The sequence below is a fragment of the Rhinolophus hipposideros genome, assembly GCF_964194185.1.
Source record: "Rhinolophus hipposideros genome assembly, chromosome: 2".
NCBI lineage: Eukaryota > Metazoa > Chordata > Mammalia > Chiroptera > Rhinolophidae > Rhinolophus > Rhinolophus hipposideros.
Window position 1 is genome coordinate 73,095,045 of NC_138048.1, and position 144,179 is coordinate 73,239,223.

A 144,179-nucleotide genomic window follows, 5' to 3' on the forward strand; every position below is an offset into this window, starting at 1 on the left:
GGAAGTATTGTTACTAAGGAAAGAGAACATGGATGTGTGAGTAGCCCCCATTATTTTGATAAGGAAAACAAAGCTCAAAGTGGCTAGCTGGCTTGCCCAATTTCATACAGCTGGTAAGAACAGGTCCCAGACTAGTATCTGAGCACCCATTCTTCTCTCTCTTTTGTTCTCCTAACAGAACCCCAATTTTCTTCAGGTATCTACTCCTCCCACACCTGGTGCCTCTGTATTGACAGAAACTGTCCACACTAACCCCAGCGGTGAGCTTTATTCATTTAAAGGCCATCCCATCTCCCTTGTAATTGGCTCCAGACTAGTTACATGATGTCAACTGGGTCAATTAGATGCAAAACATTACTTTTCTCATGGCCTTTGGAAGTTATTCCTTGATCTCCTGAGAGAAAGTCCCCAGAAGCAATCCTTTATCTCCCTTGGTATTCTCTCATTACTAGTAGATACACTGTCTAATTCTAGGGCAACCCTTCAATACCAGGATGAAGCTACCATGTAAGAAGGAGAGAAGAACCAAGAAAACAGCAGGAAAACAAAGATGGAGTACATGGATAAAGTTAACATAGTGGTCTGCCCTACCTCTGTATTCTAGGTACATTTCTTTATTCTTTGTGATGATTTGGGTTTGGTGGTTCTTCTTGTTGTCACTTTGTCAGGCACACCTGGTTTGACATTGGTCCTTGTTTGTTTACCTGCACCATCCTGAAATACCCTTTTCTTTCTATAACGAGAGTCATACTATTAACATACTACGGCCTGACAACACTTTGAAACTAACATGTAAAAGGTCTTATGAGTAATAATAAGTGCTTTCTTGAGTTTAGGTTAACCCTAAGGATACAGGCATACCTCATTTTATTGTACTTCACTTCATTCTGCTTCACACATGTTATCTTTTATACAAATTGAAGGCAAGATCCTCCACCAGCAAAAAGATTATGACTTACTTTATTGCAGTGGTCTGGAACTGCACCTGCTATATCTCCGAGGTATTTCTGTTTTTTCCATATTTAGCTATTCTCCATAATAACTATACTTAGTTTCTTTTTATTGTTTTCACAGATCTTTCTCCGTCAAAAGCCTGGTGTAAGGGTCGCAGAAGACACAGCATGTCTTCTCTACCTCAACAATCATGTCAGCTTTGCTGCTTGACACATTGGGAATCTCTTGACTTCCCATTGTTTAAGTCTGAAATACATTCCTCATTGTGTCGGATCTCCAGCTCCTAGGGCACGTCAGCTGTCTTCTTAAATTGTTACTTCCTGGCACATATTTAAGGCAGCAATCTAATCAGCTGAAATTGATGCTGCCACATTTGCTCCTGGAGGAGTTTCCATCACAAACACTCCTGCAGTTTGAGTGAACATGCCATGACCATAATCCACCAGCAGGTTAACATCTATCAATGACTGGCTTTTAGAACTGTACATAAACTGTCTTCACTGATGGCTGTTTACACATCCAACAATATTTGTTGATCCCAGTGCTTATCATAACTGGACATTTTAAAGCTTTTTTGTGCTAAGTATTTTTCTGATTAATAGTTAAATAAGGAAAAGGCCATTAAAGGATATAAGCATGTGTCAACAAATGCACAAATATTGACTGAGAAGATTATTAATAAATTTTAGCCTGTTGATGGATATTTGCTATAATAGCAAATACACATATAGATAACAGTGTCTATAACTGAAGTTATTCATTTATATCAAAAGTGAAGAAAGCGTTTGATGTCATATTTACTAATAAGGGAAGAATATTAGCAAATATGCTCAAAACAGACCTGTTTACATTTCAATTATCAATGTATTTGCTATAGTCATAATTGCCTATATAAAAGAATGTACTTCTATTTCAGAAATAATAATAAGTTATATGTTCGGAGTTTGCTCCCTGAGGTCTGTTCGTACATTATAGTATTAAACTGATTGTTTTTATAAAGGTGCACTTAGTTAAGATGAAAAATAATACATAGGCAATATGTATTTGGGCAATAACTGTTAAAACATTCCATACAAGCTATTCTGTTTTCCAACTGTAGCATAACTTTTTTATTTTTATTATTAGTTTCAGGAGTACAAAACAACATGGTGATTAGACATTTACATACCTCACAAAGTGATAACTACAGGTCTACTACCCATCATCTGACACAGTGACTAACTAGTACAATACTTTTGACTATATTCCCTGTGCTGTACTTTACATCCCATGACCATATATTTCTAAAATAATAGTTGATGTTCAATTTTATTTTATATTAGTTTCAGGTGTACAGCGTACTTGTTGGGCATTTATATAACTTATGAAGTGATCCAAGTGTAGCCTAATTTGGTTCTTTATTAAAAGCACACTACATATTACTTATGAGGATAGAAGCATAAAATGTTAAAATCTAAAGACATTGCAGCAATCATCTAATGCAATTCCCTTATTTTACAGATACAGAAATTGAAACCAAGGAGGTTAAGTGATTTGCCCAAGATTGTGAAGACACTTAGGGTTTAGAACTGATACCTAATTCTTATCTGTGACTACAGATCAAAGAGCTGTGATCTTTCTACTAGCCCTCAGTATTGGGTAATTACCACTATTTATAAAGGGTTATAGTCCTCCTTAAACATAAACTTCCATCATTTGCATAATAACTACAGCTTTTATTAGAGTACAAAGTCTACTTGGAATTACCAATTGAATTGAGACTTCTGTATTATTACCAGGTCCAGAAACAAATTTCTCAAGTTCAACCTATGAAAATAGCTAGTGATAAAACAGAATTTGTGCCACAATTACAGATTTCAAAGAATTCAAATAGAACAAAATGCATTTAATACTAAAGCTATTTTGAATGTTATTCAGCCTGCGTGTGGTGATTCAGAGATGATTCAGATGATTCAGAGAATCATCACTACAAATATTAACCAAAACACTGAACTATTCATTCACAAATGTACTGACCGGCAGAAATTTCTGGTATATAAACCCAAAATTGATTTTCCAAATTTCTAAGAACCATTAAGTTTTCTTGAATTTTGAAAATAAAGGATAGCTATGTTTCTAAAAAGAAGCCCTATAAACTTTTCAAAAGATAAGAACTAGATCTATAAATTGATCTATTGTTAACTAAATAGATGGCTATCTGTTAAGTTTTAAATACAAATCACTCTGCTAATAACATCAATTTAGAAACAGAGAGCCAAGTATGCTAAGTTACTTTAAGAGATTTAGAAATCACTGTCTGGCTTTAAATATCTTAGTCATCGCCAAATCATTTTTCCTAGGATTAAGAATATAAAGAATTTCATTCAAAATGTTTACGGACTTCAGAGGCTTAGAAAAGGAACTTTCAGAGGTAAGGTCCTCACATTATTATCCACTTACAAATTTACTGGTCATTGCAGACAATCAGGGGAGTTACCATTCAATAACAGGTGTTAGGTTCCAGGCACCATTTGGCGCTGTAGAGTCACCAACTTACAGTATAACCATCTCCCAAATACTATGAGGTTAGTGTTATCATCTCCTTTGTCATGAGAAATCTAAGAATCAAAGAGGTTAATGATTGGCTCAAGGTTACATGACAATTTGATGTCTATCTGTTCCAAAACCCATGTTTTTACCTCTGGATGTTCAAAGGGAAACGACTCATACAGTACTTTATACGGTAGAATTTCTTCCCACATGACACTGTCCTAGGATACTGACCATGTTTCTAAAAATAACTCCTTTCATCACACAGGCATCCATCTGGTCTTTCTCCAGCCATTCCAAAGTCCTTGTTTCCTGTGCTCAGCACCATATATCTAAAAGCCACTGCTGCTGCTTTTTTCTGCAACCAGAGATTTGAGATAGAACATTTTTTCAAACCAAATCTACTGCTTTGAGTGATTGCTCTGAAATCTCTATTCCCCATGAAATGATGCCAGCCTTGAAAAATAGTAATAACTTACATGTGCATTGTAAACTAGAAAATGCTACTAAATTCATGATCTTTTCACTGATCACAACAGAGATCAGAGGTGGACAGGGTAAATATTATTCTCATTCAATGAGAAATATTGAATTTCAGATATAAGATATAAGACTTGCCCAAGGTCATGGAGATGCGATATGACATCACTGAATTCCAAATCCGTGCTCTTTCTGTTGTTCCCAAACCTCTCCTATAGATGGCCCATGCCTGTCTGAAATCCTATATAGAATGAAAATAAATAGATAATGTTCAAAGAAAAGACAGAGAGAGAATACCGTAATACAACTGTACACTAATGGGCTTTGTTTGAAATTGACTTTCCAATGTCTAACTCCCATCCCTTGGTAACTGCCCAGTTCACTCAGTCCCCATATGATTAAGGGGAAACTAATCCCAAGTCTGGCTTCAGGGATAGAACATTAATTGGCATAATCGAAACACATGATTAGACTTCTTGATTAGGCAGTGGCATATGACCTAATTCAGGCCAATAAGGCCAGAGAGGATGTTTGCTGGAGGCTCATGGGGGGGAAAAATCATACTCTCTTCTTCTGGATAGTGTATGGTACAGATGTGAAGCCTGAAACCACTGCAGCCATTTTGACACCATGAAAAGTAGCTCTTTTTGATGACTGTGTTAAACCACAGAATCAAACAAATCTTGAACTCTACCCCACATATGATCTATCTATCTATCTATCTATCTATCTATCTATCTATCTATCCATCCATCCTTGCTCTAAAAAAGATCTAAGGCAGACATAGGGTTATAAGATCCAACAAATTCCCTTTATTTTCAAGTCGATTTGAGTTGGGCTTTCCTTAGCTTGCAATCAAATGCAGCCTCCTTGATACATACATACATACATTAATACATTCTTGGGTAAAAATAAATTACCCAGTGCTCAGTGGCAGCTCCAATTAAGCTATCCCAATGCCACTGTTCTTGAGCAGAAATAACTTAGGGGCTGGACCATTGCCTTCTGTCACTTTTCAGATTGACAGCTGGGAGCAATTTGCCAGTCCTCACTCAAGCAGCCTTTCCTCTGGTAATTTCTGATGGAACTAAACTAAAAGATATTTTCACCCAAGCAAGGTTAATTAGCACACTTAACATCTTCATTAAGAGATTTTTAGTCCAGCAAGGTGACATGTGGAGCTAAAGGGATCTGGGAATCAGGTATGATGTTCTGACAGCTAATGACAAGAAGACTTATGGCTGGTAGCTGAGGTCATGGAGTAATTAACTACAGTTTATAGTATCTAAAAACTAATGAGATGGTATATGGAGGGAAACACTTGATAAAGTGTACAGCACTGAACAAATGCAGAGTGGTGCTTTTAAGGAGAAATTTAACCATTGTTATCACTGTCAGTTCCTATAATAATACGGTGTAAATAATCAGTCGATGCATTTTTCATCTTGATTTACAAAGAAGCTTAATGGGGTCAGATACAAATGTCTAGGCACAAGTCCATGATCATTGTGCAACATTATTTAGGGATCAAATCACTTAAGACTGCATTTCCCGATTGGTGCAGGCACTATTGGTGAAGGCAGTGGGGAGGTTCCTCAAAAAATTACGAATAGAATTACTGTATGACCCAGCAATCCCTCTCCTGGGTATCTACCCCAAAAATCTGAAAACATTTATACATAAAGACACATGTGCTCCAATGTTCATGTTGCAGTTTTATTTACACTGGCCAAGACATGGAAACAACCAAAATGTCCTTTGATAGATAAATGGATAAAGAAGTTGTGGTATATATACACAATGGAATACTATTCAGTGGTAAGAAAAGATGAAATAGGACCATTTGTGACAACATGGATGGATCTTGAGATTATAATGCTCAGTTAAATAAGTCAGACAGAAAAAGCAGAGAACCATATGATTTCACTGATATGTGGTATATGAACCAAAAACAACAAAAGAACAAGACAAACAAATGAGAAACAAAAACTCATAGACACAGACAATAGTTTAGTGGTTACCAGAGGGTTAGGGGGGAGGATGGTGGTAGATGAGGGTAAAGGGGATCAAATATGTGGTGATAGAAGGAGATCTGACTCTGGGTGGTAAACACACAATGGGATATATAGATGATGTAATACAGAATTGTACACCTGAAATCTATGTAACTTTACTAACAATTATCACCCTAATAAACTTTAATTAAAAAAGAAGAAGACTGCATTTCCCCAAGTGTGTTCTACTGAAGAGTAATCGCAAGAAAAAGAATTTTATGGGCAATGAAGTTTGGGAAATGCTCCATTGTTTTCTCTGCCTAGAATCTATTTTTTTCTTTTGATAACAGTGTCCTATCACTATTCCTCACTCCCAGTTCATGTGGTTTATGAGGTATTAACCTCACCTTCCAGAACTACGGTGGGAACAGGGCATAAGCTAGCCAGTTGTCACATTACATTTTCCTGAACTTAGTGATTAATTAAGAAATGGGCAAATGACCTCAGTCAGTTCAATGAGAGTGAACTCTGGGACTTGTGCTGAACTATTGGAAGAGTTACACTCTTTCCACTGGTGTTGTTAACCAGGTAAACAGTGAACCTGGGGCCACTAGTGGTCATTTGCTACCCTTTAGGAGAGTTTGGCTGAGGATAAAGCTAATTCAGAAACAAACAGAACTGAGAGATAATGACAGATCCCTAGTGAGGTTTTTTCAGCATCTGGACCCAGGTGGGCTGAAGTCCCTAACTTTTCAGTTACATGAGCCTTTCATTTAGGCTCTTCTCTTTTATCACAAAGGCCCAGCTTGGTCACTGTGCACATAGTAGCCTCTTGGGAAATATCTATTTTAATGTTCATTGAATGAGCAGGGCAGCTGCTCTGAAATTCTCCTTGAAAACACATGCATCAGATTCTATCTTGTATTTGGTCATTCAGAGTTTATTTTGACCAACTTCGTCAACAAATGACTGACATCTGACGTTCTTGTCAGCACCCAATAAATGTTAGCCATTATAATTTTAATTTTAAAAGTCTTCTGGTCTTCTTGACCAGGCTGAAATCACCCCAAAAAGATGCTTTGTTACTTGGCACCTTTTCCATTTTGTTCAAATAAATATCTCCTCCAACAATTGTCCTAAACCAGCCCAAGTCTCAGGACAGAGCAATCATTTCCACACCTTACAACCCTGAAGGCTGTTTCACCCTCCACATAAACACATTATTTACACTTTGGGGTTTCATTATCCTGTACTTCACTTACCCAACATGGGGAAAAAGACTTAATTCACAAAATACTCAGTGCTATTCCCTTGAGTAGACACACACACCTCTCAAAGCCAGAGGTCACTTCACCTGCCATGCTCTCTTTCTTGTTGACCTTTCCTCACTTCTTTTATGAGGATTCCTAACCAGCCAAAAGCACTGGTATGTGTGAGATGGACCAAGTTTTATGGAGAGTTCGGGGCTTGGGCGTGGGAGGGAAGGCATAGATGCTATTCCTGTAGTCAGCGTTTTTATCATCATATCTTCATATCAGAAGGTAGAGATCCTTGAGCGGAGAAGCTCAAGACCGGAAACAGAGCTTGTGGATGAAGCAAAACTTTGCAATTATTTATCAAGGCAGGGTAAGGATAAAAAGAGCCATCCTTATTTCTCCTAACAGTGTTATTATACATTAGATGGGTACCTCCTGTATGATAACCATTTGAATAGAGGCTCAAGCCTCTATTGAACATAGATATATAAACATAGATCGAAACAAGAAAAAATTCAGTGTATCTCTTGTGCAATAACACAGGGCTAAGCTAGGTCATTCAAAGTGGGGCTTGCAGGGTCGAAACCTCGAAAGCCGTGAGCTGGTGTCTCGTTCAGGACTTCATCCAAGAGGCCGAGTCATGTTTCGAGATCTGGACGTTCACTAGCAATTGCCCCAAGCCACATGAAGAAGGTGTGCCAGTCCAAGCTGAACACAGAGCCAAGGGCCAGTGCGCAGAGTGACTTGCCAATCCGATGACTGAATCCCCCAAGCAGGACATACTGATTCTTGCCTTGAATCATCTTAAAGGCACTCCTAATACCTACCACAATGAGACATAGACAACGGTAATGCAAGTATAATTAAACACCATAACATTTTTGTGGAAGGAGTGGGAGTAGGGCAGCAGGCTCTGAACTCTCCCTCCCTGGCGATTCTGTGGTCATGAATTAGGCGTTCCCCAGCTGAGATCTGCAGAGGATAAAGGCTAGAACTTCATTCCCTTTCTAAATTGTCTCATCACTTTCACCTAATGTACTAGACAGAATACTTTACAGAGTCTCTGGTCTTCTTAAGAGCTTTAAGAAATGAGTAAATGGAATAAAGTATTCTCATTTTCTAAAAGTCATTGAATTAAACAGGAGAAAGCTTATACACGGCAGATGAATACATATCTGTAAAAGGCTGACAATAAAATAATCACTGAATGCTTACTCAGAGGGCAGTGATTTGCCCGCCCATCTTATGAAGGAAAACTGCTGTGGACATAATAGACCCACTACCGGTATAATACATTCTCCACTTGGTGGCAATAGCATGGGCTATGAGACTGGAGCAAGCTAATAATCCCATTCATTCCTCTCTTCAATTCTCTCAGATGCTTATTGACATTTTGTTTTGTATTCAAAGCTGCTGCTGCAGCTGCTGCCTCAGTGAGCATTGCTTCCTTAGCAACGTGGCCTTCCTTACATGCAAAGGTAGCTAAACAGACCCCCCCCCATTGACCCATAGTCATGTCTCCATTGCCTATTGTTGTAATAATGGGTCATTGGTTGGTCGCAATGACAACAAGATGAAGTTTACTACTTCTGGGGCTCAGGAACTCTGCCAGGGAGCCCAGGGACCTCTTCATTCAGCATGAGCTCTTCTGCTTATCACTGCTACACGGGTGTAACTGCTCACCAGGACTATTCCCTAGCCTTCTCTGGGAGAGACACAACTCATTGATTTGAGTCTACAGAAGAGCTCTTAGAAGAAATCTGTTCCCATTCCCTAATTTTCTGAAGAGAAAGTGGAGGCTCAGAATAGGAAAGTTCCATGGCTGAACTCAGGCAGGTGGAGGCTGAGTCTCCTTCTCATCCATCTTTCTTATCACTAATAACATTAGGAATAGCCACTGATATTAAGCAACAATATGTGGTGGACACAGTGTATATTATTTCCAATCATCACCACAATTCTACAGTTAGGCATTATTATCCCCTTTCACAGGTTGGAATGCTGAGTCTCAGAGAACTTGAATGATTTGCCAAATACCAAATGACTAATAAGTAGTTGAGCTTGGATACAAACCCAGGTCTGTCCAACTCCAGAGTCTGTGCTCCTTCCCACCATGATGTCAGCAGCATATGGAGCAATTCTAGCTCCCACCACTCTCAGGCTCCAAAGGATGACTCCTCAACATGCAGTCTGGCCGTAACTATTACATCCTCATCTTAGGGCTTCAGGAGAAGCTTGGTTTCCCAGAAAGTCTGCAGGAGCCACCATGGAATCAGGATGTTTCAGTCATTTGTCTGCACATGTATAGCACAGCCAAGTCTCTGGAATTACAACGTCAGTCTGAACCTGTACTTTATTCTTTAAGACCAATCCTTTGGTCTGCAAGAGTAACTTTCTTAGACTTCCTGAAAGTAACTCTTAAATTGACAGTCTGGCAATGATCCTGATTCACTCTCATGTTGACCTTGACAAGTTATGTATATAAGCCCGCTGAGCTGCTGTTGCTTGAGTGTAAAACAGGCTACTAACAACTTGAGAAGAATGTTATGAAGACAAAATCATGTAAATGTCCTAATACAGGGCCTAATATTTAGTAGGTCCTCAAGAAATGATCATTTCCTTTCCTTTCCCTTACTTCTTTCCTTTCTCTCTCTCCCTCCCTCAGTCACCGTGGCCACTTTGCCTGACTGGTCTATCTATTTTGATGCTCTTGCTATCACCAAAGTCTCCTGGCATCCTGCATTATACTGCCTTTTCCTTCTGTCTGATACAGAAGGACTCAGGGGACAAAATGGACTAGTGGTGGCCCTCATGGCCTGTGAAACTTAGACAGGGGAGGCCTGAGAAGAGGGGAAAGATTGAGATGGCAGAATCAAGAACTGCTAGTGAGAGAAAGACGACATATTTAATAGAGACTGTTAATGTTCACTGAATCTGATTCAACTCTCCTTCCAGGCAGATGGAAGTATCATTCTTCTCCATCTCCCTTGTAATTGCAACCAAGTGGAGCCACATTCTGGCCTGTGGTTTGTGGGCAGTAGTGATGTGAATCACTTTCAAGCCGGAGCATTTAGTTGCTGGTGCAAGGTCCTCCAGCTTTGGTCCTGCCTGCCAAGGTGAACTCTGAAGTATTATTTTGAGATGGGACATCAGAACATGTTATAGAGTGACTACATGGAGCAGAGCACATCGTGCTCCACAGTACAGACATAATGTGAACCACAGAATTGTTATCTTAAGCTACTGAGAGTTTCGGCATGTCTGTTCCCACAGCATAACCTACAGCATACAGCAGTCCAAACCTTGACTTTCAAGCCATAGCCCCTTGGAAAGGGAGTTTTTGCCCTAGGAGCAAGTCATTGCCCCTACAGTTTTTTGGGGGAAGAGCACTAGATCGAGAGACAAGAAGCATGTGGAATGAGTTTTAGCCCTAGCTCATCTGCCATCGAACGATAAGACCTCAGGTTATTCATAAACTCCAAATCCTCACTTTTCTCATTTCTAAAATAAGAGTTAGCGTATACCAAAACATGGGACCCATAGCATCACTTTAGATCCTTGCTATTCAAAGAGTGGTCCAAGAACCAGGTGCACCAGTATCACTGAGATTATGTTAGAAGTGCAAGTTCCTGGGTCCCACCCAGACCTACTGAATCCAACTTTACATTTTTAACAAGGTTCCCAGATGATTTCCATGCACATTAAAGTTGGGAGACATATTGATTTAGATCATAGTAGGACTCAGCAATAAATGGCCTATAATCACAGAGTGAGGAAGTTATTCCTTTTCCATTTGTCATTTAATCTTCCTGATTACTTCATGGAGAAAGTCTCTGATGCCAATGTCTTTAATACCCCTCTAAAAGTTGCTAATTTTCTTTTCTATGGGGAGAAAGCAAGCCTCGTGTTCCTACACAGGCAATAGTATTTAGCTTGATTATAATAGTACTGTCTTATTTTCATGTGTTTATTTAAATGATTATCTTGTATTTATGATAACAGATACCCGTTTTCTATTTAAAGTGGTCTTACAACCTCTTTAAAACAAGTTACTTTCAATAAAAAAGTGAATGGATTTAAAGAAAACACATAATAAATGCAAAGAAGTGTTTGCTTTAATGTTTCCTTCCACGTCAGGGCATTTCATTGGTCTGACACTCCTGAATTCTCTCCACACCTTCATCATTAAGCAACTTTATTCTCTCTGCATGGGGTGGGGGTGGGGAGAGTGCCATATCTCATTGCAAATTAGGGCAGAATGAAATGAACATGCTCAGGTCAGCATCCCATTTCTTCCTCTTGGAATTTAATAAATACCTAGAGAATAATCACTCACGGGTCATTAGCTTATAAATTCCCAGTCCAATTGGTAGGATCCCAGCAGCAGGTTATTTATTCAATATATCTTTATTGTGAGCCTATAATACGCTGAGATCTGGTTCTGTGTCTTGTCTTCTCTTCTGCTGCCCAGAAACACCTCTCCCTTTGGAGGGCTCTAGACCAGCCTCTGGCCAGGCTGTTTCTCAGCTTCTGAATCTGCTCAGAGGCAAAAGGAGTATTGATGTGCTTGGGATCCTTCTAGAAGAAATCGTCAAGTGCTCATCATCATGAATCATAAGACAAAAACAGGTAATTATTTTTAAGGCATCTGGCCCAACCATAATCTATCCAAGCAGGTCAATTATAAAGGATTTTAGTGATTACACTGCTAAAGGCACAGACTTTTGGCAGAAGGCCTTAAGTAAGAAGGCATTGCCCCTTCCTTGGAGAATTATAATATTTGTACCTGGGCCCCTGCATGTGCTTTTGTCAGTTCTCCACCACTCAACTAAACTGGCACCCCTTATTATATTGCTCTATTTTGTTTTCTCACGGTTCGTCTCTCCAGTTCTTTGTTTACTTGTTTAGGGTCTGAATCACTTTACTATTTACTATTTACTATTCTATTTACTATTCTGTAAGCTCCAGGAGAGCAGGAACCATTTCTATATTGTTCATGGCTGTATGGCAAGTGTCAAGAATATGGTGACTAAATGAATCAAAACTCCCATATTCCAATTGTTGGAACAAGAAAATCGGGATGTGTATTTTACAGATCTACCTCGCAGTCACTCTGTCATATTATTGCTTAACCCTGAAACCGAGATATGCATCAATTGTTTCTCCTGTATGTGGTTCTAAATGCTCAACTACATTTTTATCTACTCCATTTTTCTTCATTGGATCAATAATCCTCTACCAACAGCTGGAAAGTGTCTGCAGTGGCTTACACAGGTAACAGTCAGCAGGCAAAAGACAAGAGCTTATAATAAAGGAGTAGGAACCAAGGGAGACCTCATCAAGAAATTATTTTATAAGGTGTAACTTTCTATTGTAATCTATGCAAGACCTGTTCCCCAAGCTGCCCTGTCTGCCTTTTGCTAGGTAAAGTTGACTTGAGCTTTCAAAACTAATTTAAAAAAAAAAATTTAAAAAAAAGAAGAAAAACACTAATTTGAAAAAATTATTTAGAGTCCCAGAGCAATTTTGGTGAAACTGTCCAAAATTTTCTGAAATTTATTCTCATCCAAGTAACTGCTTATAAAGTCACCATATTTTAGGCAAAATTAAATTATTTCATGCTTATTCTTCCATTTCTAATGTTTTCTCATGACAATGCAGAGACGGTTAGGAGTAAGAGGTAGCATTTTACCTAGTCTGGACAATTTTTTTTTCATGATATGGGTAGAAGCATTTGGTGCCTTCTGGTTTTTTGGTTTCCCGAAATATAAAGACGTCTCAATTGACACTTTCTCAATTGACACTTTTACCCTTTAAAGAATATTAAAAGGTAGTAAACCAGAAAACTGGACTGAACTCTGCTTTAGGGTGGGGGAAGCTCCTCAGGAGTTTCTGGTTTGTGTATGGATTTCACTGGGTTTATCAGCAGTGGGTGGGAGACTCATTTCACCATCCAAGGTACTGAGGAGTAGCCAGGAATTGCTCTTGTATGCTAAATACTTTTCTTTGAAATCAAACCCATTTTGAATATCCAACCCAAATCAATTTTACCTAGCAGAGGCAGAAAAGTCTAAACCCCACTATCCTGAAATACAGGGACAAACTTATCTCAGATATTAAAATTCATAACCACTGTGATTGTGGCTGGTGCTGTTCTAATTGAAAAGCCAGGGGGGAAAATGAGATTTAATCCAGAAACCCATCACAGAAGAGAGTGAAAATGAAAACATACAGCACTCAAAACATTATACCCCTTGAATTACATGCACACACACAGACTTACAGAACTACACTGACATTTTAGTAGCTGCCCATTCCGTGACAAATCTCATCATCTCATCCTTTCATGCTCATAATGCATCTGGACTAGAATAAATGTAGGGTTTTCTTTAGTCCATAATTAACAGCTTACATTTGTTAACTCTTTACCTTTCACAGTGTGGTTTCTTATACATTATTTCATTTGAACGTTACCACTCTTTCATGGAAAAGGCCCATAGACATTATTTTCCCATTTTAAAAATGAGACTGAAAGTTTGAGTAATTTACCAAACGTCATACAGTAAGTAACTGGCATAGCCTGCACCAAGACTCCAAATTTCTGATTCTTTAACTCTAACGTTTTCCTGCAATGTTTCACAGCTTCTTGGCCTGAAGTGCCTTGCAGGACTATCATAGGCTTAAATTATTGGGATGTGCCAAGACTTTAGATCTGGAAGCTAGTCCAAGGCAGTAAGGAGCTTGAGCTAAGTACCATGTTTCCCTGAAAATAAGACCTAACTGGAAAATAAGAAGCCTAAGCAGGATTTTTCAGGATGCCATCCCCTGAACATAAACCCTAATGCATCTTTTGGAGCAAAAATTAATATAAGACCCAGTCTTATTCTTGGGGAAACACGGTAGTTTTACCAAAACTCTCCTGGCACTAATCAGTCATTTTTCTGGGGAGAGACAGTGTCTCTGAGCTAGAACCCACAGCCTAAAGGTAGATTTGAACTGCTTCATCCCAGGAGTGGGGGTCACTCAGCCAGTATTCTTCTCAAACACAAGACCCGTGAATTTGTTTCCAAGGACAGGGAGGTACATTTATTGGCTCCCATTTTTGTGAGGCCTTGGACAGAAGACGCAAGAAGTCATGTAGGTACTTTCCATCTAAATCAGTCTACTCAATGCACATGAAATAATTCATTCTCTGATGAGACCAAACATGCCTAGGTTGGTACCATCTAGTCCTCATCTTTTACAGATATAACATAGCTCTGGGATACTCATCTTAGCAGAAGCAATGAAAAATATAAGCCTTGCGCCTCTCCTGTCTCCACTGAGACTAGTTATCAGTCTAGCCTGACTTCACAGATTCCTCCTTCCAAGTTTACAAAAGATACCTCCATTTCTCAGGCACAAATCATAACCTTCTTATTTTCTGAAATTTGTTTTAACAGGCAGGGGAAGAACTCTCATTTACTGAGTTCTCAATATGTGTACAGCACTGGGCTAGGCAATGTCAAGAACATTATCATTTCTAATTATCATAGCAGTCCTGTCATTTTCCAGATGAAAGAACGGCTAGAAGTGAAGTAACCCAAGCTCACACGGACTGGAATTCCTCCTGGTGGGTCTTCACATCTCAAATCCACAGTCTTTCCCCTTATAAGACGTTGAAAACACAAAGAAAAACTCGGGCTACTTGAGCTTTGAAGGAATAGGATCTTGTCTTTTTTAGAAGGAGAGAGGAAATCAGTCTCTCCCATCCCTTCTTTCCAATAAAGCCAAGACGGTGGAAGAAATGTGAGAGCAGCAAGGGCTCTTCCAGGAGAGGGGTAAGCGTTCAGAGGGCAGGAAGCCGGTCTGAATAGACAGCTCTCTTCAATGCCAAGACCAGCAGAGGCGGGGCTGCTGGCAGATGCTTCCTCAACACATCGACACTGCAAAGTCCTGCCCGTTCCTGCTTTCCCAGGACAGAGAACTGTCCATCTCTGGCCCCCTCAGCCTCCGGACAGCCTGACATACTGGAAGTGGCACCCGGAGGCTCAGTAGGCCAAGGAGGGGTTGAGAGTGGCAGATAGCGAATGAGTGAGTGGGTGAGTGAGTGAGTGAGTGAGTGCCTGCGTGCGGGGTCTTCTGGTGAGAAGCTTCGGCTCTGTGATGTGAGGGATTGGGTCGCCCACGTGACCCCTGGGAGGCGGAGACTAGCGAGCTGGAGGGAGGACTGACAGGCCGCAGGGAGGGGTGCGAGTGTGTGTGTTGGGGGGGCGATCTGAATAATTGAGGAGCTGTTCAGCATCAGCGGCTGCCTTCTATCTTCCTTTGCCACTAGCACCGCGCATCACAGTGGAAGAGGCAGAGCCCGGCGCTTTACGTCCGGACCGCCGGCCACCAGCCCCGGTAGCCAGTTCATCACCTTCAGCCCTCAGGTGAGTGTAATTCCCTCTTCACCGCAGTCTGTCCTTCTCTGCGCCCCCTGTATTTCGTCTGGACCGCCGCAAATGGGACGATCGTCTCTGGTTGAATGAACCAGGAACCGGAGCCACCGGGAGAGAGGAAGCAGGAACATGGCGCGGGGGCAGAGAGCGCCCTCCAGAAAGGGGCCCCTGAAAGAAGGGAGGAGATGGGTAGGGGTCTCTCAGGCTCTGGCCCGGAGTGAGGCCAGGACAGCGTCCAGGGTCTGGGGACGCCGGGCTCCGACTCATGGGAGCTGCCAGGCGGGGCTGGGGCAAATGCAGCCTCGGCGCCGCCCGGGAGGGAGGCGGAGGAGGGGGCCACGAGTGGTGTCCGGGCGCCCGGGTGTCCACAGACGCGGGCCCCTCCTTTCCTCCTGGCCTTGGCACACACCCGGCTCTCGGTCCTCGGCCTAGGAGAAGGCTTTTCCTGCCGCAGCCCGAGGGGAGGGAGGGGACAACGTCTATCCTTTTACCTGAGAGCAAACTCTTCAAAGGGACTCCAGCGGAGCCCAGTGCCCTAACCAGGCCAGTGCGCTCTGAGGGACATCTGTCCCCAGAGAGAGGTGACACGCCGGCGGCAGAGAGGAGGACGTGATGGGGGACGTGTCCAGGAAAGGTCCCTGGCCAGAGAGGGATCCCAGGAGAGGATTCCGGCCCTTACTTATTTACCCCGTCAGAACCTCCTCTCCTCTCCCATTCTAAAGCGTAGCAGTTTCCTACGAATCCAGAGGGCCAGAGTAGGGCAGTGTGGCCTCGCAGGACGCAGCCCCAAACCTCCTTCTCCCTGCTGCCCCCCCCCATTGTGTATTTTATATTGTGATTGAAGAGTAAGACAGAAGTCGCCAAACGACGAGAAGCGAAAGGAAGGGGGAGGTGGAAGGCTGGAGCAGCAGGGCTCTCGCCTGCTCCTGGCACTCCTGACCCCACTACCTGTTCGAAGCTCCGTTCACTGAGGTCTTGAACTGAGAGATGCGAAGGAACCGGCTCTGGGGAAGGGGTTCTGGCAGAACTGCGGAGCCAGCCACTGGAGGGAGTTGGCCAAGGACCACAAAATGATAACCCGTCTCCCCGCTTCACGGTCCCCACCGCACCCTGGGGTGAAGGGTCCGGGAGGACACTAGGGCAGGATAAACCCAAGCAGGAGTCTGGGCCGCCGAGCAAACTGTGGCGATGGTGCTGTCCGCGGTGCTGAAAGTTCTCCGAGGGGGGAAGCTAACCCGCCAGCACACCGGCGGCTCACCGCTTGCCAGCATTTCCCTCAAGCAGAAACTGCGTTAGAACCCAGTAAAGGGGGTCAGGTGGAAGAAGCGACGTAGAGAGACTGGTAAAGATGCTCTTCCTTCCCCCGGACTCCACTTGGAAGGAGCTTCCCGGGACTCCTGGGTAGAGGAGCGAGGCGCGTATCCAGCTTAGCAAACTTCGGGTGGGGACAAGGAAATACGTGGTGCCTCGTTCTGTTTCCTCTGCCTCCACGGTGAATCTTCCGGTGAATCAACACTTGGTAAAGTGTTGGGAAAGCAGTTAGGGGTGCTATTCTAAAAAACACTTCTGTGGCTTTCGGAAACCAAAGAATTGTGAGGCTACATCACGGAAGAGGCTTCATTAACGGAGAGACTGGGCTTTCTATTCCTAGCTATGGCTTTTTCTGTCTTCAGCACCCTTCTCTCCCCTTTCCCCCACCCCACACCTTGTTTACATCCTCTAGATAAAGCTCGCTAAGCAGCCCTGCATGTTTGTTTCTTTGACTAGTCTTTTATTTTATGGGTCAGATGGGAAAAGAATTAAGCCAATTTGGGGAGACCAAGTTAAGAGGATGTTTACTGAACACTTACTATCTTCTGGGTAATATCTCATTTAAACTTTCACAATACCTGCTAACCATAAGTATCACAGAAAACTGAAGTTAGGTATCTCAAATTCAGAGGTTGGACTCAAATACAGGTCTGCTTAACTCCAAAGTCCAAGCTATTTATCATTACATGTCATATATAGTTACTAAGATAAGCTGCACATACACATATCCTGTTATTACATATAGCTGTCATTGGGGAATATAGCAAGAACATCAAAGGAGGAAGAACTGCTTTCTTTTTCACACACACTACTCTCTCTTCCAACCCTTTCCTCTTTCCACCCACCCATTGTCACTCACTCCCACCATACCAACTGCTTCTGTGCATGCTGCTTGAGATACCATTGCTCACACAACTTGAACTTCAGGATTCCAAGAACAAGTTAGAGGACTAAAACAGCAGACTTTCCTGAAAAAGCAGAAAATCTTCAAGGAATCTGAAGGTCTAGAGCCCACAAGTGTTTTCTTATTCAAAACTGTACTCTTGAATTTTAGGGCAGGAATAACCTTAAAGACATTCAGCACTGTTTTTTCACAAGAAGGAGTATTTGGGGACCAAAAGATGGACATTAAGTCATGTGACTGAAATGTTAGGATTGGAACCTAGCTGAGTTGATTCCAGGACCAATGCCCTTTCCACTACACCCTGGTGCCTCCAATACTCTTCCATGCTACCTTCTCTGGTTATCTTTGACAAAAACATCACCATTACTGAACTATATTCAGTAATATACCACAAATAAAAATACCTAAAATACAAGCAGTCGTCTTAGCTACTTTTTCTTCCTATTCTTTCCATTCTGGGTCTCACTGCTCCAGTGTTGTCTGACCCAACATATCTGAGACATCTGACCCATTTTTCTCAACAACAGTTCTCCCTATGGCAGCCATTTGTAAATGGGATGGCAGTGTGGCATTTCTCTGCTTGCCTTTATGTTGTCTATATTTCCTCTCTGTGATCTATTTCCAACAAAATAATTTTCCAAAATTAATTACCCTAAGCACCTTCTTATGTTCTCATAGAGTCTTGGAAGAAGCCTTAAAAAGATGTAGGCAGAAACAAACGGTCATTATAAGTGCTAATATCTATCAAATGCTTACCACATGGCTAGGCACTGTGCTAAGTGTATTCATAAATCATGTTATTGAGTCTTCACAATTCTATCAAATAGATAATTTCATTGGAGATGGTCCTAGAGTTCTAGTTCACTCTAACATACAGAAGAACCTAATGTCCTATTCATTTTTTTTTTGCTCTGTTTCAGCCCAAATTCAAATTCAATTCAAATAGCACTGTTCTGCTCTTTCTCATAATATTTATCACTACAGAGTTCCCCTATTTGTTATCCTTACTTAAAGATCACTATATGCCTTTTTACTGTTTACCAACATTATGATTCAAACCCCCTCTAGAACTAATTAAGATTTAATGCATAATTAAATACATTACTTCTGTTGTACCCTCACTGAGTCATTCTGCAAGGATGCTCTTGCTAGGGTTCTCTGGGTCCTATGAACCAGAATCTTAAACTACATAGAATTACTCTATTCAATACTGTAGTCACTAGACACATGTAGCTAAAAATTCAGTTCCAGAATCACACCAGCCATATTTTAAGTGCTCAACAACCATATACGGCTACTGGCTACCTTATTGGACAGTGCAAATATAGAACATTTCCAGCATTACAGAAAGTTCTATTGAACAATGTTGCTTTAGAAAGTGCTAAAAAATTTTCACAGCAACTGAGAACTTGGAATTGAGGAAAAGGACTTGGGACTGTGCTTTGAAACTTCTGCCAAGAAAGGAGAAAAAGCCACTTGTGCCTAGAACATCCGCAGAAGCCCAAAGATGAGCAAGACAATAAGGCTAGCAAAGAGAGCACATGACTCATTGAAGGAGCTGGTAAACTCTGGGGTTTGCTTCATATGGATTCCATTTTACCATAGAGTAAAATATTCCATGGTTGGGTCTTGAATTCCAACTTAGAAATAACTTGAAAATTCTTATATACCCATGAACATATATATATGTATGTATATATGTATATATATGTATACATATATATACGTATATATATATAATAACATGTATATGTGGATATGTATGAGCATCTTATCTTATTAAGCATAGTATGATAAACATGGAAAGAATACTGTACTTGGAGTTAGTAAGGGTGCCACTTACTACTTGGTGACATTTTAAAGCCCTCTATAGCTCCATTTCTTCATTTGCAAAATGTTGATGAGAATTGCCATACCTATCTCAAAGGGCTACTGTGAGACTCAAAGTGTAGGTATATGAAAGTACTTTGTAAGGAGCATGATTGAATCTGTAATGGCTAATAATTTCATTAGGATAGGGTAGGATAGGATAAGATAGGACAGGATAGGATAGTAATAAACAAATAGAGTAGTTTAAACTGAATGCATTTCTGAATGTTTTTAATCCCTGTTATAAAAGTAATTTGCTTTTGTTGTCATTTTTCACTGCAATGTAGAATGCTCAAGAAAAAAATGTTTTAGTTGTCGAGATTTCTGGTTGGTTAGGTACAATGAATTGAAATATTGTTTGTGATTTAGTTTATTTGTCCCTGGATATTTGCTTCAAGATAAAACAAAAACAAAAACTAGGAAATCTGAGTGGTTCTGAAACAGCTTTAACTTTTTTAACTAATAGTTTTAAATCAATTGTCAATAATTATCTTGTCATGATACTAGGAGTTCAGAGATGATTTAAGAAGTATTATGGGTATTCCTCAGTATGAGTGGGGAAGGGAGATCATTTAAAAGGAATATTTTTACTAACTACTAATTGAAATGAGCTTCTACACATCTCATGAATCAATAAGAATAAAATAATTCTATTTCATGCATTGATTAACCCAAATAAAAGAAACTAATTAAAAAAAAATGAATTCTTGCAGTTGCAGTTAGGTTTCTGACCTTAAATAAGATGTTTTGATGCCATCCATTCTCTAAGGTAAAATCTGTTGGGATCATGAGTAGAACCTTAAGCACCTAGCTAACATTGACTCCCATCTACCGCTTACCCCCGCACCTTGATCTGTGGTGTTTATGCCTCAAGTAGGCGTGCTTTCATAGATCCCTGACTGGATCAGGAGATGGCACAAATGCAGCCAGACCTTCTTTGATGGTTTACCATTTTGATTCTTAAATATTTTTCTCTTACAACACAATGGTTAATACAATGTTCAGGCACTATAGAAAATAAGCCTGCAAAGGAAGCTATTCCGTAAGATAATTCTTAGTTGCATTTATTATGGTTGCTATTCATCCTGAAATCTCAATCAAGTTATTTATTTATTTATTTATTTATTTATTTATTTATTTATTGGCAAAGCACTTAAGAAATCAAGCTGAGTATGGCTAAGGGCTCTAGATTCTATCTGTAGTTCCAGGAGCTCTGGCAGGTTATTTCCTTTCTTAAGGACCTAGTTTGCCTTTGTTAAACCTTTATTAAGTTTTAACAAAGGCATGGATATTGACTTATAAGATGTTCTGCCAGAGAAATAGCTGAGATATACCCTCAGGCTCTGATGCTGGTTAAGCATGCCATTTTTAGGCCTTTGTTGCATTTGGAATTATATTACTAAAGGGAAAATTAGTGAGATTGTCAACTCTGGCCTCTAGTAGGTCATGCTGGCTTTAATAATAAACACCTTTTGATGGAAATCATGGTGTATTTATTTCATGGGACTTGTTTATCTCTTAGAAGGGCCTGGATTTAGAAGGTGGAAAATATATTACCTCAGAGCTGAAAAGAGTTTAATTTTCACTGTCCTCAACTTGAGGGATTTCACTGGTTTTATATCACAGGAAATAATGAGAACTGACAATGTAACTTTGAAACTGGTGCTTGCAATCTTTCGTTTAATCAATAAAATAATTGAGGACTGTCCTATATTGGCACAGAAATGTCATGGTCTTTGGGTGACTGGAACTTTTATAGTCTGGCACATGGGTGCTCAATAAATATTTGAACTCAGGCCATCGTTCCAGGTCAACTCATGCCATGTGCTCATCTAGCCAGAGAAATGAGGATTCCTTGTGACATTTTCCTTTATCAAACAAAACAGGAGACAAACACAGAACATCAAATCTTACCCTGGCAACCACTCTAAGCCCCTCCTGGGGCATAGGCAGTGATGGCCAAGGCAGACTGCTCTGAGAATTGTATCTTGCTTCCCTCCTCCAGGGAACAACGGGACACATCAGCCCAAGGGTCTTGCATTTCATAAATACAGTGCTTAAATGGAGTTGTGTGTTTTACTTTAAAGTGGTACTTGTTACTTCCTTGAGAAAGTATTTGATTGGCCTTCATAACTGATGTAGGCAATTGCTATTGTTCCTAAATTCAGAAGGAGCTTAACTTAGAGGAAAACACACATAGTAGTTAGAGGAGACCTGGTGACATCACAGTCTCACAGGTCACAGAATATTATCCTTTTCTAGGGATAATTGTTTTATGAGTTTTAACTGGTGATTACTGACAAAAATGAAAGAAAAAATAGATCATTCTATCCTAGCAAGTCAGTAAGCAAATGCTTGGAATTAACTGATTCTCCTTTGCCAAAGGCAAAATATTCCAACCCAATAAACTTTCCTACAAATAGTAAGCTGGTGTCCATGGCCCTGTTCATTTTTTAAAATTGTTTTTCTCTGTGTGCTTTTTAAATAATCAGCAAATTTAAAAAATTGCATCCAGGTGTTTGAACATTCTAACGACAAAATGGTCTTCATAATTATAAAGACATAACTATTCCTTAGAGATTATATTTATAGTATAATGTATTATTGGGCCAACATCTCGTAACAACTGCATAAACCTACTCTCTCACTTTACAAATAGAGAGATTGAGGCTGTGAATGGCCACCCAAGTTAAGAACAGAGGCAGAAGTGACACTTGAGCCTCTTCTCTCTCAATCCACTGCTCTTTGCATCTTGTAACATCATGCGTCTTTTTATTAGTCATAAAAACTTACTTAGTCAGTGACTTTAACCTCTTCTACCAACCTTTTACCAGAGCTGCTCAGAGTGGAAAAATGGAGGTTTCTGGATTTCAGATGATTTCCCTTTGCACTCCCAGGTGAAAGAACTACTGGTTAAGGACAGTCAGTACATAAAAATTTCATGGCTGGACCTATGAGTCAGAAGAAAAAGATTCAAAATCCCAGAACTCTTGCTGTAAGAATTTGGGCAAAGATTAAACTCCTCTTATCTTTATCATCTTCATCTCTAAAACAAGAAATTTGGATTAAGTAGCGTTTCGAGTCCTGTAAAGAATAGCATTCTATGAAATGGTGACAAGGGCGTGAATAATCCATACTCAACTTCATTCAGCCCAAATAATCAAAAATCAATCAAGAGTCTTAGTTTTACATCATTACTTGTTGGAAGCTCTGACATTTCGTGCTAACATTTCACCCAGTAACAATAATAATAGTAATGACCATGGTGATAGCTAATACTTGTTTGCATTTACTATGACCCTATAATGTTGGAAACATTATTATCCTCATTTTACAGGTGAAAAACCTGGATCCCAAAGTAGTAGAATAACTTTCCCAAATTCATACAGCAAACACTTTGTGCTCTTAACCATCATCTACACTGCCTCTTTGAAAACCATGAGTCTCTCAGATAACTGGTGTGTGTCATTTATAGGCCAATTAGCCCACAAGCCTCTTTTCTGGGAAATTTCCATTTCATCTACATTTTCTGCCTAAAAAAGCAATGAAGAGGGTGACTAGAACCTTGGGTCTGTGGTTCTGATGAAGCTGTATAGGTATCTGCATTGTCCTCCTACAAGATGGCTCTTATCCTTTTGTAAATGATGCCATTGATCAATTGTTTCGATGGTTCAGTATTGAATGCTGGTGCTTTGCAGGCTACTGAGTGCAATGAGGACCACTGTGCTGTGTTTCCCAAAATGTGTGAACAGCCTGCATTGCCAGAAATGGATGGAGGTTGGTGCAGGATCTAGCATCTTCTAAGGCAACAAAAGTCATTCCTCTACATCTTTACTGTTCAGTGGAGTCTTCTGACTTCTGCTCTAGCTTTTTTACTCAAAGTGATGATCTAGACAGCTTTTAAGGCCGAGAGGAAGAGCTTCAAGACTATCATTTCCCAGTGGTGGGCTTGGGTCAAGAGTAAGACTAAAACTTTCAAAATCGTGTGTGAAATTTGTTTTCTTCTCATTAAACCTACCTTACCAAATTAGTCACAAATACAGTACACCACAGTTCTCATCTATTTCACTGTGGATTTTAATTTGTGCTAAGCTGTTGATGGGCATCTAGCACTTAATATGATATGTCTAATAAGTTGAGAAGGCTAAGATAGCAGCCAAGTATACATATATATATACATATATATGTGTGTGTGTATATGTATATGTATATATTTTTTACCTTTAGTTTCCAGCTTGATCAACTAGCTACATATCCCACCAACACCAAAGGCCATTATGGAATGCATAACTCTACTTCTGCCTCTGGTTTTCTTGAAATTTTGTGGGGCGTGGGATGATGTAGGAGTCAGCTGAGACCTGATTTCTTGTGTCAGCATTGACAGGGTTACGAGACTTGAGCCAGCACCATACAACTTCTTCAAAACTCAGCTTCCTTACCTTTAAAATAGGGGAAATGGATTCTGTCCCTCATATCACAAGAAGGGCAAATGAGATAGAATTTGCTAAAATTCCTTGTAAGCCATACATTCTGTACAAATGAAGAAATAAGTTTTCCATCCTTTCAGTCCCTGTCAGTCAAAAATAACTTTTAATTTGTTGATACCTAGTCCTGAACAAGGGTTGATAGTAAATCAATGTCTTTAGGGTTAGAAGAACTTGGACTTAAACTTGCATGTCTAGAAAATGGTATTTACAATATGGGAGGCCTTATGGTTTCTTCTAAAATCAATGGTTTCCAATCTGAGGCAGTGCCATCTCACTGAGGGGTATTTTTTATTGTCACAAACACTAGGAGGTGGGTATTTCTACTGGCTTTGGTGACTAGGATTAGGAATGCTAAATATCCTGCACTAAGCTGGACACTCCTACACAATAAATCAGTAACCCACCCAAAATAGCAATAGCACTCCTCCACTGAGAAATGTCAGTCTGAGTAATGTGGGGTTCATGGACCCTGATTTCCCAATGGATACACACAGAGAGAATTTATTTTTGGTCTTCTTCCCCAGGTGAAATTTAGCCATACTCATGTGTGGTTTATAGCAGTTCAGAATCATTACTGAACTTCCAATAATTTTATAGAGAAGTGGAATACAGAGTCAGAGATCACTCGTTGTCAACTGGCCCTCAGAAGCTTCTACAAGAAGCCCCCTTCAACTTCAGCAGGGTCAAGGAGTCTCAATAGGTTAACATGCCCACAATGCAAGGCCTAGACTAAAAGTTGGCATTGAGAACCCAAAATCAGTGACTCTTGATTCTGAAAACCACCACCTTTGCAGTTCATTGAAGAAACATTGGGTCTCTTTGTGACTCTTACCTTGTGACAAGCATGGGACTAGACAGCACTGGACACAATTCCTGCCCTCAAATCACCAACAATCTGACAGTCAGATGTAAACTCCATAATTATGCATGCAACATGACATATGCTGAAACATGGTGTGAGGGAGCCTCCAAGCAGAAACCAGGAAACAATTTATCTTCATAGAGAAATTACAATGGAACTGTCCTTTGAATGATATGTAATATTTTCTCGTGTGGCTCTTGTAGAAATGGGAACAGCAAAAGCAAATGCTGGAAGTGTGGATGGAAATGATATATGTGCAAGCTGATGTGATTAGAGACCTGGCTGGTAATGATGTGAGGTCATATTGGAAGGATTCTGAAAAGACTTGAATGCAGCTGGGTGGATGTATTTATTCAGGCTAGAGTTTATTTTTTGAAAAGTGTTTTTATGAATATTTTTAGGAATATCATTGAATTCAAGGCTGATTCATAGGCAGATAAAAGAATCATGAAGTCTAATCTCACAGCTAGAAGCAACCATAGAAATCATCTCAGTCTTCTCCTTTCCCTGTTCTACAATTGAAGTAATTAAAACCCAGAGATCTTAAGTGATTTGCCCACGGTCAGCCAACAAGTTAATGGCAGTACAAGGACTAGGGCCTAGACCAGCCTTAGTCACAGTATTTTGCCCTGTTCTGTGCTGTCTTCAGGAATTTTATTCGTCATTTGAGCATAATCCAATGTAACACACAATGTGATGATGAAGTGTTTGTGAAGCTCCGAGTTTTCCATTGCTCACTATTAAGATACAGTTCCTTCATTACAACCAGTTGGTCTATCAGATCCTGGGTTGCTGCTACATGAGAGCATTCTCACCAAAAAACATGAACAGCATACCCAACACACGGACATGACCTTCTTACCCTGCTTCACACACCCTCCCCTGCCTCCTCTTTTCAAACTGCCAGAGATTACAGAGGCACAACCTGAACAGAAGGCATCTTAATTCCTGGTGGTTCTATAAATAATATGCTGTTCCTGCTTGCGTATAAATGATAACTGCCTCTCTATTTTCTAGATGAGGGAGCTTTCAGAAAGATGAAGTTGCCTTCACACAGAGCACATCAGAGATAGAGTTTCAGACTCCAGAATGCCAGCCCTCTTTTGTAAACAGAGTTGAATTTTTCACCCATCTACACACTCCTAAAAATTTATCCAAACTTATGGTCTTAAATTTCACCTTATAGTCAAGTTAGTCTGTGCGCATTTATATTTCCGAGATTAGCTATTTTCCACTTCCTATTTTCTGGCCACCTTTCCCCCATCTCTCATCCAATATACATCCAATAGAGATCATCTAAACTAACCACTCCTTTTACAGGAGTAGAAACTGAGAGTCAGCGAGAGAAAACCACTTGCTAAAGTTTGCTCAGCTAAAAAGTAGCACTATGACTAGATTTTCTGATTCCCAGTTCAGTGCTTTTTCCACCATATCAAGTTTCTACTTCCCAAGGATCCATAACATAGCATTTTCCCACTCTCCGCCATCTCTAGCCCCCTTTCATTGCATAACTCCATCAGGATGGATGGAAACAACTGATTGCAGTGTGCTCAGAGGTTCATTCCAGGACCTTGTTTAGAATACCCACAACTTGTTATCCCCCATGCTGTATTGGTCCATCTATCACGTTACGAAGCTGGTTATAGAAAAGTGTAACACATTTTGTAGTCTAGAGGATATACAATCTGGGCCGGCCCGGTGGCTCAGGTGGTTGGAGCTCCATGCTCCTAACTCCAAAGGCTGCTGGTTCGATTCCCACGTGGGCCAGTGGGATCTCAACCACAAGGTTGCCAGTTTGATTAGAGGATATACAATCAATGCCATCACTCACCTGGAGATCATACAGAAAACAGTGTGCCTGAGAAGAAAGAGTCCATGGCTGCCATCATTTGATAATGGAGCAAAGTTCATCCAAAGTTCACTGTAAGAGGCAGTTTATTAGAGTCAGAATCCCAGGGACCAGATAATCGGGTAACTGGATGAGTTTAAACAAGATTGGTAATACCCAAGAAAGTGAAAACAGACAATTCCCAAACCATTTCTCCTTCAGGGGCTAGGTGTTTCACCTGAATTAATCATAATAGTGCATTTAATTTAGTGTGTACAAAGTTTACTGTGATAGATGTATTTTTTTTAATCAATGGAATTCACATTTTCTGTTTAAGTTCCTTCTGAGGAATGTGTTTAAGCCAAAAACAGGCGGTGTTTCAGTAAAGATTATACTGAAAAAAGAAGGGAAAGAGAGGGAAATCCAAAAACTGACTTCTCAGGCAGGGCTTCATAGGGCCATAATTGTCTCATAGTCTGATCAGGCTTATGAGGCAGAGAACCTCTATTTTACCAGTTCTATCAAAAGTCTTATAGCTCTGCAGAATCAAGCCATGTTCCCCCAATCCTGTGAGGATGCTTTGTTAACCAGATGCTACTATAGTCACATGCAGTGGGGGATGCTTGTGAGTGTCGCCCAGGTTATCCCCTTCCAGGTATCAGGATAAGGAGCAAAGCAAATGAGTGCTCAAAGATGACCTCTGAGCACACTGTCAGGATTAATGGGGTCAGACAGGCTCACAAAATGTGCCATCTATGCCGCCACAGAGACGAGAGAATTCTTCCAGATTCCACCCCAGAACACATTTCAGGTTACAGGAATAGTTGTGCCCTTCAAAGAGAGAGACTTTTTTCCCCCTTTCCTTAGTGTTGGAGAAACTTTAGCAAATTCTTTTGGTGGAAGATAGAGATCTTATCTGGTCTCTATGCAGTCCCTGTTATAATATAAGAATATTCTGTGAGGATATTTTCTCAGACACGTTATAACTTCTTAACTCATAGCCTGTCTCGTACTAGTTACGAGCTAGTCTTCTAGGAAGTTCTAACAGATGCTCCAGTTTAACCACCAATCACGAATAAACCTCCCTAGTGGTTGAGTTATTTCTGTAAGGGGCAAATCTCTTATACTTCATGCTGATTCTGCTTATCCCTCCTCAGAGGGTACCATGATCGGACTTTGTTTGAGAGCACTGGGATCTGGTTTAACCTTGTCAGTAATCTCCATGTGTGGACACTGACATTTGAAACTGTATCCATTAGTCACTCTCAATACAGAATACATTCGTGGAATGACTATGACTCATCCACAAAACGTGGAAAGAATTAACTCTCAAAAGGATTTTGAAAAATCAGACAATATTGTTTTTCTGAAAGAGGCCAGACAACCATTTTGACTATTTTTATTTTTCCCTTGAGCTGACTGGTTATCTGGTTCCAAGCAGGCACAAACTATACAGATGGTTTGGGATTCATTTTAAATTCTGTCCTAGTCATACAGACTTTTGACACACTTTCTATTCCAGCATCAGAACACAGAGGAAGAAAATATCTGAATGAGGATAAACTGTTGTGCCAGAAATAAATTCCTAATTCAGACAACTGAAATATGCCACTATAGAACTTAACTGTCAAAATAGAAACAAGACTTCTCTGTTTCAGTACTATCTTAGTGACTAGCCTGTGTTCTTCCTTTCTGCCCCAACTGTTACAACTGACAGTTATAAGTGAATACTATGGTGCTATTACAAAGAATTTGGGGAGAACTGTCAATTAAGCATTATGATGTTATCTCTTTACACATGCGATTCCTACAGGACAAATTATTGAGTATTCTTCTTAAAGTCGAGGATAATTAGAGAGCTACATCATAATACTTCCGGTAATAGTAACAACACTTACATTTACTCATTTGATCCTATGAAGTAGGTATTATTATCTCAATTCTACATATGAGGATTATTGAATTTAAATGACTTGCCCAAGATCTCATAGCCAGAGAGGGCTATGGGCAAGATTCAAATGCCGTGACATTCGACACCAAAATCTTTCCCACCTATACTGCCCATTCATAATTTTAAAAATCTCTCTGAAACAGACCAGTCCTAATGTATCTTATATGAGCGCCTGAATAAGAATAACTTTGCAGCTGTACCTTTATGGCCTAATCAGAGGATTAGACCCAGGGGTCCAAAGCCTTGGTGTGAGACTCTGGGCACGTCAGACCTTTCCTAGGCCTCTGTCACTCCATCTACATAAAGAGAGAAGGAGTGGCTCTTTTTTTAAATTTACTTATTCATTCAACAAACATGCTAAAAACTAAAACTACAATGGAAAGAAACAGACTAAGACCTGTTAATAAAAATAGGAACCACTGTTCAGCATATTGTTGCTAAAATAAAAACAATATCAAGTCCCAATTGGCTAGAGTATGTGGAGGACTGCATTCAAGACTGGTTGTCTTGGTGTAGTTTTCTTAATTAGTGAAGTGATTTGAACTCTTCTTATGTAATTGTCAAATAAACAAAATTACAGGCCCAACAGACCAATGTATTTCAAGTTACTCCTTACAAAAGCAATGGCCTAGATCCTCGAGTTCCTGTGAATGGTTGCTGGGAGAAAAACTTGCCCTAAACTGTCAGTGATGCACACTACATCTCTAGACTTAAATTAATATTCTAGAATGTGAAAGTACATTTTCATTTGCCTACAGGAACTCATTTCTTTCAGCAAAGGCTGAGCTTGCGTGATTAGCCCCAAAGTAAGAACATAGTGCAGGAAGACTAATAGGCTGTAATGAGAGAAATAAAGGTCGAAGAGCTATTTATTAAACAAAACAGAATGGGGGATTTGAAAGGAAGGAAGTAATTTGAAAGGCCATTTTGTTCAGTTTAAGAGACTTCTAATGTTTAATCTTGCTGATGGACCAGAGCATGTTAAGGAAATGTTGAATGAGAGAGTGAAAACAAACAAGCAAAAATTAAGTCAACAAAAAAAAGGAGGGGAAAAGAATTTCATTCTTTCTAATGTACTTTCCCTTAAAATGGAGAACTGGGGTGGGAGATGCAGGAGCGTTTGCTGGGCAGTGAGAAGCGAAATGCTTTTCCTTCCCCCTAATCAAAGCCTTTACCAGTGTCCTGGGCTTGAGGGTAAGAGGTACATCTCACACATAAATAAACAGTTGGCTCTTTCTCAGTTCTGAATCACTCCAATATGTCCCGTTTTCAGAATTCACTTGCAAGGACCATCATCACGAATCCATTAACTAATAAGCCCAACTTCACCAAGCCTAGAGGCCTAATTTATATATAGGAAAATTTAGATTTTTAAGGTGATTTTTTTCCTTACCACAAGGGACATCAAGCTTTCTTAGCATAAAACCAAAACCAAAACAAAACAAAAAAATCAAGGGGGAACCACTGTCATTGGAAAAATGAAATAAATTTGCCAGTGTAATTTCACAGCTCAACTAGTAGACAGGGCCAATTTCGAGACAAAAAGTAGAATAACATCAGTTGTAAATGAATGGAATGTTTAAAAACTGAGGGCTGGACAGCATCACATCACTCAGGGTGGTCCATTTTAACTTTGCTTCAGATGTTAACGCAGAAGTCTCAGGGTTGGCCTTTTGGTTTTCTTAACAAACCCTAGGGTGATCCTCACCAGAATTTGTTTGGGGCTCAGCTTGGAGTTTTCTAGAGAAATGTTTCATTATAAGCTCAATAGCTATAGGACAAGTGGAACTCGTCTCTCCTGGGCCTTGAATAGCAAGCTAAGGAGATTAGGCTTTAAGCCACAGGCAGTGGGAGCCCCAAAGGGTTCAGTGCTATAGACTTGTGACCAGAAGAGTGACACGGAAAGTTTGGCAACAGTGAGTGCAATAGATGAGAGAGACAGAGAAAGAGGGTGGAACTAGAAAAGTCAAGTTAGGAGATTAAACTGTGGGAAATGTGCAAGAAAAATAGCATTTACTAGCTATGGAATCAGAGACCCTTATTGCTATTTCTTGGCTGGCGTTGAACCACGTCATCCAAATCTTGTTTGAAATGAACACAGCTCTGAGGACTGGGGCGACAGAGGCCCCTCTCTTCTCGGCTTCACACCTGGCTTCAGGGGCCTTCCTTTCTCTCTGCTGACAGGAGCCGCTCTCTACTTGTGGCGAAAGGGTTGGTGGGGACAGGCAGGAGCGCAGAGAGGGGGAAACCAGATGCGCTTGGCATGCCTGGAATAATTCCAAGGACACACCACGGGGAAGTGGAGCAGAATGATGGATTCAGGTCAGCCCCTCCCCAGCTGTGTGCGCCTCGCCTCACGTGGGTCCCTTTGCTTTTCTGAGCCTGAGGTGCCTCATCCGTAAGACAAAAAGGCGACCATGGATGATTGTCATGGTTGTTTCCAGCTTGAAAATTTCCAGCAGCATACTATTAATTTAAAGATGCATTTCATGGATCGCATTCAATTCAATTCCAGGATGGACCACTATGCAAAATGCCAAAGCTCCAAAGACCTTCATTTTTTCACCCTCCATTTCTTGGTTATTTTCCATTACTTTTCTGATGCAGTATTTTTCCCCACTTCCTTTCCCCCCCGCCCCCCCCCCCCCGCCATTTTCTGGTGACAGCAGGGAAGGGACTGCTTCCATAAGATAAGAATCCGAGGCATCTATTTATCAACAGGACAAGGAGGAGCCAGGGCCTAGCCAGCCCGCCCTTTCCACACAATTTTCTCGTGACCCTCACCCTTGTACTAGCAGGAAGAGGAAGCTTAATTCAGCCTGCCTTCTGACTTACTGTTTTATCACCACTTTTCCTGCCAGGCTTCAGGCTCCCAAATGTTCTAGGCAACTCTCTCCCTCATGGCCTGCAGGCCAAGCAAGGTAATTGTTGCCATTCCCTTTTCCTAGGAAAAACAATAAAGAGGGAGGTGATTTGCACAAGTCTTGCTGTAGGTTAGTTAACAATAACCACTATGCATGTGCACATGTACACATACTGCCCCAGACTCATCTGCAGCTGCCTCTATTTAACTTTGGCCTGCTCAAATCTAGCAGCTCAGCAGAGTCTTAGAGACCTCAATTCCAAGGAAAGGATCAGACCCTGAATTAGTCACTTATGTCCTGGTGCCTTGAACTACTATTGCCTTTGAGAACTATCAGTTCTTTGCCTTGCTCATCTCAGCTAAAGCTGAGCTCTGGCAGGGTCTCCTACACCTCGCGATCCTACCTCACCCTCACCCCCACCCCCTGCCCAGGGCTTTCAACTCACTGGTTAATATACCAAGGACAACTTCAGTTAACTCAAACGAGAGAGAATCAGGCTGGTATAGAAAGTAATAATCTATTTCTTTTGGTCCTCAGAGGTTAACGGGACGAGAGATTTTCTCCTAACAATTCAGAATTCTGCAACAAGAACCAGATTATTAGGTGGCTAGAAATACTTAAAAAATAAAACACTCAATTCCCAAGAGAAGCCTATGTGGAACCTGAATCTACATAGAGCCCAAAGCTGGAGAGATGAGGCAAGATTTAGTCACCAAACAGGTGCTATATCAAGTGCAAGTTACTATTAAAATTAGAGGTAGCAGAGATCCACTCCCATCTCCTAGAGAAATAATAATAATATCTGTATTTGAATCTAGTATGTACCAGACCCTTCATATATGTTTACACAAATTAGCACAATAATCCTGGTAAGTGGGCTTATTATGCCCTTTTTAAAAATGGATAAATCAAGGTTCAGAAGAATATAAACTCGGAACAGGTGGAGCAGTGACTCTAACACAGATCTGTGTGACTTCAGTGACGATAGCCTGTTACTTCTGCAAAAGGATAAACTGCTAACATTTAAATTGAATAAAATCAAACCAAAACCAGTGAACTGGAGGCAGGCCTCCTGGGTCCTGGGACTACAGGCCTCTAACCAGCAGTGTGACCCTGGGCACATCTTTTAGGTTTCACTTTCCTTTTCCATGAAATGAGTGTCAGCTCCAATTATTTCTTCCAGCTCTAGCTCCTAGGAGTGTGTTTTCTAGTCCCTTCATGACTCCTCCACGGAGGCCAACAGCTAAAATCTTACTTCAGCACAATAGATCTCTAGCCACAGGACGGGACACTTCAGAGGCTCTGGAAATGACTCAGAAAATAATTCTGTTCTCCAGAAAGAACTTGTAATTTATATGCCTGTGATTACCCACTGGTCAGAGCTGGCTAAGGTAATATTCACTGCTGTTTATTCTGCCAGCATTCCACCCCGCAGCATTCTCTTATGACAGCCGTGAGATTTGTGCTCAGTGTTTGGTCACTCACATGTTTAAAGGGGTACTGACTCAACAGTGAAACAGAGAGAAAAGATAACTATTACACACCCACAGATACCTCTTAGTGAAAACCCACTGCAAGGACATCGTAACAGTAGATGGGGCTGCAAATATTTATTGACAAGTATTCTTTATTTAATAAAAGAAATCACCAGGATTCCTAAAGAGTGGATGTTTACAGTCTGTCAGAGACTGGAGCATGATGGAGAAATGGATACTAAATCCGATACTAACTGAATGCAGATCAAAACCAAGCAGGAAGCATGTGTTATTTAACGTGAACATACAATATTCTGTTTGCAAAAGTTTGCTTTACAGACAATCTTTAGGAACCAGTATTTGTTAAACTGATGTGAGTGTATCTTTTGTGTGGGGGGAGGTCCATTGGTGTGAATCGATATAGAGGGCCTCGGTACACATTGGTGAGGGAGGGAGAAAGGGAAATGGAAGCAAGATGTGAGTGAGCTCCAGTTCTGTTTAGAAAGGCATCATAATGGTAAATATTGTATTGACTTAAAAGAAAAAAAAACTGGAAGGATGTTGCTAGAGGAGAGGATGACATTTTATGGATTTCTTTGAGTTAAACAATCAAAATTGCATCTTCGTCTAAGTCATCTAGAATATCAATAGGGTTCCTTTGGTCAGCATGTAAACCATTAAAAGGAGCTTGAGAAACTAAAACAATATTTCCTGTAGCAAGGCCAGCAACCAGACAATGCTGGAATAAGCAATGTTTCCCAGAAGGAATCAGGAAATCCTATTACTGCCCCTGTGGTTTCCTATATCCTTACTCACAAATAACAACACATTATCAACAACACCCCATGGATGGCCTTTTAAAATTTATACAACTTTTCCACATGGCATTTCTTATTTAATCCTCAGCACAACCCTGAAAGGTAAGCAGAGCAGATATACTATGCTCATTTTGTAAACAAAGAAACTGAGGTTCAGAAAGGTAGAATGCTTTGTCTAAAGATACACAATTTTTCTACCTCAGGTTAGTCTAAATCCTGGATTTCTGACTTCTAGTCCCGTGCTCTCTCCACAGTATCCCAATATGATCTGAGGCTTGTGGTAGCCCCAAAAATGTCTACAAAGCTTATATGTTTTGTATGAAGATACACAGATAGCAATTGCCCACCCTGGAAAGTTTGTGGATTAATTAACAAATATTTGTTGCAAGAAGTTTGCTAAGTTCTGTATTAACCCTGAAAGACTAAAACATGTGTCATGTCCTCAAGGAGCTGACAGCTGTGAGGTCTAGACTGTAAAGGGACTTAAGGTCACAAAATATATTATCAGAAGTAGTATTAGAACCAATTAAGGCTCAGAGAATGAAGAAATCAAAGAGTCAGAAGAAAGAAACAGGGACATATTCTTGAAGGCAAGAGTGAGAAAAAGAAGAGTCATAAGACTCAGGAAAGAGTACTAATGCTTAAGGACTTGGATTTGAAGGCCCATGCAGGAGGGATGGTAGATTTATGCCCACTGGAGGAGGGGAATTGGAACTGAGACCCCTTCATAGATCCAGGACTCTCAAAGGACCTCACTCACAGTGAAAGGAGGAACTAGAAAAATCCTACCCATTGGATCAGTGATCATCAAGGAAGCTTGTCCCTGCCCAGTATTCTAATTAGAGGACAAAAAAAAAAGAAAGTCTTGCATGGAAAGTCAAAATCTCAAGCTTTTCCATGCAAGGGTTTGGAGTCCAGATTTACAATAGTCACATGGTATAAAAATCCCAAGGCTAAGAATTTAACATAAAAATTGAGCCACAGATATCCATGAAGTATCTGGCAGAAGAAAAATGTAAAATAACTCTGGAAAGATACTTTCATGACCCAGGCCACATGTGGTAGCCAAGAGAAGACAAACTCCACTGAAGTTAGCTCACAATCAAAAATTATGAAACATATAAGGAAACATTCCCCGTGATTCACAATGAGTAAAAACAAAGAACTGGAGGTTAGCAGCCCAAACGTGAGATTAATCTGAAGGAGATTATGAAATCAATGAATTTAAAATAATTAGAGAGCTAAAAGAAAGTGGGGAGGGACCACAAAAAAAGCGCAAGATGTCATGAGAAAAAATAAACTGGTTTGAAAAAGAACCAACTGAACTTTTAGAAACGGAAAATATGGTCATTGAAATTTAAAGTTTAAGCAGGAAATTACACGTAGCTACAGAGAGAACTGGTGAATTGAAAGCTAGATTTAAGGCACTTGCATAGGATGCAGTAGAGAAATATAAAAGAGACGTATATATGAAAACACCATTAAGAGACAGGAGAATGAACTGAGACAAGCGTTTATCAAATTTCAGAAAGAGAGCTCAGAGAAAATGTGTAGGCAACAATGTTTGAAAATATAATTTCATAAATATGATGAGACAATTTCAATGTATAGGCTAAAATAAAATAAGTAAACAGATTAATTGAATATAATTTTTCACTGGAAATTAAAAACACTGTCCAACTACGCTCAGCATTTTCTTCTGTTATTGAGAAGAGCTATAAATAAATGCTGGGACACTTTCTGCTCTTGCGTGTTTTCCACGAATAAAAACCCTCGTCTGTTACGTGTAGATCATGAGGGGCTCTGTAAAGAGGCATTCCTCGATTTTGTCTCGGGGAAGAGGCTCATCTCCCAGTTAAGTGATTTCTTTTGGCTTTAGAACGTAAGTGATATTTTAAACAATTTTTTGAAGGACACAGGCTGTCTTGACTAAAGAAACTTTAATCCCATACCTCTTTTTTTTTTTTTTCTTTTTGGTAAAATTTCTCTTCTCAGTGTTTTCATAAGAAGTGAGTGACTTAAAGCATTTTCCCAACGAAATTCCCTTTTGAAGCACACTTTACATTAGTTATTAGAGGTGGAGAAAGACAGCATTGTAGGTCTACATTTGCCATATAATTTTAGCATCTTCCCTTTTAGGTTCTGAAAATCAAGCTTCATCAGAAAGAAAAATCCCTTTTTAATTTTAGGATTTTATCAGCAAAATAAATGCAATAGTTGTAAGTGTCCTAGACACCACAATAAAATGAACCTAAAAAGAAAAAGAGAAAAAGAAAAGCCATAGACCTAGAGAAGTACATGCAATGCATACAACTAACAAAGGATTAGTATACATCATATATATTTTTAAATTCCTACAGTATAAGGCAAAAACAAACAAAACACTAGAAAACAAGAATTGGTTAGGAATAAGCAAATCACAGAAAAGGAAACCCATATAGTCAAAAAACAAATGAAAAGACCTACTTAACTAACTGAATAATCAGAAATGCAAATTAAACCCATCGAAGCCATTTCAAACCAGTCATATAAGCAACACTTTTAAAGTCCGATAAGCTAAGTGTTGGTGAGAATCTGCAGAAACAAGAAGTCTTACATGTTGCTGGTAGAAGTATACATTTCTGCAACCACTTTAGAGAGCAATTCAGTGATATCTAGTAAAGGTAAATGTCCCTCCACCTAATACCCCTGCAACACCAACCACATACATGCAAGGAGTCACATACTATTCAAGGATAGACACTGCAGTATTGTGTGTATTTGTGGTGAAAAAAGAAACAACCAAACTGCCAGGATTAGGAGAATAGGTACATAAAGTAGTATATTCATCAATGAAATGTATTATACCTAAATTAACAGATTATCTAGACCTAGAAACGGATAAATCTCAAAAATAAAAATTTGAGTGAAAAAGCTATTTAATACTACTTTTAAACATTTCGAACACATACAAAACAATAATCTATATAGGCACAACTTATGTGGTTGAAAAAAAGGCAATTCCATGGGAATGATGCAGCCTGTCTTCATGATAGTGGTTACTCAGGAGAAAGAGGGAAGAGATGACACAGGGGAGCCTAAACTGTTAACTGGTACCTTTAATTTCTTTTCAGAAAGAGAGATCGAAAGCAAAAATGTTCAAAAGGAGTGGCTATGATGTTGTTTTCTATACTTTGGCATAATCTGAAATATTCCATAATTTATATTTTTTAATATTTTGTTTTAAGAGGAGACGCACTGTGCCTGATCCCATATCAGAGCAGTGAGATGGCCTTGGTGAGCTTGGGGGCGCGGGGGCTGGGGTTGAGAGACACGTCTTCCTGACAATTCATGACAGAGAGTGGAGCTCTGGGAGTCACAGTTTCATGGAGAGAGATGGGGAATAACAAAACCATCAGGCACCGCCAGCCAGGCTCTCACACGGCTTGACCAACCCAATCTGATTCATGTTTGTTTCTTCAAGGTGAGACGCTAGGCACAGGTGCTTTGTCATGGAAGGAAGTTCTCCCTTCCAGTGACTACTGATCCCAATGGATGACTCAGCCAGGCCAGAGAGGTGGCAAAGACCAGCCGGCCCTTCTCACCTCTGAAATGCCAGTGGACTGAAAGGATTTGGTTCGATTCGGTTACTATTTATACAATGTGCGAGACTGAAGGCCCACTTAATAAAACCAACCACAGTGTGGCCTCCCAAATTCAAGGGAGAGAGAGAAGTCTGTACATTGTCAGTTTAAACTATTTGCTTTTTTTCAACCCAGGTATTAGAATTAATACATTTTTTAATCTATGGCATTTAATTGGAACATGGATTAATCAATACCCCTTTCTTAAATAATGCAAACTAATGAGTGAGTGTTCAGAGACTTTTGAAAAAGATTTGCCAGTGAAAAAGAAAGGAACAAAAAATTACTCTCTGAATGCTACATGTCCCACATAAAAATAATTTAAAAACTGGTGTAACAGTAGGCATGTTAAAGTAATGGATTATAGGTCTTTTTCCTACTTTGTAAATTTTTATGATAGTTAATTATGACTTCTATAGCAACAAAATTTTTAAGGAAAATGGTAGTACAGTCATATTGCATTTCCAAAACCAATTTGTTCTACCAATTAAGAGAAATATATCTTTTCTGATACCCAGAAGACAATCTTACAATAACTTAAGAAATCAATTTTAATTTAATAACAATCCACTTCTCTAAAACAGAAAAGGATTGTGTTCTATCCTCCCCCTGAACACGTTTAACAGTTGAACCAATCCTTTGAAACCACAAATAAGCAGCTTAAATGAGTCCTTTGTTAGTATCAATAATGGCAATTGGTAAGGACAGATTAATAATTTGGTGAGGCACAAGTTTAGAAAGCAGTGTCTGCCATTTGTGGGTTTTACGAAGCCAACTTTCATGTAGTTGGGCTCCTATATAGACCTTCCAAGATGGTCACTCGGCCAGGCAGCTACTAGCATGAAAATCAGCAGCTCAAATCCTTCATCTGAGCAGAGCTGCATGCAGGGAGAACTATTTAGACCAGGACTAAGCACTATTATAACGGGAAGGAATTGCTGCACCTTCTGTTTAAGGTGTACAAAAAAGCTTAAACAAGCCATTCTTATACTATATAACCTTATATTTACAGCCAGCGAAAAAGCCCAGTTGCTGAAATCCAACTTTGTAATTCTCCATTCAGAATGACATCGTAGGCAAAACATCATGTTTAACTCTGTCATTTGACATTTTTCATACGAAGTGGGTGTGGATTTTATTTCATTCTCAGCCACACAGTCTTATTACTAAGCTACTCACATCTACCATGGTAATATGAAAATAAAACTGGCTATTTGCCCAGATACCTCAATGTACAAAACACAGCAAGCTAGAAGTAGCTTGGGGATTTAGAATTTGAGAATTGTAAATCTGAGAGGAAATTTAAGTAGTTAATCCCTCCCACCCCACCCTTTTATTGTCTCAATTTTATTTTCTAAATATCAATTTCCTGCCTGAATTGAACTGTTGCAGTTGCCCACTGGCTTTAACCACAGGACTGGGGTTGTACTGAAATGCTGTAGGGGAGCTCCTGTATTCCAGACATTCTTCTTTTGGCCCCCAGTGGGTAGTACAATCCAATTCCCTTGATAGTCAGGAATGACCAGCCTAGCCAATGCAGTAACCCGCTTCCTTTCTTTTTGATTCAAAGGCATGAGTCTTGCCCAAGATTACAAAACTGTTCAGTTAAAAGAGAAGGCTAGGATTCAGGGCTCTTGCCTCTCTATAAATAGAAATAAACATTTACTGATACTTAACATAAACCCTGCATTTTCTAAGTAAGTTCCATGAAGCATCTCATTTAATCCTTAGAATAATACTTTTAGGGAAGATGCTATTATCACCCATTTTACAAAAGAACAGATCAAATAGATGTGGAGAGTTCAACTTACAAGGTCACACAGTGGTCAGTGACAGAAATGGCTTTGAACAGAGGTAGCTGGAGGCCAGAACTCCACTCTTATCTAGTAGGTCATACTACTTTATTCGGTCCACATCTCCCAACCCAATGGTGATTTCACTATATAGACTAGAAGCAACAGGCCACAGTTCAGTGAGTATAATGCAGACCTTGAAATAACTTACCTAAAAAATAATCAAAGAAATAGCTTTCTTTGTGGAGTGTCTGTGTCTGTCTATGATGGGGTGAAAATCAATACCTGGTCTGTTTAGATTTTCTGAGGAACGCCTCAATAGGCGTCTGGATTCTGCTATTGAAAATCCACATGCAGAAAATAGGCTTATATGGTAATTCACCATTCACTGTGCTGATGTTGAAAAAGAGACTGAAGGCTTTCCTAGAAGAAGAACCCTGTTATATCAAACTTTCATGTCACCCTCCAGGACACATGATACCTAAGTGATTTATTGAAAAGTGTATTGCAATAATAGCTATGACAATTAAAACCCACTGTTACAAGGAGTCCTATATACAATATCCCATTAGCCCTCCTATCAACCCTCCAAAGTAGGCTGATTAACAGTATTTACAGACAAAGACCTGAAATCCTGAGAGGCAAAGGTCCTTTGCTTGGGGTTACCCAGAGAAGAAACTGAAGCCAGGGCTGAGGAAATGCAAACTCCATGGACTTCTCAAATGGGGAGGCCATATTGCCTTCCAGCAGATAGAGCTCAGTCCTTCTACAGGCTGTAAGCTATCCTGAGCTCCAGGGGAAATGAGTCATCCATGTAAGAAATGGGCTGTGATTGCAACAATTTGTGAATATCAGATCTTAGACATATGTTATTAGCTAACGTCTGAAGGTACAAAAAACATAGCATGTCATGTCTAAAAGGCAATATAATTCAAAGTCTTTATTTTACAAATGAAGGAAACTGCTGAAGGAAACTGAGATCCAGGGAGGTGAACTGTCTTATAATTCAACCAACATTTGCAGTGTACCCACTATGGACAGAATTTGGGGCCATTTTGCACAGGATAGGCACACATTTAGTAAGGGAGATAAAACAAATATTCCAATTATTAAAATAATAGGTGGAAGAGTTGTAAGTTTCCATCTTCTAGGAATCTCTTCTAAGCAAATATCAAAAATATGGTCAAAGATTTATATGCAAGCAAGTTCATTGTAGCATTATTTATCATTGTGGAAATTTGATAGAAACCTAAATGTCTAACAATACCAACAATAAATGGATGATTACATCAGTCGTGGCACAACTATATAATGGAACACTGAGCAACCATTCAAATCATATTTTATAAGAATATTTTAATGATCTGACCAGGTGTCCATAATATCATAAGTGAAAATAGCAGAATACAATATTTCATGTACAGAATAAGCATAATGTTGGACCATTTTGCACCAAAATGTTAATAACAGTGGCTAATTTTAGGCAGTGGGATATGGGTGATTACTATTTTCTACTTTACACTCTGGATTTTCCAAATTGTCTACAATTAGCATTATGAAAGTATAACTTTCCTAATCATCTAAACAAATAAAATATTTTTTCAGAAGCCTTGGCAGACTCCTCAGAGATTACTTTTCACTAGAGCCATCTGAGAGTAACAGAATATAAGCCTGGAAAAGCAGACTGAGGCAAATAAACCTTTAAAGGATGAGCTTCATTCCTTTTGCATCAGGGAACTGTTGAAGGTTCCTGAGCAAAAAAGTAACAACCAGGGCGACGCTGTAGGAGCTGTGTGCTATGGGGACAAGGTTTGGGGGCGGGGCCTGAGAGCAGAGGCCGATTAAGCTGTCCAGGTGGCGAGGGCTGTGGGAAGAAAGGAGGGGAGCCCGGCCAGAGACCTTGCACAGGCCTAGTGAGGGTCATTTGTGGAGCTGGAGGAAAAGCCTCCGGTCAGGAGAAGGAAACGATGACCATCAGTTAAGGGGAGGCTTCAACATGGCCCCTTGGACTCCGTACTGAATAAATGAAACACAGACATAGAGGAGAAAATGTTGAATTAATAAACCCTGACAAAATCCATTTCTCCTCAGCTGAAAAAGCTAGGAGCTGCCGTCTAACGCACGGTTAATTTCGTTCTGGTCCTGCTGAATTGCATTACTGACGTCAGGGCAGTGCAGTGCAACATATAATAAAATCAGTACTCTAATCACTCCTAGCGGAGCCCAGCAGTCCCCAGACCCAGCATTTCTTGTTTCCCATCTTCTTGGCGCTTGCCTTTTTTTTTTTTTTTTTTTTCGTTTTTAGCTCTGAGATTTGCCGTTTTCTCTAATGACTGACTATCAGAGTCAGACCTAGGACGGGTTAAAAATACTGAAAAGAACAAGTTACTAGAAGTATGTACCCCAGACTATTCACAGGGCTCTCTGTAGAGAGTGGAATTCATGGTGATGAATGTTGCTTCTTTTTATGTCGTCATCTTTCTTACGACTTAAAAGTAATGTATATTAATTTAGGGAAGAAAAAGGAGTAATTTTATTTTTATTTTTTACAGTGTATTTATTTTGACATTCAGTATTATTTTATATTAATTTCAGGTGTACAGCAGAGTGGTTAGACATTTATATAATTTAAGAAATGAAATGATGAACGTCTAAGTATTACCTTGTCTTGTACACCTGAAACTAATAAATAAATAAAAAATAAAAATAAATAAAAAAAATAAAAGTGAAAAAAAAAAAAAAGAAATGATTCCTCTGACTAGTCTAGTACCCCCCTGGCATTATCCTGGTTATTGACTATAACCAGGATTATTATTATAACCAGGTTATTATTATATAACCAGGTTATTATTATAACCAGGTTATTATTATAACCACCATATTATTGACTATAATCCCTGTGCTTTACTGTACATCCCCATGACTATTTTGTAACTAACAATTTGTACTTCTTAATCCCTTCACTTTTTTCACCCTGTCCCCCAACCCCCCTCCCATCTATTACCCCAATAAAAAAAGAGTAATTAAAAAATGTCAAATCACAAAAAAAAAAAAAAAAAAAAATTAACAGTGGCTTGGGCCTCAGAGCTGTAATGGAGGATTGGTGTCCAAGGTTGGCTCCAGTGCCAGTGTCTGCGAACAGGTCACTTAAACATAACAGCGGCCACTTCAGAGAAAAATATTCTTCCTACTGCTCTTCCCTGCACTATGGCTCCTTTTAGGTCCCCAGGGCCTCCTCAAATGCAGTATCGTCTGCTTATCTTCCATCAGATATTTCCATTGTCTTTGAGTATCTCAGGGGGCACTTGGGTTTTAATCTGCCTCTTTCCTTATGGAACAAAAAAAGCTTTGTTCCATCAGAGAATTTTTAGTATTTGGAAGACTTTTCTGTGAGGATGATGATGATGATGGTGATGATATTAATGTTTTGTACTGAGTGCTTCCTTCCCTTCTCCCTGCAGTTATATATACAGACCCCTATCTCCTCAAATAAAGGCATGTGTATTATATAAATAAATAGTAATAAGTCTTTACGAGCTGCAAAAATAACCAATGTCTCCAGAGAATTGGAGCAGTTTCCTCAGGGGTAAGAACTTTTGGCAGGATTAATTCTTTCAACCAAAATTCACTGACCCCAACAGTGTGCCAGGCAGTGCACTTGGCACTGAGCTGGAGCTAAGGGTGCCAAGATAAACACGGCAGGGCACTTACAGCCAGGGGAAGAAAGAGTATTCAGCTCTCACATTGCAGAATGATAAATGCCAGAATGGAGGCCTCCTGAAGACACATTGGGAGCACAAGGCAGGGCACCACCTACTGGAGAGGAGACCCGCAAGGCTCCCACAGGAGCTGATGGAACTGGCCCTGAAGGATGGATGTGATTTCCAGAGAGCTGTCAGTGCGCCTGGTGGAGGGGCAGCACCTACTGGCAAGGCCAGGTCCGTAGGCCAGGTGGTGTGCAGGACAAGGATTTGAAGGGTAATGGAGCTAATGAACCGTGTTGAAAAGTTTGAACTTCATTTCACAGGACATAAGGAGCCACTGAAAGTTTTCAAGCAAGGAATAACCGGGGAAAACATGTATTTTAGCCATGTGGGAGATGGGCCAGAGGAGGCAGAGAAAGAAGTAGGCTGAAGGGTACAGAAGTTAACCTCAGAGAGGTGGCTTGCAGTGGGGGCATTGCCTCCTGAGGGGTGTTCTAGATATTTGTGCGATGTTTTAATTGGGAGGCACACTGGCATTCAGCTGACAGGGGTTAATAATGCTAGGTTTACTGCAAAGGGCAGCATGAGGAAGAGTCCAGAGTCCAGAAATAAACCCTTACGTTTATAGACAATTGATTTTGACAATGGTGCCAAGATAATTAAATGGGGAAAGAATAATCTTTTCAACAAATGGTGCCGAGGCAACTGGGTAGCCACATGCAAAAGAATGAAGTTGGACTCATACCATATCATATACAAAAATTAACTCAGAATGGATCAAAGACCTAAATGTAAGCATTAAAACTATAAAACTCTTAAAGAAACCATGTACGTAAGTCTTCATGACCTTGGATTAGGCAATAGTTTCTTAGGTATGACACCAAAAGCATAAACAGCAAAAGATAAAATAGGTGAATTAGACTACATCAAAGCCAAAAACTTTTGTATTGCAAATGATAAAATCAAGAGAGTGATAAGACAGCCCACAGAATGGGAGAAAATATTTGCAAATCATATAACTGATAAGGGTCTAGTATTCAGAATATATTTTGAGCCATGTATATGTTTGTGTGTGTATATGTATATGTATATATAATACCTCTTATATGTACATATCTCTTACAACTCAACGATTAAAAGACAACCCAATTTTTTTAATTGGCAAAGAATTTGAATAGCTATTTCTCTAAAGAAGATATACAAATGGCCAATAAGCACACGAGGCTCATTAGTTATTGGGAAAATGCAAACCGAAATCACAATGAGATACTACTCCACACTCACTAGAATGATTATAGTAAAAAAAGAGATGGACAATGAGGATGTAGAGAAATTGGAGCCTTCAGACATTGCTGATGGGGATGTAAAGTGCTGCTGCTGCCTTGGAACACAGTCTGGTGGTCCCTCAAAATGTTAACCATAGAGTTGCCATATGACCCAGCAATTCCACTCCTAGTACATACCCAACAGACTTGAAAACATTTGTCTGTGCACAAATGTTCACAGCAATATTTTTCATGATAGCCAAAAATAATAATAATAATCCAAATGGCATCAACTAATAAATGGATAAACAAAATGTGGTCTATCCATGCTATGGAATATTAGTCAGCCATAAAAACAAATGAAGTTTTGATACATGATACAATGTGAGTGAACTTGGAAAATTATGATAAGCGAAAGAAGTTAGATATTGAAGTATTGCATTTGTATGAAATGTCTAAAATACGCAAATCAGTAGAGACACAAAAGTAGACAAGCTGGGGGAAGGGGCCATGGGAAGTAATTGTTCACGGGTATGGGTTTCTTTTGAGGGTGATAAAAATGTTGTGAAATCAGATCATTGTGATGGCTGCACAACTCTGAAAATACACTAAAAACCACTGAATTATATACACTTTTAAAGTATGAATTTTATGATATGAGAATTGTGACTCAATTTTTAAAATTTACATATGCTGAATTTTTCAGAAAGGCAACTAAAGTAGAAATCAAAGGAAACTGGTATTGGGTTTAATTTGGAAGTTTTTAGAAAAATCACTTCACCCACAAGTCAAATGGCCAACACCCCACAACGTTATCATTTGTGGCTATTGAGATCACTGTGATTCTGTGCATAGACGTGAGTTTGAGTACTTCATTATGATGTGTGTGAGCAGTTATAGTATTGAAGTGGATTTTTATTATAAATTAATTGCCTTCTAGTTCTTCAGATGAGTGCACTGTATCGATTTTTCTTAAGTAATGTTTGTGGGTTGATTACATTATCCATGAATTTCATGTCAGGATAGGAGTAGGTGTAATGCTTATCACATTTGTAACGTAACGTGCACTATTTAAAAAGGCATTGAGGCTAATAGAATGGAGGACCGTTGACCAATGTTCAGATCAACCCCTGATTACACACACACCCCCTCACAACCACCGTTCAATTATAGTCCAAGGTCTTCCTCTTTTCCCCTCTCCATGTAAAATCAAAGACAGGTAAAACCACAGCAACCCCAGCTTTCAGCGTTTCCTTAAACTCAAGCCTTCACCCATTGGGCCTCTTTCCCACTGCAATTATAAAGATTTCCTTGCAAAGACCTTAAATTGCCTTCCTGTCTTCAGTCTCATTCAGACTCCTCATACCTCTGTGGGTTTAGAGAAAGGTGATTTTTGCTGATTGATCTACGTATGTTTTCTCCTCTGCTCATGTTTAAAAAGTACGGCATGGAGGTGATTGGGGTAACTATTGTTTATTCTCAAAGGATGCAATCTTCGTGTCACTGTTCAAGACAAGTGCCTCTCCCTAAAATGTCAGGTGGGAGCCTTTTTAATTTCTGAGATCATAGTGCCACATTGGGAACACTTAAATTTCTTCAGCTGAGGCTGAGTAGAAAAGCTGTAGAGGAGTAGCCTGAAGAAGCAGAGAGGGGACTCGTCTGGAGTTCAGGCCAGTGGTCAGTATGGACTCAGGCTGGGTCATCATTTTCTCTCTCCAAAGCTCCCTTCTTCATGTGTAAGGTGGGGACATTAATGCCTGTACTTCCTGCCTCCCAGACTTCTAATAATTGAATGTGAAAATATTTACGAAGTTTATAAGATATGCCTTATACTTACTCATTCCTCTGTCCTGAGTGTCACCTACATATTTGCCATCAGGCCCTGGCTTGGTGCTGGGGCTACTACAGTGCCTGTAACAGACACAAGTCTGCCCTCCTGGAACTCAGACTCAAAGGACCACAGACTGTAATGAATAATGACCCAATCAATCCGGTTAGTACATGAACTGCTTAATGTGTCAGAGACATCATTCCATGACAGGAAATGTATATACATAATTTAAAGAGCTGCAAGAATCATACATTTTAGGTATAGTTAACAATCAGTTTAATCTTATTTTAAGGGAAATTGAAGCTCTTCTCATTATTTTGCTCCTACAAACAATACTACAGTAGACATATATTTTGCAGACATTTCTATATAATTCCTTATCCCAAGTGTTTAGAAATGGAGTTACCAAGTACACACACACACACACACACATACACACACACAAATGAATTTTAAAAATATAGATATAGATATAATTTCTAGAAAATGTTCAAGAAAGTCATAGACCAAAATAAATTTCCTCTCTCTAGTGGAAGGTAATGAGTGGTTTTGACTTTCTTTTTTAGATCTAAGTTGTCTGAATTTACAATAGATATATTTGTTTTGTTTATAAGACATGGAAAATATTTTCATGTTCATAAAAGAAAATAAAACCCTCCACTTCAGAAAGTGGAACCTACTCTATCTGGCTTGTTGAGTCGCTGAAGGAGACGGTGAGGAGGGCCGGGAGGAGGGAGAATAGAAGGGTGGGATCCTGATGACCTGGGTTGCAGGTTGCCCCAGCCAGGTGGTCTCAGCCCTCACTATGCTTTAGAATCACGTGGGGCTCCCTTCAACATCACTGATGCCAGGTTCCCACCTCAGAACAATTAAATATAAATCTCTTGGGAGTGAGACTGAACAGTGTTAATTTTAGAAGCTCCCCAGGTGACTCAAAAGGTTCTAAGTGATTCTAAAAGGCTGAGACCCCTGGGAGTCTAATTTCAAAGACCAAGATCTGTGCGTCTACATCCTATGCGTGGTGCTACAGCCCTCACCAACAATACTAGTTCGAGTCCAGTCTTTAGGGAAAAAGAAATGACTGGACGAGTGAAGGCTGATCCAAATCACCTTCTAGAGCCAGCTGTCCATCAGTGTGAGGAGCCTCCCCTCTGATCACTTTATAGGTGGGCACCCCAGGGAACAGCATGGTGTGACAGAGGGAGGTGGCTTGGAGACCTGATTGCTTGGGAGTAGAAAGAGCTTCTGTTTAAAAGTACAGTGCTAGAATTCATAGCTAGAGAAATTATAAAATGTCTTCTTATCTCGTTCTCCTTCTCTATTTGTACCACCATGTGAACCTTTTCCCCTAAATGAGTCACTAATTCTCTCTAAATGACAACACTAATTTACATCAATGTTCTGGATTTTTTAGTACCATCAGGTTTGCCATACTGTCATAGATTTATCATCATTTGACATCCAAGAAGTCCAGGGTATGTCACAGGGGAATAGGAAGCATCAAGGACACCTGAACACAAATGCTCTTTCTCCCCATTTTTTCAGCATTCTAAACGAACACTTTCCAGGTCATTGGAAATACTGGCACACCGCTCTCCATCAGGAAACATTAGATTCTGCCTCCTTCTGTCTGGGAGCTGGGTGAGTCTCAGTCTCCAGATAAGACAGCAACAGTATTTTGTGATCAGATGGGCAGGCTACTATCTGACAAAGTAACAGCATTTCTTCTCTTCTAATGCCAAAAAAATGATTGCTTGGATGCTTTAAGCTGGGTGCACCCATATTTGAATTGGGGTTTTTTTGTTAAACAGAGTTCTGTTTTCTCTGTTCATGCCCATGTCCAATCATGAAAGTGAGATTTCCTATTCAAGTAAGTCCTAAGTCACTAAAGGAATGTAGAGGAAGACAGATCAGTTAATTGAATGTTAACAGTTGTTGAAAGGTCACTGGGTACAAGACACAGTGCTTGGCTCACCATGGCTTAATATAAGATTTGTTTATTCAAAATCATGCTTAAGAAAAAGTGACACTCTCCCAAAACATAAATGATTATGTAATTTTTCTTTAATAATAATATTAGCTAATGTGAACCTAATTTTAAGAAGCTTTTTTTGGTGGGGTCGGGGGTGATTTCAAATTAAATAGCAAAGCTTGAGGTAGATATAACTTCAGTACTTTTCAGCAAAGGCTGTTTGATTACGTGATATATATTTCATTACCAATGATGGAAGAATTGTGGTAAGTAGGGGAGACTAACCAAGAAGAGAGAGACAACAAAAGAACAGTTTGGTATAAGCCATTGAGAATGTTAAGAGAGTATACCGGTTACCACCAAATTAAGCTGTTCCAGTTTGATCAAACTCTATAAGGCCATGCCACATCCCCCGCACATGTAGCATGATGTTCTGTCACGAAATGCTGTTCTACTATTACTGCGTTAATAATAGAGGAAGGGAAAAAGAGACTTTGATAAGGGTGAAGGAAGAAAGATATGCTTTCCGATCCTGTTTGGAAAGAGATGAAGAGCCAGAAGGGTGGATTGGGGGCAGGAGGAGGGCATCTCTGATGACCAGAGCATGTGGCTTTACAGTCTGGCATCTTGGCTCGTCCACATTCTGGTTTCAGAGCTTTGGATACCTCCCCCAATTTCTCTGACGCTCAGTGTCTTCTTCTGTACAGAATAGCAGCACCATTCTGATGTTACTTGGGAAGTTATTCAACACAGACTCTACAGTGTTGTCCAGTAAAATAGCCACTGGCCACATGTGACTATCTAAATTTAAATGAATTAAATAAAATTTAAAATGCAGTCCTTCAGTTACACTAGCCACATTTCAAGTGTTCAGTAGCCACGTGTGGTTATGGCTACTGCGCTGGACAGCAGAGGAGCATTTCACGGTCACAGAAGCTCTGCTGGACAGCTGCCCTAGATGGTCCACTGCTCTGGAGCTACGGTGCCTGGATTCACATCCCAGCTGAGCCACTTAGTAGTGTGTCTAACAAATGCTTTAAGTACTCTGTGGCCCAGATCCCTCATCTTTAATTTGGAGGTGGTTAAAAATAACATCTCACTTGTAAGGTTGTTGGAAGAACAACATACTGGGGGTGCCAAAAACACGTATACACATTTTAAGAGATGTTAACACTTTGGTCAGCATTGCTCAAGCAGTAGTTTGCTGTAATCAGAAGTGTCCAAACACTGATGGTAACCACTTTGAGTACCTCTTGTAATTGCAGAAGTCAAACGTGACTTGTATTCATCTTTTGTTATCGGTATATATTGAGTATTACAATTTTAATACAGTTTTCTTTTCTTAAAATGTATATACATTTTTTTGGCACCCTCTGTAAATAAATCAGTTAAAAGTATGCCTGGTACATAGTAAGCATCATATAAATGGTGCAATTTTTAGGTGAAGATTACTCAAGATGAGATATGAGCAGCATCTTGTACATAGGAGAGGATGGGCAAATATTTCTACCTCAGATATGCAAAGATAGAAGGCAGAGAGAGAAGGCTCTCTTTTTTAAGCACTATGATTTGCATTTTAGGCATATTACCATTTAACTTCTCAGTTTTTAGCCTCATTATAAGAGATTCTCTTTTTGTCTTTATCTACTTGCAACAGAATAAAACCCTGAGTTCAAAATAATAAGGGGACTGTTTCAATCCTGTGATATGCTCCAAAAGTATAATTCACCCCTTTTTATTTGGAGATTTCTCACTACATGAGGGGAATGAGGGTCCTGGTCAGACTCAAACCACAAGCAAGAAGGACTTACACTGTCAGCACCTGCGTATGAAAAGGGGAACCAATTAAGCATTCTCAATCCCAGGCTATGACTGCAGAGGCTCATTTGTTGGGATACCCTTCAGTTGTCAAAGTATGAAATGCATTTTGGCCTATCCCCTTCCCATTACACTTGGAACTGGAGAGACTGTGCTTCTTATGGATACAGTCCCATGAGCTCAAGGATCTCCTTGATGCAGAACACAGTAAAATGGGCTCTTCTTGGGCTGATTCTAAACATCAGGCATCAGGGACTTCTCCTCTGGAGGAAGCATAACAGAACAGGTCAGATCTGGACTGGTGTCTTCTGGGGGAAGAGAGAAGGCCAAATGCACCAGGGCAGCGGGTCCACCAGCTTAGCTTGGCAAGGGAACTAAGGGAACTTTGCACTTTCAGCCTGAGCTTCAGCTCTCAGAAAGGACAACAGTCTCAGACAGATCAGCTCCAAGCCTGGGTCAAGGTGCAAAAACTGTCCAGATGGACCTGAACATTTGTAAACCATCTGACCTTCTACCTCAAGGAATATTTATATCTTTATTCATCTTTGTCAAACAAAGTTTCCCTTTTTTTTTTTTTCATGTTGAACTAACGCGCATTCAGATAGTGTCCTTTCCCCTTCGAAACCACTCTTTCAGCAAAGACATTCCAGGCATCACGGCATCATGGATTCTCGATGTTGCCTCACACTGCCCAATACATGGGCACATCTAAATCTCGTCCTGTGATTCCACTTAGTGGTAGTCACTATATTAAGGACTGAAAATGTACCCCAGAAAGGATCTTCTAGAGGATGTCTTATTCCTTTTGAAATGCCATTATACTGGAAAAGAAAAAAAATCACAATAGCTTATTCCTAAAAGAATGATAAGAGAGCACCGTCAAGTTTGCATATCACACACACACACACACACACACAACACACACACAAATCCATGGCTCTCACTGTTATAAAGAGGAAATGAGAGCATTTTGAGAAGGAGGACTTGAACAACTGGGTTGAAAGCCTCTCACATATCAAGTGAGGGAGATGAGAGCTAAAATACATTCATTGGATTTAACAACAGGGAAACATTGATGACCTCAGCAAAAGACATTTTGGTGGCAAGGACGATGTGGAAGACAGAATGGCGAGGGCTAATGACTAAGATATGATGTGGAGACGGTGGAGGACGATAGTTAAGCATGGCAATACCTAAAGGGGGTGTGGGATTTGTGGAAGCAGGGGTGTTTTCACTTGTTTTGTAAGATGAACCTATTGAGTAAAATTAGAATTCTTAGACCAGTCCATGAAGTTACCAGAATTAGTTGCCTTTCGGGGATGGTCAACATGGAAAGAAAGATAATCAAGCTAAGAGAACCCAAGGTCCTAAAACTGAGGTATTTGCTTTAGTGGAAGATCTTCTCTTCTGAGCAGGGCTGTTGGCCTGAGCTACAGTGGCAACTGAAAGAATCTCATCTCCAGGCTTCTGGTGATTCGAATCTACTATGGAAGGTTGATTCTGTAACCAAGTTAGAGCTTTCCCTGGGCCTGAAAACTCAATCTCCAAAGTGAAAAGAATGATGAAAATGTCGGCTAATCTAAATCCATGTGGGGAGCAGATCCTAAAACAGTTTCCCATAGTGGAGACACATAGAAGCATAGAAACAAAACCGAGGATATATCTTCCTGGTCAGGAACAGGAGCGTGTTCATTATTCTTGGATCTTCTGTGTTGTGTTTCGGTTTTTAATTCAACTTTTTTTCTGATTTTAAAGAAATACATTCTGGTCACAGAAGTGATGAAAATAGAAATCATTCCTAATCCCACCATACATAGATCCATACTTTTAACATTTTGGCATATGAATGAAATTGGATCATACGCTATGTACAATTCTATATCCTTTATTGTTTTAATGTAATATATCCTGAGTAGTTTTAATGTCCATAAATTATTATTTGAGAACAATATTTTAATGTTTGCTTACTATTTTATTCTTACAATGCCTCATAATTCGTTTAACTCTGTCCCTATTTTTTATACAGTAGGTTGTATCATATTTTTACCCCTATAAATAATACTGCAATGGATGCCCTTGAGAAAAAAAATTTTTGCACCTGATTATTTCCACATGATAGTTTTATTTTCCAAAACACATTTACGTCAGTTCACACTCCTACCACCAATGTATGGAAGAATCATTTCTTTGACTCCTCATCAGCAATAAGTATTTCTATTTTTTTAACCTTTGCCACGTTAATAAGAGAAAATGTCTCCTTTTATTTGGCATTTCTTTGAATATTTCTGATAATGGACATATTGTTCCCTCTTATTGAATATTTATATTTGCATTAACAATTGCCCCCTTATGATGCTCTGTGAAGAATACATTCGAACTTAAGAATGTGCAATCTGGAAAAATTTTAACACAACAGCTTGGAAGCAAACACTTTTCAGTCAATAGCCTATAGGTTGGAAATTCATTTAAAAGTCCCCAAATGAAATCTGGCATTCCTCTGTGACTTAGGGCTGTTGGCATCGGAATATGCTTTCCTAGCTTTCAGATTTCCTAATGAAAAGATATGATGATAGTCAGGGAAGGAACTTGCCTCCAGAGAGGAATTCTCTGGGCTGTGGATCCAGCGCACACCCCAAGGGCCTACAGACTCACAGACTCTGTGCAGGTACCATCCTCAAAGTAGACTCAGAAACGAGAACTGAAGAGTGTACCCACAGGGCAAAGCAGATCTCTATTTTTCAAAAACGTGTTAAATTTCCAGGCTGTCAAAAGTCTGTGAGTTAGGAGGTTTTTACTGCTCTGATTGGGTAAAAGACTGAGGTCTCCCAGGAGCTGCATGGACCGTCTACGTCAAAAAGTATAGCTCTCACCTTAACTAAATTTTACTTTCCAAACATTAAAGATCTTAATGTTATAAATAACGTAGATTTTTAATTGTCTTCCCTTGACTTCATGAATATAAAAGAATACAAAAATATAGAAGAAAACTTACTTATAATTAAATACACTTATTTATAGACAATTTAGTTTCCCAGAGGATCTGTGAAGGCATTCAATGAAAAGAGAGTTTTCTCATTTGTATAATCTGAGACTTGGATCAGATGATTTCTAAGGTTTTGTTCTTTGATTTTATGCACAAACTGATTAGCAACGAAAGTCATCTTACCCTGAAACAGATGTCTCAAGATAGCAGGGATTATTATAAACTGCTATTGTAAATGATGTCTTTTATAAAGAAATACTTTATGCCCAGTACTCTTTTTAGCACTATGGAGGAATCTTTATTCTACAAACATTTATTGATTACCTACAGTGTGCCACTGCAGCTCCATTCCCCTTCTTAAATATGGAGCAGCAGGGTGAGCACTGGTGTGGAGGTCAGGAAATCTGCTATTACCTGGTGTGTGGCCTTGGAGAAGTCACTGCAGTGCTCAGACTCCAGAGCTGCTCATCTGAAAGTAGCTTACTGAATTACTCTACCAAGGGTAGATGTAGTTTTGGTTAAGCTTTTGTTTTAATTAGGGACAAAATTTTGGAGACAGGGTATGGAGAAAGGCTGAGCCAAGTTTTTTCAGGGAAAGAACGAGAGAAAAGAGAGGAATTTTGCCACAGAGTGTGGAAATATGAAAAGAGCTATGTCTAAAGCGTGGTTCTCAGGAAGTGTATAGGCTGAATAATGATCTCTAAAGGTGTCCCCATCCTAATCTCTGGAATTTGTGATATGTTACTTTATATGATATAGGGGGCTTCGCAGAGGTGATTAAATTAAGGGTCTTAAAAGGGGGAGATTACCCTGGATGAAATGGGTGGGCCTGATGTAATCACAAGGATCATTATAAGAAGGGAAGAGGAGAGGAGAGAAGGTGCTATGCTGCTGGGTTTAAAGACAGAGGAAGGCACCACAAGTCAAGGGATATAGGTGGTTTCTAATTAACAGAAGCTGGAAAAGGTGAGGAACAGATTGTCCTTAGACCCTCCAGAAGGAACTCAGCCCTGCAGACTCAGAACTATAAGATAATGAATTTGGGTTGTTTTACACCATTAAGTTTGTGGTCATTTGTTACAACAGCCACAGAAAACTGATACAGGATGGATTTATGTGTGGTGTGGGATAGCATTTCTGTTTTATCAGGAAGGTATCAGTAAAGTCTACTCGCCCTTCAGCACCTTAGGAGTCCACTTGGAGCTTCTCTCTGGGATGTAATGATGTGCTGAGATAGGCTTCCAGCCCAAGTAGGGGAAGGTTGGCTTCTGGAGGCTCAGCGACACCGGATTAATTACATGGGACATCAAGGTGTTCGATTGGATGAGCTCAGACACAAAATTCCCATAATTTTGTTATTTCAGAATGGCCTGTCTGCTCACATTTGGGGTGGGGAGATAAGAATTTTTGTGCGAAAATCCACCTTAGGCATCACCTCTGAATGTACTTTGTAAACCTGTGGTGTTGCATGAAAAAATAAGTCACCCTCTTTTTTTAAATAAGAAAATAGAATCCTCAGCAAGCTGTGAGTTACTCAAGGTTTCACTGATAGCTTGTGACAAGGCTAAGTACAATAGCTGAGCTCTCCTGAGTCACAGTTAGAGGCTCATTGTACGATGAATCACTCTCACCCGTCACAGTGTTAACTTTGAAAATCTGCATGTGTTTTAGAAATGGCCTATGGGTTTACCATATTTCCCAATAACATTTGCATGCAGTTGAACGACCAGGAACTGGTATACTTGGGAACTATGTTCTAGCTAACTTTTCTAGCTAACCAAATGTGAACCAGAAAAAAATATTGTTATACGTACTACTCTTCCTATCCAGGGGTTTTCCAAATTTAAAAGGGGTTTTCTCTATCCTCCCTTGGTACAACCAGCATGGCAAGCAGCTTTTGGTCTATTTTTGTTCATTGCTAAGTCTTTCACTGTATCTCAGCCATCATGTGGGGTATTGGTCACCATGTCAGTGCCTACACTGACAGGCTGCTTTGTAATTTCCAAACTGCATTCATAAGCATCATTTCATTAAGCCCTCGTGACAATTCTACAATGTAACTATTAGTACTCCCTTCTTTCATGTGAGAAAACTATAGCTCAGAGATTTTGAGACTCACCCAAGATCACATGGCAGAGTCAAAGTTCAGCCCTCAGTGTTTTGCTTCAAACCCAATGTCTCTGTAGACATACAAGTAGGCAGTGTGATTGATTGCCCTGATTTCTCCTAGCCCTAGGACATTCCCATGTATCAGTCAGGGTCCCAGCAGGAAACAGACAACCCATGCAAATCAGGAATTTTGAGGAAAGTCTAATGAAAATAACTTTATACAAAAGTGCAAGTAGAGAAATCATGAGGCAAGGTGTATTTCTGGGGACACTACACTCTGCCTGAAAGGACAAAGGAGAGAAGAGTTATCAGGACTCAGAGGGAGAGGGCTGTGTGGCGAGGGCCACCTGGCAGGTGCCACACCTTGTCTTTGGTGGATGGACACAGCCAACCCACAGCAACCCAGCAGAGGGGAGCTGAAGATAAAACCTAGCCTCCTTCTCCTCCACCCTCCAATCTCCTGTTGGTGCCTCCCATTGACTAATCCAACCAGAGGGGCAGGGAGCCTTGGATGTGTCCCATACCAGTTAGCAGCGCAGGACACAGCAAGTAGGTGAGTGAGAGAAGATCTTGAAGGACAAACAGAGGCCACTGGTACACTTTGAAGCTTCCTGCGTCTAAATTCCTGATATCCTATGTTTAATAGTCATTTCTGGTATGGTGTAACAGCTGCCATTGAGGTAAATACATAGTAGCAACTCATTAAATACTTTTGGCAATGGTTCACGTAATACAATTTCTTAACTCTTCTGCAGTGGCATGGAAAGATTAACTGATTTTCTTGTGTGATTTGCCCCTTCTAAAAGAAGGCTTACCCTTTGAGATATGATTAATGGAGAGTTTTTCCTTCCCCTGGGCTCTGGTTGGTTAACATTACTATATGCACGGTGAATAACATATGATGCCACTCAAAGACCTGCGATCTTGGATCTTGGATCAGTGGGAAACAAAGAGTGGAAGACAATGTCAGGCTGTGATTTCCTCTCCGAGTGGGGTGCTAGAGGAGAAAGGTTTCTCAGTGTGAAGTAATCAGATGTCTGAAAAAGCTTACCTCACTTCTCCCTCTAAGTAGATGCCAGACATTCTCTTGAGAGTGTTTTCACAATAATTTCTGCCAAATAAATACACAGATAATATTCTCAACCCCTGGAGTGTTGACAAACAGGGAAGCAGAATGGGAAACATTTTTAAGCAGAAATATTGTTCCAAACGAGATAAAGATCAACACTCATTTAAAAAAAAAAAGAAAATCCCCTTTTAAAAAAAGAAAAAAATATTTGTTTGTTTCAAGCAAATGAATTTAAAATGACTTGTTACTGTTTTGTTCTGCTTGGTGTCAGAAGTAGATAAATTTTGCATTTATACTGATTGTTAAAGGAAATCAATATTTATACCTTTATAGAATTAATTGTAGAAATACAGGAATGAACACAACAGAGTCTCTTTAAGTTTATACCTCACATATCCACACTTCAGCCCATTCCAGAAAACAAAAAACCAAAAACAACAACAAACAAACAAACAAACAAACAGCCTCAAGAACAAAGCACAATTGCTTTGCCTAGTACATAGCAGGGGCTCATGAGATAAGTTATGTAATTGTCACAGCTATTCACATCGTCCTTTATAAGAAAATTATACAACCTCACCCTTTGCCATATGACTCACCTGCCTTCTGTGGGAGGGGTATACAGCCCACCCCATTAACTTTGGGCTTGGTCATTTGACTTACTTCAGCCAATGGAAAGTCTGTGGAAATGCCACTTCCAAGCAGAAGTAGAAGAGGCATTGCATGTTTCTACCAGACCCCTGTCCTTGGCCTGTGCCAGGAGAGAACACCATGTGTCAGGTAGGGACTGCTCCTCTAGCCTGAATCCCAGAACGAGAAGACATGTGGAGCCTCACAGTCCAGATGGAGGAAAAGATCTGAAGCCAATCCACAGAACTACACTAGAGTCACAGCAAGAGATAAATGTCATTGTTGTGACTTACTGAAAATCGAGGTTGTTTGCTACTGCAGCAAAAGCTGATTAATGCATTCAATAGCTTATTAGAAACAGAAAAAGAAACAGCAAGCTTTGAAAAGAAAGCTGGATTGGTATGTCCTCTTTTGCATAGCTACTCAGTTGTCAGAGATTCAAACTCCCCTTTAAAGACCTTCCAAGCAAAACAAAGCCATCTGCGTCTGAGATTCCACATACACTATCAATGGGCTAGTACATTGTTAAGTAATATAGTGGGTGATCAAAAAATACTTGAGGTGGATCTGATCTACCAAGCACTTAGCAAAGATATAACTGGGAAGGTTAGTAATCTGAAAATCAGAAATCTTGGTTTTAAAGACAATTGTGTATCTGAGTAAATTTGTCAGGCACCGACATTGTATGATTTAGGAGGCGTATGCACACATGTGCGCAGACACACACACACTCACAGGACAAGACGTCTCCCTTACCACTTGTTCATGGCCCAGATATGTTAAACTAGAAAAACTGCAACTGCCCAAGAAGTGCAAATCAGAATGTGATTGATCGAGAAGCTGTCACATGTGAGACAGTGAAGAAACGGAAGATGTTAAATCTGGGAAAGAAAAGTCTCCAAGAGATATATCAGTTGCCTTCAAAAAATTAAAGGCTTTTCTCATAAACAGATAGCCCTGATCTCTATAGAGACAGACAGCAAAACTGGGGACAACGGAAGACAGTTACCAGGACACAGATCTCAATTCAGTTTGCTGGGGTGTTCTGTGTAGGGTTGGGCAGACCTTCTGGTTCAGACACATCTGACCTGTGTCTGGCCAACAGTGCAAATCATCGTGACTGACAGGTGAGCACTTCACAGTTGCAGTACAAACACAGAGCCCTATCTGGCCAGCTTGGAAGGACTAGAAGAGAGCAACAGAAGCAAGGGCCTCAGCAGAAACTCTGCCATCAAGAACTCTGGCCAAATGAGCCACGGGCATAAAGGTCAGAGGGAGTCGTGATTTTGGGGCAGGGTGATGCTTGCAGATGAACACACCATGTCCTAGCCACCTTTTGGCATGTGCATCTTGGGCCGAAAAGTCCAGGGTGTAAAAGAATGAGAGGTGGTATAACCTCCAAATGCCCAAGCAAATCTGCTGAGATGCCCCATTAGGTAACGAAACACAGGAAAGGAGAAAGCCATTCTCTACAAACATGAGAAAGGTCAGCACGAGTTCCTTGCAGTGAAAATACCAGGGCCTTCAGTATGCAGCCAGAACAAATTCAGGGGAGTTTCAGCAGAGAAAAGCCATGTGTAAGGGCTGGGCAACAGGCCAAAGTCTCTCTGGGAGCTGCCTCAGGAGGTAGAGGTGGTGGGAGAGGGTGTCAACAGCAGGGGACAAAAAGACTGGTCCGGGACCAAAGCAGGGTAACGCTAGCTAACAACACTCCCATGGCACTCTGCTAAGAGCTCCACATGTACTAGCTCCTTTGCTCCTTACCACAACCCTGGGAGCTAGAGACCCTTATTATCCCACTTTATAGATGGCAAAACTGAAGCATACAGAAGCTTTGTCCAAGGTCAGTTAGCTAGTAAAGGCAGAGCCAGAATTTGAACCCAGGGAACCTAGCTGCTGAATTATGTCCTTAACCAGGAGCCAGGAGCTCAGACTAGAGGAGGAAAAGCTGTGAGGCTGGTGGGGAGAAGGGTTGGCATAGGATCCCAGGATACAGGAGCGGGGAGGGGCCTTCGAAAGCTCCTTGAGACCCTGTAGTCACTAGGTGGGGCTCGTCAAACCAGGAAACTTTCACTCTAACAGTAACCTCGTTTACCAGGGGACATTGATTAGAAGAATTTACTAAAAATCCTAATTGTCCAACCATGTGAAGGGCTGCTTCTGCCAGCCAATGTTTCCTGCTACACCAAGTGTTCCAGGCAAAGGCTGAACAATTACTCAAAGGAAGTGTTATAAAGGGGTTTCTGTAGTCCCTTAGCGTATTTGCAAAACCAGGCAGGAATGATTTTTGGCTGTTTACTGTTTTGTTATCCTTCCTCTCCTCTCCTCCAAAGGCCAACTCCAACCTAATTCGATAATGTTACCTCTTCAGTGAATTTCTAAGCCATCATTATTTTCATCCTTATCCAAACCTGCTTTTACCATCATTATACTTAGAGCCCACTGAACCCTCAAGCACCCCAGCAAACACCACAGTGGTGATTCTTCTCCCAGAGGCCTTGTAAGCCTTCCTTAGTTAAACCTGTGAAGTATTTTGAGAAACTTGAATTAAAGTGCTAGAGAAAACACAACACACATTTATTGCTCATCTTGGAAAGCAACAGCAATGAGTTTCCAAAACTGCTTCGATTAACATAAGCTGGGGGTTAATGAATATGGATATTGTCAATAGTCACTTAGAAGCATGGTTGCTTTTGTACACTTTGTTCTCTCCAGTAAATGTCCAACCAAGACAGGAAATGCCCCAAGCCCCTATTTGGATCAATAAAGCAAACACTCAGAAGACTTACATGGAGGGAATAGAGCCAGGAAGGAATTCTCACCACCCTCAACTTTTGTTCTAATTGATTCTCTATGTTTCCATCACAGTTTCTAATTGTCTATTAAATAAAAGCCATCGCCTCTCTAACAAGCCTTGTTCATTTCTCAATGTCCTTGTGACAATTTCTGATGAAGAGCTAATCAGAAAAATATAACCCAGCGGGTATCTCCACACAGCACCACATCCACAGCCACTGCCAGCAGAAGACAGCTGCTGAGGGGCCCAGCTACCTGCTCAGGAAGATACACAGGAAGGGCCTGTGGGACTTGTGGCCCCAGGGGGGAAATGCCAATGTATCGGTCAGGGTTCTCCAAAGAAACAGAATCAATAGCATATATACAGATGTGTGTGAGGGGATTTATCACAGAAATTGACTCCCATGTTATGGAGGCGACAAGTCTCACTGTTAGCTGTCTGCAAGCTGGAGAACCAGGAACACCGGTGGCGTAATTCCGTCTGAGTCCATAGGCCTGAGAATCAGGAGGGACCGATGGTGTAAGTTCCAGTCTGACTCCCAAAGTTCAGGAAACAGGAATACCAGTGTCTGAGGAGAAGAGAAGAGGGACGTCTCAGCCCAAGCAGAATCAGTGAATTCATTCTTCCTCCACTTTTTTGTTTATTCAGGTCCCCACCCCCATACTGATGAGTCTACCAATTCCAACACTAATCTCTTCCAGAGACACACTCAGAAATAATATTTTACCAGCTGTCTGGCATCCCTTAGCCCAGTGAGGTTGACACACAAAAATAGACACCACAGGCAGTATCTGGTTTTGCACACCTAGCACTTCAGCCACTCCTAGTGGTGTAGGGGTAGACCCCAACCCTGCCTTGCTAGAATCACCTGAGGAGCTTTAACCAATCCCTAAATCTAGGCCACACCTCAGACCATTCTTGTTGTCAATAATTAAAACACAGCTTGAAGCCACTCTGTCAAATCTAGGAAGAAATTTAACGAGTAGGGCCATCACCCAACCCCTGTGAACCAAATTGACACGTTTCACCTGATTCTTCTGATTAGGTAGTGTTTGCAAAGGCTTTAGAAGCAGACAAGTATTACATTAGGTGCTAAGTAGCATTAATTAATAATGTCAGTAGATTACATGGGCTGGTACTTATGATAAATGTAAATGTGTTAGACTTATCAGCACAGGACCGTATTCAGCTGTACTTTACATTTTTCTTTATAGAATTTTATAAAACTTCTAGCTTCCAAAGAAAGTAGCTCCATATAATCTTTGCATTTTCTAACGTGACAAAACTTTTGAAATCATCCAATACAATAGCTCTCAACTCTATCAGACCTAGCACCTCTTTTTTGTGATAAATGTTTTGTCACACCCATCTTTAATGTCCTGAAGTAAAATTCATGGATAATCTACGTGGATATAACACATTGCTGTATGTGAACACTCAGGCTTGTCCCAGTGCAGTTGGCCGATACAGGCACTATACGAAGAAATCCTGCAAATGGGCCAGTTCCAAATGGCAGGCTGTTATACACATGCTGTGTGGGAGATGCTGTACCAAAGTAGCATTGCCAGGCAGGGGGGCCTTCGTTTTCGGAAACGGTGAAGATCCAAACTAAAGAAATTATCTTCCTTCAATTTGTTCTATAGTTGCATTTCTGGAAAATTCAATGTGCTTGTATGTTAAAACCATCCACCCAAATCCCATGTGTTTGTAGGTAAAACAGAGTTAGCTTTTAGGTTCAGACCATCATCACCAGAATTTTCATCTACAAGAATGTCTGATGAGGGGGCCGGCCCGGTGGCTCAGGTGGTTAGTGCTCTGAGCTCCTAACTCCGAAGGCTGCCGGTTCGATTCCCACATGGGCCAGTGGGCTCTCAATCACAAGGTTGACAGTTAAATTACTCGAGTCTCGCAAGGGATGGTGGGCTCTGCCCCCTGCAACTAAGATTGAACACAGCACCTTGAGCTGAGTTGCCACTGAGCTCCTGAATGGCTCAGTTGGTTGGAGCACGTCCTCTCAACCACAAGGTTGCCGGTTCGACTCCTGCAAGGAATGGTGGGCTGCACCCCCTGCAATTAGCAATGGCAACTGGACCTGGAGCTGAGCTGTGCCCTCCACAACTAAGACTGAAAGGACAACAACCTGAAGCTGAACTAAGATTGAAAGGACAACTTGACTTGGAAGAAAAAGTCCTGGAAATACACACTGTTCCCCAATAAAGTCCTGTTCTCCTTCCCCAATAAAATCTTAAAAAAGAAAAAAAAAAAAGAATGTCTGATGAGATATTCCCACACAGTTAGCCTCTCTGGAGCCCACCCCCCAAAGACCAGGATTACTTCCCCATTCCCAAATCTTTGAGAGCAAAGAAGAAAAGATCAAAAAATTTTTTATTTCATCTGAGAGTAAGGTTCCAAAACAATCTCATGGGATGGCCCTGCCCCTCTTGAGAGGGCGTATGAGAGTCGTAGATCTAATTGTACATCATTATGTAAAAAATGAGGATACTTTGTCCCCAAAGAGTATACCCAAGAATCATAGGCCAAATCTTGGCCGAGCCAGGTAAGAAGTCCTTCAGAGTTTAGACAGATGAGCAAGTTCCATGTGCCAGGAATTTTCTTAAGCTCATTTCAGATGTAACCTAATTTATTTTTCACATCAACACTAGGCAGACTTTATTATCCCTATTATACAGCTGAAACTGAAGTACAGAGAAGTAAAGTCACTTACAGGAGGTCCCAGAGAAGTCAGTGGCGGTGCCCCGAGTCAGGCCATCCTCTTCAGAACAACTACGTGACACAGTGCAAAGTACAGACTGTCATTTAGGACTGGAGGGGACACAAAGGGGAAATGCAACCCTCCTGTATATGAGTACACAGGCTAGACCAGTTCTCCCAGTGTAGTACATGGACCCCCAAACCATGCCTCCAAGTCATGGTTTATTGCCCACTTGGTCTCATCGTCTGTTTTCTTGTGTTTTCTCCTGCAGACATTCATGCCCAGGAGAAAGCTTCTTTGGGTCCCTCTGGACTTTTCCTAAAAGGGAGCTCCTTGAGCACTAGATGAGTTCCAGAAGCATCCACTAAAGGCTTCCATAGCCCCCTTCCATCAGTTGACCTTCACCGTAAACTCCCAGGATGAGTGGCTTCCTTGCCTCCCTGGACCCCCGGCGGGTGCAGTGGGGGGCGGCCTGGTATGCCCTGCACTCCAGGATCCTACGCACCAAACCAGTGGAGTCCATGCTGGAGGGAGCCGGGGCCACCACCGCACATGGCACCAAACTAGCCCAGGTGCTCACCACCGTGGACCTCATCTCACTTGGCGTTGGCAGCTGCGTGGGCACTGGGATGTATGTGGTGTCCGGCCTGGTGGCCAAGGAAATGGCAGGACCTGGGGTCATCGTGTCCTTCATCATTGCAGCTGTTGCCTCCATATTGTCGGGTAAGTGTCTCGGCGCAGCGGGAAGCCTGTGCGAAGCATGCTTGCTGGCCTGTTCTCCCCCAATTCTGGAGTATTTACTGCTGAGATGTATCAAGTGGCAGAGAAGGGGTCATCATGCTTCCTTTGTGCTTTGACCGCCAGGGAGTTCAGGGCTACATTTTGGGCTCGACTGTAGTAGCTTCCCTTTTCGTTGGTTTTTCCATACAAGTAATTATTCTAGTGCCCCGTCATCTCCCTGTCTCATTCCCTGCCATGTCCTAATGGCTCTGTTTTTGTTATAACTGCCTTTCCTTGAACGATAGGTCAATCCTTTTGTAAGGGGGAGAGGGAGGACAGAGCTGCGATATAAATAATAAATAAAGGCTAGGCAGAGTAGCAAAATGACAAGTCCGTAAATCTGATACAATTGGGATCTGATGAGCCTCACACTGGCTATGTTACCCCCAAGCATGAGGAAACAAGCTAGGAAATGTGACGCCACTGTGAGACTCACACAGCACCATCTGCAGAGCACTTCAAAAGACTGATAGTCCACAGAGGTAGCTCAACCAGCATCTTCTCTCACCTTGATAAAGAATCATAAAACTCATTTGTTGGGGTTTTTTTCTTAATGAAATACCAGGACTTACACTTTTATTATCTGTGAAATGGCTGTCCTATTTCCTTTTCTTTTCCCTCCTCTTCTCCTGAGTTGTGATCCACACAGTACCTTCCCAAAATGCCAGAGATAGGTCAATGGCCAACTTGAAAAAGAAAGAAAAGGAAAACTTTCTGCTTCTTGATGGCTGTAATGCAAAACCCTGAGGCAGATCATGTGGTTTAACCCATGAATGGGTGAGTGGTATTTTTGAATGTTTCATGAGAAGCAGGAATGCTAACTTCTATTGGGAGGTCTGTGTACTAATACTACATACCATCACAAGAAAAGCTCTACATTAATATTGTACATCCAGACTAAATAGTCTCCATCCATGAGGGACGCACAGAGTAGGAACATGCAACCAGAAAGTGCACTGGTTTATATTTGACATCTTTTTAATTTGATAAGGAAAATATTTCCAGATGGCTTTTATTTATCTCCTCTCGTGGCTTACTTCCCTGTTGGTTTTACAACTATCTCCTTTTTCTGAAGTCATTCTCTAATATGCATAAATATCCTAATAATTGAGGTTCCTGCAGAACAGAGGACATTTTTTCTTTATAAATGAAAATAAATTATTTACCTGGATAAATTTCATGGAGAGTTGAAATTCTATTAACTCGATTGCAATCATGTTCAAACATATTTGGGAAAGAAATTATTTGAGAAAAGATGCCAGGTTTTTACCATAAATGTATAGATTTAAAGGCATCGGCATATAGAGAAGACTAGCAATGATAGAACAAAAGGCAGGCATATAACCAGGGGGACCTGCAGAGAGCCTGGGGCAGAAGGCTAAGAGTCCTGCTCAGTTAATGCAAACTGAACAGTCTCCTCTAGATCCATCCTATTAAGACCCGGTCCCCCAAACCCCAGTGATTCCTGCAAATAAATCACCCCCATCTTGTCGTTCCCAATGTTATAATACATTTAGAAACAAGAAGAGGGCCCGGTTGCCTTCTGGGAGCCTGCTGTCCTGTCACAGTGCTCATGGGAGCTGTAGAACCTAGATTTCTGCTGCTCAGATCAGCCTCAGATTGGATCAGCCAGTGTTGTGCTGAAGTCTGCTCCCACCAGCTGCCAAGAGCCCTGAGAGCACACTTCTTCCCAACTTCTCATTCAGTGAGGTCATGTTGTTAACTTAAAATCAGTTATGGTGGGAGTATTTATACCAAAGAAATTGCCAAGTGCTACAAATGAAGAGTTTATTTTCAGAGAGTTGGTTGTTAGCTCTGCTGAGGCCCTGGTACTGCCCAGTAACTGGTGCCTTCACCACTGTACCAGCCACCAAAAGAAAAGCCTACTTCTTCCCCCCTCAGGGACTCCCTTCTCCACAGATGGTTACATCCAGAACACTTCTCTACCCTTTATGATTGACTCATCGCCTTGTGGAAGCCACCCAGAATCCCCCAAGAGCCCCAGCCAGAGCCAAGACCAAAATAACTTGTGCCAAAGTTAGCATATTTATAGCAGGTTTCTTCAACCAGATCTCTCACTCTATGATGCTTCGTCACTGCACTAAGGAAAGCCCCCTCCATTGTCTTCTTTCCACTCCCATATCATTATCCCTGTGTTGTCCCTCCCTTGACAGCTTCTCCATATCACAATAATAGAACTCTCCTCTCCCCTCAGACTTTTTCATATGTGGTCTTTTTCTCCTTCTGGCCTTCACTAAAACTTGGCTCAACCATGAGGACACAATTCCCTGCCGCCCAGTCTGGGGAGGAGGCCGTTCCCCCACTCCTGGCCACACACGAGGTCAGGAGGGTCTGCCTCCCCACTGCCCTTTCCAGATCCCTGTTCTTCCACTGTCACATCAAAGCACCACCACTCTCTAGCTGTGTGTTCTTCAGAAAGTTACTGAACCTCTCAAAGTTTTCCTTATCTGCAAAATGGGGATAATAATAGTATTTAACTGAAGGCGTTCTTATGAAGAGTAAATGTGAAAATACAAGCAAAGCTCTTGGAACAATGCCTGTCAGAGTGGGCAAAATCAACTGCCCATGTAAGATTCACGGTCATAAATTTGAAGGTGAGTCCAGTCTCCAAAGTCTGCACTTATCTCCAGGATAAATATGGCTGCTTGGTTGCAACAGTGGAGTAAATGAAAAAGTTGGGATTAACTAGATCTAGCTTCTTTCCAGGCAGAGAGAAAAAAGCAATGGGGTTCGGAGTGTTTTCCAAGGAAATGGTGCAGGACCACATGATCTAGCTTGAAAGAGAGAACGTAACAGTAGTGGTGATTCATGAGAAGTGGTAAGATCAATGGAGATTGGAGCTCTCCGTGAGTTCAGGAAATCATTGAAATAAAAATATTGAGAAAGTGTGCTAGAACAGAAGTGAAGTTAAGAGTGGAATATTTGAAGTTAAGATTTCAGAAGTGGTACAATAATCAGTAATGTTAATTTTAGACTTGGAACCTGACTCACCCACTGAAACTTGTGAAACCTTAGCAAGTTCCATAACTTCTCTGAGCCTCAGTTTCTCCACTTTGGAAATGGTCATAATACCTCCAGATATACAGCACTAAATAAGTTGTTATTACTATTTTGTGCCAAACCCCACTGTAGGAGCTTACCATCTATTATCACGTCTAAAACTCATAATAGCTCTTCAAGGTAGATTTTATTATCTCCATTTTTACATATGAAGAAATTGAAATTGAAATAACAGAACCTAGATTCAAATTTGTTGTGCCCACATTAGCTTTCAACCCTGACTATGAATTTAAATCACTTAGAGAACTTTCTTTTGTGAATAGTGGATTGGGGAAGGGTGGGTCAGCTTTATTGAGTTATAATTACACTCAATAAAATACACTTTTTAAAATACACAATCCTATGAGTTTAACCAACACGTACAATTGTGTAACCTCCAGCACAATCAAGATACGGAAGAGTCCCATTACCCCCAAATAATTCCTTCATGTTATCTCTGTAGTTTTCCTCTGCTCCCTCCCCCAAACCCCTGGCAACCACTGATCTGTTTTCTGTCCCTATTCTTTTGCCTTTTCCAGAATGTCACATAAGTGGAATCATTCAGTGTGTAACTTTCTGAGTTTGTTTCTTTCACTTAGTATGATGCAACATAAATTCCTATTGTTTCTATCAGTGGGCTATTCCATTTTATTTCTGAGAAGCAGTATCCCACTGTATGGCTGCAGCACAGTTTGCTTGTCCATTTACTAGCTGAATGACACTTGGGTTACTTCCAGTCTGGGGCCACTATGAGTAAAGCTGTTACAGATATTTGTGTATGGTTTTTTGTGTGAACACGGTTGTCATTTCTTTTGAGTAAATACCTAGAATGGGTATTGTGGGATTTTGTGGTAAGTGTATAATCAACTTTATAGTAAACCGCCAAATGTTTTTCCATAGTAGCTGTATTACTTCTCATTCTCACCATCTGCCTATATGTGTGAGTTTCAGTTGCTCTGTTGCTTGCCAGCCCTTGCCAACAAATTGCCATGTGGTTTTGTGTGTGTGTGTGTGTGTGTGTGTGTGTGGTTGTTTTGTTTGTTTGCCATTTTAAAAGGCACGTAGTGATATTTCAATGTGGTTTGAATTTACTTTTCCCTAATTACTAATGTGTTATGTGTTTATTTGCTGTCCATATATCTTCTTTGATGAAGTGTCTGTTCAAATCTTTTGCCCATTTTTAACTGGGTTCCTCTTTTCTTATTATTGACTTTTAAGAGTTCTTTATATTTTCTGGACACAAGACCTTTATTATAATAGATATGTATTTTTATAAATATTTTCTCCCTATTTATGGCTCATCTTTGAATTTTCTTTCAATTTCTGTTTATTTCTTTTTTAAAATACTGATGCTCAGGCTCCACCTCCAGCTATTCTAATTCACCTGAACCGGGATAGAGCCCGTGGGTTGGCACATTTTTAAGTTCCTCAGAGGATCTGAATATGAAGCCAGGGTTAAGAAGTGCTCTGTTCCAGGACCCAGAACCTACGTGCTCTGCAGCCATGACTTACAAGAAGAGGAAATGTATGTTAAGATAGAAACTATGTGACCAACAGATTCTTAAGACATTTTCTTAGCCGCGTGGCATCATATCCCATGCCACGCAAACCAGCTTATAACATGAAACAAATCTGACGAGGAGAGAGAGCCACTTTCTCTATAATTTGACAAGACCCCAAATTACAAGACCTTTCCAAGACCCTCCTTCCTGTCCTTCACCTACCCAAGAACTTCCCACAGCCCTGTCACAGTAAAGGGAAACTTCAGAGTAACATTTACCCTTGGTCCAAAAGTTCTTATCTACTCTTTATCAGTTCAGCAGACCACAACCAGATCCCATGCCTATCACCAAACCTAAAAACCCTTTTGTATATATCAGATTAACTAACCTAGACAGGGGAAATGGTTTTTCTGCCTGGTTCCCACCTAACAGCTTTGTTGAGAGACTGAGGGATGGTGGCGGGATGGTGCCAAGATGGTTTACAGAGGTTCTCCAATTCAGTTGGCTGGGATGAAACCTAAAGCAAAGCCACCATGACATCTGGCCGTTAAAAGCAACCTTTCCTAAGAGGCTCCTACAAACTTGAGTTCATATGAAGGATGGCTGGTCTAACTTTTTTTCTAAGTTTATTCCAGTTCTCTTTTAGTATTATTAAAATTGAACCTCAAACAGAATATAAGTCTGAATACTCCTAAATTCATTCTCTTTCTACAATCACCCTTCGAGCCCATATCTCAAATGGTTTTGGTAAGGATTAAATGACAGTATGCATACACAGCATCGTTCCCCTGACTGCTGCACAATGCCAGTCATTTTTATCTAACCATAAGAAATATCTAATAAGATATAGCCCAATAAAGATATATTAGGTACCCACCGTATAGGAATCCTGGGGCAGTCCCAAAAATAAATAAGAAATTGTCTCTACCCGAAAGGATGCATTGCTTTTTGATGGAGGTGAACACCAAACCTGGCAAGTAACTATGGCAATAATAGTAGTAATAATAGTAATAGTCACAGCAGCAGCTACCGTTGAGGAACTACTATGTACCAAAAGAATTCTACGTGTTTACCATATTGTTTTGCTTAATCCTCACAAAAGCCCTATATGATAAGTGAAGTTCTTGTCCTCGTTTTAAAGATGAGCAAGTGGAAAAGCTTGGTAACTTGCTTAAGAGGTGACAGAGCAAGGAATAAAGTGAAAGCAGTCTGGCTCCAGAACCCACTCCTTAATCACTTTGCTCTTCTGCTACTGTATTAGCAGATTAGGAATAGGTTTAATTGCATACAATAGAAAACTACAACTGAGAGATAGTTCCACTTATCTTTTACTTTAAATCTATATATAAAGGGAGGATGCTATTGCAGCTCCATCGTCATAGAAACTCTGGCTATTTGATCTTTCTGCTCTACCATCCGGATGCTTGGATTCCATCCTCAAGGTGACTTCAAGATCCAAAATGGCTGCAATAGCTCCAGTCGGTACATCTGAGTTCCAGAAAGCAGGATGGAGAGCAGAAAGTTGAGGCAGGTCATTTCCTACACTTCTGTCCCCTTTAAAAAAAGCTTTCTCAGAAGTTTTTCCCTATAACTTCTGCTTACATTGACTAAAACCTGGACACTTGGCCACAGCAAGTGAGGCTGAGAAATGTAGTCTACTGATTGGGTATATTGCCACCCACAGTATTACAGAGGTTCTGTTGACGGCAAAGGAAAGGAAAACTGGCTGTCACTTCCAGGTCTCTACTGGATGCATAACCCCTAAGCCCTCCCGTTTGCTGAGGTCAATTTGTTTTTGAAATATTTAAGTAAAATTGATTCCCAGTAATGCACAGTGAGAAAATCTAGAGCCCCCTCAATAAACTGAGGGGGAAGTGAGGTTTGCCTTTCTCCTCCTTCTTCCAAACCTGAATCTCTGCTTCCACAGGCTCTGTCTCTGTTCTGCATTTCACTTTCTGATGGCCCTTTTCTTTTTACCTCATCATCCAACCAGATGACACCCCAATCCTTTCTCCTCTGAGCATCAGCAAGGCAAGGTTGTATGTGGATTTATGGAAAGTTTGGGCCAGAGATGGGAGAGACAGTGCAGTCCATTGCGACAGACAGCAAGCTTACGATTGAATATAGGACCCTCCAATTCTCCCTGCCTTTAGAGAAAGTGTTGTCTCCAGCCTCCAGCGCCATTAATGAGCAGCTTTGCTCCTTCAAACTCCCTAGCCTGGTCACTGTCAAGCCCGAAGACTCTTGTCCGTATCTTATCCAGAGCAGTTTGCTTCTCTCTGGCTCTGTCCCAAGTTCATCCTGGCCATTCTCCAAAGACTATCACCCTTGAACAAAATGGTCCATTAAGATAATTCACTAAAAAAAAAAACGGGTTCTGAGAGGAGGGGTTTGGGGACCAAGCCAAGAAGGTTAGATATAATTTTGTAGGCACTGAGAAGTTCAGCGGCACGGCCAGATCCGTATTTTAGTAGCAGTGGGGGGAGAAGAAAGGTAGAGAAACTGGTTGTGCGCACACTGTATAGAACAGGGAAGAAATTATGAGGCTGTAGGCCCTGATAGTGGATGTCAAAAGGAAGATCAGGATGGAGAAGATTTGGGCATACGTGGTCGGGGAGGCTGAGGATAAGTGCTCTTTCTAGCTGAGAAAAAAACACAGAATAAATGAGAATGTTTTTGAAACAGTGTCATTAGAATAATAAATGTGCAACACTGCTCTGGTGACAGAAAGTAAAAGTAGAAACAGAAAACTCCAGTAAAAAGGACCCCCACAGAACCCCACGTGAGGGTGTCAACTAACTTTTGTGTGCAGGATACTGCATACAGTGCTTTCATGGAGCACTTCCTTCCCATCCTCACCAACCCAGTAGAGGAAGGGATGGTTTTAGTTCTGCCCTCAGACGGTCAGAGGTTAGAGTTGCTTCCTGAGAGGCAGGCACATATTTAGTGGCAGAGCCAGAACTCAAATCTAAGATGGTTGGACTTCAAAATTCATGGTTTTCCATTTCAGCAAGGCTCCCCTGAGATCCTTGAAGCCGATATTTCTCATTACCGGAGATGTGGATTAATAAGTTGCAATTATTAAAAAGGGTCTAAAGGCAATAAAGAACCATCCCACTGAGTAGCATTTTTCTTGGCACTCTTAGTTTATGGATTAGTGCTCACCAGAGTTTATAATTCATATTTCCTATCATCCTCATTTGTTCTTTAGCATCTTCTGATTCATCATCAGGTGAGCCCATGGTAATTGACTCCCTGGGAAGATGGTAAGAGGAGCAGAGGTCTGTCAAGCAGACGCCTTTCCCACAGTCACGGCTCCCAAGCTCCTCCCTGGGGTAGTTCTGTGGAACTCTGCAAAGCTTAAGCAGAGTCTCCCCATTCCAGTATCCATCTCAGGTTGGATTTTCATGACTAAGGAATATTTCTGAAGATTCAAAGTTTAGTAAGTTAGTCTGGTGAGTTTCCTTGTTTTGTTTTACCGAAAAGAACTAATTTCCCCTCCTCAAATGGAAGCCTTGAGAGGTGAACACCAAGAGAGAGGGTTGGTCCTTTTGCAACCCATTCTCAGTAATCTGGGATCACTCCTTCATTCCACAAACTTGCATTTATTTGTTCTCCCAAATATACCTGAGAACTACTCTTAACCATAGTGGGGGGGTGAGAGGCAGAAATATTGAGAGTGTGCGGAGGAAGTGCAAAGATGAACAAATGCATGCCAGTCTGCAAGCCTCTGAAGAGGAGTTCTCCAAAATAGTGTCCAAATAGACAGCTACCTATTAAAATCTTAACAATGATAACAGCTACCCCTAATGTTTGTAAAGTATCTACGATATAACTTATTAAACACTCAATAAATATTAGGCATTGTTATTATTACTATCTATTATTGTTATTATTATTATTATTATTATTATTATTAGGCAAATACTGTGCCCCAGGTACTGAGCATACATCACCTCCTTTAATCCTCTCGACGTCTCTGCCAGGTAGATACCAGTGTTCCATTTGGTGACGAATCATATTAGCTAAATCACTGAGGACTTTTAACGTGCCTGGCACTAACTGAACATGAGTTGCATAACCCTCCCAACAAATCCTACAAAGTAAGTACCATGATTCTAGTCATTTTGCAGAGGAGTAACCTGAGGCTCAGAGAGGTTAGGTGATTTGCCCAGGGCCACAAGGCATTCAGTGGGAAATGCCTAGTCTAAATTGAATTCTGCCTAGCTCCAGAGACTGTTACCCCCAAGCCGCTGCATGCAGACACACATGCCCAACATTTAAAAACTAACCAAAAAGAATCAAATGAATCAAGGAACCCCTCATTCCTAGTAAGGTTTCAAAGGAGCCTGTTGCTCACTCTATTCTATTGATTAGGAAAGCACTTTCCTAGCTCAAAACTTTGTAACCCAGGTCACAAAAATGACTTCTAAGCTCCGTGCCTTTCTGTCACCTGTCAGCAGTGAGAAAGGTGTTGTGAAGTGCATGTACCTTTTCTATACAGAGCTGAGTGACAGCCTGGTAGGAAGGATGTCAGTTACCAGTTCAGAGAAGGTGAGCACATTTTAATAGAAACTTGCAAGTTTCTCAAATTGCTGATTGTGAAATTGAGTTTCTTCCAGCAAACCCAGGAGAACCTGGGTTTCTTTTACCTCTTCTACAGCACCTGGCAGAGTGGACAGTGCCTACCAGAAGCGCCTGGCATGGCTATGGGAGGGGCTGGCCACCTGTTCTGGGTTAAGCATGGCAGAGGTGCTACAGAGCACAGGAAAGAACTCCAAGATAAAGAGCTTGACATCGAAGTGAAGAAACAAGACAGGCACCTGTGAAACAATTGTGAGTGCTGCAGGGGACACTAGAGCCCTGGTCAGAAGTCAGGACACCTGAGATTGAGTTCCAGCTCTGTCCCTCAGCAGATGGAGACCCGTGGACAGACATGCATGTCTCTTGACCTCACTTTCCACCTCTGCAAAGTGAAGAGGTTGGATTACATGTATGAGATGGAGTGAACAAAGGACCAAGGGAGGAGAAAGATTTGTAAAGAAAGACCGAGTGTCTCAACTCCCCCCCACACACACACACACACAGATTCCCAACCCCATGTTGCAATTAGTCTCTGTAGCTGATCCACCTCACTTCAAGCCCTGCTCTATCATTTATTACTTGTGTGACTTGGGAAATACACTTAACCTAGAGCAGCCCCCAAATGATAGGTGAGCCAAGGTGTTGCTCCCTCTAGCTGCCTCAGGTAGCTAGAAAGCAGCAGAAGGCCCAGGATAGTCGCCTCTATCTGTGAGCATCCTCGCCCCTTGATACGTGACCTCCTTCTCATCTCTGTACAAATAGTATCATTAGCTGGGTCGGTTGTGTCCGGTGGAAAAGATTGGGAAGTCCTGATAGCCTGCCTAGATCTTGGATTCATCATGTGGAAATGTAAATAACATTAGCCTTTGCGGCGTAACCATCTTGTAACGATTAAGACTGGGTATGTAAGGTGCTTGGTATGGCCGGTGCGTATATGCACGCTCAGTAATATTTGTTCTTGTGATGACCACTCTTACCACTATTATTGGCCAGGTTTCCACTTCACGAGGCTAGGTGTGTCCTTATGCAAATGAGCAGTCCCTGGTTCAGATTCTGAAGGCCCTCGGTGCAGACCTAGCTTAAGAGCTAGCAGGCCTGCCTCCTACCCCCGACGAACCCTTTCTCCAGGTGAACTTTGTACACAGAGCATACTCTTACTTCTGAAAGTATTTGCCCAAGAGGAACAGTCATCCCTCCGGGGACAGCCCCTTTCAAAAAAAAAGCTATGCTTCAAAACATAAAAATGGACTATGTGGCAGAAAACAAGCAAATGAATACATATAATAATTAAAAATTGTGATTAGTGCTATAAGGAAATTAACAAGGTACCATGGCAAAGTACTCTCTGAACAAATGGTATTTAAGCAGCCTCAACTCTGTGCACTGAAATAGGTGCTAGAGATGTGTAAGGCGCAACGGCCACAGGACAGCCGTTTGTGACGGAGTGCCAATGGAAACCCATGAAGAGGAGTTGTACCAAGCACCAGCCCTCGCCCTCAGAGGCCTGGTACAGGGCAGACTAAGTGGCTGACCACACAGCTCAGGGCCTTTGCATGTGCCAGGCCGTCTACCTGAACACTCACGCCCCTCCTCACACTGCGAGGTCACAGACACTGATGCTAAGGGGCCATGACTATCAAGGGACTCAGGAAGCTCCCAGCAAATTCCACTGGCCCTGGCCAGGGGCTGAGATCACCAAAGCAAAGGGTGCAAGCAGAGAAAAGAGCTAAGGGCAGAACTTTGTTACATGCCTATAGACAGATGGAGAACAGAAATAAGAAGCAAGAGTGGAAAAAGAAAAAAAGTGGGCAGAGGAGTAGGAGTTGAACTGAAGGAAGAACAGCTACTTACACAAGAAAATGAAGATGTAAGCCGTGGGTCACATGCTGCAGAAATACTCATAAAAGGCCATTCCCGTTGACAACCTATGGATTAGAAGCAGCAGCGTCTGGGTTGTAGTGTAAGCAGACATCACAATGCAAAGGGAAGCGTTGACATGGAGAAGCGGGAATAGCAAGCGACAGAATGCATCTTGTTTAGCAACCCAAGGAATGCATCCACCCTGGATACAATCCGTGCTGTGCTTTAGTGAGAGCCTGTGAATAGCTGTGTGTGAAAAGCAATGATCTGTTAATATGCATTACAAACATTTCATACTATACTTCACCACTGGCCATTTTCATGGATCTGGCCCCCAAAAAAATCCCTTGCAAACTAGTTGAAAACATACATACATATATGCATACATTTACATGTATATTTTCATATACACATATCCACACAAACATATCTTTAGATCCTATCAACTCTCTGGGAACTTTCTATTTTGGAATAAATTTAATAATAGCCCTTGGCTATATTTATTTATCTTGAAACTTTATTTATAAACACCCCAGCTTATAATTTCTTAGGCTTTTTAAGAAAATACCAGTCTAATGAATTTCTCTTACAGGTGAAACATAAATGTAAATGCCTACTCCTTTGCAAACATTACTAAGAATGTTTTCATTATGAAAGCACTCAATACTATAAATCAGCCAAGAGCACTGATGTTTGCCTTGGGGGAATTCCTCTTTCAAGAAGCCTAATAAAAAAAAAATGTTAAAAATAAATAAATAAGTAAAATAAAATATAAAAAAGAAGCCACCAACATATCCAAAGGAGTCACTGCTCTCATTATTACAGTCAATTTGCAGAAAAGTCATTGTCACCATCGTCATTGCACTCAATAGGGACTGCCCACTTGGAAACAATATATCAGGACCATCTAGGTGAGAATCTTAGGAAGAACAGTAACCCGCGGGTCTTTGTCAGGTAGGCACAGATAATGTGCACAGTACCAAGTACCAAGCACACCATCTTTCCATCCCCATAGACCAGTAGATAGCAACACTTCCTCCTTAAAATACAAATTTTATACCTATGCCCTATAGAAGGCTAAATTCTTTTAAAGTTTTGAGGGCCAGGGAGTAGGAAGCGAGAGGGGAAAAAGAGGGAGGTGAAAGTGGTAGGTGTTTTTATCAGAGGAGTGGGGAGAACTAGAAGTAGGAGCTGTAACCAAATCTCCATGCCCAAAGATTCGCTCCAACCATCTCCTAAATCCTGGGTCTCTGGCCCTGCTCCAGCCTCCCTGTATGTTGGTCCAGTTTGGGAAGATGGCACCCCTCGTATGAGGGGTTCATGATGTCTCTAGGAAGATCCTCAGAGAGCAATCCAGCCCCACAAAAGATTCACTGTGTCTCACCCCACTCGGCATCTGCTAAAAATGCAGCAATGCCAGTGGAATCTCGGTCCCACCTGCTCCTCAAGTGGGCTGAGGAGACACGAGGGTTCTTGGTGCTCATCTTTAACTCTGTCCATTAAATTCTCAGGGCAAGTGAGGGGCAGCCTGGGCCCCTCACAGAAGCTCCTTAGGTCTGCCATCTCTAGTGGTGCCACTTTCACCTGCTTTAGAAATGGGATACTACCTACTCCTGGAGAGTGATGAGCTGCAAAACATTTGGGTGAGAGAGACTTGTTGGTTGTCATTTCAACTCCCACTGTTCTTTCCTTCTGCACAAAGCCTTTTTACCCCAGTTATCAGAGTCATCTGGACAAGGGGCTACAGGTCTCATAAAGAAAGGTTGAGCTAGAAAATGGGAAATTTCTCTTCACTTCACCATTTCTAACTGCATTTGTGGAATAGAACAAATGTTTCTAGATTAGAGACTTAAAATCTAGGAAGAAACTTTTCCATTCTGTTTTAGAAGTGAATTGAGCACATATAGGGTTTGGTCCAGATTCTAGATAATTTCTGATATCCCTGCCAATGCTGTGTCTATAAAACCATCAGCCCACAATACTTGCTTCTAACCCCTTTAATTCCACTTCCAAGGCAAAGGCTCCTGTATAAACATTCCAGAGCAATGCTAAGTAAAACTCCCTGAGATTGCGCTTTCTCATGTGTAATAATAGCCACAGCTCCCACTGGAGGAGGGCCCACTGTATGCCAGGAACCGTACACGTATTCCTGAAGACCTGTAGCAACCTACACAGTAGATGTCACCATTACCACTTTCCAGATGGGGAAACTAGGGCTTAATGAATAGATGACTTGCTCAAGGCCACGATTGGTAATAATTTTAGTTGCCACTTATTAAGCATGTACTGTGTGCCAGGCATTGGGCAGCATTATCTGTGTGCATTCTCTTTAACTGTCATAACCACTCTCTGGGGCTCTCTTCAGAGGCTGTATGGCTCCTGTAACACCTTACTGCCTCTCCCAAAGCAAAGAGGGGGTGCTGATAGAGGCCTCGGCATTCCCTCACAGCTCACCTGAGTGTCAGGTGAGGAATCATACAACGAGCCTGGCATAGGTAGATTCCAAAACACATGCCTTTGCCTTTCCCTTTTGTAAGGTCTTTTCCTCTCCAAGATTACCTGTGATGTTAACCTGAGGTCACATACATAAAAATGTTAAGAGCAGAGAAAAAGGCAGTTCTAGCTCCTCTGCTACCTCAGCCATGGAGACCAAGCTGGGTCAGAAGACGTCCTAAGGGAACAGCTAATCCTGTGCATTCTTCCATTGGAAGCAATCGCATGATCATTATTATTATTGCCATCTTCATCATCATTTGATAAAGCAATAAAGTAAAACAGTTAACAATAGCATGACCAGACAAAATAATACTCGAATTTGTCATGTTATGAGAACTGTTACAGAAACAGACATCAGGCCTCAAATAATCTCTAAAATATTTTCATAGAGGAATATCTAGAGAAGAGAGTAAATAGATGGTCTGGTCACATTTAATCAGCAAATGATTAAACTTCCTTGATCTGTTTCAGGGGTCACTTCTCTGACTATGTGGGCAGCGTCTTTCCTTCCTGTTTATATGTTGATACATTAACACGGTGGTTTGGGGAACTTTCTAGTTCTCTGCGCCCTACCCAACTTTAATTGGAGCCCTGTCAGGTTCAGTAACTAATAGTGTCACACACACCCCGATTAAAGATGCTGTCCATCCCCTAAACATAGGCTGTTAGCATTCACCTGGAGCCTGCTTTGGCACAAAAATTATAAGTCTCTTCTTCGACGCCAAGAAACCTAGGCGTTCCAGACAAATTACTTTTCTTCCAGACACATTTGTAAGAATTGCCTGGGATTCACTGACAGGTGAGTGGCCAAGGTTGCTCAGGAAGAAGAGACAGTAGCAGTGAGATGGGAGAGAGAAAGAATCTGATGGATTACTCCCTCAAAAAGAAACCCACAATTTTCTTGGCTAATCAAAAACCTTGGGAAGAGGACATTGGTACAGATCACAGGGTCCTGTAACACATGGCAGGGCTGAGTAGATGAGTCTCAGAATCCAGCAACCTGCGTCTCGTAAGAGACAGCAATGATAGGGACGTTTCATCACCCACCACCTGGAATTCAGCATCACAGAGCACACAAACATTTCTAAGAGAATTCAAGCTCTGCTTCTCTCTGAGGTCCTGTGAGTTCTCCTTATACCCCATTCCCAATCTTCATTTAAGCAGTACCAGCAACCATAGCAATACAGATGACATGGCTTAGTCCTGCTGTGAATATACAAACGGAACAAAGATGTTTTAAGAAAAACTAAGAAAATGAGGAGGAAATGGGTAATAACCATCTCGGCAAAATGCTATCTTTGGTGAGGACTTTCTTAAAGATATGTTTGGGCCTAAGTGGTGAGTTGCGCTGGTGTAGTCCGACAGCTGACTCCATCGTGTGTCTGGGAAATGATAGGTAACTGACTCTCAGGAGGAGCTGTCTTCGTGGATGAGGAATCGGTGACCTCGTCCATTTGCCAGATCAGCCCACCCCAATCTTCCTACCTCCCCAGGATGAAGTGCTTATTATAGGATACAGTATATTCAAAACAACTCACCAGGCCTGATGTCTGCAACTTGTGCCCACCACACAAAGCAAGACCCTCTGGGAGTGACCCTCTGAGCAATGGTCACCATATCACTGATCCCAGAGGCCTGAATCAAACTGCAGAGCTGGCAAATTGTTTTCTTAGACACCTCCCTCCACTCCTCATCTCCTGATACCCTCTTTGCCTTTGAACAGTCCTCTGGCTGTCCAAACACCTTACTTCAAAACTCAGTTTTGCAGTTCCTTAGAGCAGCTCCTGCCTTTCCCTCCCACCCCCTGCAACCAAGAGTTCTTTTCTTGTCTCGTTGTAATTGTTGGTTTTCTGGTCTGTCTTCTCTAGTAGACTATAAGATGCACACAAAAAAACATAAACAGTATTCTTCCTGTTCATCTTTTAGTCCCTAAAAGCTAACATAGACTCACAGAGATGGTACCTTATAAATGTGTTGGATGAATGAATGAATTTAGAACTCGTAGAATTGGATATAAGGAGACCTCCATTCCTGCTCAGCTCTGTCATTAACTGAATATGCAACTTCAGGTCTGGAGCTCAGATGCATCATCTGAGGTAAAAGAACAAACCCAATGAACAATTGACACCCCAACCCCATACCATGCTCACTATAGACCTGTGGGTCCACAGAAGAGGGTTAGAAGTTTGGGGGAGGTGTGGGGTGAGGGGGGAATTCCTGGGAAAGCCAGCCTCAGTTCTCCCACCCCTCTTCAAACAGAGCCGCCATGCTTTTACTTAGTTATGTATTAGACTTTGTGTGCGAAGAGGGTTTTACGACCAAGACAAAGCTTTAAAACTATAGAAGTAGATGAACTGTCCAGTCCTTTTCAGCTGCATTCCCTCAATCTGTTGAAAAGGTCCCACCCTCTCAATCATTGGATAACCGTTCACCTCTGCAGACTCAGCATCCTCAAACCCTAAAGTAGGCTTCCACGTGTCATTCCAGCTATGCCTTTTCATCTGCCTGAAACGACCTTTCCCATGTTTTTCTGTCTGGCAGAGCACAGCTCACCCTTAAGATGTGGCTCAAAAGCTTCCCCCTTCCTTAACAATCCCCCAGCCACCAAAGACCCCTGCTCCCTAAGAACCACACTCACTCACAGAGCTTCAAGAGCACCTCATAAATACTCTACAGTATTAAAACTGGCCACGTGCTATCGTCTGTTTATTAAACTCTTTCCCGATTGAAACATAGATGCTTCACAATCAGGAGACGTCCCTTGCTTACCATTTGTGTCTCTGGTAGTCACCAAAGTGATCAATTTAGTAAGCACTTAGCAATGTGTGTCACATAAAGGAAGGAAATTAGGAAGTCACAAGTTATTTAGGAAATTGGTAAATTAGTTGGTAAGTAGGTTAGGGAATTAGTCGATAAATTAAACTACAGGTTAATGGGAAAAACCTCTCTTTATCTGAGTAATTAGCGTTTGAGTGTGAATAACCACTAGATTTAATCTTTCCAGGTGAAAGTATACTTTTAAAAAGTACTTATTTATCTAATGGCTTTCTTGGGTGGAATATGGGAGAAAATCGATTTTTTGAATGAAGAAACCCTTTTCTGCCTTTCCTTACTCTCAGCTGAGTCTTTCTCCTTTCCTTTACATCCTCCTAGGTTGGAGAATACTGGCCTCCTGGTTCTAAGAGACGAACAGAGAAGTAGGACAGGCTGTGAGTGACAGGATGAAATTAGAGAAGGAAGCACATGCAGTGATTATCTTTACTATTGTGTGGCCCTGTCTTAGGGACAGTTGGAAAGTTCGCCATTGCCTGTGGGCTCTCTGGGAGTATTTAACCAAAGGCTGGCCTATTACGCCTAGAGATGAATGAACCATAGACTCTCTGAGTTGGAAAGAATTCATATTGAAAGGGACTAAATTTTTCGGAACCCCAAATCATACATCCTTTGGGGTATACAAGAGAGGATTAATAAAGAATAGTTCAAATATGGAATCTCCTGGTATCTCGTCCCACATCCCAACCCTCTTTTTAATGCGTGAGTCTTAAGTTTGATTGCTTTTTAGGCTGGCAATGTGTCAATTTAACCAAAAATATTTCGAGGTATAAAAATAAAACAAAGCACTAGGGATATGACAAAATGAAAACAGAGGTATATTTATAATACACTTAAAGAGTGGGTAATTGAAAAGGAGATCAGATTCGCAGACTGTGAGAAATGACTCATATTCCCTCCAGCCTGCTATAATGGATCCTCCATATTTCTCAAGGACCTACACTTACTATCTCTGAACAACTCTAATGGGAAAACTTCCATCATGTGGTCTACAGCATGCAGTCGCTCACTGATAGCCATCTGGACCTCAGCATTGTACTCTATATTGATTTTCTCCAGCTACATGGTTGTCCTTTTTGAATCAACATGCCTCTCCTTCTGCAATCACTTGATGGGTACCAAGGAATTCAAAATCACTTGGACAATAGCACCGGTGAATATGATTAGGAAGGTAACTCTGGGGAAAGAAGTTTTCTTAAAGCATTACTAAATTGAGGAAAGATTATTTATACATTTATCTCTCATTTGGAACAGTGATTCTCTACCTAGTACACCAAGTCAACTTTAGGTAATTAATACTTTGCAATGCTCCTTTACTATTGTGAAATACAAACTCAAGATAATATTACCTTCCTACACACTTACTGTTATTTTTGAACTAATATACCCTGAGTATAAAAGATAAAAAAGTAACTTCTAATAAGAACCATATTATTTCAATGTGAATACTGGAGCATAAGTACATTGGGGGACATAATGAAGTCATCAGATGTTTGCCATCATTTGTACAACTACTACGAACACAACCTCTACAAATGCACACTCACATAGTCGTGCAGTTTGGTGTTCAAAAACCATGAGTTATGTTGCTGTGAATGATGTGGTTTTTCCAAAATGATGACCAACTCTTGGTAAATTCCAAACAGAACAAATTACAACTGTCCCTCAATTTACCCAGCTATTGCAGTCCGAAGAAAATTTACTGTATATAAAGCTATGAAAAAATAATGCTTTGTCTTAATATGTAAAATGGAGATAAATTCAGGCTCAGATATTATAAACTGGTTTTTACTTGCATGAATATTCTTAGGGGTTTTTAGATATATGTAAGGCACAGGACAAGGCTTAATTCTTTGGGAGAGTCCCACACTTTGCAGAATCTCTAACAGTCCAGACCTCTGTCTATTTAATGCAGCTTGTGCCCACAGTTATCATGAGAACCATAAGCACCCCCAAAGGTTTCAAGAATTTGAACCATAGAAAGCAGTACCAACTCTGGTGAGAACCCTTAGTTTGCAGTATTTTCTCCAAAGCTTCCCCCATCGACTCAGATGATTAAGAGTTGACTCTAGCTATGAAACCAAAGAATGATAGCGATAGAAGTGACTCTAAATCTTATGTAATTGGCCCCCTCATTTTATCCATGTGAAGTAAGTAAATTGCTCTTGGACACTCAGTTACTACATAATCTAGGATAAAAACAAGATTTCCCTTTCAGTGGTTTTTATTTTTTGTTGAAGTTAGAAAGCTACCCTTGAATTTCTCTTACACACCAGATATCTGAAAATGGTTGAAGGATTCACAAGATTTTCCAGATGTTTCCAGGATATTTGGGGTTAAAATCACTCACTCCTCACCACCAAGCTTCAGTGCCAGGTGGGATACTCTCTAATGCCCACTAAAAGCCTGGATTTCCACATACAAATAAATGAGAAGGACTTTAAAAATATTATAAAATACCTTACAATGTGTCCAAAAGAATGATTTCTGAGAGCACAAGTTGTCTTATAGTGTTACTGCCTAATGGATATGCTCACTGTTTTCCCCAAACCCAGTCATCAGGATCCAAGCAGGACCCTGGGAAAGAACAACTAGGATTCCCTCTGTCCCTATACTCAGCACAGTCCAGCGCCTTTTCTTCCAACTCAGGACAGTGAGGGGCTGCTCCCTGTACGAGACCTACTGAAGTATTGGCTATTGGCTTCTGATGGTGAACTGGGTATTTTTATATTTGATTTGGCAGATCAAATATTAGGCAGACAACATTTGATTGCACAGACCACAACACTGGCTCTCCAAATTAAGTTTGCAAATTGATATGTTTCAAAAGCATTGCTTGGAAAAAATTCCATTCGTTCGACTTGTATATTATCGGGGTGGGGGGGTCAAGAAGTGTAGAGAAAAGAAGCTCATAGCGTATAAGAATTACTGGGTAAAGCTGTGGCTCCTCCACCAAAGAGAGGTTAGCTGCCTCCTAATCCCTTCCTCACACTGCACTAAAAGAGCAAACAGCTCTCTTCAGGGTAAGAGAACACAAAAGTCCTCCAAGCGAGAAAATACCATCAGATCCTCCTACTTAGTGCTCACACACCCTATAATTTCCTCACAGAGGACTTCCTCAAGCCTTCCTTTGAAGACCACTTTCTCTTAATTTTAGACTCACTCTAACAATTTAAACACCGGGTGTTGGAAGCAGCAATTTAGAAGAGAAGGAAGTCTGACAGCAACAAGAAGAAGCAACTTAGAGTCTGACCTTCAGGAAGGAGATGGAAAATTGTTTTTATAAAGTGGGGAGGTGGGGGGCTGACATAGGAACTCAAAATAAATAGCAGCCTGGGCCATTTACTGTAGGGACAAACAGTTTTGCTAGAAAGCATCTCCAGCATACAGAACAGCATAATGATTGAGGTAAAAGGAAAGTTAGATTATGCTCAATATATTTTTCAGCACGTTCCAATACAGCAGGTAGAATCCTGGAGTGACAGAGTAGGAAGACCATTAAGAGAACATCCCAGTCTAATTCCTTTATTTTACAAAAAAGGAAACTGAATGTAAAAAGGTGGAACCGGTTCCAGGAAGAGTTGAGGCCACAGTGCAGCCCAACTGGTCCAGTGCTGCTCCCATATGGACGCCCTGACAACTGTTGTCACTAAAAGGAAGGAAAAGAGATATTGCATCCATTTAATCATTCATTGTGTCATTACTCTTGACATCTCTGTTTTTGCTCCTTTGCATTGATTTCTTCCCTTTCAAACAAAGAGAAAAGAAAAGAAACTTGCTGTCTTTATTCACAAAAGAGTGAACTATTGTTCCCCAATTTGTGATGAGAAACCTCAGCGTTGGTCCTTAACAAAATTGGGACTGAAGGTGAAGTGTGAGTTCTCTCCTACATCCTTCCACATCTTGTTCCTGCTGTGTTCCCTCCAAGCTCTCCTATATCTGTCCTCCAACTTGGTACCCCACCCACTGGCCTCACACCCTGAGTTCATAGCACAATGTAGGAAATTCTCCCAACTCCCAGAAGTTTGGTGTATTCCTGGTCTCTTTCTCATTTGAGCTCTAATTTCATCAAAGAATGAGGCAATATACCAGTGTTTTTCAAATATAAGTGGGGAGTTTTTTTAAATGCAGATTCCTGATCTCCATCTCCTGAAATTACAATTCAATACAGGCTTCTGGTGGACATGGGCCTTCCCAGCCTCGTTTCCTCCCAGACCCTCATGCACACTCTCTTCCATCCAAATACTTCACATTGCCTCTCTCCACCTTCTATGCCAAGTTAATTTCTTAATATACCTCAAACCAGCTAAGGTACTTGTCTCTCATCTCTGTTCTCATTATTCCTGTATATCTCTACAGTATCGAGCTTTTATACAGCCGGCGTGTACCCTGGTTTTCTGGTATATCTCCCCTTGAGGGTAGGGCTATGTCTCACTCATCCTTTTTTATTCCCAGCACTTAGCACCCTGCCAAGCACATAGTAGGCACTCTAAAAGTGTTAAATTATCTTTTGCATGTGCTACATTTCCATGTTAATAACTAGTCATTTATTTGTATTTGCATTTTTATCATCCCTCCTAGACATCGTATAGGATTTTCAGGGATCACTCAAAGTATCACTCTCAAATGAGAAGCATGTTTGGCAATATGTAACAGTGAGAGAAAAGAATGCTATACATAAACTAACTAACACTGGTGCCAGGAATTGAGGGGGTCATGATGGGTTAGGCCCATGCTCACTCTGGATGTCTGACACCCTAGGAACAATCACAGAGACACATACAACAAATGGGAATTTCTCTAAATAAAGAAGATCAGTTTACAGTAGTTTATTACGCTTCGTTCTGATTGCCTCTCAGGCATTCAGGTTAAAATGGTTTGCAGACATGAGGTTAGAATACATTACAGCTGGCTTTGAATTGGTTCACACACATAAAACTTTGTGTGTTCGTTCTAAGATCCCAGATAGTCCCAATATTTTCCTGCTCAAGAAGGTCAGCCCCCAGGAGGTCAGCTCACTTCCTGAAGTCCACCCTTCATGTGTGTTTGTCCAATGCAGGTGTTTGCTATGCAGAGTTTGGAGTCCGTGTCCCCAAGACCACGGGGTCAGCCTACACCTACAGCTACGTGACTGTTGGGGAGTTTGTGGCATTTTTCATCGGCTGGAACCTGATCCTGGAGTACCTGATTGGCACCGCGGCCGGTGCCAGTGCTCTGAGCAGCATGTTTGACTCTCTGGCTAACCATACCATCAGCCGCTGGATGGTGGACAGCGTGGGAACCCTCAACGGCCTGGGTGAGACATCCTCTTACCCCAACATGCAAACTTACTGAGCCGAATAAATGGGCTCCCTTTCAGGATGCAGTTTGGCAAAATGTATCAAGAGCCTTAAATATGTCCTTTTTGTTTTTACAAAGTTAATTCATTTCCCATGGATCTATCCTAAGGAAATCAGTCTAATCTCCATAAAGGCTTTCTACAAAAAGATATTCATCACAGCCCTATGTCTAATAACAAAAAAAATTAGAAATAATCTAAATATTCTACAGTGGAGCAAATGATTAAGTGTGGACATATTATGTACCTAACAATTAAAAGGTTAAGCACCCAGATACCATAAGAAGATACAAAGTATGAAGACCACATCCCCTCAGTATACCGATTTCACAGAATGTTAGGTCTGAAAGGGTCCTCCAACCCCTTCGCTTTACAGATGAGGTCCAGAAAATGGAGGCGCCTACCCAAAGAACCAAACAGTCCTGGCTTGGGGTCCTGTGTGCTTCCTTACACCATGTGCTTAATAGCAATTTAATTTCATTGAATTTGACCTCTCTGGTTATGAGCAAAAGTGCAGCTGAAGTTCAAGAGCCTGACTGCTGAAGCAGTGCCTTTTCCACTCTATAGAGGGCAGGAGTCCACTGGCCAACAGACAAGACCAAGCTGGCCGGGAGCGTCCACTGGTCTTTTTCTCGGCAACCACACACACATAAAGGGAAAGAACATCCTTCTTCCAATAGTTTTCAAAAACACACCTTTTAAAATTTCCAGATAATGGAAAGATTGCTAGAATGGAAAGGAAAATTCATGGACTATAAAGTGAACAACAATGAAGATCAAACATTTTCCAAATAACATGGTAGACCGATACATACATCCCAAATGTCCCAGGATGGCCCTGAACTCTCATGTTCTATACCATGGCTCCACAGGCACTGTTGTAATTGTCGTAGCATGTATCCCAATTTTTGGCCCAGGATATCAGGTCATCTTACCTATATCCCCAAACCTTCCCGTTTGCACATAGACACTTGTGGACCAGAATACACACACACACACACACACACACAGAGTTCCTTCTCCTTACCCCCCCCCCACTGTGACAAACTGACCACCCTTGGATGCCCTGGGATGGGGCTGGGAGTTCGCATAGCCCTTTTTTCCCTCTTGTGGACAATATTAACTCGTGTCTTTCCCCGTAGGGAAAGGTGAAGAATCATATCCGGACCTTCTGGCTCTGGTGATAGCGGTCATTGTCACCGTCATCATCGCGCTGGGGGTGAAGAACTCTGTGGGCTTCAACAACGTCCTCAACGTGCTGAACCTGGCCGTGTGGGTGTTCATCATGATTGCAGGGCTCTTCTTCATCAATGGGAAATACTGGGCTGAGGGCCAGTTCCTGCCCCACGGCTGGTCAGGGGTGAGTTCACGCCTACGTCGTCGGGCACCTATCACACGCTCCGCCTTCCACCCTGCGGCCAATCTGAGACACAGTTTCAGGAAAATGCTGCTCTGTCTCATCATTTTCACGGCATCCTCTTCATCACCTTTCATTGGAATGTTCTGAAGAAGTGGCTTTTGTTTCATTTCTTTGTTTCACAAATATTTATTAAGATCTTATTTTATACAGATCACAACAATAGATTCAATGTTTTGGGTCCCTAGCAATATGCTTAATTCTATGCTAAGTGCTATGTATGTAATGTCTTGTTTAATCTTTCTAATAACTTTGCAAGGAAAATATTTACATTCTGGTCTTGCAGATGAAAAAACTCACACTAAGACAGGTCAAGTGGTTTGCTATTGAGCACACAGTCTAAGTAAGCACACAGGACCCAGAGCCAGGACTGTCTGAGTCCCAAACCTTTACATGAGCAGCTCCGTCCTACAGAGTCTCTCTACAGTCGATTCAGAATAGAGGCCGTCTGTAAATGAACAAGGAAGTAAAGGAGGCCAGGAGAAAGGACGATGGAGAAGAAATGAGTGTTGCCTGGGTATGGAACTCGGGACAGAACAGTTTTTAAATCTAATCCCAATGTTTGACCCAAGGTGGAGCTCCCTCTGGGGTCTGAGGGCAATTGAGCTGGCCCCGTGGGTCCTGGTTATAAATTTCATTCCAGTGTCATGGGTCACACAGAGAAATCTACTTGGTGCGGTCTGCGGGTTGGCTAGAGAGTGGGCTGGACCAAAAGGACATTTTCAAATTTCACTCCTGTGACCAGGTTGATGCAACTTATGCTTAAGAAAAATGGGAAGCTCCGAGTGGCAAACTCTTTATATTGACCAGTGGTTCTAAGTCACACCTGGATTCTTTCTCTGCGGTAACGGAAAATACTTACTTTATGGATTCATTGGTAAAATTCACTCGCCCATCCTTTTTTTTTTTTAACAATAGAACATAAATCATAGACTTCTGAGTGGGAAGAGATCTTAGAGGTCACCCTAATGTTATCCCCTCACTTAACAGGTGGAAAAACTGAGCCAAGACAGGCAAACCTGCCTAGGATGGTGGCAGAAGCAAATCCAGGATTCCACTGGTTTTGCTTGTGTGGCTCTTACTTAGCCTGTTTTTCCTTCATGATGTTCAGGGACCAGAAATCTCTGTTGGAGAACACTCAAAATAACTTCTGTTATTCTGAATCATGCCACGCTGTTCAATGCAGAGAAATAAGCAAGGAAGCAATTTCAGCCAAGATTTCTAGTCTTCTGCTTATCTGTAAAAATTCCACAGAACCACAGAGTTCATTCCATCTCCTTGAAACGAATAAATCCTGAAGCTGGTTAAAACCAGAAGAGACAAAGAAACACTTGTTGACCCCATCCCGGATCCCCAAATCTATATTTTTTTATGACACAAATCATTCCCTTCCTATCAAATAAAAGAAACAACAAATTATAAGAGATACAAAGAAAGAATGTTTTTCCAAAACTCAATTGCGTTTTCATCATAGCACAAAAAAATGTTCTCACCATTCTCTTAACAATGTAAGAAATTATTGGGTCATGGACTTACTGTAAGACTTTGGCCAACAGCTAACTTTGGTGCTTTCGGATGTTCTCATTTATCAAGTGTGAAAACTAATTATACCAAATGTTTCCAAAAAGAATAAAATCTTGGATGTTTTTATGTGCACATTGTCCTTCCATGTGCAATAGTGGTTAGCAATAGTGATAACGACAGGGGGAAAGAGTAAAAGTTTATCTCCTAGTATCTGCTAGGTGCTCAGCATTGTGCTCTATGAATATTAACTCACTCTTATGACAAAACTTTAAAGCAGGTGCTGCTAACCTCTAACTTACAGGTGAAGAAGCCAAGGCTCAGAGAAGCTGAGTAACTTACCTGAGGTCACTTAGCTAGTTGGTCCTGGGACTGAAATTCCTGCCCCCATCAGTGTGGCCTCAAACAAAACCCTTTCCACTATATGAATGTCTTGTGTATGATGACCCTCACGGCTGAGCTTCCTTTAAAAAAAAAAAAAAGGAATAAGGTAATTAATCTGACATGTTACATTTTCATTTCCTCTAAACTTTCCTGAAGTCATAGAGTCTTGGAACTGGGAGGAATATTAAGAGATAGCCTAGTCTTTTTTCTTATCTTCAAGTGGAAGTATGGTTAAACCAGTCCAGGCCCAATACACACTGTTTACCAAGATATCATGTCAGAGTAATTAGAAAGCTTTCCTTAATTACTTGGATCACGTTTAATTTTCAACTTTTTTCTAACAGCTTACCTAAATGGCACACACTACAGTCAAGGTGCCATGTTAAAATTGGAAAGAGTTAATACCCTCTGTGTAAATACCTTATGCCCATGCTGAAGAAGACGAGTCTCTTAGTCTTTCCCCTAATGCTTTGTTCTGGGGTCTTTATTCTCTTTAAGGTTCTCCTCTTCCCATCTCAGGGCCTCTACGTCCCTCCTCCATCAGGAGCCTGCCTCATCAAGGAAGCAGCTAATCAAGCCAGCCTTAGAGGCTTCCCATTTACACATCCCAAGTTCTCACTAACTTTTGTAGCAAGAAATGAAGATCAGAAATCAGGCATAAAAAAGAAAGGAAAGATGCCATTTCCAACACTTAACATTTTCTTTATGACAAACCCTTCCATACACACTTTTCATTTAATCTTCACAACAGCCCCGCAAAATAAGTACAATGATCTACACTTTTACATCAAAATAACCGAAGCTTAGAAAAGTTAAGACCACAGATCTTGATGGTAAAGGAGGTGAAATTCTACCCCAGTCCTGGATGAGCCAAAGCCCTTATTTATGTACTCCACTCTCCCCACCGCCACCCTGTCACACACACACACCCCCCACGCCTACCCCAGGTAGTGGACATGGAACCAATTGTCTTTTTTTGCACCTTTGGCCACTGACTTCACTCCAACCCAAACCTATTACCTTCAGTAGGCTTGTCATTGGCCACCAAAAAAGGTTGGATGGGATTTTGGATTTTTCACTGCAAATTCATTTTCTCTGCAGGAAATTCAAATATGTGCCCTAGTGGCTGTGAATAAAGGCATCATCTGAGCACAAAGGACATCCCAGTGTGAAGATGTTGCTGACTCATCCTCTCTGCTATCTATCTGCCTGGCCTTGGATTTCTGCATAGTAAATTTCCTCCCTGGAGAACTGGCCTGGACCTGTTCTTTCTCAACTTTGGTTTCAGGTCACTTTTCCAATCCAGTAAGGCCACTTTGAATATAGATCTTATTTTTTAAGGTCCGACACCTTCTCATGAGCATGTCATCCACCAAGTTAATAAACACATTCCCTACTTTGTTATCTAACAGTCATCGACAAAAGTGAATTGTCTACTTGGCAGTTGAACTTCTTCACTCCATAGAGAAAACCTGACCCTTATCCGCGACAAGAGGACTAGTTCGGAGTTCCAATCCACTTTATTCTTCAATCGTTTTAGGTAGGATGGGATGAAGGAAACCATTGGTGTAGGGAATGGTTTATAAAGATACCATTACATGATTTGAAATACAATTCTCAAGTACTTTAAAAGGGTTAATGAGCAATCTGTTCTCTGGCCATGGACCCCTTATAAGCCTACTCTTTCTCTGCTCCAACTACTTCCTTCCAAAAAAAATAGCTTAAGGAATGGTTTACTCAATTACAAGTTCTGGGTCAAATGCTTCTTTGGTCTTGAGGAGCTTAAGAACAACAAACATTTTCCCCCTATATCAAGTAACTGCTGGCCCTCAGCTGAACCCCTGCTTCCATCTGCAATTCTTCAGCCCCCGAATATTGTTGGATGTGTATTCCCTGTATGTTATTTGTTCTTGATGCTATCTTACGGTTTTTCTTTAACCAAACAAGACGCTGTACCAGCACAAATATCTCCCAGGAAAAAGGTTCATAGCAAGTATTTGTGGGGAATGCTGACAGTCTCCAAACAAAGGAAAAGTTCTTTTTCATGTTCTCTACATTTCAATCCATTTGTTGGAACCTATTAGCACATTCCACTGTCACTGCAAACAGGCTGTTAATAGATCTGGAGCATGACTGTGGTAGAAAATGCTATTAGAGTTGGAACTTTGTCTTGTTACCTTGGGAGTGAATTATATAAAGGTGCCTAATTATCTCCTAAGTATCTGGCAGATTGACCAAAGTAGAATAGGGAGGGCTGCCTCATCCTAATGCCTTTCAAATATCAGCAAGGTACAGGGGGCCAGCTCTTAGGGACCCACACCCTGAATAGCAGGCCACTAACGACATTGCTTTTGACAACTAATTAAGCAGCAGTGCTCCAGCAACTGAGGCAGTGCTGCTTCCCCAGTAAAGCTCTACAGAGATGTAGTCTGGTCTGGATCGCCTGGCTGAGTAGCTATTCGAGGTTCACTTCAGAAAATAATTTCCGTTTATGTCATCAAATCAAAAAGTCAATACGATTTTTTAACTTATGTAAAACGTTAAAGGTAAGTTAGAATAAAGCACTAGGGAACCCAGGAGCACACATGCATACACGCACACATACACACACACTTCAGCCACCAATTTTCAGATGCTTACCCCTAGGGACCACACGCATTCTTTCTTGCATGGACGTGTGTCCTAATCCTAAATACCAGGGGCCAGACCTGAGATCTGGATTGAGTAACGTGGAAAGCAGTCTTAGTGGTTATTTGAGTAGAGACACACCCATACACAGTTTTATTTCATGGCTCTCCTGTATTTACCAATCAGGAGTCATTTGCTTGCAAGAAAGAAAAACTCATTCAAACTAACCCAAGTGAAAAGGTGACCTATTTGCTAATTGTATTATGTTCTCTTTGATAATCTGTTTATTTCATCTATATCTTGTTCAGCGGGGTCTGTTTGATCTTGGCAGGTGTGCTGGTTTTTCTCCCTTTGTCTCCACTCCCCAACTCCATTCTTCACCCTCCCAGCTCTGTTCTGTGTTCCAGAAGACCCCTGCTTGTTGCTTCTTGTAGTGTTTAGCCAATGGGAGATATTATCAGGAGATCAGAATGTGAGGAGAAAGCAAGGCCAGGGTATTTCCTCCTCATTCCCTCCCAGCCTTGGATTCTATCATCCTGTCATTGAAATCATTGCATCTGAACCATCTGAGTTACGTTCTCTTTCCTGCCTGACGCAGTAGAACCTCCAAATGTCCTACCTTTGATCTAGCCAGTCTTTCTTCAACCATAATTGCTTTCTAGTTCTATAGATGCAAATTCCGGCTAACAGACATTCTCTTCGCAAACTTATTCTGTCTCTTCCTAACTTCACTATAGTTAACTTTCTGATATCTAATCTTTATCAGTAATTGCCATCTATTCTTTCACTCATTTGGAAAATAGTAACATTTGTGTTTTAAAAATAATGTAGATACTAATTAGTCTTGTTCACTTTGTTGCCACAGTCAGGTTGCGTTTGGGGTTATGCAGTATTGTCTAGGCTCCAAGCTCCATACGGTCAAGCTCGGAGCATTTTTTGCTTATGAAAGCAAAGCACAGTGCCAGCACATAAGAACAGTTAATAAATACATGTCGAGAACAAACAGAACAAGGAGGAGAGCGAGGAGGAGGAATTTGTGCTCTTAGGTTTCATCTTTTCTAGAAAAACTTACAATAGTTGTACAAATACTACTGGTAAGAGCTGATATTTATTGAGCATCTACTGTATTCTAGGACCGCAATTTTTATTATATTATCTCATTTAATCCTATGAGCTAAGTAGTAGTATCATCTCCATTTAAAGTGATAAAGAAACTGAGGCTCTTAGAGGTTAGGAACTTGTTCTAAGTCACCAAGTTAGTAGGTGGCAGAAGCAATCTATGCCCAACAGTTTACAAAGTCTGTACTCCTAACCAAATCCTATCGCACCCACATGCATGGCTCTGGAGTGTACAGTACACCTCTCCGCCCATTGCTCCATGACCATCCTTCACAATTGGAAGGTATCCCCCATGACTTCCACTGAGTCTTGTCTTATTCAAGGTGGACATCCCCAGGTCCCCAACTGTCCCTCACATGGTGCAGTTTATAGACTTCTCACCTTTTTCTCTTTTTCTAGGGTAGATTTGACCCAAAGTTCTTGTTTAGGTCCCTCCCACCCTCCTTTCCTTGGCAGGGAGCTCGTCCAGTATCTATGACCTGTTGATTCAGAACCAGCCACACCAAACAGGCATGGCGTTGTAGCCCTGACATGTCCTTATTGGGAGTGATGCATCTTCAAACTGATTGTCATAACAGGTCACTGGATGATTTACAAGAGGGGTGTGTGTGTGTGTGTGTGTGTGTGTGTGTGTAGAAAGGTGTTTGTTTAAATAGAGAGAAAGCAGGACCTGTTTTTCTGGAAGCTGTCTGAAAGCAAGGCTTTCTTGATTGGGGCAGCTTAGCAAACCTGAAATCCCAGCATTGTTTCATCCTTAAAGACCAGACACATTTTCTAGGAAAGTGAAAACGAGCTCGTCTCCAAGCCTGTGAACTTCCATGAGCGATGAGATGAGATCTGTTTTCTTTCCTTGTCTAAAGGCCAAATACCTTTTCCATGCCCTGAAAGACTTTGCTGGAGTGAGATTGAGAGTTATCTCCTCTCCCAGAAAGTGGTGCTCTGGCAATGGAACCATTTGTTTGAGAAGTTCTTTCTAGCTGAGTTACTGGAATAGACCAGGAGTACTTAGATTTTTTTGTGCTATGGACTCCATAGCAGTCTGGTGACGCCTGTAAACCCCTTCTGAGAATTGTGTTTATAAACAAATTTCCTAATTACACAGGCAATCAGAAAAAATCAATTATATTGCAATATAGTTATTAAAATATTTTAAAATTATTATTTAATAACAATGTGTTTCTTTATTAGTACATTAAATATTAATGTTTAAGTCTAATAACTATCATAATTTGAAAGTAGCAATGAACACAAGTGACATTCTAAGATCTCTGCAGCAACTCTAATATGATAGGAAAATGTGACAAAGTGATAGGTACAGTTATAATAGTTCACAGCCTATATTCACAATTAAAAGTAATGCTAACATTCAGTCTGCAGTTAGAGAAAATAGAGATGTCATTTTTTTCTCAGCAAAATTCACAGACTCCCCCTGGATTGCGTGGGAGGGTAAGAACTCCCGATTAGAGAATTGGAACTTTAGAATCCTAATGGGAGACACTGTAGAAGAGACCAACTCATTTTGTAGATGAGCAAAGGTGGTTTTTGAAGGTTTGAGATCTTCAATAGTGTGATGTCCCTTGTAAGTTCTAGTATTTAGTAATTTTTTTTTTCTTATTGAGAAGTCAGTGAGAAAGGTAGGAGTAAACATTTAGGACAGTTGTCTGCTTGGCATATGTTTTGAATTCATCATTTACAAATTGAATAGCAGAAAAGAAAAAAAAAGTGCAATCTGAAAAGAGCCTCACTCCTGGACCCCTGGCTAGAGTGTGGATGTTGCCAAGTCACCTCCCCCCACACCCACGAGTCCAAAACCATCTCTCACTTTCCCCTGAAATGACATCCTCAAGCATTCAAAGAGGCACATTATTTACTGTCAGCTGACAATGAGGATACTAAGATGGGGAAACTTCATTTTCATTTTAGTAGATCATTTGAAAGAAATTTACACACTCCTCAGTGAAAGATTTTTATTGACATCTTTACTTTTCCAGGCCCAACCATCCTTGGAGTCACATACCTCCTGTTAGGCATCCAGCAGGTGTCACTGGATATCACCTCCCCAGCTTTACACTGCCTCAGACCTCGTAACTTCTCCTGCGTTACAGCCCAACCAGGTCACTGAAGCTCCCAAAAGAAGCAGAAAAGTCAAACTGTCTCTACCTGTCTTCCCACGGAAGACAATAGGATATCTGGAGATCTGAAAATCTTTTATATCATTTCAGATCTGGAGGTTACCATAGAGAAATCTATCAGGGGTACTAATGGTACTTTGGACAGGACAATTCTTTGTACAGAAGCATCTGGGTCCCCCATACTTAATGCCATGTCTCTGTGACAGTCACAAGTACCTCCCCACATTTAAAAACATCCCCAAGGGGCAGTCACATGGCCCCTTGTTGTGGTTGAGAATCACTGGATAAAAGCACAAAGAGGTTAATGAGTTCCCCCAGGACATAGGGCTAGCCAACTTAGTAATTTTTTTTATAATCCCATTTATTTCCAAAAATGATTTGAATGTGTTGAATGACCTACTTTTTATTTGGACATAATTCTTCTTATCTCCATTTTACACATGAGGGAATTGCCCAGTGTCACACAGCTAGAAAGTAGAGGAGATCAGAACATGAAAGTTTAGCAAAAGTTCTACCATGTTACCCCTTCTGCCACTCGGTAATGTCTGCTGGGCGTTGGTCAACTGTGGGTACCACATGGAATGCCCTGGTGCTGCTCTGACACTCAGAGTCTGACAAATGTCATCATCCTTACAGGTGCTGCAAGGAGCAGCCACATGTTTCTACGCTTTCATTGGTTTTGACATCATTGCCACCACAGGAGAGGAAGCCAAGAATCCCAATACGTCCATCCCTTATGCTATCACTGCCTCCCTGGTCATCTGCCTGACAGCATATGTATCTGTAAGTACCAAAGGTTTGCAGCACCCTCATCTTGACCTTGTCATATTTGACCTTAACATGTGGCTCTGGGACTGGGTTCCCTTCTTTCAAGAAGTGGTCCTTTCTTTGTGGCTTCTTTGTGTTTGTATGCATGTGTCCATGCCCCCTATATCCCTACACACCTACAACGAGAAGAAAATCAGGACTCCAAACAGGACATGGGAGAAGCCCCAGGCCCTCACTTCAGCCACGACCTCCGAGTTGCCATCCCCACCCACCCTACACACAGGCTCTTGGTGTCCACTGCTGCCCAGGGATGGCGTGCTGGGAGTGGGCTGCCATCCAAATAGCACAGATCATAGGCTGGCAGTAACGGGTGGGTGTGCGAGCAGAGGCATTGTGGGCCTCTGTGCACCCTCCTCAATGCTCTTCTGTCTTCTGGGAACTTCCCGGCAGCGAAGAGGCCAGGCTCTCCCAGAGTGGGGAGAAAATGCATCATACTCTAGAGACGCTCTTCCCCTTAAATCCAAGAGGGAAATGCAATTTCTTTCTGCTGTTGCTTCCTCTTTACACACCGGTGCAAGCTCACCCCTGGGGTTTCCCTGACAGAGGAGTTCTCAGAATGAAGCCTTCAGCCTTGTGTCCTCTGGATCACACCTGACACTCCTCACACTTTTGATGTGTTATCTCTCAGCTGCCATCCTAGAATTTCGATCACAGAAATAGTTCAGTCACCTCCAACACCCCCTCAGCGCCCCCCTTTCCCTGTAGAGTAAGCAAAGAAGTGATCTAGAAATGCACATCCCTCCCCCTTTCAGGCTCTGAACTGCCTTCTTGATGCCACTGTTGGCCTTCAGAGGCCAAGGGGCTTTATTGCCTCAGGCCAATTCTGAAGGGAGAGATGTTATGGCAGATCCATGACTTATGAGGGGAGATAGGTCCTGGTTAAGCAAAGCCATGGTGGTCTTGTAGCCCGGAGTAGGACCAGATTCCACCCTGATGCCATAATTTGTTCATTGGCCTGCCTGGCTCCTGGGACTGAGCTAGAAAGAGGAGGTGGAAATGTGAGTCTTCATCTCGGTCCCATCAGTTCATTGGCTGGGATCTCCTAGGCACTTATCTTTGGAGTTTTGATCTCTAGCCTTCAAGATGAGAGGGAGTACGGCTGAGAGGGTCCTATACTTTCGTAGGACCCCGAAAGTATAAAGGCAACGAGAGTCTTATCCATGTGGGCTGGGTGCCCACGGTCACTGCCAGGCCCTGGCTCCCGTGCGCAGGGCTGCAGCTCCTTCCACCGGGTAATATCTGTCCTTCATTGGACTGTCAATGAAGCTCTGCTTTCATGAAGCTGAAATACCTGCAGACTTATTCCTCAAATATGAAAGGGCACAGAGAGATATTAGAGATTATCTGGTCTAGTCCACTAAATCCATGTGTGGGGAGAAAACACTGAGACCAAGAGCTCCAGAGGCCAAATGACTGGTTTAAACTAAAGGCATATTTTGAGAAGTGGCAGATCCGAACCGCTGTGCAGGACTTCTGACTTCAGGTCCAGGGCTCTTCCTCTCATATGGGACATTCGTCCATGCTGTCGATCCCCTCTACTTCCAGCCATGTTTTCTCTTGTTTTAACAGGTGAGCATGATCTTAACTCTGATGGTGCCATATTATGCCATCGACACGGAATCCCCACTCATGGAGATGTTTGTGGCTCATGGGTTCTATGCTGCAAAATTCATAGTGGCCATTGGGTCGGTTGCAGGACTGACAGTCAGCTTGCTGGGCTCCCTCTTCCCAATGCCACGGGTCATTTATGCCATGGCTGGTGATGGGCTCCTTTTCAGGTAAGGGCTATGCTCTGTGGAATGTATTCTGTTCTGCTATGCCTGTCCATAAAGAATGTCACCCACTATCAGCCTGACTATAATGTTGATGTGAGTGCCTGTCACATAGACTGTGGCACTTGTCACAGACATATCTTGGCAAAGAGTTTGAGTGGAAAGAGCTGAGGCCCTGAAACAGCCCCTCATTTTGACTCTGGGTCCCTCAATCTAGCACAAACTGATCTGTTCCTCTAACTGCCCCCTCTCTTCCTGTTTGACACTGTGTGCTCCTTAGTAAAGATGGTGGGTGCCAAATTGTTATACTAGGTGGCCTCCAAAAGGAAGAATCCATTCCAGGGACATCTTAAGCCTACCCTCATATTGAGGCCTGGTAACTGTTCCTGTCTCCACAGCTCCTCTGAAGTTGAAAATGTTCAGAGTTACAATCAAAGAGGGTATACGGCCCTATGAACAAAACCAAATAATTGAAGCAACAATATCTACCATTTATTGAATGTTTGTGTATCCCAGGTGCTTTGTACACAGTATCCCATTTAGCTGTCACAATAACTATTTTGCAGATTAGTATACTAGATGAGTATGCTCAGAGAGATGTAAAAAAAAACAACTTGCCCCAAATCCCCCAGCTACTGGGGGTGCGGAAGGCAAGATTTGAACTCAGGACTGTCTGACTCCGAAGACCAGACTTTCAACCACACCAATATATTGACTCTTCTACCTCTCTATGTTGGCCACGAAGTGGCCTATCTGCCCATGGTACAAATAGAATGTGGCCCCATCTTTTGGTTCCCAGTGCCCATTTGTTAGGGGCGTGCAAGGAAGACATTCTTCTAGTGCACAAAGCAAGGAGTAAACCATGGAAGCCAAGGAGCTCCCAGAGGGGCAGAGAGATCCAGGGACTTTATCTCTACCACAGGCTGTCATCTTCTGCTCCAGGTCCTTAGCCTACCCACTAAAGTCATCACCAGGTCAGAGCTGCTATTTTGGGGGAGCTGGACAGATCAAGAAGAACCTGACCATGATGGAGGTGTGACAACTTCACACATCCAAAAGGTTTTTCTGCTTTCCGAGAAAATTATTGAGCCCCACCTCCAGAAATTCTCACATACCATGTTTCCCTGAAAATCAGACCTAGCTGGACAATCAGCTCTAATGCGTCTTTTGTAGCAAAAATTAATGTAAGACCCGGTCTTATTTTAATATAATATAGGACTGGGTCTTTAATATAATATAATATAATATAATATAATATAATATAATATAATATAATATAATATAATATAATATAATATAATATAATATAATATAATATAATGTAATATAACATAATATTGAGTTTTGCTCCAAAAGACACATTAGCGCTGATTGTCCAGCTAGGCCTGATTTTCGGGGAAACAAGGTAGCTGGCCCCAGGTGAAACCTGAAAATATGTGTTTCTCACAAGCTCCAAGGTGATGCCCGCGCTGCTGACCCACGGACCACACTTTGGGTAACACAGGTCTAGAGGACCCCAAGCAGGTGTGTGATTTCTCCAACTATCCTCTTCTTCCCGGCAAAACCTAGACTTCAACGTAGTTTTCTGAAATACCTCCTAGATTCAAGTCTCCTCACAGAATGAATTAGGAACTTTAACAAAAATGTTTGTCTCAAAACTAAAGAATTACAGTAAAATCTTAAAATTATATTCCAGGAACCAATTCCTGAGGTAGGAATCACAGCTGTCTTTACAGCAATGAATCCAGAAGTAAATTGGAGGGGCAGGCCCAGGAGACCTTCAGCCATGCTAGAGTCAGTCCCCATCTATTAACCGTGTGCTTCCGTTAACCCCCCAGGTTTCTGGCTCATGTGAGCTCCTACACAGAGACACCAGTGGTGGCCTGCATTGTGTCAGGGTTCTTGGCGGCTCTCCTCTCTCTGTTAGTCAGCCTGAGGGACCTGATAGAGATGATGTCCATCGGCACACTCCTTGCCTACACCTTGGTCTCTGTCTGCGTCTTGCTCCTCCGATACCAACCAGAGAGTGACATCGATGGTTTTGTCAAATTCTTGTCTGAGGAGCACACAAAGAAGAAGGAGGGCATTCTGGCTGACGGTGAGAAGGAAGTGTGTTCTCCTATGAGTGAAGGGGAAGAGTTTTCCAGCCCCGCCACCAACACATGTGGGGCCAAGAACTTACCATCCTTGGGAGACAACGAGATGCTCATAGGGAAATCAGACAAGTCGGCCTACACTGTCAACCACCCCAACTACGGCACTGTGGACATGACCACAGGCATAGAAGCCGAGGAGTCTGAAAACATGTATCTCATCAAGTTAAAAAAACTGATCGGGCCCCGTTACTACACCCTGAGGATCCGGCTGGGCCTTCCAGGCAAAATGGACCGTCCCACAGCCGCGACAGGGCACACGGTGACCATCTGCGTGCTCCTGCTCTTCATACTCATGTTCATCTTCTGCTCCTTCATCATTTTCGGTTCCTACTACATCTCAGAGCAGAGCTGGTGGGCCATTCTTCTGGTTGTTCTGATGGCGCTGCTGATCAGTGCCCTGGTGTTTGTGATCCTGCAGCAGCCAGAGAACCCCAAGAAGCTGCCCTACATGGCCCCCTGCCTCCCCTTTGTGCCTGCCTTCGCCATGCTGGTCAACATCTATCTCATGCTAAAGCTCTCCACCATCACTTGGATCCGGTTTGCTGTCTGGTGCTTTGTGGGTAAGCAACTTCCTTCGGAGCTGTGCAAGTTCTCTGTTAAGGCCTTAGACTTATCTCAGAATTACCTCCGTGCTGGGCTAGGGACTGCTGTTCCAAGACAAACCTGGCTGGTTCTATGGACACTCGCTTTCTGCATTAGTCAATAGAGCCAGCTGCACCCTCTCTGTCACTGGTTCTGAAGAATGATGCTGATCAATCTATCACTTCATTGAATACTATTATCGGACGCTTTTCTTATGGATAATTGATACCATAAAAAGTCCGCTTGAAATTAATCCACATAAAAAAGGAGAGAAAATAGCATCGTAAAAGTGAGGGTGGGAAAGGTTGATTTAAACTTTATCTTAGCAACTAAAATTCATGAAACTAAAAATTATGGGGGGAAAAAGTATCTTACGTATGACAAAATTAAAATACCAATTGTGGCCTATTTTTTTAAATGATCAAAGTATGAATTAAGTGTGGATTTTTTGGCATAATTTTTCTGACAAAATTAGATCATGGCACCATTTAACACATTGACTTTTATAAAATATTCAAGAGTGTTTTATTTTTTCCCAAAGCCTGTTCTTCATCCTTTGCTATTCTGATCGTTCTTTTGGGAAGTACCCATCACACCATCATCCTTGATGATTTTCTCTTCTTCTGTTGATCACTGATATGACTCTGTCAGGTCCTAAATTGTCCATAGCTTTGGGTGTAAATTACAGTTGCTCTCTTTTACTGCCTTCAGACAGTTTGGTACCTTTCCCAATATTTCTAATTTTCCTTTGTGATCGATTTATATTATGATAAACACATTATATGTTTATCATATCTAACAGTCATTGATGTTGATGAGATGGCAGGGATTTGTGTCTGTGATAACTTGAGAGAAAAGTGTAAGTGAAGATTAATTTTAAAGTTCCTTTAGTCACAATTTTTATGTCCCTATATAACTTAGTAACCCTAGGATCTCTGGTAACAAATACTTAGCTAAGGAGGATCCTTAGGTGTTTTGAGGAATAGGAAAGTAATAGAATAAGTAACCTCTGCCTTAAAGAGAAGCAAGACAAATACACATGAATCAACTAGCCTGGGCAAGGCAGTACAGAAACTCATTGATTAGTAGTCCATCCATGCCTTTAGGCCAAGAATATGGATGTTCAACATTGTGTCTTCTGAATCTCCAAGAGGTTAAATTGCATGCTCAAGGTCAACAGGAATAATTCACAGGAAGTTATTCACAGAGCTATTACTACAATCCAGTATCTCAATGCTCAGATCTGGGGCTCATACTTTCTTGCCAGGGTGCCTCTGAGCAGAACTATTCATTGGATCAGAATGTTTAATATATAGTGTGTGCAGATTAACAAATAACATCAGGGCTGGCTTCAAGGGCATATGACCTGTACAATTACATGTGGCCCTTGCACTGGGTTTAATGCTCAGCTGCTGCCTTCTTGAATTCTTCACAGTTTTTCAAAGAGAGGCTCCATGGTTTCACTTTACACTGGTATCCACAAATGAAGTAGCTGATCCTGCATAATATCTATGGTTTCTGGAATACCAAAGACATTCTGCAAAAGTGGTGAGGTATCAGGGGTCCTTGCCTTTGTTTTGGAGTCCAACAGGCCCAGGTTCTACTCACAGCTCTGCCACCTCTGTGTCTTGTGACCTTGGGAAATTCATTCCTTTAGGCCTCAGTTTACAGTTTAATCATCTATAAAAAGGGAGATAATGTATTAGCCTTGATCTAGTTGCTGTTTGGCGTTTCAGTAAGAAAATATTGGGGAAAGCAATAAGAACTATTTATTTCCTGCCTTTCTTTTCAACATCTAAAATGATTCATTGTCCCCCAGACTAGCTATCACATGCCAAAGTACAACTTGAACCTGTTCTGACTCAGGCTGCCCTCCCACTTATCAGGCAGAAGAAAACTCCCAGAGGGCCTTTTGTAATCTTGCTGATAGCACAAACTTCAAACGCACTCTAGAAACCTATACTGACATGGGAGGATACCCCCCTGCTGCCAGGACTGGCCAGACAGAGGGTACAAGAGCCCACAGTTCAACAATCACCCAGCTACGAACTACTAACTGCCTTGGTATCATGATTTTTTAAGATTGGTGTTCAGCTTCACCTACAACAAAGATTCTCAACCCTGACTACACACACATCAGAATCACATGTGTTACTTCTAAAACACTCTATGCTCAGGATCCCTGCACAGAGATTTTCTGATTTAATTGGTCTGTTATGGTCAATTTGGGGTGTTTTTTTAAATCTCCCCCAGATCATTTTAATGTGCAGCCAGGTTTACAATAATCTGGAACAGTGATTCTCAGAGTATGCTCCCAGACCAGCAGCATCAAAATTATGTGGAAACTACCATGTTTCCCTGAAAAATGAAACCGGGTCTCATATTAATGTTTGCTCCAAAAGACACATTAGGGCTTATGTTCAGGGGAATGTCATCCTGAAAAATCATGCTAAGACTTGTTTTCCAGTTAGGTCTTATTTGTGGGAAAACATGGTAGTTGGAAATGCAGTGTTGGACCCCATACCGCACCTATAGAATCAGAATCTCCCAGGGCAATTTAAGTTTGAACAAGCCCTCCAGGTGATTCTGAGGCATGCTCAAATTTGAAAGCTACTCATCTAGAGAGAAGATGATATTAACAAGTAAGGCAGATAATTTAATTACAAAGCTCCCTGTTTTTCAAAACAAATTTTTGCATATATAAAATATATCCATCCTGCCACCCCTGACTAGCTTACAAAATCTTTAATATTATAGAATAAATATCCCATCTCTAAACTTCTGAGTCTCCAAAATGTCAAATTTTTCCTTCTTAGTATCTCTATTCATAGTATATCTTTCCTAGGGAGAAGAGTATGGATATTTTTAAATGGAGCGTCTTATGAAACATCAGCTACTTTTTAAAAGAAGATTTACATGGTTAGGCTGAGTCATAACTTGATAATCTTCTTGGATACATTTTTTTACCCAGCCTTCTCAAAATGAATCTTAATTACAGCATTTTTGTTACAATGTTTTGCTAAGCTTTGACCTTCAGAAGACATAACTCATAGAGTTGAATGAGGCACAAATCCCAACAAGATTACCTAGTATGTTTCTTTTCCCTCAGAAAAGAGAAAGAACACAATAGTAAATGTTTAATAATCCCAACAAAATGAGCACAAAGCAGCCTTCACTCTCCTGACTTTTAGCTGATGCAGTTTTGTGAAGAACAACGCCTCAAGGAGACGGGCAGAGTCTCAGGGGATGTGAAGTAGCCAGGAGCAATGAGATCACTGTCTGATGGTATTTTCATGGGCATCTTTGAGGTCTACTGTTTCCTATGGGCCTTTATTATGAATTAATCATCTGTTAGATTGCTTCATGGCCCCCCTTACCCCGAGAGCCGCCAAGTTTTCATCTGGAATGTTTTCAGTCCCTCTGAGAAAAACATTTTTGTCTATCGATTTAGAAAAATGCTAGAACTTGTGATTTCAGCAATGGACCCCATGTATCCCCTAGTAAAACATAAATATTCCAAAGAGAAGACCCCCACCCCAGCCCTTATGACCTTTGTCTGAGCTAGCATCTGAAATCTTATTGGAAATTGACCAAAGCAGCCATTTTGATGAAGGGAAGAGGAGGAAAAAAGGAGGCTATGAATTGGGATTTGAGAGGGCACCAAGATAAACAAATTTCTGATGATATGTCCCATAAATAAGTTTGAAATTTTCCTTGTAGGCGGAGGAGAAAACCACTGGCAACTTCAACATCAAAATCATTCTCAGAAGAGCAAGAAAGATCATGAAGTCCAGGCTGAGGGTGGCAACAGGGCCAGTGGGATTCCAAGAAGGAGGGAATATAGAGATTAATCCTGCAATAGTCAAGGCTGCCTGCTGGCAGAGGTGCTGTGCTACACAGGGAGACACGTGGGGAGGACAGGGAGGGTGATCCCACAGTTCTGCATCCAGGGGCAGCTGAGAATGAAGGGAGAGGGGACCATCGCAGAGGTGGAAGGCCCTGGGACACACTTAGAGCCATGAAAGAACGGGTATTGGACTTCTTTCCTTCGACGTTACGTTTGTGAGATTCATCCATCTTGTTGCCTATAGTGTTAGTTTGTTCATTCTCCTTGCCGTCTAGCCTTCCCCTGTGGTAACATTCCACAAAGTATTTATCCATTCTAGTGTCCGTGGACATTTAGCTTGTTTCCAATTTGGGGTGGTTATGAATAGAGCTGCTATGAACATTCTTGTACATGTGTTTGATGGTCACATGGACACATTTCCTTTGGGTTCTATTGCGTTAGAAGTGGAATTGCTGGCTTCGATTATTGGATTTTTTAATATTCTTTAACAAGAGCACATTGTGTCTCATGGACATTATACCCTTCAAATAAAGTAAGGGTCCACAACTCCATTTTGCAGATGGGAAACTGAGGTATAAAGTAATGTGATTTTTATGTTTGATCAGTTGCAGGGCCAGGAAGAGAACCCCCTCCACCACCCTATCCTAAACCTGCACCACCTGGCCACATCATATGAAACAAACTTTATTGTTATTACAATCAACAGGGCTGTGGTGGTATTTTAAAAAATAACCAGCAAAGTTTTGGGGGATTGCGCTGAATGGGAGGACACCTTATTACCATCCAGTCTTCATTTCTGCATTGTCAAAGGTCTGTTTTGGAAAGTTAATCCCAGAGTAGTAAAAATAAAAAAGGCTCTGAGCATAACAAAGCACCTCAGTTATCTGCAGCAGGCAGGGCATCCTGCTGGAAAGCGCACCCCAGGAAGAGGCAGCTCCACCCAGTCTGAGGTCAGGTGGCCCACCTCTTCTCTCCCTGAGCCTGGAGCCACTTGCATGCCGAGGGCAGGAAGCTCCTGGGGGACTTCAGAGGTCAAGGACCTGCCCCATAACCCAAGTTTGTGCCCACACAGTCGGAAATCTGTTATTGTCTATCTCCAGGTCACCCAGTCTCTTTTTAGAGTTGAATGTGTGTTCCAGGTTTTCTCCTATGTGATCCAGAGGACCTCCACCTCCCACCACTCTCACTTGTCGTTTGGGGTCATTTGCTTAATTATTATCACAGGATGGATCAATATAAGTAGAGTAAGTAGGTGTTCTGCCAGCTCATGCTGAGGTGCCCTAGCATCTGAAGGCAGGCTTGGCATTCCTAAACCTTCCCTGGGGGCATCAGGGTGGGATGAGAAGACCATCCATTTAGACTCAAGCAATGTGAGATCCAGCGCCATTTCAATCACTGACTTATTGTGCAGTTCTTCACTTCTCTGGGATGAGGGATGACAAAGTGCTTTTTTTATGAAGGGTTTTACAATCATAAAGTGTTCTGTTGCGTAAAGAAAGCCCATTGAATTGCCGAAGGCATGATTCTTCATCTTGTCTAGCCTGAACCTCTCCACCAGAGAACTCTATCCAGAAAAGAAGCCGAAACCTCCCTTTGAACATTTCCCTTCGCTGCAAACAGCCTTTCACAGGACTCGTAACCATTACCTTTGACCCAGGCTGGCATTCAGCCCATGTGCCCGGGCACAGCCATGTCTGTTGTTAAAACACTAAAACACTTCTGTGCCGGCTGCTAACTACTCACTGCCTTCCGTGCCCACTCCCACCAGATCCATCAACTAAAAAAATAACTCCAGTCCAACAGGAGGGCCTCCAGGTCCCCTATTTTTGTGCTGTAGCACAAAAATTGATTCCCTTATGATTTTCAACATCACACCTGCCATTCATTTATTACAGATATAAGTTGTGTAACTACAAAGCAATAGATCAAAGTTTTTAAAGGAATAGCTGAATTAAATGTGGAAATAGAATAAATAGTATTGTTGAACAATTAGGCATCTTATGCATGAGGTTTGGTTCCAAATGACTTCTGGCTTATGCCAAAACCAAATTCACTCTCAAAAATAAAAGTTTGCCATCTGTAAGCGTTTACAAAAAGATATGACACCAGTCCCAGTGACAACCTAAGTAACTGCCCCAGAATTATTTCGAGCAATGATAGCATCATTGAAATAAGTGCATAGCCTCATAAGACGAACAGTTTTCCCCCCACAAGTATAAATAATTCAGGGAAATTTTAATACTGCTGGATATCAGATGATATTAAGGACTTACTAGTAGTTTTTAGATGTGATCATGATACTAAGTTTTTTAAAGGAGGCTATTTGACAAATACATACTAAAATATTTATAGATGAAACAGGATGGAAGGGATTTGTTTCAAAATAATCTAAAGAGAAGGGACTAGGGGAGCGGGTGGGTGTCAGAAGGGAGCTAGTGATGAGTACATGGAATTCTTTATATTATTCTCCCCCTTTTTGTATATGTTTGAAGTTCTTCAAAATACAGTTTTAAGCAAAATTGTTTTTGATCAGTCTATACCTCACAGCCACTCTGGTAGATGAGTGAACCTGGATTAGGACATGGAGAGACCCAGAAGGTTTCATAGTCCCACCACGAACCACGTTGCTGTGGACAATCCTTTGGTTTGCCCTGTGCCCAGTTTCCTGTCTGTGAAAAGCACATAATCCTAAACACACACACACACACACACACACTCTAGAAGTCTAAACAAGATAACATCTGTTTAACATTTTGAGCTCCTTGGAAGAAAGGTACAACATTAATGGTGCATCATTATAGGGCCTCAGCACCCAGAGATGTTGTGAGAAGTTTAGTTTAGATGATTCAGGATTCCCAGAATCCCCACAGATTTTTCAGAAACTGCTTCATGCTTAGTTCTCTGAGCCAAGTGAAAGAAGGAGCAGAAACAAAACACCCTGCTTCTACACAGGAGGCTTTTAGCAGCTCTGTTTACTCCTCCAACACAAAGCCCTTGTTTATGTGTGACAGATGGTAGTACATGTTTCTCTCCCCTCTCTCTCTTTCTCTCTCTCTCTCTCTCTCTCTCTCTCTCTCTCTCTCTCTCTCTCTCTCTCTCCCTCCCTCACTTCACTTGTTCCCTTCTGTTTCTTTGTCACCCTCCATTTTTTTTCTTTTCTCTGATCCTTCTCTGCCTCACACTACTTTTCTTGCGTTGCCTCAAGGGGCTAGCAAGAAGGATAAAGGCAGACAGAATGCCAGGACCTCGTACTAGAATGCCTTTGCCCGAGCTGACTATTCTGTCAGGCTGCACGCACTGTCCCTTCTGGGTTCACAGCACTCATATTTGAAATGTGTTTTTGAAGACAGAGTGCCACACCTTTGAAACTGTAGGGGGCTCAGAGTAAACATTTAAAAGGCCCATAAATATTTATGTGGCAGGTTTCCATGGGTTGCTTTCCCAAACTAATCATAGTCAACACATTCACACACACACACACACACACACACAAAGTTCTTTCCAGGCCCTGCCACTCCCAAAGAACAAATGTAGACCTAGTCTCTTACTAAATATTTACTGCAATAAGCATAGTCTATAAACCAGCCAAGGGAAGGAAGATGTAAAGGACTGGACATGCAAAAGCCTTTTCTAGATCCCTATGGAAGAATGCTGCTTCTGCCCCTCTTAGACCCAGGCAAGTGACTTAGTGTTTCCCAACCTCTGTTTCTTCTTCCGTAAAATGAGGGTATTCAAATAGGTGGATGATCTATAGACTCTTTTCCAGTTTTCAATACCCGTGATTCCATGAGCAATCGCACCAACGCTCTTAAAGAGTTCCCATAAATATCAATCTACCTGATACCCCAGTACCTGGTAGGGGCAGGAGAAGGTCTGTCAGAACATATGTCAAACCAGTGCTTGAATGATGTAAGGAGTGGCAAAGAAGTTAGGGGCAAAAGGAAAGGGGGAAAAAAAGGCGTTGCGTTCAGCATGGAAATAAATAAGGTCAGAGAAGGGGATCAGAGAGGCAAGAACTGATATAATAGATGCCGAGCAGGAGTAGGAGGCAAGATATGGCGCTTGCCTGGATGTCTAAGAGAAAACAGAGAGAGAGAGAGAGAGAGAGAGAGAGAGAGAGAGAGAGAGAGAGAGAGAGAGAGAAACTTGGTCAAAAGAAGGTGTGTGCTAATTCCACTTTTGTCCCCTGAAATTTACTCGTGGGTCTCAGACATGCTTCCAACAAAGGCATTCTCCGTGAAGGGACAGACATCTGGCCCTTTTAGAAGAGGTCTTAATTCGATGCCTCATTCTACAGAGGGGAAGTAACTGTCCCCCGTGGTGACTCCCTACCCCCAGACAAGAAAGAGTAAAGATCTGTGCTCAGAAAAATGAAGTAGCTATTTGAGAAGTAATAGCTACATCTGCAAATGATTAACTCTAGGATTTATTACCAATGTGGACTATAAATGTCTGCTTACTTTGGCTCCTGAAAAGTTGATTTCATGGTGGGGGTGAAGGGGGATTTGAGACAGGGAAGGAGAAATCCAAGCTTTAAAAGACACACTTCAAATTCAAAAGGGAGCAGGATTTCTCAAGTACCAGAGCAGAAAGCAGGCTTGACCTTGCTGGTCTAAGCAAGAAGCCCAGCAAATACCTGCAGGGTTTGTAAAGTCAACGGGACTGGTGCCACTCAGAAGACGGTTGGTGGGGAGGGGTCCTGGACGGAGGCTTAACTGAGTGGCCCCAAGTGAACAGGCCATAATATGGCCAGAGTTGGCAGTGGATTACATGCATCAGCTTTACATTCCTGATCTCAGAGGTTGTCAGCCTTGGCTGACTGTTAGAATCACCTGTGGACCTTTAAAAACATACCTATGTTTGGGCCACACTGCAGACCAATTAAATCAGAATCTCCAAGGGTGGGGTTCGGGCATCAGGATGGTTCAAAAAACTCCCCAGGTGACCCCTGAGGTGCAGCCAGGGTTGAAAACTACTGCTTAATTGGTATCATTCTTACAGAAACCCCATGTTATAGATATAACACGGTTTAACTTACAACTCTCATAGTTTTACATGAGAGAAAACTGAGGTACAAAGAGGCTAAGTAACTAGTCCAGGGTTACATAGCTAAGTGGAGGCAGGATTTGAACCCCAGCTCACCCTCATGCCAAATTACCTCCCAAGTCTATAATTTTCAGCTTTCCAAGCTCTCAAACTTCATGGGCCTTTCCAGGTAGAAAATGGGGGCTTTCAAACTGTTTTTATATATTATTTCAAAAATATTCTAATAGAAATGAAACATTAGCCCATATTAATGCTACTCATTAGCTAAAAAGGCAAGTTTCTTTCTTTTGCTTGGAATGACATCAAAACAAGGAGCTGCACTGGATATTTCATGCTCATTAGGGGTTCTCATTCATTCATTCAACAAACATGAAGTGCCGGTTTTCTGCAGAGTCTATAAAATGGAGCCACCCTGTGCAGATCACCACACAGCAGATGTCCAAAGGGCCGTAACAGTGGCATGCACTAGACACTCCGAGAGGCAGTAACATATTATGCTTTTAGTGAGAGAAAAACAGCAAGGGAAATCGTAGGATAATATATACACGTTGCTGAGTGGCAAAATAAAAGATGGAGGCAAAGAATAATAAACTGTTGTGAGATTGTTGGGAATACACTGTTGCTGATCCATAAATATTTAACCCAGGGTTTAAAAATGTAAATTCCTGGCTGGCACCTACACGAGTGTAGTAAGCTAGATGTCAACAAGGTAGGTGGGGACTGAGGTGACCTAGAGAACCCATATCCTGTCTAACAAGTCAACTAGTTCTTACCGCCAGCCTAAAGTTGCCATCTAGGAATGTGGGTGCAGTGTTGTCAGACTTTCTGACTTTTTCAGGGGAAGCTGTACATATAGGTTGCTTAATCCAAGATCTCCCAATATTTAAGTGGCCTCTAATTCGAGTCTTTTCAAACAACCATGTATACCAGAGAAAATACACTCATCACCTGTTCTGCTTGCACCATCGAGAGTGATCTCCCCATTGGTCTCAAAGATCCCAAAGCAACTGCTCATTCACCTGTGCCTTTCCCCTCCTGCAGGTATGCTCATTTATTTTGGGTACGGCATCTGGAATAGCACCCTGGAAATCAGCGCCCGAGAAGAGGCCCTGCACCAAAGCACATACCAGCGCTACGACGTGGATGACCCTTTCTCCGTGGAGGAGGGTTTCTCCTACGCCACGGAGGGTGAGAGCCAGGAGAACTGGGGTGGGCCAGCTGAAGACAAAGGCTTCTATTACCAACAGATGTCAGATGCGAAGGCAAACACCCGGACAAGTAGCAAAGCGAAGAGTAAAAGCAAACACAAACAGAACTCCGAGGCCCTGATTGCAAACGATGAGTTAGATTACTCTCCAGAGTAGGGGAAAGCACACGAGAAGTGTATAGAAATGATGGTGATTTATTTCCAGTAACTTAACCTGTGGGCTAGAAGGTGAAAACTTTTTTGCCTCTCATTTCAAAACTCCAGCATTCCCCAATGTCATAGCCTGTCATTTGCTACTTTTGCTCTTCAGGGTAGTTCTGTCAAAGGGTTTTACCTGGGTCCCCTCACTGGTCCCCTTGTAAACAACAAAAACTAAAACTAAACAAGAGGCTACAAGACATTCTATCTTAGGGCAACCGTCAGAGCTGATGGCAGCAAATGTTTCCTAGATCTTTGCTTTGCTGGTTGAATCTTTTTGCTTCTTACTGAGACCCCCAGAAGCAAGGAGCAAACATGTTGGACCACACAGAGGCTGAGCTCCTCCAGGAGATGGGCCAAAGCAGGTGGGTGTGGGCACAAGGCAGCATTTCTACCACCTGAGACCACAAGGGCAAAGCTCTGTGCTCAATATGCCTGGCTGAGAGCTGCTCCCCAAGGGTGGGCAGGTGGCATTGGCACTGCCTCAGCAAGCAACACTTTGTTCTGAAATTGCACAAAAGCACATTCATGGAAAGATACATGCTTCTTTTTATTCATCATCGTTCTCCAAACTGTAACTTTGGGGTCCAGCAAAGGTCAAGGACTCTGAGACCATTTCCCCTAAGTAAGGTTTCAGATGCACCAGAAAGCAATCATGCAGACCCAGTAATGTGGTGAGAAGCACCATCTAAGCTCTCCTTCAATGATCAGGGGAAAAAAGGAAATAACTATCTCTTGCAGTGAAGGCCAGAAGGGCATTGGCAGAAACTAACTCTCTGTCATGTCTTCTCTTATACCGGACTCTAAGCTCCTGCTGATATAATGAAAGAGGGCAAAGTTGGAGCATGATTTCATGGCACTAATATGCCTTGAAGAAGGAGGCTGTTTGTTTTATAATCAGATAAAAATCTTTACAAGGAGAAGTGACCCAGCCACTGAGATCACATTGCAAATTCTATTTCAGATTTCTAAAATTATAATTTCTGTAGCTTTTTGAGATATGCCACCACTTGATTGGTGGGTGCTACTCTGAAAACAGAAATGTTGAAGCACAGCTTCTTAGGTAATGGCATTCCATGAGATCACATTTCACTTCTGAAACTTATTCTCCTGGAGTAGCTCACTTTTAGCCCTGTATTTTTCCTGCTAATTCTCTGAGAAGTTTCACTGAAGCTCAGAAAAATATCTACCTGGTATGGTCTACATCTGGGCCACAATGGAGGCTCTTAAAGGAATTTTCTCAGAAACAAGCTAGATGAGAGAACCTGCAGCAGAAAAAAGGGATCTATAAATTCTCCTCTCGGGTTACAGGGAATCCAGTGCGACACTGAGATATGTGCGCATATATGGAAAGGCTCCCTTTGGGTCAAACTAAAATCTTTGTGAGAATTTCATGAACGGGAGGCAAAGTAGCAAATTCCTTGCTCTCTCTCTCTCTCCTGGATCTAGCATTATGCCAAAAGTTTTCCAGAATACGTGGACTAATGTATAAGTGTATTCTTTCTTACAGGTGAGGCTAGTGCCGTCTTGGCACATTTTAGGATTATAGAGAGAGGCACACATCCATTTGTTCACTCAAGTAACACTGATTGAGATGTCCCAAGTGCTAACTGATGACAATGAAAAGATGTGTGACATCTGCCCTGGGAGGCTCACAGTTCAGAGAATGGGCAGAACTGGAGCCTGTTAACTGTAGATGAAACAGCTGAACCTGACAGGTCCCGATGGGTGGTGCACTGGCTGTAACATAGGATAAAAGAAAACAGTCAGTTGGAACTATATTTTAATATGCTTTTAAATAAATTGCATATCATACCCATAGCCAACGTATGCCATTTACATTCAAATAATTACTATTTTCTAGATCTTCTTTTTCATGTCTCTATATTAATTGTTTATAACTCTGGTTTCCTGAGGTCATTTTAATGTGATGTTTGGCAATGCCATGTTTTCTCTCCCCTAAATTTAACCATAAAGACACAGTATCTAGTCTGTGAAATACATCCTTGAGGATTAATTATAAACTAATTATCAGTAATTTGGGTGAAAATGAAGTTTAGAACTGGTTTTAGAACTCAACAAATTGGCCTGGTTTAAATATAATCTGTTAAGCTTGAGGTACATCCAGATAGATGGGGTGGGGCTGTATTCATTAAAAGTGTTCAAAGAGAAATATGAATGCAAAATAACAAAATCTTAATGTGGGTGAAAGAGCTTCCTTTTACTCGTGAGGTTTAGGTGTTAAAGTAATAGTAGTCTGGTGGCAGATGTATGCAATCTCTGTAGCATGAGAAGAAAGAGCACAGGCTTTGGTAAACGCTGTTGGTAGTGATTTCGTGAAGATTCTATGAACCACTCTTATTTCAGGAGTCTCTTCTATAATCTCTTTAAGCTTTGCTCTCTTTATTTCTCTCAAGTTGTTTACTCATCTCCCTAGCAAACTTGGCGTTAAAAAAAAATTAGTCAATATGTTAGAAAAAGGTTATTTTAAGGTGAATAGATATATTTTTCTTCATGTTGCGCAGCCTCTGTGAAACAACCCCAGATTTCACAATGCAGTTTTCAAAATACCATCAATCTAGAATGATTTTATTAGTGTTTCCTAACAATTTTCTTAAGACCACATTTGTGAAACCACCTTAAACATAAGATCACCTTATAAATAATTACCATAGAAACTTAGCCCCCTTGAAAGGAGTCCAAGGAAGACCTACATTTTTTGAATTCTCTATAGCAAGAGCTCTTCCAGCGAGGTTTCATCATGTGGATTTGGGGTTTGGAGACAATTGTTTGATTTTTTTTTTCATTGTAGTCTATGTATTGGTACTCTGCTTTGTCTCAAAAGGATTTGAGGTGGCTATCAAATTACATGTAATACCAAAAAAAATTAAGTGAGGAGCTTAGGGAAAATAGAAAGGACAAGACAAAGCTGGAAGTGTATTTAGTGTACAATGCAGAACCTTGCTCTGCATTGCTAATTGCCAGTGAGGGGGCAACTTGAAAAATAATGCAGTTGTTGATAATGACAGCAACAAGTACTCCTGCATGATAAGAACAAATCTTTCCCCATACGTGCAGAGAATTGCAATAGCATAGATTATTGAAACCCACAGATAAGCTTCAGACCTGGATTTTGCCAGGTACAGGTACCTGGTGTACAGTGCATGTTCAATACATATCTGATGATCGGATGAATGAAAGGATAGATAGGTTGATGGATGGGTGGATGAAAGAAAAAATGAAATACCATTTATTCAACAGTTTTGTGTGGAGTGCTTATTATGTGCTATAGCATAAGAAATAGGGGGGATAGGATGTATAAATAAAGAGCAATAGTGAAAGTGACAGGTGAGATGAGGGAGTTATAATGTCCCGTAGGGGTTCAAATATGGAAAGGACCTCCTTTGATTGGAAGGAAAGACCATAGAAAATGCAGCTCTTGTGTTGAGCCTCGTGGAATGGGCAGAATTTTGTTGGGTAAAAACAGGGGTAGGCTTGCTAAGTGGAGCATCAGCATGAGTAAGGTGTAGACTATGTACTGTGCCTCCTTCCAGGAAAAGCAAGAAGCTCGTCTGACAGGAGCTTATGATTTATGAATGACTTATATATGGAACAGTAAGCAATCGTGCTGAGAAAGCAGGTTAGGGCTCACCCACAGATAGACGTCAACAAAGAAACGAGCTGGCTGGCTCTCTTTGGGTGGGGACACACTGAAGAAATGATGAAAGTATGAATCAGGGAAGGCTGGACTTTAAGAAGCTGGGGCCATGCCTTCATCTGTCTATTCATGGAGCTAACAAATCACATGCACACTCCAAGTTGATTTAACATATTAAAGGGGGAAAAATATCCAAGTTAAAGCAATTTATGATTCTTCCTTTGAGTCCTGTGTCTGATTTGATCATTAACCTAGGAGAAGCATAGGCATTTAACATGTGGACAAACAGTGCAAAGTTATTTGCAGCCACTTCAAATTTTTCAACAATAAGTTTAAACAACCAAATCTAATAAGTTCTTATTAATATATCAATCTTATCTAAACAGTAAAACCTTGGCTCAAGATTTTACTCAGCTGGAGTGCAAGTCCACTTTGGACTAGTGAGAGGAATGGAACGATAGAATTAGGTTAAGAATCCAGTTCTACTTCTTAGTAACTAACTAATATCTAATCAAATGTGTACATAATAGTCATGATGAGCCTGTTTAAATAAACAGGAAAGAAAGTTATTGGATTTAATGATTCCTCCTTCTCTGGAACTTGTGGGCTAGTCAGCATGTAAACCTAGTATGTATTGGGAAACAAAACACAGATTCCTGTAAAGAAATATCTTTTCCCTATTCTCCTGAAAAGAGTTGATAAACTTGACTTCCTCTACCACACACTTGTTGGAAGTCTACCTTATAAGGGATTGCCTCTTATCTGCATTATACAGAGAAGTTACAAGAGTTTGAGAATCAGCCTCAAAGACGAGAGAAAATTCCCACCAGCTTTTACCAAGGTCCTGAGATGTCAGTGGAAACCCACTGACAGCCAAATACCTATCTTGTATCTCAGAAGAGAAAATCTTGTTAGGTGGAGAAGTCAGAAATCGGGGAATGGGTCTGAAGCCAGAGCTGGGGTCAGCTCTCTGAGTCCAGTGGCAGTTAACGGTCCACTCTTGGATTTAAGCCTTCAGGTTAGTGAGCAATCCACAGATGGCCTTCATTTCTTATGCTTGTGGGGAGAGGGAGTGCAAAGGAAACACACACTCAAAAGTTGGCCTTGAAAAAAAAAAAAAAAGTTGGCCTTGAGGTCTGCATGACAGCACTCCATTTTCACGCCATTTGGAACCAGACTGGTCAAGGAGGGTGATTCTATCCAAAATTTTTACAAAGCCTAGGTTTCCCTTGAATGCATGTAACCTCCCTGACACTAGGGACCTGTTTGTCTACCAGGGCCCTATGGAGTCAGAGAGAGAGAGAGAGAGAGAGAGAGAGAGAGAGAGAGAGAGAGAGAGAGAGAGAGAGAGAGAACGCCAGGATGCTGTTTTACCACAGAATTTATTTACATCATATTTCTCTGTTGGAATGGTTACGGGTAGCAAAAAGTCCCTTTCATGTACACAATTGTTGTCCTACTTTTATTTTCTCTAGAGGAGAGGCTGTTGTGATTTCCTTCCCCGCCCCTTAGGAGCAACTTCCTTTCTAAAATGCTTTTCTCTTCTTATTCAGCTTGAGTAACACATGCATCTGTCTGAATACCTAGGCAGTTGCCTTTTGCCAAAATTACTTCTCCAAGAAAATGTTCTCTTTTTTTAAGAATTTAAAGCCCAAAAGGGATTAGTGGAAGTTTTGAAGCCCATCAAAAATGAACATGTATTCTGCAGTATCAAATAAAATAGTGTTAGAAGTCACTAAACAGTATTCTACATGCATGGAATTACAAAATTCATATAGGACTTTCACAAAGACAGCTTTGGGCTGAAGTCTTCTGAAAGTAGCTAGCTCTAATTCCTTACTCTTTGAGAACAGTTAGTGCATTTTAGTACAATAACGAATGGAAATGGCTTTGTATTCAAACTAAGAAGAAGAGGCAGCATAGATTCTTTCATTAGGGACTCTTTCAGTGCTTTTTATTTTTTCTCTATTACATTTTCCTGACATTGAACTGGTAACACTGGCTAAAGGGAACTGTGGGTTATGTAAACTTCCCTGAAAGTGCAGACTATGAAGGATTGTGTTCATTCCGATATTGGGATGAGGAGACAGTTCCTTGCACATATCCTCCTAATTGGTCTTGGCAGTTGCCGATACACTTGTCTCATGCTCTCAAAGGATAGAATTTACACTGGAAACCATAAACCCCCACTTTCCAAAGCAAGGACACTGATAATGCTACGATGGCACATAAATACCTCAACTGTCTGGGCTGCAGAGGGGGCTGCAGGGTTTTAAGGGAGCAGCTATTGTTCTCATCCCATGTAGTTATACCATCGAACAACAGGACGTGACGTTCTAGCTTTTTCTCACTGTGGAAAAGAAAGGTTACTGTGTAATTAATATCCAAAGTTGTAAGTACAGTTTGTAAATTTTACTCACTTGTTTCATTTTTGTTTGGTCCTTGAGAAGTACAACTTGCTTTTTACAGCTGGTAATTTCTGGTGTCATTCTCTGATACACACACACACATATATATATATATATATTTTTTGGTATAAAATTGCTGTGTTTGTTAGTTTGTTCGTTTTGTGGTTTTCAATTCCCATTGGTGCACTGTACAATGGGGTGTTGTAGTGAATCATGAAGAAAGAAATAATATGAAGATATGTTATGGAGTATGTTTAATTTTGAAATGACTATGGTGTTGACAATATATTGATTTACAAAGATAGTAAGGGAAAATTCTAAATTTACCAAAATGTGTATATTTTAATAAATGCATAAAGCTTTATTGTGTGCCTTTAAGTTTAAAAATGGGTTTATAAACAGAGTCAGAAACAAAAGTGTCTTACTATAAAATATCCATAGTAATGTAAAGCTTTTACACAGGAGACTACCAAAAGAAAAAACAAAAAAGAAAAAGAAGCTTTTCCGTATTTTGTTAACCTTAACCAGTACCTGAAGTCTGGTACTTTCTTTCCATTCTGAAATGGAGATAAGTGAATCCTGCCTTAAATGTTTCAATCGTCCTTTGTAGAAAAGCCAGATAAATAAGCTCATTTTTTCTTTTTTTCTTTTTTTTGAACTAATTGCATTATTGTGGAAAATTTGTTTTCAGAATAAAATATTTTAAAAATTACAGCTAATCAACTATTAAAATTTAAATTTGAAGAAAGTAAGTGCCGTCCTACATGTTTAAATTCACTTAACTTCCATGAAGAGAACATTCAAGTTCAGCTTTAGTGAACTGTTGGGAGAACGTGAAATAATTCAATGTGCCTCTCATCACTTTTTTCGAACACGATGCAGGGCTCTCTCTGGGACCGGGCTCCCTTTGCTGCCTCCTGAGTGACCTATTCTCAGTGCCATCTCCTAGTCCCAGCCACACACTCCCTCCAGCTTCAGCACCATGGAGCATTTAGTTCCATTGTCCCGTTCATTTTAAGGACAAATTGGAGGAACATTACTTTCCCACAGTCTCACCCCCAATTACGATAGCGTTTGTGATGGTTTCATTTATTTTACTTTTTGATAATACAGGTAGTGACACCTGGAGAAAAGGTACGGTGGTGCAGCAGGGTCACGTGTTTTCCACATCACTTGAGATGCACGGACGGACGTGTCTGTATTTCCTACAATTCATGATCTTCCTTGTAAAAGTCCAAATGCTTAGGCTCCAAGGGAAAGAAAAACAAACTAAACGTATCCACTTCTGGAATCACAGTTGTCTTCTGGTTAGGCTCTTGAAATGATTGAGTCTCTTTGGGGTCAATGCTCAGGCTTTGGATTCCCTCCCTTCCCCCTTGCTTCTCTCCAAAATGGCATCTGGGAACAGAGCCTATATGATAGCATAAATTGGCGGTGCAGACGAGAACTAGGGTGCTCTGGACACTTAGTGGACGCTGCTGCAGAATGGCTACCTGGATTGTTCCCTGGACAGGTGACCCCTGAAGAGGGACCAACCCATTTCGCCAAATGTTTCATGATGACATTCACTTCCAAAATCTGTCGGTCTAGCATTTAATCCACAGAGGTCTGGCACACCACTGCTTACATCCTTTCCAGCTGAGTATACCATTAACCCATCCAGTGCTTTCAGGCTTTCTCACCCCAAAACGAAGCTCCTACACGTTGAAGCCTCTTTGTATGGACTCCAGACCTTTGCTGATCCACCAAGCCCTCAGCACCTCCACTTTAGAACCCACTGCCACCCCCCTGAACCCTGGGGAACCAGGAGCACTACCTAAGATTCAAATATTCAGCCACTTCCTTCACTAATGATACACTATCATTTCTGGGTTCTGCTCATCGAAGCTTACAGCCAGTGGTGTGCTGCACCCTACTTGTGAGAATGATTGTTAACTTTTTATGACTTTTTGAGTCCTTTGCTAAACACAATCTTTATTAAAACTTAACTTCTATAAACTTACAATTAATTATATTGAAAACAGAGGTAATAAATATTCAAAACTAATTATTTTACCACATTTAACTGTTACCTATGCTCTCATGGTTATTTACAACTATGACATCTGTATGGGGGAAATACTACGTATTGACATTCTATTGCATGTGTTTTTCCCAACTCCATGTTCGGTAGGTTTGCAATGGTAGCTTGAAATCAGCCATGGTGGGATAATTCACACCATGCAAATTGGAAATGATATAAAATCAGAGGGTTTTTTTTTTTCTTTTTGTTTTTCCAGAGAGCTGTCCATTACTCATCTACTAGCACACCACTCTTTATATCCTTTCCAGCTAAGTATACCACTAACCCATCCAACATTTTCAGGCTGTGTCACTCCTCTCTCACCCCTACCATAGAGGAGGTAAGCCTGGACAAGTATTTTTTCTCTCCATCCTACCTCTATTTCTCCTCCTCTCCCCACCATCCAGTAGGGCAGCAGGGGCTGGCTTTCCACTCTTCTTTCAGCCTGACAAGAATACCCCCTACATATTATTCTCCTTTCTAGGAACAATAAGCCTTGTATTTGAGTCTTACTAGTGGAAGGGTTTCCCATTTGCCAATGTACAAATAGTATCCAACAAGGGTCACAGGACAACCTAGAAGTAGGGATTACCAGGATCAAAACAATAACTGGATTAATAGTCTAAAATACAACCTCATCCCATGGGTATCAATATTAAGAGGTTATTTAATAACAAGTGTTATTTAATAACAAAGATGTGGAGTCCAGTCCTTGGGCACCATCAGTGAGAATGTAAAATGGTACAGCTCCTATGGAAAACAGTATAGCAATTCCTCAAAAAAATTAAACGTAGAATTGCCATATGACCTAGCGATTCCTTTTCTGGGTATATATCCAAACGCATTGAAAGCAGGGTCTTGAAGGTGTATGTTCATAGCAGCGTTATGCACAATGGCTAAAACTCGGATGCAGCTCTGGTGTCCCCATCAATGAATGAATAAATAAAATGTGGTCTATACATACAATAGAATATTATTCAGCTTTAAAAAGGAAGGAAATTCTGATACATGTTAAAACACGGATAAATTTTGAGGACAAGATGCTAAGTGAAATGAGCTAGTCACAGAAAGACGAATGCTGTATGACTCCAATTATGAAGTACCTGGAGTAGTCAAAATCATCGAGTCAGGAAGAAGAATCATGGCTGTGGGAGGGGGAGAGTGAAAAGCTGTTATTTAAAAGGTAGAGTTTCAGTTTTGCAAGGTGAAAGAGTTCAGACGAGGATGGTGATGATCATTGCACAGCAATATGAATGTACTTAATATCACTGAACTGTGCACTGCAAAATGGTTAAGATAGTAAATTCTGTACTATGTATATTTTACCATAGTTTTTTTACATTGAAAAAAAGTAAAAGGTTTTTCAGAGTATCAAAGCTGCTTTAGAGGCATCTTCTCCTTAGGCCATAACTCAAAACCATTTTAAAAATTAAATACCCCATTAGAAATTTAAGGGATCAATCCTCATATTGTAAACACGAAATTGACAGCTCATCCACATATCATTTTCAAGTATCATCAGTTCACTGACTGGCATTGAGAATCCTTTCTGGGTCAAGTTTCCTTCCTCTCCTTTGCCCACATGCATCTATTCCCCTATCTGGGAATAGATTTCTTCCATTCTCAAGGTGGCTTCAATCAAATCAAGAAAAACTCTAAACTCTGAGGCTCAGGAAAAAAACCACGTGCCCCCATAAACTAGAAATTTGAATTCTCCAAGCTTTTATTTTATATACGTAAGCCTGATACCTATCCATCAGAGGAGCCATTTAGACTGTTTTCAGGAAGGGATGAGCCCTCTTTATGTCAATTAACTGACTAAGTACTGTGGCAGGCTTTCCTTCAGAAAAGGGAAATATGAATGATTTGTGACTCTAATTAACTTCAAACACAGCAACAGGAACACAAGTTGGAACAGAATCCAAAGAGGAAATAGTCCATTCAAATTCAATTCTGGTGGCTGGAAGACTGATTGAATTTCCTTCCTAGCAGAGACACTCCTCACAGGGTAGGGTGGGGAAGAGCTAAGGGGTGTCCTAGCAATGGGGTTTCCCTGTTCTATGAAGCTCTGTGTCCAAAGCAGCCCCTTTAATGTACTGGAAATATTTCCAGGTGTGGATACAACGTCCTCAACTTTCTCACTAGCCTTGTCAATCTTGTATAAGGAGGTGGAGATGGTGGAAAGGGCATATGAAGATGTGCTATGAGACTGGAGGGCCAGTGGAGGAAGGGCCAGTGGAGGAGGCGTTCCAATGCCTCCATTGGAAACAAAGTCCATCATTCCTCAATAAGAAAAAAAATCTGTAAATGCCTCCACAGTTAACTCCCCCTGGAAGAAGGAACACAGTGTCTTAACTCATCCGCATTGCGATACAAATGACGTAAGAGTTTCTTCTCAGAAAGCAGATTTTCACAAGTCATGAGAAAATATTATAAGGTCTCTGTGTGCCTGAGAGGTGGCTGGGGGAATCCAGGACAGGAGATGGCACGGAAGGGAGAGGTCAAGATCCCGTAGGCACACGACCCCATTTACTTCACAACCTTGCCTAGAGCTAGATCTAAATACAACGAGGGAGAAAGACACTATCAACCTGCCCTGACTGATGCCCCAAATCACTCTGAAGGGACAGATGGCTGATGGGGTGCAAAGAGGTTTGGACTGCAAGAGAAAGAAACCCATATTCCACTTCTGGCTCTTCATATCTTGCTATGTAAAATTGGGCGAGCCACTTCCTCTGTTTCCTCATCTACAAACAAGAAGTTGACCCACGATTTCTTTATATATATATATATATAAATTTTATTGGGGAATATTGGGGAACAGTGTGTTTCTTCACGGACCATCAGCTCCAAGTCAATGGGAGATTGTCCTTCAATCCTTCAATCTAGTTGTGGATTGTCCTTCAATCTAGTTGTGGAGGGCACAACTCAGCTCCAAGCCCAGTCGCTGTTTTCCCTCTTCAGTTGCAGGGGGAACAGCCCGCCATCCCACGTGGGAATTGAACCGGCAACCTGGTTGATGGGAGCTCATGCTCTAACCAGCTGAGCCATCCAGCTTCCCTCTGGAAGCTCAGCGGCAGCTCATTGTCTTCAATCTAGTTGTGGAGGGTGCAGCTCACTGGCCCATGTGGGACTCGAACCAGCAACGCTGTTGTTCAGAGCTCACTCTCTTAACCCACAGAGCCATCCGGCCGCCCCGACCATGATTTCTAACTTTCCAGATCACTGCCATGAGAACAGTGAGCACATCTCTCTTGCATCCTGGAGCTCCTTGGCAACTAGTATAGAGCTGGGACATAGGAGGCATGCAATGACTATCTGTTGAAGATATGAATGAATAAACATTAAGTTTTCCTTCATCATCCAGAGGCCCTCCCTGTGCTTTTGCCAAAGTGGAGAACAATTTCAATCACTATTTAAGTATTTGATAATCACCTTTCTGACAGATTTCAAACCCTTTGAATCACTTTTAGAAATTGATCCTAAGATCAATGGTAAAAGGTTTATGCCAAAGAAGATATCTGTAATTACAGGGAAAAAATTGCCCAGAAATTAAAATCATCCTAACATCCCAAACTAGAGGGTTAAATAAATTATAGTGTAACTATGAAACTCAATACTATACATCCATCTAAAAATGTCTTTAAAGAATGTTTCATGACATGAGATCTTCACTATGTTAAATTTTTAAAGTAGGATGCAAAGATTATATATTGTATGTCTTTTGTTTTGAAAAACATGTATTTTAGAAATGCATAGAAGAAGATTTAGGAGATTATATGACTTGTTAACCATTGTTACCTCTGAGAAGTCTTATTTGGGATGGTTTTGCGTTTTTTTATTTATACTTTTCTGTTTTTTCCAAATGTTCTTCAAAATATATTTTATTTTCAAAAATAAAATGTTGTTAATCTTTATTTTCTACAACATAAGGGCATTTTCAAATATTTCCCAGGTCCTAAATGGTAAACCAAGAAGGGTCCCCAAGGAATGACACAAATAATAGAAGCTATCCTCTCAAAGTCATACTACAGACAGATTTTTCTCTCTACATTGGCATATACACATATAGAATGCTTATACTCCTTCAGCAGAAGGAATCCATACTGGAATCCATTTTCAAGTAGAGTTCATTAGCTTAGATACTTGGCTCAAATATATGTTGTTAAGTATTAAATACATACTAGTGTTAATTTCTTCCAATCATCAAGGATGTCAAAAAGATCACAATTTTAAAGGATAAATGCAGATATTTGTGTATTCAGCTTAATCCTTCTACCAAGTAAAATTATGCACTGATATACCTTTGTGTTCCCTTGGGGATACTACCTGTCACACAGAATATCGTCAGTAATTATTTGCTAAATCAGATTGAACAGAATTTTATCCACACCTACGAAAAATAAAAATATTTTCAAAAGTACATATTGGTTATGACTTATACATGAAATACATCCTTCACCAGGATCATTCATTCACTTAAAACCTCCAGTGGCTCCCATTTGACAACAGAATAAAGCTCTTCACTCCCTGGATCCCATCCATCTCTCCAGTCTCATGTCTCACCCTCCCCAAACTGTTCTATATTCTGACTCCAACAGACTCCTCAGTGTTTCCTAGGCAACTCCCTTGTCTTCTTGTGTCTTCTTAAATGTCCTCCATCCCCACGTCTACTCAGCAAACTCCCATTCATGCTTTAAGTTCCTCTCAAATGTATCTTCCCTCTGAATTTCCAGAATTTGACTTCTGCCCTAAGTGTTATTTCATTTTCCCCATTCTTTTCGTATTTTTGTGTACATTTTATACTGTACATAATATATTAATACAGTTGTTCATCTGTAGAGATAATAAACATACATATGTACATCTAGAGACAGAGGAAATAGTTAATAAAAGTTTGCAGAATGAAAATTTTCAAATGAGATTTAATAGCAGAGATATGAAAAGTGCCAATGACTCCTGTGCATAGACAGTGAAAGAAGACACAATAGAGGAAGAAAAAACATGCTGTGGGGACAAAGCCCCAAAAAACAGTTTCCAGGCTCTCGGCCTCACAATAGAAAGGTGCTGGCTCGGGTAGTAAATGGCTATCAACTGTGATCAGATGGCCAGCAGCTGTGGCTAGTAACCCGTAAGCCATTGGCCACTAATATAACGGCTGTGGCTACGCTAGCAGAAAGGAATGGGGGCTAGCAAGAAGATGGTGGCTGGCAAGCGCGGACTGCTGTTAGGACGGCGGGTTGCAGATTATGTAGATCCTGCTTCCTGTGTCTCCAGCCCAGCCGCCAGCGAGAATATATTGGTTTGACTCCCCTATCTATGGCTCCGTGGGTGTTCCTTTTTGGCCTTACCGTGTCCTGCGTTCTTATGGGGGGAGCGGGAGCAGAGACCCTGCCGGAGACCCTGCACGACAAATGGCGCAGCAAGCAGGGTCCACCGCACGACACATGCTTAGGTAGGCCATGGTCTGTTTATTTTATAAGTAATCAAAGAGAAAGAAAGCATCTCTAAAATTTAACCTATCTCCTAGAATTTAAACTATACCACTGGGTAAAAGATAATAATATGTAATTATATATCCAGCTAAGAAAATGTATTAGCAATTAAATACTGAAGTTTAGTGGCATTTTCTGGCACACTCTCAAGATCTAATCATGAAATAAATTCACTTGACCAAACAAAGGCACATTCTAGTATCTTTCCTAATTTGAATTCATGAATATGATGAAATCCTACTACGCTTCCAGAAAATGTCCAGCCAGTTCATGAAAAGAACATAAAGGGAAATTAGAGGCATTTTTATGATTTACCTTATACAGCAATATAGTTCTTTGAAAATGAGATTGAAACATGTTTTATTTTCTTCTCTCAAATTTTATGGAGCTTTAACAGATCAGAAAATGGATGCATTTGAAACTAATTTACTTGTGGCGCCCACACCTTCAGTCACTGCAGAATGTTTACCGTATCTTCTTCAGCAAAACTTGCATCTCAAGGTGCTCCTTCTCAAGTGTCCAGATCAGTTTATTGACCCTTGTGATGAGGTGAGCAAACGTGGTAGCGACCAAATGAACTACTGATGGGACAAAGCAGCCAGCTTAAGGGAGACAATTGGAGGACAAATAAATGGAATAACTATTCTCACCATGGGTGGTAAACATATGGAACTCGTTAACTCCAAGTGACAGTGCTAGCTGAAGCATACATGGGTTCAGGGAGGGTTCAGAAGCATGCGCGGAGAACAATTCTCCAAAGGGTTATTAAATAAAATTAGGTTCGTTCAGGGAAAACTTCAGGCTTTGGAGACAGGCTTCAAGGACACAAATTCCACTCCCATCTCCATCAGGAACGCTGCAATTACCCAGCCGGACACAGAGTAAGGTTCTTTTGTTCTTATCATGACATCAGAAATAAATTCCAAATCCTAAGACACAGAGGGAGTCTTTGATAGCCTCCCAGGTCTTGGCACTGCCCATCCTCCATGGGCCAGGAGGGAAAGTACATGACTAGAAAAATTAGAACCCCGGCTCTCTCTTTTCCATCCTGAAGCCAAATATATACATATACATATGTATGTGTGTGTGTGTGTGTGTGTGTGTGTATGTGTGCCTGTGTGCGTGTGTGTTTTAACAAACTCAAGGCCTCACTTCCCTTCTAGAGGTCTTGCGAAATTAAAAACTCAGAAAGACCTCCTGACCTGCACTGCTCTCTTATTTTCAAATTGTAAGCCAAAACTGGTTAACTTCAAAAAGGCTCTGCAAAAATCACGACATTGTTTTCCTAAGGAGACCTTATTGAATGATTGAGGGTTTTCCAGCCCAATGAGTTCTTTACTAAAAACAGAGTTATGCACTAGTTTTGGCATTTGGGTGCAAACCAAATCCTTGGTCTGAACACTGGGAATTGCTAGCAAGTGGGGACTACAGCAGCCGAAACATAGCAAAAGGTGGTCCCGTGTGATTTTTCATATACAGATTGGAATCTCTGCCGTTCATTAGGACTTCAAAGCCTACACGAGAGCTTGCTCCCTTTGGTAGCTAATTCCCTTTATTTCCTGAAAATCCATTTGTGTAGTAATGGAAATTATGAGTCTACATTTCCTTTCTGCAGAAACAAATATTCAATAACCCTCATACTGTAGAGAAGTTTAAGTTCCCTTTATTTTCCAGTTGACTATAGAGAAAGGATCCCTTTCTAAAAATATTTGTTTTGAAAACTAACAGGTCCAGAATTTAACCCTACCTCTAAACCTACATTTTTCATTGGGAGAGTATTTATGCTAAAGAGTCTTATGTTAATTTTGAATCTGTGCTTTTATTAAATGACTTTCCATAGTAATTCATTCCACTTTCTTAGGGAATAAATTCCACTTGAAGGCTAGAATAGTGGTTAATACTTCAAGCTCTAGAGTCAGACTGCAAGGGTTATAATCCTGGCTATGGAGTCTTAGGCAATTTATTTAAACTTTCTGTGCCTGTTTTCTCATCTGTAAAATAGCTATCTGATAGCTCCTAACTCATAAAATTGTTTTAAAAATTAAATGAACAAATACATGTATTTGCTGCATTCCATGTTTCTATTTTAAGTAAAATGGGAGTTGGAAGGAGTCGGGGACCTGAGGGCTTTGTGAGGCAGAACCACCATACTAGGCAAAAATTGTGGGTTGCCAAACTTTTACAGTTTATGAAATGCATTTCATGAAATGACTCATGTGATACCTATATTAGTAACTCGATAAAGCTGAGACTTTCGTTTTTATTGTTTTCTTGTTTTTTAATCAACTATGAAAAGAAATATCATTCTTCATATTTCTCTTTGTAACAGTTCAGCGCACTCAGACTATTCACCGTCCCCAGCATGGGGGTCATTGCTTCAAGTCTCCACTTTACTCTGCTAACTACATGTGGCCATGCATTTTATGTATGTGTCAATGCCAGCTGATTCAGCTATGTTTCTGTTGCAACCATCACGATTAAATCTCACCTGGAGAGGGAATTTTTAAATCATTCAGAGAAGCAGAAGATTGACACCTTCAAGTAAATTCCAGCCCCAAGAAAAAACAGCATGCTCCTCTGCTGAAGATCTTAGCAGGACATTGTACAGAAAGAAGCCTGGAGTGGAAGGCACTTTCCTGCTGATTCCTCAGTTTTGCTCATAATTAAATCAATAGACTTTAGGGACCTTAGGGATTGGCTGACTTTCAACACTCATAAAAAAGGTGCAACATTGGAAGAAGACCTAGTCAATATGCCTTTATATTCTATAAACTCTTATCTTTAATCTGTGCCATAATGTGCATCTGTTGGTATTTTATTTTGCCCTCTAGTCAGGGTGTAACTTTCCAAAGTATGTTAAAGGTGACAACAATAAGAAGCGAATGGCATCATTATTGATGTACCTGAAAACACACTAGACTGTCAGTTATTTGATGACTGGAGGTCTTTTTTCTTTTTTTATATCTTATAGCTATGCATGGCTGGCACATAGCAAGTGCTCATTAAATGTTTACTTAATTAACAAATGCATCAATTAATGAACAAATAAATAATTTTATCAGATGCTCATAAAACCCATTTTAAGATGACCAAAGTTTTAAGAGCTTGTGAATTTTTAAATAATAAGCAGGATTTCAAGTCTTAATAAAATATCCATAAGCTCTAAGGAAGCACAGATCTAAAAACATAGCACAGCCATGAATTATGTAGCTGACATCATACCCTGAAGGCCTACTTAATTCAGAATTCTGTTCCATTCCAAGAAGACAGAATAAGGGAGTTATTTTAATTAATAATAGCTTTTTAGATGTACTGAAAATACAAACAGCTTTAAGAAAAAAGTTTAAAATTTATAATAATGCTCCAGGTGATTTCTCCTATAAAGTGTCCATTGTTGAGTGATGATTGACTCCCTCCAAAACATTCTCTAGATGAGCTCATGGGGCAATGTGGAAGAGGGAGGCAATGGAAAAGAAGTTTAATGATTGAATTAAACCTTTGGATATTGGTATAATGAACATGTGTTACTTTGCATCCTCTCAGCATGAGTGTCCCCTTTCCTTGCTAAAAGGACCCTAACTTCCTTTGGCAGAATCATTCTCCTTCTCACTCCCCAGGAAAAGAAATATACATGGAGCATATGTCCCAGGTCTGACCCAATTTCCCTAGCTACAGTGATTGGCTCAGGGGCTGGCACATGACCCTTCTAGCCAATCAGATGCTCCCTTCCTGGTATTTGAATCTTAAACTAAGTGATAAAAAAACTAAACATGATTGGAATTCCTTCATCCTAGCAACAGAGCCCTTGCAAAACTGTCCTTGCACTTTCCCTTCTCTGGGTTTGGTTTCCTGTGGAAACTAAGTTTTCTTCCTCAAAGTCCTATTTTCCTACCTCCTCCCAAAATATCTCTTTTTTGTTTCCTCTAACTAGAGTCTGTTTCTCTTACTCATAAACATTTTTCATAAAAGCCAGGTAGGCATAGATGAAGCTTTGCATGCCAAACTAAGGCATTTGCACTTTATCCAGTGAGCAAAGGGGACACATCAAATGATGTCAAGTGAGGGGAACACATACTGAGATTTGTGTATTGATGAAGCAAAAGGTTGACTGGAAGGAGGAGAGGAAAGAGTCATCCAGGAAGGAGATAATGCAGTCTTGAGGCGATAAGAAGACAGTGAGAATGAAAATGAGAAACGGCCCCCCACCCTGCCCTGCCAAGGTAGCATCAATGGGAAAGGAAGTGGTCTAGAACTCAGGTTCTGGTTTTGGTTCCAGGAAGCACCAGAAGAGAGGCAGGTTCATCTCTGAACCTGAGCAGTCGAACTGTGAGACATCCTGAGTGCTGTCAAAAGCATAATGGGTTCCATTGAGGAGGGTAGGTTTGGGAATCAGTTTGGGTTTTTTCACTTCTGTTTATTTTTATTTTCAGAAAATTATCATAATACTTACAATTTTTTAAGAATTGCTATAAAATAATGGTTGATTTCTCCATAATTATCAGAATTATTCATTTATTTATTTGTTTTAATTAAAGTTCTTTGGGGTGACAATTGTTAGCAAAGTTACATAGGTTTCAGTTGTACAATTCTGTAATGAGGATAAAGGGGATCGAATATATGGTGATGGAAAGAGAACTGACTCTGGGTGGTGAACACACAATGTGATATATAAATGATGTATTACAGAATCAGAATAATTTATACTTGATGTCTTGGCTAAGTGGGACTGAAATCAAAAAAAGCTCTTGGAATGTTGACTCAGAAATCATCCTAGGAAGCCTGTCCTGTTGATGTCTGTCATGCCGAGCTCTCGTGAGACAATCTGGTCCTTAAAAAAGAAAAAAAAAAGAAAAAAGTATCTTTTTATTCATTCTTTAGAGGCTTGAAGTGAATTCAGCAGCGTTCATTAAATAATTCCCACTTCCAGTTCCTGTCATTTACCACTTCATCAACTTTCAATTCTAACTACATCCATTTCGATTTTGACTGTTCTTTTCTAAGTTGCTTTAATAGTGTTGAATTGTCCAAATTCTTTTCTCTCTCTTCTTGGAGGTTTTCTATTACTGATGAGATCTGAGCTGTATGGTTTTTTGTGACTGTTCCTACTTGCGTGAGCTGCCATCAAAGATGCATCAAGTTGTTCACGGGTTTGGCTAGCATCAATTTCCCTGCAAAGAAAGCTGTTGGAACCGTAGTGTTTAATAAATGTACTATTCTGTCCTCGATCTGCTTATCACCTTGAGTAATTCCTGGAACTCCACGAACTCTTCACAATTCACACCGTCACTCTTCACTGTCCGCCATGCTGGACTGGAATCAGTGTTGAATCAATGTGGTAAACAAGTCCAGAAGTACTCATTTGGCAGGCACTGTACAGCAGGCTCTCAGAGGGTTCCCGCCCTCCACTCCACACCTCTTGAGGCCTCAGCAGCTACCAGATTTTAAGGTTCCCTAATCCTTAAATCTGCTCTGCCATATTCAGACTTAATTATCTGTCTGTTCTGAGAACCACTTCCTACCCTTCTCCTACTCTTCTATCTATATTCCCCAGAATATAGATAGCTGCTTCTGGAGAGTAGGAGAAGGGGAGAAACCAGAGTATTGCTCCCTCTTTTGTTCTGCTTTGGGTAGCTCCCTCAGCAGGAGCTGAGTCTATCCCATGGTCCCAGATCCCACAGGACAACCCCTCCCTCTGTGGTCTCAGCCCTCATCTGGCAGCCCCACCATAGTCCCAGCTCCCACTAGATGCCCCAGTTTCTGGGTTCTAAAGGCATGGCCTCTCATTGCCTCTCCATTGCTTGGTAGTGGCTTTCTACTATTGCCAAACTCTGATTTACTTCATCATCCTATGTGGTTTTTCAGCTATTCCATTATCTGCAACCAATTCCCTGTATTAAATTCTCCGTTTGCAACCTTAAAGTGGTTTCTGTTTACCTAAACTCTGATTTAGCAGCTAACATAAGGGACAGGTGGTAAGGGGACAGTGGTGGAGGTGAAGAGAGTATCTATGGGTTTCAGTTAGGATAAACATTAGTTATGAAACCTTGGCTTTCTTCCCTGTATAAATTTACCACAAGCAGTGGCCCAAATATGAGACTGCCTCAGGCTTGAGGTCTAAACCAAACGGTTCAAGTGGCCCTCTGTTAAAGAAGACTATTTTGATTAAATGTGCCCCAGCTCAGACTAGCTTTGACTTAAAATGATGGTGTTGGCTCCAGGGTCATCTAGAACTAGAGTCCTGAATATTGTTAGTCACCCTGCTGTCCATCTCTTATGTCTGCCCATCCTCTCCCTTCTTACAGATATGCTCCTTCACGAGGTTGACAGATCACAAGGATACTGGAATCTCTCTTAACTGGACAAGAACAGTCTCCTTCTTTAATATCAATTTGAAAAATGCCAGGAGAGAACTTATTGAGTCACTTTATTGGAACTGATTGGATCACACATCCATCTTCTGAACTTTTCACTGTGGCAAAGGAGGCGGGTCATGGTCCCTTCAGACCATGCAGCTGGTGAAAGAGAAGGTGCAATGCCCCAAAGGAAGAGGACACTGTGGTACCTATGCCTATAACTAGAATCTCTCTCTAGTCAGAATTAGTGGTAACTGACAAAACTTGATTAGGAAAAGTAAAGGTGTGAGTGAGGGTATCAGTTTGTGTAAACAAATCACGTGTGAGGCTGACCTCAGAAATGATGAAACCAGGCCCTCATATACCATAAAGCCCTTTCTCTGTTCTTTTGCCTCTATGTCCCTCTGTATTTGGCCTCATTTCCCTCGTTTTCCACAGTGCTGGAACCACAGCTACTAGGAGCTCAGGCTAACTTCTTTCCACTTTTGCTATCTGAGAGGAATGTGCTCTGACCCACAGTTCCAGTAAGGGATGGGCTCTGGCTGGTCCAGTATGGAGGAACTGCTGGCCACTGGGGCTATTCCCTGTCCTCTCAGGGCATTGAGGTACTATGACTGGCCCAACCGGAGAAAGGTTCTACTCTGCTCCTGGAAGCCAAAGCCAACACCCGAAAGCCTGTCTGCCCTGTAGTACAAATGCTCTCATCTCCTACAGTCCTGGACCTTCTCATGCTGCTGAAAGGACTCCTTCATGTGCATTTTTCCTGACCCTTAGTTGAAACATGAATTAAAAAAAAAAGAAAGAAAGAAACAGGCAGCAAGAGAACCCAGGTAAATTTTCTTTTTATTTTAAACACAAAATTAATGTCTAGAAGGGTTGGGGACAGAGCAACAGATTCATTTTTTTTTTTACCCTGCTTTGTTTTTGTCTCAGTATATTATGCTTAATAGATTATGAGGGAGCAAATAAAATGTAAAAACAATGATTTAGCTAACATTAGTCCCAGAACTACCCCCTCATAACTCTGATGCTATTAGCATCAGTGTCCCACAACACAAGGTCTCCTGGAGATAAATGCTCCTGTTTGGACTCCTTTGACCAGTCAACTGAAGCAGAATTGTAATGTAGAACAGGCTGAACTTCAGACCCTCAGCCTCCCCTCTTCACACCTTTTGTCCCACTATAAATATTATTGAAATGTCTTCATTAACTATTTTTAATAAGTATTTTCTTAAGTAATTTTATTACGTAATTCCAGTTCAACATCAGTGAATTTTAATTATTTCTAATAATTTTAAAAGAACAGCAAATTAAATTGATATACTGAATTCTGTTAGAAGAGCTAGGGGAAACTAGGCACCTCTCTAGCAAAAACATGAATGGTTCTTAAAACACTTTGGGGATATTCGATCCAGCATTTCCTCTCTAGGAATTTATCTTAAAGAGACTGTCATGTGTATGTGCAAACATCTAAGGATCTTCATGGCAAAATTACTTAGAAACAAATTAGAAAAGAATCGGAATAACAAAGATATACTTTGGAATTCCTTGAGTAAATTATGGTACACCCAAACAATGGAAGATTATGCAGATATTAAAAATGTTGTTTTACAAAAACTCATAGACACAGACAATAGTTTAGTGGTTACCAGAGGGTAAGGAGGGAGGGGGTGGGAGATGAGGGTAAGGGGGATCAAATATATGGTGATGGAAAGAGAACTGACTCTGGGTGGTGAACACACAATGGGATTTATAGATGATATAATACAGAATTGTACACCTGAAATCTATGTAATTTTACTAACAATTGTCACCCCAATAAATTTAAAACAACACATTGTTTTAGAAAAACACTTCATGAGATAGAAAATGTTTTCTACATATTGTTTTGTTTTGTTTAAAGCAGGTTACAAAACTATACATAGAGTATGTTAGTGATTTTGGTTTTAAAATAAAATGATGACCAAGAATATATACAAAAGAAATTCTAATGATGTAATGATGGCAACTTTTATTTTCTGATTTGTATTTTTCTATGGGGATCAAATTTTCTATATTACTCCAGGTCTGAGTCTACATCAACTGTGCTAGCATCCCGAGACCCTGTTAGAAATGCAGAATCCCAGGCCCTACCCCAGAACTGCAGGATCAGAATCTGCATTTTAACAAGATCCGCGTGATCTGTATGCACATTACAGTTTGAAAAGCAAAGCTGTATAGAACTCAACATAAGAGAAAGACCATTTTAATTAAAGAAAGCCCCAGACTGGGCTCTGTGACAACTGGGTTCTCCTTGAAAGGTAATTTTGATATAAAGCATAAGCAATTCTTACCTTCCACAGTCCTCTAGAAATGGTTTAACCTTTCCATGTTTTTCATTTCAACAATGGGTCATGGAGCAGTGACAAGTCCCTCCATCTCCATTCCCTCCCCCAGCCACAGGACCACAAAGCCTGAGTTCTCAGATTCTGCGTTGAGGTAAAGAAATATAGATTCCTCAAGAGCTACTATTCAAGCCACAAGCAGCATGTGCCAACACTCCACTTACAATTCTGGTTCAGTCTCCATTAAGCAGCACATCTGGCTGTCACACACTCTTTTGTGGGGACATCTCAATGGCAGCACTGATGCGGCCTCTTCCCGGGGCCAGCCCCACAGTGGCCTCCCTGTCCTGCCAGCATGTGATGTCATGAGCATGAATGTCCTGCCAAACATTTAAGATGCTGCAGTTCACATTGTGTACATTGTATAGAGAGACCCTGACACGCAAAGTTGAAATTTAAAAGAAAAAACACACACAGGGCAAGATACAACCAAACTTTGTTCTATTGTTATTCCAAACCACCAATTCAGCACAAATATGTAATTTGTATTCTTTAAGTACACAGCCTTCTCTTTTGTGTTGCTGTCTTGTAACTAGCATCCCTACATTCAGAGATTTCTTTGAAACATTCTATCTCTAATTTGGTTTATGTCAAATTCTTGGAAAGCATGAGCTAAACTGGTTCATTTCAGACCCAAGATCCCCTGCATGTAGTCTCTTCAGAATAGGCCAAAGGTGGGGGGGGCGGGTAAGCAGGACTCTGGATGTAGCTCTCAAAGTAATCTCCCGTCTGAGGGCCATCAAAGAGGGACAAAGAGGGGATTAGCTGACCTCCAGAAAGGCATGAGAAAGAGGGCTTTCCCTTCACTATATTGCATGGGGACTACCTCATAGAATCACTGAAGGTACACAATAAAAATACAGATTTGGGGGTACCCAGCAGAGTTGGGTCTGTGAGGGTGAACACAGCGAATCCGCATTTCACCTGACTTCCTAATAGTGATTCTTAAATTAGAGAACTAGGGTTTTACAACTAGACTTCAATCCAATTTTAGTTCTATAGAGTGGCTATCTGACCTTGACAATCTGAACTCCACATTTCATTTTCCTCATCTATACAATGGGGACTGGGGGAAGAATTAAATGTGTGAAGTTCCTGGCATAAACAGGTTTCAAGAGCATGAATTCCCTTTTCCCTGTTTTTCGGGTAGAGCACTTTGGGTCTGCCATGTTACTTGTGATGGGGAATATTGTCTTCCCTGGGTGACAATTGTTGACACTACTTGCCAGGTTCTAATGGAGCTCTAAGGAGAGCAGACGAAATCATCAAGACTGAGTTCCTCTTGATGGGTTCTGAGCCAGACCTGTTGTCCTCTAGCTGTGCTGTCCAATCCAATAGCCACCAGCCCCACGTGGCCATTGAGCACTTAAAGCGTGGCTAGTACAATTGAGATGGGCTGTAAGTGTAAAACAAACACTGGAATCCAAAGACTTCATACCAAAAAAGGACATAAAATAGCCCATTAACAATTGCCTAAGTATTAAAATAATATTTTAGATGTATTGGATTAAACGCAATATATTAAAATTAATTCCACTTATTTTTAGCTTTGTTAAGGTGATGCCTAGAAAATTTTACAAGACATATGTGGCTCCTAGTATATTTCTGCTGGACAATGCTATTCTAAAGGAACAGCTACCCCTCCTTATCTCCCTCATACTGGAGCTAGGACCTAAAAAGTGGAATTCCCTAATTAGGCCAGCAGCAGTCAGTTTGGAGAGATTTAGGGTGTTTCTTCTGCTGCAGGGAAAAGTGGGGCTTATGTAGCATGCCTACCCTCGCACATGAGAAAGCAAGCAGCAGCCGTAGGGAAGGAGATAAGTGAATGGGCACATACATTCATAAGTGGAGAAGGATTTGACACTTCTGATTCAAGCCCGTGGTTGGGAGGAGAGGGGATGTGGGGACCCAAAGCCTGAATTGTCCAGCCCCCACCACCAAATTCCTTTTGCTTCATTCATGTTCACAGTCATAACCTGCTGAGTTTTCATGAAGAAGGGAGGGTCCTCCCATATAATCTCATGACTTATGTCCTTATCAAAACTGTATGATAACTAAGCAAATATTTTGGCCAATGTGAAGTTTGTCTTTTCTATGTAAGTAATTTAGAAATTGTTTCCATCAGGTTATAATCTCCTAATGTACACAAATATCTACCAAAATGACCAACTCAAGTGGATATTTCCAAAGAGGAAATGTTTGCCAATTATTATACTATCAGCTAATGAAATTAGTATTGTTGGAAAAATACTGCCAAAGTAGATTGTAATCTGTTTGGTTTTTTTTAGAGCAGAATCATAACTGGACAGTTTCTGGAACAGAAAACAAACAAAAATCAACTCAATGTGTCTGTCTTTGTCCAAAATTTCCAAACATCTATATGTATGCATTTACATAATGCATTTAGATATGATTACCTAAAGCTTTAATAAAATGGGTTTCTTTTATACCTACTCAATTCTTTTACTAAATTACAAAGTAGATTTTAAAAGTTTAACTGCGTAATGCTTGATGCGTGGTTTCTGATTGCCGCTCATTTATATGTGACTTAAAGATGCCATAAGGTCACCCTGCTTCAGAAACCCAGAGAGCATCTAGGCTATACTTTTATGACCACACATTACCACCACAATATAGTGAATAAAATATAATTTTTTAATTATTCAGGGCAGTGCAGAATGAGTTTTCTTGCATCAATGATTGGGTTCCCGATAAATTACTAGAGATTAATGAAATTATTTTAACACCAATATGTCATACCTCTGGATACCACAGAATATTAAAGGCCAGTTTTGCAGACAGTCTGTTATTTTATTGCACAGATTTCACTTAAAGAACAAAATGCACCATCAATATTTGGAGAGTTTGGGGTCTCAGATACTGATACACCATCAGTGTTTACACCCGTAAAGCCAAATTCAACAGTACAATTTATGTTAAACAATATCACTTCAAGATAGCTAACAGAATAAAAATAGAGGAAAGGAAAAAAAGCTTTTAAAATGTGTTAAGTTGAAGCATATGCAAGTGCAGGATTAAAAACCATCACACAAACCTGGAAATCAAAAATGTTTTGTGGAATGTCAGTTAGCGTTATGCTCCCTTGTACTGTTATTTATCACACAATTAAAGCCTATTTGGTTCATTTCCTTCATACTGATGAATTGAGAATTTCAGGAAAACCATGGTTATAAAAATGAACAATCTTGAAAAAGTATGTACAGATAAATGTAAAATCACAAACTAAACAATATCCCCACCCCTTGTCCTCAACTTACAAAAGGGAAACTCCCATGAAGGGAAAGTTCCACGATGCCCCTCCCTCGCCCATCCCGCGTGCCCAAGTCTATCTTTTTCTATCGCTTATAACTAAATGACCTTAGAGCTGAAGAGGAGGGAAGGGACAGAGAGGCATCTTCATGAGGCTCCCATTGTCATCTGTAACAGTTTGAAAAGTGTCTTGTATTTCTCTCCCCCACACCCAGTTCAGCAATGTTTGCAACGTATTTAAAATGTAGAAAGAGAAAGAGGAAAAAAATAAAATAAAAAATTATATATATATATATATGTATATATATATATATATATATATATATATATATATATGTATATATATATATATATATATATATATATATATGAACAAAGCAATGCCCAAGAAAGAGCTAATAGTGGGCAAAACAATGAGAAAAATGTGTGGGCATTATCTGAGCTAAAGATTTAAGACAACAAAATGGGGAGGGCGGGGTTGTTAAGACTACAAAATGCCAGACAGGATGCTTTTCTAGACCTTTGGCTTTGGAGCCAGACAGAGGAGTGGGCTCCCCCACTACGACTGTGGCGAGCAAACCTAGGGCCATGGGCCCAGCACCTGCAGCACCTCCATGGGCAGGCCGGCAACCCTCTCATACATGGGCGCTCTTGGCATGAGTAGGGGAGCTGGAACCCGAAGAGTAGTAGAAACGGTTTTCGCCAAATGCCTGGGCATCTCCAGCGCAGCAGACGATGACACAGCCACCCACGAGACACAGCACAGCGCCGATCCAGCCTGCGTACAGGGAGTACCCAAAGCTCACGATGGTGGTCTCACGATGGGCACACACAGGGAACCAGATGGTGGCAACAATGGCGCAGAGAGCTGGGGAGACAGGAAGAAGGCTATGACTGGGCATACCCATCATACACCAGGTGCAGTGAGCAAGCCACCCTTCATTCCACATGTACACACCCCTGGCTTCCAACCAACTCCAGGAAAACTCGATACACACAGCTCTACTCCCTGGGCAATTGGAACCTAAATGTTTGCATATGTACAATAAGCTGAACGAAAGCTTGTATCAAACTGCTAGGTCCTTATTTTTCTAACAGATGGCAGAGACAAAAGAAGTCCAATGTAAAAGCATAGAAATAAATCACTTAATCCAAAACATGTGTTTGTATTTACTTATATATCAAAGTGATAATTTTATTATCACACTCACCTAATTGTATAATAATTATCTCTTTACATGTCTATTTTCCATTCCAAGTTCCAAGTTCCTTGAAGGCAAGGGTCATGTCTTAACCTATGTTTCTAAAGTCAGCATTTAGTTCAGGAAAGCACATAGTATGTGCTCAATGCATATCAGTTGAATAACTGAATGACCTGAGCTATTCAGAAATGAGAAACAAGATAATGCCCACTTCAATTTTCTACTATATTTTTTTAATTTAGTCAATTCGCATTACAAAGACCTGAGAAAGCTATGAAAATTCTCTTGCTGGGGTAAATTATTGCTAGACATCAATGGAGTATCAGCTAAGAGTCTGAGTTTGTGTTACGCTGTTCACAATCACAAAAATCTCAAAACAAAAATGAATAGTCTTAGAGTAAAACAGTTTACCCATTCAAGGATTTTATGGTGATGTATTTGTCGTGATGGGATCATCATGGTAGCACTGTACAGTCTTGTCCCAACCAGTCTAACTTTCAGATTTGGTTTAGATTTTAAAGATTAGGATAAGAAACAGCCTCTATATCATCTAGTTTTTCCCCTCCTCATTAACAAAGGAACGAAACAAGGGCAGGCAGCAGCTTATAAAGAAAAAAAAAAAGAAAGCTCTTGATCAGCACTGTCAAATAGTGTACACAAGCTACGTGGGTTATCAACTGTTTCTCCTGAAGCCCGTAAGACTGAAAAACCGAATGCCGAATTGTAATTCACTTAAATTTTCCTAATCATATTGGCTATTGTGCTGAACAACACAGCACTAGACAAAGTAACTCCATAACTTCCTTTATCATCTGATTTCTCACAACTACAAGCAGAAGAGAAATTTTAAAGCTTGAAGCTGGGATAACACATTAAAGTTCACAGACTAATAATAGTAACAACAACAATAATAATATTAATACTGTTTCCAATCATCAACCATAAATACTTCAATAAATTCAAGACAGAGCATTGCAATATTACCTACCTGTAGTACCTTTGTTACTTTTAATTCAGCAAGATTTTTCTGATTTCTACTCATGCTGAGTGATTTTCTAACTTACCTCTATGCTCACAGAGAAGAAATATAGTTTTTCTTTAACGTAAACCCTCAAATCTAACAGCCTGGTACATTAGAAATTGAACGAAAGATTTGTCTTAACCATTTTGAAAGGCCTTTTAAACTGTCTCACTGCATTTGTGTAGCTTGTAACATAGGCTTTTGTTGACAAAAGACTAAGTCCACCCCCACAAACTGGGACTAGACAGACCTCAATAGATGATTCCGATCCTACAAATGTATAGATCCCAAGTGGAAGTTAGAGGGAGAGAGTGAATTTGGGGCCTTTGAATTGCTCAAATTGGCTTTCTAAGAGCCTGAATTCACTCTGTTAATTGTGAACTAGTCACATATTTAAGGAGTTTATATAAATTATCTAAGAAGCTAAAAATCTATCCATATGTTAATGGCTGTATTTTTGTTCAAGAGTGACTACAATCATGCCAGCTTCTGTAATAGTTGTATATGAGAAGATGTATTTTCCTTCTGTAAATAAAATGCCTTCCAGAAGACCAGTGTTAATGGAATCCTCACTGTCCAGCCTGGGGCTTTGAACACCTGATACAGGGAAAAGTCTTTTTCTTTTCTTCCTCTTGCCAATGTTCCAAATCTGGCACTCTTGGAGAACTGCTTCTCTATTACCGTAGTCATACTCACAGGGAGGCACAGAGAAAAGCCTTTCTTTCAGGACAAGGGACTGAAACCTCTTCGCCAGTGTTTCAGCCAGAGATAACTGCTCTAGATTCTTTGTATCAATACACATTCCAGCTAAACACCCCTAGACCCCAAAAGTGGCATTTGTCTGCTATGGGCAAAAACAGCAATCTAGCAATGGATTCCAAACACCTAAGCTTATCAAAAGGAAAAGTTGGGGAATGTAAAGCTGAATTCCACAGAGGAAAGAAGTTTTGATTCCGAAACAACTGATTTGGTTCAATCCAACTGATCTTTCCTATAAACAATTAACAGGTTTCAAAACAGCTTACGGTTAAATTAAGTTTTATATTTTCAATTCTTTGTATTTACGTGTACAACACACACACACAAAAGCATTCCCCACATGTCACATAAACCTAACTGAACTTTCAGATTTGGTTTACATATTATAGAATAATATCAGAAATTACTTCTAACTTCATTTAATTCTTCCCCTTATTAGTTTAATAAGCAAACTAATAAAACAAGATTATCTTCATATAAAGAAAGAATCAGGCTCAGTATTCCAACAGTAATCATCAATCTTGATGCTGAGTGTTTTAGGGATTTTGTTAGATTTTCTTCCAGTATAATTCACTAAAAAAAGGAAAAATCATAAAAACGTCTAAATATTTAAATAATGAACCTAAAGGACTGGATGAGTGAATGGGTGGATAGACACATATATGGATGGGTGGAAGAGAGGTGGTCTCATTTCAAGTCTACTTTCCACTTCACACCCACCAAAACTGACTTCCAAAATCATAAAACCTTCATGTGACTTTAACACACATAAAGTTACAAGCTCATGATTTACCTCATTAAAGATTGCCTTCTTTTATAATCCATGCAAAACAAGACAAATGAGCACCAGCAGAGTCTTTATTTCCTAGTAGATAAATGAACTCTGAGTGGAATTCCTGTGGCTCTCAAAGACGAACCACATCAAAACCACTACGGGATGACAGACGGCCACACAACATGAAGGGAAATGAGAGGTTCACTGGAAACAGTGACCTTCAATTGAACTCACAATGAAGAATGTTTATAAACTAAAAAGGGAGAATTTACTCAACTTCAGCAGTTATTTGAAAGGAAAAGGGGATGTTTTAATCAATAAAGTTAAAAATGAAAGTCAAAACTCAACTAAAACGTGAAATATTAATAGCAGTGGCAATGATTTTTGGTTTTTTCTTTAAACTTTTGTAAGAGTTTATTTGAGCCTAATTTTTGGCTTTCTTGAAACATAAAAGATGTGTTAGATTTATTTCTATTTGGAGAAAGAGAGACAGAGACAGAGAGACAGAGAGACAGAGATTGATTGATTGATTGATTGATTGATTGATTGATTGATTGATTGTAATGGTCCCTTCCGCTATTTAAGGAATTTTTTTTAATGTTTTTCTTAAAAAGTCACCATTACCTGTAAGATAAAGAAAATTGAAGAAAGATAGAGGGAATTTTCATTGGTTTCATGTCATCAGAATTTATTTTTAAATTAAATCTCTAAAAATAGGACAGAAGAATTTTAAAACTCAGATTTTTCAATCTGTTTCTCCTTTCTACCTTTAGAAGATGCAACAGTTTACTGCACAAGTGGGAAAATTCTGTCATCTGTGGAGGGAAAGACAGTGAAAATTGAGGATAGTTTTAGCTTAAAAAACAAAAGAAGGAGAGAAAGGCAGAAGAAAGCTTCACTGTGCACATATTGATTCATCTGGCCTTGTCCTCTACAAGTAGAAGTCCTTGCTCTTCATTGAATAAAATTGTTTGCCTCTTTTGGTAAGTTTCAAATAATGTAATATAATGTATTCTTTAGTTGATAGAATACACCCTTATTAAAAGTTAACAATGATCTTGATGTAGCCAAACAGAATATTTGGAAAGGCAATTTTAGAGCAATGAAATGTAAATGTAGTTTTTAATACCTTTAGGGACTAGATGACATATGGTAATATATGGAGTTAAATAAATGTGATGAAGTTAAAATTGGCACAGGTGTGTTTGGAGGTAACCACTTAGAGAAAGAGAGACAGAGAAAAGAGGCCCAGAAAGACAAGAGAGCATCAAACCAACATTTTTTCCTTTCTCCAATGAGCACCTCTGTTTTCAGGCTTTGTCACTTTCATTATGAAGCACTGAGAAGACTTTTCAAAGCATCATTTCTAACACAAAGCAATATTTTCATTAAAATCACTTAAGTTAATGTGATCTATATTAAGATTACTGAAAATAATCTTCCTTGATATTACATCTGAGATTTGCTTAAAAAAAAAAAATCTGGGGACTGAAAGGAAAGGAGAAGTAGACAGATGAAGCAGATGGGCCATAAGTTGATCATTATTGAGAATGAGTTTGGGTTTGTGGGGTTCATTAGACTATTCTTTCTACCTTGTGTATGTTTGAAATTTTCCATAATAAATCCTCTTTTAAAAAATTCCCCCCCGTTTAACATTTCACAATGCTTCGAACACTGTCCTCTACAATCTATACTGTTATCATATACGATCTAAACAGCAGTTAGCTTTAGCTTTTCACAAAGAAGCCAGTTAACTCAACGCAACAAGTAATGAGATTTCTAACGAGCTGTTGGTTGGAGTTATATTTATTTGTTGTTCCCTTCTAATTTGAAATTAGAAAAAAAGAGTTCTTTTCATTTATCATTCTCTAAATTTTGACTTAGGAAAACATAGCTGCCAAAGGACATAGACCTCTTACACAATGACTTTTAGGAAGCTCTAATATATAGCACAACCATCAAGTCAATGGAATATTTGAGTACATCGTTTTCCTGGCCTGCTTTCAACATTTTTTTCCCTTTATTTCTATTCCACACATCATTATATATTTTTTTTCTATGTCCTTTTTACAAAGCCAATCTCATGATTGTGTTGTTTTTGCTTGTTTGTTTTGTTTTTTTTAATATCACAGAATTTAGAGACTGGAGAGACCTCATAAAGCAGTGAATTCTTCCAATTTTACTGATAAAGTCATTTTAAGCCACAACTATATTAAGATGCCATTTGATTTAGATGAAGAACTTGTTTGTATAAAGCTGATGAATTTGGAGGAAGACCTTTTCTAACTATTCTAATTAAGACCCCTAGATAAAGGGCATCACTGTTTATTCCACACCCAAGGATTCCTGTTGCCTGTAGGACATCTGATTCTGTGTGCATGACAAGCTCAATTTGTGCCACATTTGTATACACCCTTTATTTTACTGCAATTTCATTAACCTGTTAGTTCCAACTTAAAACATTTTTTTCCAATACAAAGAGTATTCCTGGGGCCATGTTTTTTAAAAGGAGGAGAGAAGATGAAAGCCTTCCACTTAGGAAGGAAAATGCATTTCCTTTCCTTCCACTCCCCACCCCATCTCCCCGAGAAATACCCAAATCAAGTACTTTCTAACTTATAGTGAGGTGAGACTCAGACTGAATCAAAACTAAGCTTGAGCATTTCCAATCAGGTAGCTTACTGTGGCTTTTTATAATGGAATAAAAAAACTCCAACTATTGATTCCTACACACATTTCTACAAAGTAAGCAAAGGAAATATTTCTATTAGACTAGGATTACACTTAGTGTTTCCAGGAGTTCACTGTCTCGCCTTACCAGTTCCACATGTGGAGATTATTACCCTGCAGAAATTAGACATGATAGAAGAATTCCCAATTGCCCTCTGAAGTAGATCTCTATTTCCTCTAATCAACACCAGCAATAACAATAGCAGCCATTTGCTGAGCATGTACTATGTGCCAGACACCCTGCTAAATCATCTGCATGTATCATTTCACCATTTTTACCAACCTCAGAAGGAGATATTATTGTCCCCATTTTATATAAAGTCTCAGAGACATTAAGTAATACTCCAGTTCACACAGCTAGAAAATGGTAAATCCAAGATTCAGTACAGTTGGTCTAACTCCAAATAAAATAAAGCAATTTGGGGCATAGACACCTCCTGTCTCAGCAGAGGGTTTTGAAAAACCACAGATTAGATTCATCTCAGATCCATTCCAATCTGAGCAGCCTGCTGCTCCTGGAGCTACTCGTCTGGTTTAAGAAGCCAGCAGCATCAGGGCCCCATTCATTCCCCCACAGCAGGAACCAAATCCTCACACCATTAAACTTAGACTGCCGAGAGGATAAAGCTGTTGTACAACAGACATAATGTTTTTAAGCTTTCAAAAAAAACAATTAAAGATTTTCAGGGTCTGGGAGAACTGATTTTAACTAATAGTGCTTCTAGTTTCCATACCAAGATGAGCTTCAACACTATTTCCAGTTCCCAGGTCCCCAAAGCCCCGTGCTGTCTGGTCCCTTTGGTGAGTGACCACACCTCAGCTGGAGCACCATCGGTGACCTCAGGGACCCAGTGCAATCCCAGCACTGGCTTCTCCTGGAGAGGGAGAGTGGCAGAAACCAATCCAGAGTAACACAAAGGGAGCCTTCACTCTCTCTAGCTCCTCCCACCCTTTGCAAACAGGGCAAACAAGGCTCTCTGGCTCCATGGGGAGAAACCTAGAGGAGACCAGCAGGTGCTACACTTGAGACAATAAGCTTTACATTTCCAGAGCTAGCTCGTTCCAGTCAAAATAATGTCCAACCCAAAGGCAAGGGGCCACCCCCTGAGAAATAAATCCAGACAGGAGTCACCAACGAGGAAGCAAGTAACCTTGAAAACGCAACGATACAAAGAGGGCCAGGAGCAGTGCCCTCCGTCCAGTCCTAACAGCCAGTGACCAGAAAGCTGCAGCCTCTGTCAACAGCCCCGCAGTCGTTTTACTCCAGGCAGCAAACGGACTGAGGAACTCATATCATTACCCAGTCCCACCTCACTTTCCTTTCCATGATTCTGTCCACATTCACCCACCCATTTGAAAAAGATAAAACTTTATTTAATTCAGGTAGAAAGTTTCAAACAACTGGTTGCTGTTTTTTTAATAACCCTTCATATTTAACTAGATGATTCAGTTGTTGTTTATTTTTTTGTTTATTTTTTTTGTTGTTTATTTTTTTTGAGGTGTTATATACCAATTTGTCTATATGAGCTTTGCTTTTATATCTTCATGTTCCACAGCGTTTGAGTTTGGTTTTGTGGGGTTTTTTAAATGTATTCTCTTCCTTGTGGATATTCTGTGACTCTTATATTGTAGACCAGAATTTCTAAAAATGAACACCTAACACAACAGACTCATCCTTCAGCTTTGGATCCTCAGAGCCCAAGAGAGAACCTTCTGGGGCTTCTGTAAGAATGAGAGGAAAGTCACAAACATCAAATGTTTAGGATAAGAAGGGTTTCTCTGGATTCTACAAACCAGTTTGCTTGTAGAACTTCAGTCTACCCATTGGAAAGACAATTTAAATACAAAGGTCTCACCACCAAAAGTACCACAAGAGGGGACCCCTGTGAGTTAGACGAAGCACTTGAGGCTGATTCTGTATTCTGTGCGTCACTCCCACACAAATTCTTTGTGGCTGGAACCAAAATGTCCATGCCCACAAATTACAGTGGTTTTCTGGTCTTTTCACTCCTGTCACCGCGAGCGCGCGCACACACGCACACAAACCCACACTGAATTCTCCGAGGCTTCACAAGCCCCTGAAAACCTTCATCGCTTTGCCACTTTGTGAAATGGTGCCCCTACTGCTCACATCCCCTCCCTGGTGTCACGGTTGCTGACCATCACTAAGTGACAATGACCCAAACAGAACCCTGATCCCTTCCCCTTATCCCTCGAGCACATGGTCTGATACCAGTTTGGGGATAGGAATTCCTTGTCCCAGGAGAGCCTGACTTTATATCTAATCCAGTTCTCCTCACTAATATATCAGCGCACTTTGCAACAAGAGCTGCTTTCTCATTTATGTCTAGACAGCATTCAGCATGCACTGATGGAATTAGCATTCAAGAAAAACATAGATATGAAATCACTGAAGAGAACAGAGCTAGACAGACCGTCCCTAGGTGGTTAAATCAAGCCC

At 40.9% G+C, this 144,179-nt stretch overlaps 2 protein-coding genes and 1 pseudogene across 4 annotated transcripts in view; 1 reads left to right on the forward strand and 2 right to left on the reverse strand.

Annotated features, from left to right (window-relative positions):
* The first annotated feature begins 15,168 nt into the window (after positions 1-15,168).
* On the forward strand, positions 15,169-112,480 carry SLC7A14 (solute carrier family 7 member 14). 2 transcript variants are annotated; one of them, XM_081065203.1, is made up of 9 exons: positions 15,169-15,286; positions 15,531-15,627; positions 62,584-63,035; positions 84,486-84,722; positions 85,907-86,124; positions 94,602-94,748; positions 96,363-96,571; positions 98,404-99,281; positions 109,238-112,480. In XM_081065203.1, the coding sequence occupies exons 3-9, from the start codon at positions 62,732-62,734 to the stop codon at positions 109,558-109,560; spliced, it is 2,316 nt and encodes a 771-aa protein (XP_080921329.1). In that variant the 5' UTR covers positions 15,169-15,286; positions 15,531-15,627; positions 62,584-62,731; the 3' UTR covers positions 109,561-112,480. The 2 variants fall into 2 exon arrangements, with proteins under 2 accessions (XP_080921329.1, XP_080921328.1); XM_081065202.1 differs by lacking the exon at positions 15,169-15,286 and having other exon boundaries at positions 15,424-15,627.
* Positions 112,481-128,087: 15,607 nt separating this feature from the next.
* LOC308506333 (protein MIX23-like) lies at positions 128,088-130,335 on the reverse strand (annotated as a pseudogene). The gene is made up of 2 exons: positions 130,290-130,335; positions 128,088-128,529 (listed from the first exon to the last, which is right to left on the reverse strand). The product of its transcript is annotated as a protein MIX23-like (transcript).
* Positions 130,336-135,576: 5,241 nt separating this feature from the next.
* Positions 135,577-144,179, reverse strand: part of CLDN11 (claudin 11) — a 13,344-nt gene continuing 4,741 nt past the window's right edge. The window contains exon 3 of the mRNA XM_081067516.1: positions 135,577-136,099. Coding sequence (XP_080923642.1) covers positions 135,867-136,099 — 233 coding nt within the window. The 3' untranslated portion in view covers positions 135,577-135,866. The remainder of the gene's footprint in view (positions 136,100-144,179) is intronic.

Excerpts from the sequence above, each read along its gene's own strand:
- SLC7A14 (XM_081065203.1), top strand. The coding sequence starts at position 62,732 with ATGAGTGGCTTCCTTGCCTCCCTGGACCCCCGGCGGGTGCAGTGGGGG. Across the intron at positions 84,723-85,906 it reads GGGAACCCTCAACGGCCTGG|GGAAAGGTGAAGAATCATAT; the intron begins GTGAGACATCCT and ends CTTTCCCCGTAG. Across the intron at positions 99,282-109,237 it reads TGCTGTCTGGTGCTTTGTGG|GTATGCTCATTTATTTTGGG; the intron begins GTAAGCAACTTC and ends CCCCTCCTGCAG.